This window comes from Balaenoptera musculus, chromosome 14 (genome assembly GCF_009873245.2).
Source record: "Balaenoptera musculus isolate JJ_BM4_2016_0621 chromosome 14, mBalMus1.pri.v3, whole genome shotgun sequence".
Taxonomy (NCBI): domain Eukaryota; kingdom Metazoa; phylum Chordata; class Mammalia; order Artiodactyla; family Balaenopteridae; genus Balaenoptera; species Balaenoptera musculus.
The window spans coordinates 78,100,704-78,244,882 of record NC_045798.1 but is presented as its reverse complement, the minus strand read 5'-3'; the positions used below and the strand labels follow the sequence as shown (position 1 = coordinate 78,244,882).

Genomic DNA, 144,179 nt, shown 5'->3' with positions numbered 1-144,179 from the left:
TTTTTAATCTTCTTTTAAAAAGGGTATATTACCACAAGCCAAATTAAGTAATAATTCAATAAGTTAATAAGATAATTCTAAATTTTTAGCTTTCCAAAATATCAACTTACTAAATATTAATTATCAAATCAAATCAAAATGTGATCTTTCAAAAGTTTGATCTTCTACAGTTTCAGTTTAATCTAACTAACCATCTTTGTTAATAAAGATCTAGTAAGGGCTTGGTGATTTGAATTCAGAGACCCAATTTGCTTGGGTTTTCTGATTAAGTGGACTAATGTTAACTATGCAATATGATGCATAATAATATATCAAACCCCATTTTGGGGTTGTCTTTTAATGGAGGGCTTACTGCATGATTAGAAAAGGAAAAATGCAGTTTTTTCAGGATTCATTTACTGTAAATTGACTGAAATTGAGTGGAAGAAAACCTAAGCCTACTTGCCTTATTGATGCTATTTCCATGTATATAATAATTATTTCATAACATTGATTTGAGACACTGTAATTTGTTTTCACATTTAATCAATGGAGAGCAATATATGGGTCAGAATCCTTCTTGAGTAATATCGCAACTACCACATTATAGAGCCCTCTCTTTCCTTTCTCCTGCCAGCGATTTTAGGTTTTCTTCTAAACTGTTTAGCCTGTTTGGAATTCATACGACATTTTACATGGAAAGAAGCGTGAAATGCCACTTTCCATACTGCTACCTTATAAATTATTCATCCCTGCTGTTTATCAGGCAGCTTCTGCTTATAGATAAGAAGTCATTTCTTGTTTGCCGCACGCATCATAGGAGCCTAAACAATCAAAAATGGCGTGTTGCCTGCTCGGAGAGCAAGGAGAAAACCCAAGCGAGTTCCGTCTAGGATGAGCCTCTCCCATACAGAAACCAGCCACACCAGTCATACTTGACGTGAAATGATAGTATTTAGCTTTATGAAGTATATAGTTGGGAGCAAGGTGCACACTCTCAATAGAGAACAGGCAATAGAGTGTAAATTTCCTCTGTCTTGATTGAGTAGCTTTATTGAATCAGAAACCAAATGAGAAACCATCTTCACCCTTGCAAGCAGCCTTACAAATTGCCAAAGCTATAACTCTCAAGAGACTCTAATTTTTTTTCAATTTTTGAAACTGTGACCTCATCCCTATCTACATTACCTCATCATCCACACTCCTTTCCCTTTAACCTTCTATTGCCCCACCCACACCATGGTCAGGTTTTGACCTCTCCTATATTTTGATCTGGAAAATCCACTTTTCATCAATTTAGGATAACGAATTCATTGATTAAAATCATAATGCGTCTTTAAATGCTTCAGAATCTGGTGGATTACAATTTGGCTATAAGAGAAATGACTAAGTTGATTATGACTTTAAGTGATTAGTGCCGATAAGAAACCGTTGAACTAACTACACCATTTCTGGGTCAGCTGAGTTTTACCCACTGAGTAGCTTTCTTCACTGCACTTGATTCAATTCTACATTCTCATACAGTACAAGATTAGAATTTTCTTGGCCTCACATACCTCATCATGCATGTAAAATAGATGTTTTATCAATTAATAAAAAGCATATGTTAAAAACCCGCCCTGTGCCTAACAGTGTGCTAAACGAGACTATGGTGAACTGAAGAGAAACCTAAGATCTACAACGAAGTGCCATCTGCTATTAGGTACCATCTGTTCTAGCCCCACAGTTTAGTGATGGCAAAGCACAAACACAGACTAAGACAGCTTCCTTAACTAGGTAATGGCACAATCAGCCTCAAAGTTCAACTTCCAGTCTCCAAAGCTATACTTTTTCCCACTTCTTTAAGGAGCCTGCATTCTGTCTGGACAATTAAGAATTACACATACATAAACTCACGCATATATGGTCAGTTAATCTATGACAAAGGAGGCAAGAATATAAAATGAGAAAAAGACCAAAAAAAAAAAAAAAAACAAGGATCACACACTACACAAATACATAGAGATCAGAACAAAACTGATATAGATTATAATTACATTTTTTATATATATATATATTTTTTTTTAATTTTTAAATTTTTTTTTCATGGAAAGGCATTTTATTTTAAAAATAGCAGGGCTACCTAAATAGACATTTCTCCAAAGAAGATATACAGATTGCCAACAAACACATGAAAGAATGCTCAATATCATTAGTCATTAGACAAATACAAATCAAAACTACAATGAGATGTCATCTCACACTGGCCAGAATGGCCATCATTAAAAAATCTACAAACAATAAATGCTGGAGCGGGTGTGGAGAAAAGGGAACCCTCTTGCACTGTTGGTGGGAATGTAAATTGATACAGCCACTATGGAGAACAGTATGGAGGTTCCTTAAAAAGTAAAAATAGAACTACCATACCACCCAGCAATCCCACTACTGGGCATACACCCTGAGAAAACCATAATTCAAAAAGCATCATGTACCACAATGTTCACTGCAGCTCTATTTACAATAGCCAGGACATGGATGCAACCTAAGTGTCCATCAACAGATGAATGGATAAAGAAGATGTGGCACATATATACAATGAAATATTACTCAGCCATAAAAAGAAACGAAATTGAGTTATTTGTAGTGAGGTGGATGGACCTAGAGTCTGTCATACAGAGTGAAGTAAGTCAGAAATAGAAAAACAAGTACCATATGCTAACACATATATATGGAATCTAAAAAAAAAAAAAAAAAATGGTCATGAAGAACCTAGGGGCAAGATGGGAATAAAGACGCAGACCTACTAGAGAATGGACTTGAGTATATGGGGAGGGGGAAGGGTAAGCTGGGACAAAGTGAGAGAGTGGCATGGACATATATACACTACCAAATGTAAAATAGATAGCTAGTGGGAAGCAGCTGCATAGCACGGGGAGATCAGCTCGCTGCTTTGTGACCACCTAGAGGGGTGGGATAGGGAGGGTGGGAGGGAGGGAGACGCAAGAGGGAAGAGATAGGGGGATATATGTATATGTATAACTGATTCACTTTATTATAAAGCAGAAACTAACACACCATTGTAAAGCAATTATACTCCAATAAAGATGTTAAAAAAAAAATAGCAGGGCTTCTCTGGTGGCACAGTGGTTAAGAATCCGTCTGCCAATGCAGGGGACATGGGTTCGAGCCCTGCTCCAGGAAGATCCCACATGCCGCGGAGCAGCTACACCTGTGTGCCACAACTACTGAGCCTGCACTCTAGAGCCCACGAGCCACAACTACTGAAGCCCACGTGCCTAGACCCCATGCTCCACAACAAGAGAAACCACTGCAATGAGAAGCCCACGCACTACAACAAAGAATAGCCCCCGCTCGCCGCAACTAGAGAAAGCCTGCGCACCAACGAAGACCCAACACCGCCAAAAATAAATAAATAATTTTTTTTTAAAAAAAGCTACTCTAAACAGATTCCTCCAGACATTACAATGAGAGCCAGGAATTTAGGAACAGCATCTGGAAGATGCTCTTATGCTCCACCGGAATAGAAGTGAAATCCGCTTGGAGAGAAGGGCATTAGAAGCAGACCCATATCCCTACTCTCCAAGTACCCATTTGCAGCTCAGCATCACTTCGTTCCTTATCAAGGACAAGCCTTGCCAGACAGGGCTCTTGCCTGAAGTGTCTCATCTCTGGTGTGACCTGCCAGCACTGCCACATAGTAGTTTCCTCTTGGCCGTTTGTCTCGAATTTAATAGCATGTACAACAGACAATAGATTTGAAATGCATATTGCTTAGGTAAAGTCCAGAGAGTATGAAAATTTAGGAAGAAACACTATTCCAGGAAATCAGAAGTGTCAGGCACACAAATAGAATTAAAGCCAGTGGGAAAACTGGGGGACCAACTGAGGTGTTTGAAGAGCCATCCTTAAGTGGACCAAGACCTCCGTTAGGAGGAGCTGAGGGGAAGCTACAGACGCAGCGGTGGGAAAAGAAAGCCCGCCTCCAGGAGCTCCTGTCTGTGGAAAGGAACGTCTAGTTACCACCAGTTCTCTGGCTAAATGTCTTCTAGGTCATTTTAGAATTATTTAGAGAGAGAGAGAGAGGAGACAGGGAAAAGGATAGAAAAGAAAATTAAAGTAGGAGGTTAAAGGGAAGGTGGATGGCTAAATGGAGATAAAAGGTAAAATTTAAGCACAAGGTAAGAGAAAATTAAATGGAATAAAAAGGTTAACACAAACAATAATATTACAAAGTTAAATTTTAGAATTGAATCCAACTTGACTGAGGAATTTGCAGATTTTTATATGGAGTTAAAAATAGATTTTTTTCCAAATGTGTTTAAAACAAGAATTTTAAAAGAAAAATTAAAAAGAGAACGAAGCAAGAAACCTAAAAAATGAACAGATGAGGTTAAGTAAAGTAGAAGTGGAAAATAAATGTAAGATAATCAGCATATAGCAAGGCAATGGAAAGTTCTAGAACTATCCTGAGAAACTAATGAAACAGATTAGAGCTGGAAAGAAACAAGAAAATACAGTCAATGTGGGGATGAAAGAGGAAACAAAACTGGAAAAGCAGGCAAGGACCAGATACAGAATTCACACCATAAGCAGGTTGGTGATACGGATTCTTGGCTAGGCTTTGTGGAGTACATTTTCTGTCTATGCTTTTCACAGATATACCCCTTCAAATCTCAGGACCAAGAAATAAAGGAGGCCCCCTTTTCTCTCAGCCTTCAGCATGGCCATACTGGCTTTTTTTCCAATTTGCCCAAAGAATAGGCTCTCCAAGCCATGCATCCTAGGGGTCATATCTCTCCAGAGAGGGCACATTTCTGTGTACAAAGGTGCTATGTGGGTTAACTGTAGCCCCAGATGTTTCTCTTAAATTGACAGTCTCACATATTTTCACAGCATTAGCTTCTCAAAATTTAACTTCTCAAATACTTAACTCTTTGGACTTTTTTAACCTAACATGTACATGATTCAGTTTTAAAATACGCAGGGATGAAATTCAAACAAATATGTTGAGCAAAAAGCCACTTAAGTTTAAAGAAAAATAACTATTTTTATCGGCAGCAAATAAACCTAGGGAATTACTAATGTTGTTACCTTTTGAGAAATATTTTTTCTTTGTGACTCCTGGTTTATGCAAATAGCTATCTCGTAAGAGCTCACACCCAGACATTGCAACTTCGTGCCTGAGGATTCAAGTCATCTTGTTGTCTTCCCTTTAATTTTTTACAGGCTGACCTGGTACTTGTATAGTTTAATCTTTGCATTAATATTTTTGTTTGTTTGTTTTGTTTTTATAAATTTATTTAGCTTATTTATTTATTTTTGGCTGCGTTGAGTCTTCATTGCTGCATGTGGGCTTTCTCTAGTTGCGGCGAGCAGGGCCTACTCTTCGTTGCGGTGCGTGGGCTTCTCATTGTGGTGGCTTCTCTTGTTGCGGAGTATGGGCTCTAGGCGTGTGGGCTTCAGTAGTTGTGGCTCGCGGGCTCTAGAGCGCAGGCTCAGCAGTGGTGGCGCACGGGCTTAGTTGCTCCTTGGCATGTGGGATCTTCCTGGACCAGGGCTCAAACCCATGTCCCCTGCATTGGCAGGCAGATTCTTAACCACTGCGCCACCAGGGAAGTCCCATAATCTTTGCATTAATATTTTAACGTAGGTTTGATTTGGGTTGAAATCAGCAAGTGGATTCACCGAGACCTATCTAAAAAGATTGCTTGTGTGATTTCACTTTGCTGCATTAGTATTCTGTGATAGATACATTCTATTAGCATATTATAACTATCTCTGAATCAAGTGTCTTGTCACAAGACAATTTGACAGCTAAGTTTGAGGTTCATAAAAAATAGCTATTTGGTTCACGAAAAATAAAACAACTCTCAACTTTTCGGTTAAACCAAACCTGCTTTTCTTTCCAGGTGGAGTATATTGGAGAAACTTCTTTATCCCCACCTTCAATATGTATGCATGCACGCACACACACATACACACACACACAAAATTTGTATCTTGAGACCAATTTTTTCATCAGTACAGTAAAGAAACTGGACTAAATTTTTTTAGCTAAAATAATTTTTTCCTTTAAAAATAATTGTTATGTAAGGAGGGAATAGTTTTAAAAGAGGATCATCCTTCTCCCACCAATAATAAATAATTATTTTAATATCTTCATATTTCCTCTTACAGACATGTTATGTATATGTGTAAATACACATATAACCATATATTTTAAATGGTCTTGTGCTGTATATTCTATTTCATAACGTCTTCCACTTATCATTGTATTATCTCTGTCAAGGAGATTATCTTTGAATTTGATGAACTGTAAATTATATAACCTAGCTCTAATCTATGAATTTAAGACTATTTTATATTTTTAACTTCATGAATGATTCTGTGATGATCATCTTTGTATAGATATTTCTGAACATCCTTTCAATTATTTTTAGAGTAATTTCTTGCAAGTAGGATTTCTATTTCAAAAAGTATGCATATTCTAAATTTTAGTATGTATGAATTTTTAATCATTTAATCAAGAGTTTTTAAATCCTTTGGGTTTTTAATTGGGATCTCGTTGAACTTGTAGAGTAGATTAATGAGCATCCATTCATTCATTCTTTCAATAAATATGAATTAAACTCCCACTTTGGGCCAAATATTAATGTAACAATGGAAAAATCAAAGAGCCTTCCTTATGGCACACATATACATAAAAGAGTCAAAACCAATAAGCAAACTGATATATAACATGAAGTCAGGGAGTGATAAATGCTCTGAAGAAAGGATAAAGCAAAGTAAGGAGACAAAGAATTACAGGAAGTGATCTTGTATATAAGATGACTAAAAAGGTTTCTTAAACCTGTGTTGATCAGAGACCTGAAGACACAAGGAAGGAAGCTCCATGGTTATCAGAGGGAAGAATCAAGAAGGCAGGGGAGCCTTCATCAAGGAATAGAGCCCAAGAGGAAGAGATTAAAAAAGGCTCAGACGTCTCACCATGAAGCATCTTTGGATAAATGGCAGGGACTTTGGATGTTATTTTGAGTGTGATTAGAATCCATTGAAAGATTTTGTGCAGGGGAGTTACAAAACACTTTTAAAATACTCCATCTTTGCTTCCTGAAGTCAAGAATGCCCGCCATTTATTTTTCTTCTTTAATATCTTCCAGCTGAAGGTTTTAGTTGTAGTACACTCTTTTTAAATGTTTTATTAAATATTTGTTTCCCTTCATCGCTCATCTAAGTAAGAATTTACTTCCATTATTTTCATAATTAGTATTTTAGCTAAACAAATCTTATAAGCCCCTTCAATATTTAACTCCAGAGTTCTGTGAACTTGGTGCCATGCCAATGATTCATGTCTCTGCAGAGCCATACAAGAACATATACTTCTTGGGAGTTGTAAAGAATGGTCCAGGATTGCTTTTACTTCTGGTCCCCTCCACTCACCTCAGAGGAGATACAGGGATAGAATCAAGTGCATTAAAATCAAAGCAGTACTTTCTAGGACAACCACGCCTCCATCCATCAACCTCTTACAGCTCTCTGGCTCCTGTGAAATTTGGTTCCCAGGCCCTTAGATCTTTCCTGAATTAAATTTCCTAGAGCATGCTTTCCCCAAAAGTGTACATCAGAATCACCTGGGAAGCTTGAAAAAATAACTTCCCAGACCCCATTCCTGGTGATTCTGATCCCAAAGGTCTGGTTTCTAATATGCAACAGAATTTGGGAAAGTTTATTCAAGACCAACAGTAGACTTGTCACACTCTTACAGATCCAGGATTTCCCATCACCAGTCTAACAATAATCGGGACAGGCCTTGGAAAGCAAGTAATATGAGTGGGGTTGCTCAACATTAAATTGTCATACAGTTAAGTTCTTGATTGTAAAAAAACAACTGGGGAGGAATTCAACATCTGAGTTTTATCTAGGCCCTCATCCATGTTAAAAAAAAAACATATTTTTGACTAACAATTATCTTTGTATCTTTACAATGTTCTAGAAAATACTCTAGGTAAAATTTAGAATGTGGTGTGGATGGAGCCATAATAATAGCATACTGGAAAGGCTATGCCATGAAGTGATAATCCAAAGGATAAGACCTTCCTTAGGTCTGAGAAGTAGCCTGGTTTAGTGGAATGAGAGTGCCTTAGGATGTCAGAAGACCTAGGTGCAAATCTTGAGTCACTTAACTTGATAAAGTGTCAGTATGCTCACTGTAAAGCCTTCTGGCTTGCAGAGTTTCTGCTGAAAGATCAGCTGTTAACCTTACGGGGATTCCCTTGTATGTTATTTGTTGTTTTTCCCTTGCTGCTTTTAATATTTTTTCTTTGTGTTTAATTTTTGTTAGTTTGATTAATATGTGTCTTGGCATGTTTCTCCTTGGATTTATCCTGTATGGGACTCACTGACTACTACTCCCATGTAAAAATAACTTGAAAAAAAATAAGAAAAGTTAAAATAAAAAGACATCAGGAATATCCAGTTGCCTTTTTCATAGTTGGATAGGACTCCAGGGATATTTGCAATCTGTGATATGAATCCACAAGTCTTGTAACACTTGCCAGGGACCACAGAGAAAGTACTGAGAACGGATGAAACACAAACCCAACGTTATTATTTATTCACCTTCTAGTTATCAAGCTGATCACATACTCTGTGTAACATACCATGTTTGACACTGCAGGAGATATGGAGAAGCATTAACCATCAAAGAGCTTGCAACTGGGGTGGGAAAACAAAACATACACCTGTGAACACTTAAGGATTAAAATGACAGATTAAACAGCAACAACACCAGAGGATATCAAAACAGAAGCAACAATGAATATGATTTAATATCCAGCAAGGACAGAAAGATACCACTCTGGCTTCTTAAAGACATGACATTTGAGTGTCACATTTGAGAATGACATTTGAAAAGGATAATTTTCAAAACTAGGGTAAAATCATGACTCATATAGATATAAAATAAGTATGAGTTAAAGATTTTATTTAACTCATTATTAATGAGGGAAAGGATAAGGTATTACAACCAATTTAAAAGAGAAGTAAAAGAAGCACAAATTTATATGCAGTGAAGAAATGTTGAAATAAATTTACAAATAGAGAGGAAACTGACTTTTTCCATGGAAGGAGGAAAGTCAGTTGATCCACCAGACAGAATTTTTTTACGTGTCTGTAGGCAAGAATCCTTTTGCATTGTTACCAGTAATCTATAACTTTCACAGTTGTAAAATATATTAAAGGCAGTGAAAGACCCAGAGCCCCCATAAATCAAGATTAGGATAACCCAAAAGTCTGTGCTCAAAACATGCTTAGTTTTCCCATTGAAACACAAAGTTTTTTCTACAGGGCTCAATCTAAATCTAAACTATCATTTTCTACATTTGGTTCCCAAAAGTAGCATTTGTTATGAAGACATCACTAGCATGAGAAGACTTATTAAGGTTTATTACATATTAGTACCATACAAAATAATTTAAATGACTTTAATTAGTAAATAAAAACAATATATTTGTATCTCAGTATGATATAACCTATATTAATTGAAATTACATATCACCTAATGCAATTAAACATAAAATATTAATTTATTACCTATAAAAAGTGAAACATCTGTAAAATAAAGTTCTCACCCCCGTGAGAGGCTCTTAAAAGAATCAGAATGGTGGCTTCAATAAAATGTCTCTCAAGATCAATTAAATCAGCCCATATCATATACATTATTTTCAAATTAATACAAGAGAAAATAGATCACTTCAGAAAATTCTCTTTGACTGCTTTAACGAGCTTCTCTTTAAATTATGTTTTCTGGCAAAATATATTATGCCATTGATCTTATGCTCATCCCTAAAATAAACATGTCTTGATCCCTAAAGAAACCAATGGTGGGGAACTTATATTAATTCAAATCAATTTTTTTCCTCCCCAAATAGCAAAGATATGACATTCCCAAAGTAGAGAGTGTGTGTCCTGCTGAATCTCACTTCTAGCTAGTCACCTGTCTCCTGCTTCTCCTTTTGTCATTTAATTACAAGTCTAGGATCTACTAAATATAGCGTTTGGCTGCTTTTACGTCCTCTAGGGGCTATAGGTGATTTATAGAATGACACTGATACTGGCTGGCTGAATCACAGGTTTCCAGCTTTCAGATTAATGCACAGACCCTTCTCTGGGCTCTGAGCCCTAAAACTTAGTAGGATTGAATGCTTTTATGTACCACTGTTATGAGTTCCAAAATAATTTTGCCTCTTAATTTCCCCTAGATTTATAACTATATTCTAAGGAGGCATTAAATCCCAAATTTAATCACAAATTTATGAAGGTTGTGGAAGTGCTGCCCCCTTCAAAGACTAAGTAATAGAACAGAGTCTAAAAATATATCATCACAGGAATTCCCTGGTGGTCCAGTGGTTGGGACTCCACGCTCTCACTGCCAAGGGCCTGGGTTCAATCCCTGGTTGAGGAACTAAAATCTCACAAGACACACAGCGTGGCCAAAATAAAATAAAAAAAGAACATATCATCACTGCCTTCATGCTTCCCTCCCACACATCTCACCAACCCAATTCCTGTAGAAATGGGTAGCTCCTAATAGAAGCTGAAACAAAGCAGACAGGACCTTCATTTTCTTCAAAACTTGACACCAGGGACAGGGCTTATTTCTACAAAATACTAGGAGTATGCAATATTGGAGATGTATCGGTGCCTCTCCCTATAAATAATGAAAAAAAGGTGGGAAAGGTCACGTCTAGTGAACTGCATAACCTCTGTTTCATGAAGTGGCTCTGTGTGCATGGCACTGGAGTAACACGCAGCCATGTGGCAGACGGGACGTAGGTGGGCATGGGAGTCAAGCTGGATTTCTACCACTCACCAGCTCTCCATTCCCTTGAGCCTCAATTTGCTCATTTGTAAAACTGGAAATAAGCATAGCTACTTTACAGTGCATTGTTACAAAGAATAAAAATATATGTGCATTTACTAAGTTTTAATAATTGTTTGTTTTTACTTTTCTCCAGTAAATGGAAATTTTAAGTACAAAACATAGGCAAAGCATTTTTCCAATGGGCTCTCACAACACCAGTTCTTCATCTAAAGTAGGTTTGTGGGTCAGAGAGGAAAAAGGAGTTCATCATGTTTAGCTCAGGCGCTTGCCTTACAGACCCACTGGTTTTTGTTGACCTATAGGCTACAGCCCCTTTTCCCTTCCCATCATTCTCAGGAGTGGCTACTACTTACACCGAAATATCCAGTCATGATGAGGAAGAGAAACAACAGCACAGGTTCTTGTCTGGTATAGTGGAAATAGCACACCCTTGGGAGTCAGCAAGACCCAGTTTCAAATTCCGGCTCCTTTACTGTCTTTGTGATCACTTTGAGGCTTTGTTTCTTTTATCCTACAAATAAAAATAATAATATCTTTCTTTAAGGACTGTTTTAAAGATTAAATAACATATATGTGCCAGAAGTATATTGGGCTCTGCTTATGTGTTAATCCCCTTTCTCTCCTGTCAGACCCTGCCTATAGTTTCCTAACTACTGCCAAACGTCACTTCAGCAATAGGTCCATTTCTAGACATTGTCATACTGAGTGAAGTAAGTCAGACAGAGAAAGACAAATATGACATTGCTTACATGCGGAATCTAAAAAAATGGTACGAATGAACCTATTTACAAAACAGAAATAGAGTCACAGACATAGAAAACAAACTTATGGTTACCTGGGGGAAGGGGGAGGAGGGATAAATTGGGAGATTGGGATTGACATATACACACTACTATATTAGCACAGGGAACTCTACTCAATACTCTGTAATGACCTGTATGGGAATAGAATCTAAAAAAAGATTGGATATATGTATATGTATAACCGATTCACTTTGCTATACAGCAGAAACTAACACAACATTGTAAGTCAACTATACTCCAATAAAAATTAATTTAAAAATTTTTAAAAAATAAGTCCATTTCAAAAAAATCAAGTTCTATGAAGAAATGATGAGGCAGCTTCTGTCTTATTATATTCATTTGTTTTATTTTTTAGATTCCACATATAAATGAAAAGTACAAAAAAAAAAAAAAAGTACAGTATTTGTCCTTGTCTGACTTAATTCACTAAGTATAATATCCTTCAAGTCCATCCATGTTGTTACAAATGCCAAATTTCATAAAACAAATGAATGAATATAACAAAACAGACTCACAGATACAGACAACAAACAAGTGGTTACCAGTGGGGAGGGGGGAGGGGGGAGGGGGAGGGGCAAGATAGGGGATTAAGAGGTACAAACTACTAGGTATAAAATAAATAAGATACAAGGTTGTAATGTATAACTCACGGAATATAGCCAATATTTTATAATAACTTTCAATGGAGCATAATCTATAAAAATATTTAATCACTATGCTGTACACCTGAAACTAATATAATAATGTAAATCAACTATACTTCAATTTTTTCAAAAAGGAAAAAAAAGAAATAATGAGGCAGAGAAGAAACAATAGGCCAGATGAAGAAAAGCAGCCTGATGTTTCTTGTGCAGTGAAGAATTAACCTTACCCAAAGAGGAGTCTGGCCTTTGTCCATGGTTACTGGGAGGTGATCTCCCAGCCCTGGGAATATCCTGCCTGATAGGAGTGTCTTTGTTTTCCTGGGGACTTTGGCCACCAGTCAGTCTAACAATGTGATTTATGGTGGGGATGTGACCCATGCTATATCAGTTCCAACCTTCAAAGGAACTGATGACTAAAGGTATTAGCTGGACATCCAGGTAAACTTCAGCCACACAGGATGTGATTGATCCCAAATGAAACTCTGGACACAGTAAGCTTGGATGAGCTTCCATAGTTGGCACTACTCTGTGTGTGTTACCACACATCATGGCTGGGAGTCGGTAATGTCACCCATGACTCCACGGGAAGAGGATGAGCAGAGCCCCACATCTGTACCCTTCCTGGACTCTGTCCTATGCCTCTCCCCTTGGCTGACTCTATTCTGCATCCTTTTGCTGTAATAAACCATAACCATGAGTATAACAATTCTCAGTGAGTTCTGTGAATCCTTCTAGTGAATTAGCAAACCTGAGGGTGATTTTGGAACCCCTCAAAATTGCAGTTGGTATCAGAAGTGACAGTCTTGTGGGGACTTCTAACTTTGAAGTTTGTCCCAAATTCCTTAACTTTTCTTTTTATTTACATATAGTTGATTTACAATGCTGTGCCAATCTCTGCTGTACAGCAAAGTGATTCATTTTACATATATATATATATATATATACTTTCTTTTTTTAAATATTCTTTTCCATTATGGTTTATCCCAGGAGATTGGATATAGTTCCCTGTGCTCTAGAGTAGGACCTTGTTGTTTATCCATTCTAAATCCTCACACTTCTAAAGAGAGGAAAAAAGTCAACAGGGAAGATTTTGCCCCATCCAGGGAGCACACAGCTGGCATTCTGATTCGACCTGTTGTGAACGAGCAATCCCTGTAGGACTAGTCTGTGTAATTAAGTATTGTGTCTCTTTACTGATCAAAACCTCTTCTTACCACCACCAGCACAGATAGAAAACAAGCACCCAAAATTTGTGGGTGTTCCAAACCCAGCCACATAAAGTATGTGTTTAGATATTTTTAATCTTATGTTTCTTTTTTGAGCATATCAGTTCTTTTCCTAAGAATTTCTGCAACTAACACCACTTCTGTGATGCAGACCTTTTCAGGTCTACAGGCTCCGTACACCTCTGACACTGAGTCTGAGGACCCACATTGCTGAGGCATATTTGTAAGGAATGCTGTCGGCAGGGCACACGGTCCCAGGCTTGCGTGGATATTCAGGGGCAGCCCCTTAGTTAGCTGACTCGCTACCAGAGTCCATACCTTCTCATTCGTTAAGTAAAATCTAACATTTTACAAGTAGCTCTTGACAGAGAAAGTGACTTAATGAGTGGAAATTTATTAGTGAATATAGATATTTTTCCAATAAATTATCCATTTAAACAAAAAACTCAGAGAAAAGAGGCAAAGATTTTTGTCTTCTGATATTTTTGAGCCCTTTTCCTCTTTATTGTTCTTAGTAACAGAGTGGTCTTCTGGATGGCCACAGTCCTTTAATCAAGTATCATTCATTGAACAAACGTCTACTGAATATCTACCCTGCTTCAAGTCACCACTGGGAACTATGACAGATACAAAGTTCTTTAATTCATGGAACTCCCCTGCCTTCAAGGAGCAGAGAAAAAAGTTTGCATAACTGCATAATAGCAGCACAAATTGTCACTGGAACTCCGGGAAGGAAAAGGTCACTTATCTGGACAATCATGGAAATTTGTGATACATTGGCTGGGCTTGAAAGGCTGGCAGTATTGGGGTAAATGAACATGGCTGACTGAGGGGATTTTTAAGGGGATACATGGTAATAGAAAAACAAAGCCTGTAAGGGAAGGAAAAATAAATCAATTTTCCTAAAGAAAAGGTATGTGAGCTGTAGTAATGGACAGCAAGACAGCAAGGTTGAAGAAGTATTTTAGAACAGTGCTGGACCAGACACAAATGAATCTATTGGCAACCTTATTAAAAATAAAGAGTCTATGGGAGGATTAACCAAGATGGCGGAGTAGAAGGACGTGCTCTCACTCCCTCTTGCGAGAGCACCAGAATCACCACTGGCTGCTGGACAATCATTGACAGGAAGACCCTGGACTTCACCAAGGAGGATACCCCGCGTCCAAGGACAGAGGAGAAGCCACAGTGAGACGGTAGGAGGGGCGCAATCAGAGTAAAATCAAATCCCATAACTGCTGGGTGGGTGACTCACAGACTGGCGAACACTTATACCACAGAATTCCACCCACTGGAGTGAAGGTTCTGAGCCCCACGTCAGGCTTCCCAACCTGGGGGTCCGGCAACGGGAGGAGGAATTCCTAGAGAATCAGACTTTGAAGCCTAGTGGGAATTGATTGCAGGACTTTGACAGGACTGGGGGAAACAGAGACCCCACTCTTGGAGGGCACACACAAAGTAATGTGTGCATCGGGACCCAGGGGAAGGAGCAGTGACCCTGGGGGAGACTGAACCAGACCTACCTGCTGGTGTTGGGGGGTCTCCTGCAGAGGCGAGTAGTGGCTCTGTTTCACCGAGGGGATAAGGACACTGGCAGCAGAGGTTCTGGGAAGTTCTCCTTGGCGTGAGCCCTCCCAGAGTCTGCCATTAACCCCACCAAAGAGCACCGGTAGGCTCCAGTGTTGGGTTGCCTCAGGCAAAACAACCAACAGGGAGGGAACCCAGCCCCACCCATCAACAGTCAAGTGGATTAAGGTTTTACTGAGCTCTGACCACCACAGCAACAGGGAGGGAACCCAGCCCCACCCATCAACAGTCAAGTGGATTAAGGTTTTACTGAGCTCTGACCACCACAGCAACAGTCAGCTCTACCCACCACCAGAGCCTCCCATCAAGCCTCTTAGATAGCCTCAACCACCAGAGGGCAGACAACAGAAGCAAGAAAAACTACGATCCTGCAGCCTGTGGACCAAAAACCACAGTTACAGAAAGATAGAGAAGATGAAAAGGCAGAGGGCTACGTACCAGATGAAGGAACAAGAAAAAACCCCAGAAAAACAACTAAATGAAGTGGAGATAGGCAACCTTCCAGAAAAAGAATTCAGAATAATGATAGTGAAGATGATCCAGGACCTCGGAATAAGAATGGAGGCAAAGATTGAGAAGATGCAAGAAATGATTAACAAAGACCTAGAAGAATTAAAGAACAAACAAACAGAGATCACCAATACAATAACTGAAATGAAAACTACACTAGAAGGAATCAATAGCAGAATAACTGAGGCAGAAGAACGGATAAGTGACCTGGAAGACAGAATGGTGGAATTCACTGCTGCAGAACAGACTAAAGAAAAAAGAATGAAAAGAAATGAAGACAGCCTAAGAGACCTCTGGGACAACATTAAACGCAACAACATTCGCATTATAGGGGTCCCAGAAGGAGAAGAGAGAGAGAAAGGACCAGAGAAAATATTTGAAGAGATTATAGTCGAAAACTTCCCTAACATGGGAAAGGAAATAGCCACCCAAGTCCAGGAAGCGCAGAGAGTCCCATACAGAATAAACCCAAGGAGAAACACGCCGAGACACATAGTAATCAAAGTGGCAAAAATTAAAGACAAAGAAAAATTATTGAAAGCAGCAAGGGAAAAACGACAAATAACATACAAGGGAACTCCCATAAGGTTAACAGCTGATTTCTCAGCAGAAACTCTGCAAGCCAGAAGGGAGTGGCATGATATACTTAAAGTGATGAAAGGGAAGAACCTACAACCAAGATTACTCTACCCGGCAAGGATCTCATTTAGATTTGATGGAGAAATCAAAAGCTTTGCAGACAAGCAAAAGCTAAGAGAATTCAGCACCACCAAACCAGCTCTACAACAAATGCTAAAGGAACTTCTCTAAGTGGGAAACACAAGAGAAGAAAAGGACCTACAAAAACAAACCCAAAACAATTAAGAAAATGGTCATAGGAACATACATATCGATAATTACCTTAAACGTGAATGGATTAAATGCCCCAACCAAAAGACATAGACTGGCTGAATGGATACAAAAACAAGACCCATATATATGCTGTCTACAAGAGACCCACTTTAGACCTAGGGACACATATAGACTGAAAGTGAGGGGATGGAAAAAGATATTCCATGCAAATGGAAATCAAAAGAAAGCTGGAGTAGCTATACTCATATCAGATAAAATAGACTTTAAAATAAAGAATGTTACAAGAGACAAGGAAGGACACTACATAATGATCCAGGGATCAATCCAAGAAGAAGATATAACAATTATAAATATATATGCACCCAACATAGGAGCACCTCAATACATAAGGCAACTGCTAACAGCTATAAAAGAGGAAATCGACAGTAACACAATAATAGTGGGGGACTTCAACACCTCACTTACACCAATGGACAGATCATCCAAAATGAAAGTAAATAAGGAAACAGAAGCTTTAAATGACACAATAGACCAGATAGATTTAATTGATATATATAGGACATTCCATCCAAAAACAGCAGATTACACGTTCTTCTCAAGTGCGCACGGAACATTCTCCAGGATAGATCACATCTTGGGTCACAAATCAAGCCTCAGTAAATTTAAGAAAATTGAAATCATATCAAGCATCTTTTCTGACCACAACGCTATGAGATTAGAAATGAATTACAGGGAAAAAAACGTAAAAAGGACAAACACATGGAGGCTAAACAATACGTTACTAAATAACCAAGAGATCACTGAAGAAATCAAAGAGGAAATCAAAAAATACCTAGAGACAAATGACAATGAAAACACGACGACCCAAAACCTATGGGATGCAGCAAAAGCGGTTCTAAGAGGGAAGTTTATAGCTATACAAGCCTACCTCAAGAAACAAGAAAAATCTCAAGTAAACAATCTAACCTTACACCTAAAGAAACTAGAGAAAGAAGAACAAACAAAACCCAAAGTTAGCAGAAGGAAAGAAATCATAAAGATCAGAGCAGAAATAAATGAAATAGAAACAAAGAAAACAATAGCAAAGATCAATAAAACTAAAAGTTGGTTCTTTGAGAAGATAAACAAAATTGATAAGCCATTAGCCAGACTCATCAAGAAAAAGAGGGAGAGGACTCAAATCAATAAAATCAGAAATGAAAAAGGAGAAGTTACAACAGACACCGCAGAAATACAAAGCATCCTAAGAGACTACTACAAGCAACTTTATGCCAATAAAATGGACAACCTGGAAGAAATGGACAAATTCTTAGAAAGGTATAACCTTCCCAGACTGAATCAGGAAGAAACAGAAAATATGAACAGACCAATCACAAGTAATGAAATTGAAACTGTGATTAAAAATCTTCCAACAAACAAAAGTCCAGGACCAGATGGCTTCACAGGTGAATTCTATCAAACATTTAGAGAAGAGCTAACACCCATCCTTCTCAAACTCTTCCAAAAAATTGCAGAGGAAGGAACACTCCCAAACTCATTCTATGAGGCCACCATCACCCTGATACCAAAACCAGACAAAGACACTACAAAAAAAGAAAATTACAGACCAATATCACTGATGAATATAGATGCAAAAATCCTCAACAAAATACTAGCAAACAGAATCCAGCAACACATTAAAAGGATCATACACCACGATCAAGTGGGATTTATCCCAGGGATGCAAGGATTCTTCAATATACGCAAATCAATCAATGTGATACACCATATTAACAAATTGAAGAATAAAAACCATATGATCATCTCAATAGATGCAGAAAAAGCTTTTGACAAAATTCAACACCCATTTCTGATAAAAACTCTCCAGAAAGTGGGCATAGAGGGAACCTACCTCAACATAATAAAGGCCATATATGACAAACCCACAGCAAACATCATTCTCAATGGTGAAAAACTGAAAGCATTTCCTCTAAGATCAGGAACGAGACAAGGATGTCCACTCTCACCACTATTATTCAACATAGTTCTGGAAGTCCTAGCCACGGCAATCAGAGAAGAAAAAGAAATAAAAGGAATACAAATTGGAAAAGAAGAAGTAAAACTGTCACTGTTTGCGGATGACATGATACTATACATAGAGAATCCTAAAACTGCCACCAGAAAACTGCTAGAGCTGATTAATGAATATGGTAAAGTTGCAGGATACAAAATTAATGCACAGAAATCTCTTGCATTCCTATACACTAATGATGAAAAATCTGAAAGAGAAATTATGGAAACACTCCCATTTACCATTGCAACAAAAAGAATAAAATACCTAGGAATAAACCTACCTAGGGAGACGAAAGACCTGTATGCAGAAAACTATAAGACACTGATGAAAGAAATTAAAGATGATACCAACAGATGGAGAGATATACCATGTTCTTGGATTGGAAGAATCAACATTGTGAAAATGAGTATACTACCCAAAGCAATCTACAGATTCAATGCAATCCCTATCAAAGTACCAATGGCATTTTTTACAGAGCTAGAACAAATCATCTTAAAATTTGTATGGAGACACAAAAGACCCCGAATAGCCAAAGCAGTCTTGAGGCAAAAAAATGGAGCTGGAGGAATCAGACTCCCTGACTTCAGACTATACTACAAAGCTACAGTAATCAAGACAGTATGGTACTGGCACAAAAACAGAAACATAGATCAATGGAACAAGATAGAAAGCCCAGAGATTAACCCACGCACCTATGGTCAACTAATCTATGACAAAGGAGGCAAAGATATACAATGGAGAAAAGACAGTCTCTTCAATAAGTGGTGCTGGGAAAACTGGACAGCTACATGTAAAAGAATGAAATTAGAATACTCCCTAACACCATACACAAAAATAAACTCAAAATGGATTAGAGACCTAAATATAAGACTGGACACTATAAAACTCTTAGAGGAAAACATAGGAAGAACACTCTTTGACATAAATCGCAGCAAGATCTTTTTTGATCCACCTCCTAGAGTAATGGAAATAAAAACAAAAATAAACAAATGGGACCTAATGAAACTTCAAAGCTTTTGCACAGCAAAGGAAACCATAAACAAGACGAAAAGACAACCCTCAGAATGGGAGAAAATATTTGCAAATGAATCAACGGACAAAGGATTAATCTCCAAAATATATAAACAGCTCATTCAGCTCAATATCAAAGAAACAAACACCCCAATCCAAAAATGGGCAGAAGACCTAAATAGACATTTCTCCAAAGAAGACATACAGATGGCCACGAAGCACATGAAAAGATGCTCAACATCACTAATTATTAGAGAAATGCAAATCAAAACTACAATGAGGTATCACCTCACTCCTGTTAGAATGGGCATCATCAGAAAATCTACAAACAACAAATGCTGGAGAGGGTGTGGAGAAAAGGGAACCCTCTTGCACTGTTGGTGGGAATGTAAATTGATACAGCCACTATGGAGAACAGTATGGAGGTTCCTTAAAAAACTAAAAATAGAATTACCATATGACCCAGCAATCCCACTACTGGGCATATACCCAGAGAAAACCGTAATTCAAAAAGACACATGCACCCGAATGTTCATTGCAGCACTATTTACAATAGCCAGGTCATGGAAGCAACCTAAATGCCCATCAACAGACGAATGGATAAAGAAGATGTGGTACATATATACAATGGAATATTACTCAGCCATAAAAAGGAACGAAATTGAGTCATTTGTTGAGACATGGATGGATCTAGAGACTGTCATACAGAGTGAAGTAAGTCAGAAAGAGAAAAACAAATATCGTATATTAATGCATGTATGCGGAACCTAGAAAAATGGTACAGATGAGCCAGTTTGCAGGGCAGAAGTTGAGACACAAATGTAGAGAATGGTCATATGGACACCAAGGGGGGAAAACTGCGGTGAGGTGGGGATGGTGGTGTGCTGAATTGGGCAATTGGGATTGACATGTATACACTGATGTGTATAAAACTGATGCCTAATAAGAACCTGCAGTATAAAAAAACAAACAAAACAACTAATACTAAACTTTCATTGGGTTATTTGTATGGAAATATGTTAATATAAATGTTTCAGACATTACATGAAAATTCTAAAAATCTTATATTTGTATTTGTATGGAAATATGTATGGAAATATGTTAATATAAATGTTTCAGACGTTACATGAAATTTCTAAAAATCTTATATTTGTATTTGTATGGAAATATGTATGGAAATATGTTAATATAAATGTTTCAGACATTACATGAAATTTCTAAAAATCTTATATGTTCTGGTATAATGTTATAAGTAATAATCCTAGTTATTACTTTAAAATGTATATCTCAGAAATAACTAATTTTCTTGTCAACTGCATTATTATGAACTCTCATCAAATCTTTAACCGTGGTCATTTTTAAGTCTTTTGTCATTTACAGACAGTTCTGGGTGTACTCTGATGATTTTGCAAATATGTTCCTATAAAAGGGTTTCATCTTCAAGAAATTCATGGAAAAGACTCTGACAAGTACAGGTTTCTGGTAACTGACTGTACTGCTGAACTGAATGAATAAGCATTTTCAGAACTCTAATGAAAAACTGATGAACTCATAAAAGTGCTAACAAAAGATCAAGATGAAAAAAAAATTAATTACATGGGACTGAGTGAACTGATGAGGAAGAGTATAATTTTTGTGACTTTCTGTCTGAATTTAAAAAAAAAAAAAAAAATCCCACAAGGACTCAGAGGCAAAGAATATACAAATCAATTTTCACTGCAAAGTAAAGGAGCTGTTACAGTGGAGGATTACTGGACTGAATGTCAATATTATGACATAGTATGACTGTGTTTCATGTTTGGTAATTGCAACCATTGTTGCTTTTGTTGTGGTCATCCATGTACAATGCTTGGTGTCAGTCTATTTATGTCTTGTAAAAATAAAATACAGTGTGTGTGTGTGTGAATAAAAAAAAAAAAGAGTCTATGATCACACCTCCAGAGGTTCTGATTCAGAAGGTTTAGAATCGAGGCTCAAGGAATCTGTCATTTTTTTTTTTAAACATCTTTATTGAAGTATAATTGCTTTACAATGGTGTGTTAGTTTCTGCTTTATAACAAAGTGAATCAGTTCCCATATGTTCCCATATCTCTTCCCTCTTGCATCTCCCTCCCTCCCACCCTCCCCATCCCACCCCTCTAGGTGGTCACAAAGCACCAAGCTGATCTCCCTGTGCTATGCGGCTGCTTCCCACTAGCTATCTATTTTACATTTGGTAGTGTATATATGTCCATGCCACTCTCTCACTTCGTCCCAGCTTACGCTTCCCCCTCCCCGTGTCCTCAAGTCCATTCTCTAGTAGGTCTATGTCTTTATTCCCGTCTTGCCACTAGGTTCTTCATGACCATTTTTTTTAAAGCACCCTGGTGATTCTGCTGTGCAACCACGTTTGGGAACGGCTAACGTATGGGCAAACTATAGAGGACTTTAAATGCCAAGCTAAAGTGGATGAACGTTTTTTTCTAAGTGCCTGTCCCATAGGTCCTTTCTCTTAAGCTCTCTATTTTTTTTAAACAACTAACAGAGTTTTTATTAAAAATTCATTTATGATTTCAAAGTATGCCACACTTAGCAATGCAGGAAGAGGGTCCTGCAATATGAGATCACTTGAGGAGGCGTAGAAGGTATACTTCAAGCTCTTCCAAGCAGTGCCTCTCCTGATACCTGTCTCATCATGATTATCCTTCCTTCTAGACAGGTCATCTCCACAATACAAATGTAGTTGCTCAAAATCGGAGAGCAGGGCAACTTGACACAGTGCGGCAAAGGGGATAGTTTGATCAATTATCCATTTCAGTGGGATCCCTCCTGTGGGCTCCCCCAATATCTAAGTACCCAGTGGTCTCATCTCACCAATGAACTACTCAGTCTCCCAGCACTGTAATGCCTGCCCTATGCTTCAAAATTGCACTTTACAGCCTAGAGGGAGTCCCAGTTTTAAAGAAAAAGATGCATTAACCCTTGTAAACCCAAATTTGTATGATTTCAGAAGTAGTATAAGAATTAATGGATTTTAGGCAAAGGTAATATTTTGGGTCTTTGGCCACTTTTTAACACTCCATAAAGTGTACAAACTCCTCCCACTTGTGTAAAGTGCATGGATAAGGAACAAGAGGCTTAGAGCAGAGCTTAGCAAACTTTTTCTATAAAGGGCCAAATAGTAAATATTTGGGGGGGTGCTCTGTGGACCACTAACAGTCTCTATCACAACTGCTAAACTCTGCCATTACAGAATGAAAGCAGCTACAAATAAATGAGTGAGGTTGTGTTCCAATAAAACTTTATTTACAAAAACAGGTGGCTGGCTAGATTTGGCAATAAGGCCATAATTGACTGATGTCTGGTTGAGAGAAATGTGGAAGATAGAAAAGTTTGAGAAAATCAATAGAAAAACTTTTAGAATTAATAAGAGATTTTGACAAGCCTGCCAGATACCAAATCAGTTACAAGAATAATAGCACTTCTGTACACTAGCTATAACTTTATAGAATGAGATTAAAAATAAGAAACCATTTACAATAGTAACAAAAGTTATATAGAATCTAGGAATTAACCAAGAATACACAACTCTTCTATGAAGAAAGATATTTATAGAGAACAAAGTGACTATCTCTATAAAAAGAGATGTAGGACTCCTCAAATTCTCCCCAAATTTATCTGCAAATACAATGCAGTTCTGTGGTAGGTAGAATAATGGCTTCCCAAAAATGTCTGTGTCCTAATCCCCAGGATCTGTGAATATGTTACCTTACAAGACAAAAAGAATTTGCAGATGAGTTTAAGGTTATCAGCCTTGAGATGGGAAGATTACCCTGGATCATCCAGGTGGGGTGATATAATCACAAGAGGCATCAAAAGTGGAGGCTCTTTCCCAGTTGTGGTCAGAGAGAAATGTGACAATGGAAGCAGGGTCAGAGAGATGCTATGTTGCTGGCTCTGAAGATGAAGAAAGGGAACCATGAGCTAAGGAATGCAGGTGTCCTCAAAAGGCTAGAAAAGACAAGGAAACAGTTATTTCTCTAAAGCCTCCAGGAAAGGACGTAGCCCTGGAGACACCTTGATTTAAGCCACATGAGAACATGTCAGATTTCTGACCTAGAGAGTTGTACGGTAAGAAAGTTGTGTTGTTTTAAGCCACTAAGCTTTGGGTAATTTGTTATGGCAGCAATAGGAAACTAAAGCAGATTTCAATCAGTTACAGTTGGAATTTTTGAGGAATTCATAAACTTGGTCTAAAATCTATAATGTCCATAAAAAATTCAGCTTTGAGAAAAAAAAAAAAAGAATGAAGAGGAAGAGTTGTACATTACCCAGTACTGACATACTGCAAAACCATAATAATAAAATCTGTATGGGATGTATGTAAGAACAGACAAAGAGACCAATAGAACAAACTAGAGAGCTCATAAATACACTCGTGTGTGTGTGTGTGTGTGTGTGTGTGTGTGTATATGCAATATCTGATAAAGGATTTCACAAAAAATGGGGAAAGTATGAATTACTTAAAAGAACATATTGAAAGAAAAACCTATCTTAGGGGGAAAAAACTGAATCCTTCCCTTACAACACATACAATATGAATTAAAGATCAATGTGAGAGACAAAAAGCTGTAAAGTTAATAGAAATATAGGAGATATATATATATATATATATATATATATATATATATATACACACACACACACACATGTATATTTACATACATTTGTAAAGGAAGACTTCTTAAAATTTCAAAAATAAAAATTATAAGGTATATATATACATAATAAGTTTGGTTGTATCAAAATGAAAGATTTCTATTCAAAGTCGTATACCATGGACAGATTTAACAGATGAAAAAATGGAAGAGGATACTCACATGTCCTAAACAAGCGAGGGACTAATATTTAGAAAATATCACACGACCCTTATAAATTGACAGGAAACTGACAGCAGCCACAATAGGGAAATGGACAAAGAGTATGTGAATAGGAAACCCAAAAGTTATCAAGTATATGAAGATATGAAGAGATGCTCAAACTTATTAGAAATCAGAGATGTGCAAATTAAAACAAAGAGATATCACTTTACACTAACAAAAATTAGAAAGCTGGGTAATTGATGGGACTGTGGAGATATAGGGCCCCCCAAGCACTGGTGGTGGAATTGTAAATTGCAGCAGCCCCTGTGGAGAACATCTGGTACCTTCGGTTAAATTTTATATAGGCCTGCAGTGTGATCCAGCAAACCACTCCTGGGCTTATATCCTGATGAATTTCTCACACAGACTCCTAAGGGGATGTGTATAAGGATATTTACTGCAGCATTATTTGAAGAAATGTGGAGTTGGAGGCAAGATTGGGGGAGTTCGTTGCTGGAGGAGTGGATAAAGGTGGATGGATGCCCTTCATGGAGTACTATGGAGCAGAAAGCAACAGAGTAGATGAACATTTAGCAACATTGATGGATCTTATAAACAAAATGCTCAGTAACAGTATTGTTTAAAAAAAAAACCAGAATTTGATATATGGCCCAATAGCTTTTATGTAAGTTGAAAATGCATGAACACAAAATTTCAAATCTTTTCAAAAGCACATACAAACAAAAAGATATTAGAATAATTGCTTATCTTGGGAAAGGGGAATAAAAATGGGTGATAATGATAAATGGAATGAAAAACTTATTGCATGTAAATAATTCAAAGAATGGAGGGAACTTCCTGGGCAAATGATGATACTGTGCCATGAACTCACCTTCTGCATTTGACTGGAAAAAAATAAAAACATAAAATTTGAATGGAAAAAGGAGGGATTGAGTAATCTCTGTCTCCCAGATTTAGGTCATGTGGTTTGAGGTGTAAATGAGGAGTGAGAGGGGAGTGTTTTTGCAGTGCTTTTATTTTTAATTCATAATTTTGAATCATGTTGTTCTTAAATGACTTCTTAAATATAAGATCATATTTTAGCAAAAACAATAATGTCTTCATACTCATAGCAATCCAGTCTACAAAGGCAAAGAAACAGAAAAGCAAGACCTTAAACACTTGTATGCAAATCCATTACTTTTTTTTAATTTAATTTTTTATTATTTTTTTTTTTTATTTTATTGGAGTATAGTTGATTTACACTGTTGTGTTAGTTTCAGGTGTACAGCAAAGTGATTCGGTTATACACATACATATATTCATTCTTTTTCAGACTCTTTACCCATATAGGTTATTACAGAATACTGAGTAGAGTTCCCTGTGCTATACAGTAGGTCGTTGTTGGTTATCTATTTTATATCTAGTAGTGCAAATTCATTTCTAATCTCAGTTTGTTTTCTAAACTAGTCTTGCCTTTTGAATGAATACTCCCCTTCTATGACATTAATTGCTATAGGAGAATACTGAATTTTCTCACAATACATAAATAAATAGGAAATTATCATTAATCTTAGATATTTTCACAGAATTTTGACCAATTTGTTATGTCATTTTTATATAAATTCACTTCCTACACAAGTTTGTGCATTGGAACACATCATTTTCGATAACAGAAAAATTATGGAAATTCTGCATATTTAAGGCCACTGATCCTATCTGGTTTACTTTTTTATTTCTTGAAGCAGATACCCTAGTGTCTTCCATATTGTAACCATTCAAGCAATATATAATGAGTTGATTTGAGTGAATTTTAGTCATAAATAATTTGTTTTAAATAAGTCTTCTGGAAACACACTGCTTTATTCGGAAATAATAAAAATATTTTACTTAAAATATTGTTTCTCAAATAAGTCATACTTCTTGACTAATTTCTGAGGTATTTATCTAATTTTTTTTCTAACGTTTAATACTTTTTTTTTCACTCGAATTACTTTCAATCAGAAAGATGAAATGCCACAGGGGTTCACCAAGAGGAAAAGGAATGAAATCTATCAAGGACAGAGAACAGTCCTGTCCATTGAAATGAGAGTTTCTCATTTTACAAGGGAAGATTACTTTATCCCTTAAACATGATTATTGTTATTACTGAGATTTAGGCCTTAGGCCATAGGGAAAAACATTTATCAATGAGTTTTCAAACCTTTATAGTTCTGTTTTCTTCTGTGAATATCTCGGCAGAATCCTCTGGGACCAAAACATCTGAAAGTATAGATTCTATGAGAATGACAAATTCTCACAGTTACATACATAAAGTCTAACAAAATAATCAAAGAAAGAAGAAAAGAAGAAAGAAATACACTTTCTGCCAAGCTACAGTTCAGAATCTGTCCTCCATTATGGTGGGGGAGAGTGATGTTTAATCAAGTTTGGTAATGAAACAGTTGTTTCTAGATGAAGTATAAAAATGTATAAAATGTTAGAATGAGAAATTTGAACGGTATATCAAATATGCATTGCCTGATTATATAATGAGATATTTCTTCGATACCCCCCTCTCTCTCTCTCTCTTTTCCTTTCTAATACATGTAGAATGATATCTTTATCTGTTGGGCTGCTATAAAAATTACTATAGACTGGGTGGCTTATAAACAACAGAAATTTATTTTTCTGATTTCTGGAGGCTGGGAAGTCAAGATCAAGGAACCAGCGGATGAGGTAATTACTGGAGACCCACTTCCTGGTTCATAGATGGCAGTCTTCTTGCTCTATCCTCAAAGGGCAGAAGGAGCAAGGGAGCTCCCTGAGGTTTCTTTCATAGAAGCACTAATCCCTCCCAAAGGCCCCATCTCCTAATACCATTACATGGGAGGTTAGGTTTCAACATATGAATGGGGGGTCAGGCGAGGGGGGCTCAAACATTCAGCCTATGGCAAATGGTATACTGAGAAAAGACCAAAATCTAACCCTTAGACGAGCCTTCATATATAGTGCATAATATACAACTCTGAAAGCATGATCATGAGTGAGAACTTGGGAAACACCTCGTAGGAATCCTCATAGATACTAGGGAAGAAACCTTAAAAATGGGCCAGACTTGGTACAGGTACATGAGATATAACAGGCTGTCCAACTTTCACTTATACAGTAAGGTAACCTCGTTTACTCGCTTACAATCAAAGAAGGACTGTAGGAATTCAGGTTAAAATGGAAAACATTAAACCCAAAGGCTGACGTATAGTAGTAGGTCCTCAATAATAAACATTTGTGCTCCTTCCCTTGAAAGACAAGACCTTAAAAGTAAGACATCCTCGAAGCAGATTTCTCAACTCACTTTCATTAGAATCGTCTGGATACAGCACTCTGTTTACCTTCAAAAAGAATTCTTCATGCGAAGAGTCTGTAATTAGGATGCCAGGGAGAGCTGAGCACCTGAAAAGGACAGCGGTGCCTGCTTATTGTCTCGGCTGCTTCTAATATCTCTAGGCCTGAGATATGAGTACAAAGTACAGATGCAAACACCTGACCAGTCTCAAACTTTGTTCATTTCCCATTAGAAATACTGGATGTGCATTTTTCTTGAAATCGGAACTTCAAAACAGCATCTCCAATAATTAGTGCATGATTTTCTTTTCACTTGAATGTTTTCCGTTTTTCTGTCACTATTTCAGCAACTGGGTACTGAAGAAGGAAAAAAATCATGTCTCAAAACGTGGTTCATTTTTCAAAGCAGGGGGCAGAATCCAGTTTCTTGATGAAAGCTTCAACCTTTTAATTCCAATGAAGTGAAGCTAAATTTATTTTGTTGGAGAATTTGAACTGGTCGGCAAGGCACATGGTTCAACAGTTCAGGCTTCCTGTAATTAACTGTCAAGAAAGAATCCAAAACTAAGCAGTGAAATGCAAGTGGGTCAACCTCAGAAGGGTTTAAATTCTGAGGAAATTTTACAAGAATGGCCTTTCATGGAAACATTCATCCCAGTCAATAGTTCACTGTATAAACAACAGCAAGTGTAGGTGGTTCTCAAAAACGAAGCTTGAACTCCCGTTTGGTTCCCGCTGCCCTTTCTGATGATCACTGATGCTCCATCTCTGGAAACACTCTTCCACTGGAGCTTCTATGCACAAATAGAGCGAGACTTTGAGAATGCGAAGGTTTGAGGGGCTTACAAAGAACTCTTCTGTTGCTATTATGCATTAAGTAGCAGAGGGCATCTCCCCTGCCTCACCACTTGACTGGCAGAATGTTATTCCCACATATGCACCAATGGGTTTCTGAATTCCATCACAAACTCCCTAATTCACAAAGGGTTCACAGGCAGAGCGGGTGAATAGAAGGTTCAGTTTCATGTAGATTATCGTCAGAATCTGAGCAAAACAGAAATGCTTGTCCTTTGACTCAGAAATTAAAATATTTTCCATGACAACAGAAAGCTTTTCAGCTCTACAGTGACCAGGAGCAAAGTCTGTGATCTCTTTGACCAGGAGCAAAGTCTCTGATCTCTTGACATTTATAATCACAGAGCATAGTATAGTAGGCAAGCAATTTGTCTGCCCAGAACCTGAATTTCAATGGAATTCTCCAAATTCTGCAGAAAGAATGGAGAAAGTTTAGATTTTTTCACACATCCTTTTTGCAGGCTAGTGACAAATAAAGTTAGAAATAAGTACGAATTACTGGAATGAACAAGAAAACCAGTTGGTGAATAATAAATTTATTTCCAGTTAAATTTTAAAGGCCTAGAGAAAAGAAGTATTCTCCTCAGAAAGTATTAGCTAAGGCACAATTTCACCCCTTGGTGGCTCCCATAAATGCCTCATTCCATTGGTTAATGATCACATTTTATTATTTCATGACTACCATCTTGTTATCTGCCAGCTTTTCTCTCTTACTAGATTTTCAAGTCCCTCCTACATACTAAGAATAAAATGCTATAAATGTTCTATATTATGGGAAATTATGCCTTAGTACAATAAATTGCCTTCTTTAAAAAAGTAATTTCCAGAAACTACAGTGATGACCACAGGTCACTGAAAACTATGAAAATTAAACCAGCTCCTTGTGGAAGAGGTAGTTCAGTAAAGGTGGGCAAAGGTTGAAATCCATTAATGTAATGTTAAAGTAAATCTTCTTATAATACATATGTACTCAGTACATCTGTATAAGTTTGTGTTTTAAAAAATTTAAAAAGCAATGAATTCTTCCACCTTATTTCTTAGTGTATAGTTAAACTGAAGAAGGTTTTGTTCATTTGGGATTTATTAGTTCAGTACAGATTTATTGTGACTTTCTTTTTTTAAAAAATGTTAGCAGCTTTATTGGAGAATCACTGACAATTCGCATATACAGAGAGAATTCAGTTGGATAAATTTGGACATATGTATGCATCATGAAATGGCCATTACCATCAAGATAATGAATGTAATAACCCCCCCAAAATATCCTCATATCCCTTTTTAAGTCTCCGTTTTGTCCCTCCTCCCATCCTCAGGCATCTTCATTTCAGTCAAGATGTGTACCTGTTATCTTAGACCTCAAATTATTTTTACAAACAAATTTGCAAATAAAATGGGGAGTTCATAATCAAAAATAAGCAGGCTAATCAGGAGACCTGATGATCTGAAGGGGAATCAGAAAGTACCAAACAAACTAGGGTCCCAGAGAGTTAAGCACTAGCTTTATATTATTGTGACTATTATATTCAAGGAGATCAGACAAGTCTAAGTATTTTGGCAGAGGACTGGAACATAGCTTTTGAAAGGACAAAGCTGATCTGGAGAAGAACAAAAGAGAAATTCTAAAACTGAAAAATAAATAATACTAAGAGCTCAATAGATATATTTGAAAGTGCACATCTTAGTAACAACTAAAGAAAAATAAGTTAGTGAATGGGATAAACACCAGGAAAAAAATCCAGAATAAAATCCAAAGAAACAACATTTTAAGGAAAAATGAGAGAGCCTGAATTTGAGACAATGGCAATACAAAAAAAAAGTTCTTAGATGAACTTAATTAGAATCACAAAAGGAAAAGAGGAATTTCAGAAAGAGTATCTGAAAGGAATACGGCCAGAATTTTTCAAAACTGGTGAATGACCACTATACAGAGTTAATAAGCCCAATGGATCACCAGAATGACAAAGAAAGAAATTCACACCTAAATGATTACAATATACTTGAAAAAAATAAGAAAAGGAAAAAACAGAGAATGAGAGGGATGAGGGAGGAAGAGGGAGGGGAGAGAGAGAGAGGAAGAGAGGGAAAGATAGAGGAGAAAGAAAACAAAAAGGAAGGAAAGAAGGAAGGAAGAAAGAGTATTTATATACTTCTTTTGTGTTAAAGATACAAAAACTTTGTGACCTTTCAATTCCAGTTCTAAGTAGGTTTCATAAAGAAAAGAGTACACACATGCTACAAGATTTATGTACAAGAGTGTTCACAGCAACATTATCTGTAATAGCACAAAGGCGAAACAGCCCACATGTCTATCAGTAGTGTGGATAAATAGATGATGACATATGCATTTAATGGAATACTTCACAGTAATTAAAAGTAACGCATTGGGCTTCCCTGGTGGCGCAGTGGTTGAGAATCCGCCTGCCAATGCAGGGAATATGGGTTCGAGCCCTGGTCTGGGAAGATCCCACATGCCGCGGAGCGACTAGGCCCGTGAGCCACAATTACTGAGCCTGCGCGTCTGGAGCCTGTGCTCCGCAACAAGAGAGGCTGCGAAAGTGAGAGGCCCGCGCACCGCGATGAAGAGTGGTCTCCACTTGCCGCAACTGGAGAAAGCCCTCGCACAGAAACGAAGGCCCAACACAGCCATAAATAAATAAATAAAATATTTTTAAAAAGTAACGCATTACACTTATATGCAACAATGTGATTTGATCTCACAAACATGATAGTGGACAAGAAAAGCCAGGCTAAAATAATATTTGCTTTTTATTTCCATTTAAATGCATCTCAAAGCTAGATCAAATTTAAGTAGTGTTTAGGAATACACATTTAGGTAGTAAAAGTATAAAGAAAAGGTCTGGAGAAAAGCAAGGAAGTGATTAGCAAGTCAAGACAATGGTTAAGTTTGACATAAAGGGGGTATTTGGATAGGAAAGGGCATGCTGGGGCTCAAGGCACTGTCAACATTACAAATCCTCATATGAATTGTGCATGCATGGGTCTGTCAAAGAAAAATTGTACTGGTTGGAGTTAAACAGTCAAAGAAGACTTTATTCAAGGCTATTTTGCAATATGGGAGAGAGGTTGAACTCAACTCCACTGAAACAAAAGGCAAGAGTATTTTTAAACACTAGGGTGAGTTCATGAAAAAGTACTCGAGGACATTAATGGGGATGCTGGTCGCTGTGATTAAGGCCATCTGTGTTTGCTGATTGACACTTAACAGAAGTTAGGCTCCTACCTGCCACAGAGCCTGGGAGATGGAACCCTGTGTTTCCTGATGATCACATTTCAAAGGACAGCTCTCAGGTCCTTCCTGAGTTGACTTTCCTGGGTTATAGATGATTTCCATCTCAAAGGAGCAGAGAAAGAATTTACAGTTGCAAGTTTTCTAAAGTAAATGCTCTAAGAAAAGAGAAGTCAGGGGTCTAAATTCAGGAAGAAACCTGTCTAAAGTTTAGTGAAGCTGAGGGGAATGTAAAGGCCAGCTCAGTGAGATATGAGCTTTACTATAATTCATTTATTTGTATATTTATTTTTTATGCAGTTTCCTATACACATTAAAAAAAAAGTTTAGCACAAAATTCATATAACTTCCAATTTGTTTTAAAAGAGACAAATATATTGATAGTCATGAAGAAGAAACATTCTGTTAAAAACACATACTAAATATAAACAATGATTTTTCATGAATAATAGGATATTCAGCGATGTAATTTTTTATTTTTGCTCATGCTTTTAATTTTTCTACTCTAGTCTTGTACAGCTCTGACTATATAAAATGATAACAAAGAGAAAAATGTTTTCCCATGTGAAATGCACCTACCAACATTCTGCTTGTATGAAAATTAGTTGGTTTTATAATTAACAGTGTTTAAATATAATTTCCCCCTAGGAATCTTAGGTTCTCTTTTGTTTGTTTAGAAACCAAAATACGAAGAAATATGGTTAACTGTACTTATTCTATCCCCTCTCTTCCTTCTCTCTCTTTCTTTTCTATGACAAGTATGAAGAAGCAATGTGGGATTGAACAAAAGCAACTGGATTTTCCCAGAGTGTGGCCTATTCTCCTCAAATATTTTAGGTCCTATGGGAAAAAAAATGCATTAACTCATTGAGGGACTATCCTCTGTTTTCTAAGTGGAAATTTTCAGACATTATGTGCCTTGAAGAGCAACCTATGTGCCTAATATCCTCCTGGAGAGTAATTTAAATAGAGGGAAAACCAGAGTGTCCCTGCATTAAGTCACTTGAGTTCCCATGAATTTGGAATACACGAGGTTGAACTGACTTTGTGAAAAGTACCTGAGCCAACTTAGTGCCTGCAACAAAATTCAATCTAATAATGCATGAGAATATTTACATCTTTATCGGGTTTAGAATATCTTTGTTTTCCCCAGCCTTTATTATTACTGATGTATACTTCTCTATTCAATACTTAACCAAACCCTGAGGCAACCCAATAGTAGTGTAATGTTCTTCACTTCAGTCAATGAACTTTAACAGAAACCAATGCATTTTAACTAAATTTTTGTTTATCTCAAGGAGCACATTTTAATGAAATCAATACATTCTTGCTGAAAGCCACATGAATCCTTTGGAAAGAATACATTGTTACCGAAACCAATACACAGTTTTATAATGTCGGCATGTTTTAGCGTAAGCATAGCCATACATTTTAGCTGTAACCAATACATTTCTCCAGGGCTGTTACTGAGAAGCCTTATTTCAGAGCAAAGTCAATTCATTCTTACAGAAACTAATACTGTATTCCATACTCCTGAGCCAGCAGTGTCAGGCTAAATGAAGACTATGATTTATATTGCTGAAAAATGTAAACATTTCCAGAAATGACATTAAAAAAAGATAGTTTTGGAAGTGTATATTTTAATATCTTCATTAAGGTTAAAAAAAGTCAGAGGAAAGTTTTTGGATTGAAAAATTAAGGGCCTTGCTTATAATTTGTGATTTGATTGAACACGCAAATGTATTTATTACTATAGTCATATCTTAGTCACTGAATTTTTTAAAATTTGTGTTTATATCATTAGATGCCCACAAAAAGTGGATATCCTTTGGGAGAGATCAGAGGTTAAAATTTTAGAAATTTCCAGTCCTAGAAAAGCACATCTTCTCCCATCTAACCTAAGAATGACCAAGCTCGTAAGATTTGCTCTCTAAATCCCTTCCCCTAAAAAAATATTAATATTAATGGAGTCATTATAGTCAAAAACTAATGGAGGAACATGGAAGGAAATAAATTCAAACAATCACTCAACAATAAAACAAATTAAAATATTTTAAAAGTTAAAGCAGGGGGCTTCCCTGGTGGCGCAGCAGTTGAGAGTCTGCCTGCCAATGCAGGGGACACGGGTTCGAGCCCTGGTCTGGGAAGATCCCACATGCCACGGAGCAACTGGGCCCGTGAGCCACAACTACTGAGCCTGCGCGTCTGGAGCCTGTGCTCCGCAACAAGAGAGGCCGCTATAGTGAGAGGTCCGCGCACCGCAATGAAGAGTGGCCCCCGCTTGCCGCAACTAGAGAAAGCCCTCGCACAGAAACGAAGACCCAACACAGCCAAAAATAAATAAATAAATAAATAAATTTAAAAGAGAAACCTTTCATTAAAAAAAAAAAGTTAAAGCAGGGACTTCCCTGGTGGCACAGTGGTTAAGAATCTGCCTGCCAATGCAGGGGACAAGGGTTCGAGCCCTGGTCTGGGAAGATCCCACATGCCGTGGGGCAACTAAGCCCGTGAGCCACAACTACTGAGCTCACATGCGGCAACTACTGAAGCCCGCACGCCTACAGCCCGTGCTGCGCAACAAGAGAAGCCACAGCAATGAGAAGCCCGCGCACCGCAGCGAAAAGTAGCCCCCGCTCGCTGCAACTAGAGAAAGTCCACACGCAACAACGAAGACCCAACGCAGCCAAAAATAAATAAATAAATTTATTTTAAAAAAAAGTTAAAGCAAATTTTTACATACGTAAGCATGCATGTATGTATCTTTGTAGTTACCATTGCAAAAGTCTCTTGACCTACGTTATAGTATTTTCCACACCCAGGTTAGCCAACTACGCTTTATATACTTAGCCCAGAGATTCAAAATGCATCACTTTTTATTAAGTTAACATTTTAAAATTCAGATGTGCTTGTATTTAGAAAGTGACTGGTTATCTCCCAAGATATTATCTAATTGGGAGAGTAACCTTGTTATATAATTTATCCAGAGGAAAAGCAAGGGCCTCTTACCTCCCTAGACATCTTCATTTGCCTTTTTAGTTTTCTCTGCTAATGACATTTCCAGAAGATGAATAAAATGAAGGGAAGAATTATCCTACAGTAAATGTAATAAACCCAAAGTCAATTTTTTTTAAAAAAGCACCTTTCAGGAAAATATGCATCCTAGTTAAGATTAAAATGTTATATTTAATATTCATACAATAAGAAATCAATAAGCAATCAGAAAATTCTCAAACCATTTAGTTGACTTCTCTAATTAGGAAAAGTAGACAAAACATCAACAGTTTAAAGGAAGGGCAATATTCTTGTTAAATGAATAAGTAAGTAAATAAATAAATAAACAAGTAAAAAGAAAAAATGGGGCAGATGCTAAACCAAAAAGTAGCACCAGAAACTTTTCCCTTTTATTAAAGCAACCCTTTAAGTCATTCAAAGTTCTTTGTAAACTCCTCCTATGGATGTATCTCTGTCCTACAAAGATCCCAACTCCTAAATAGCTACTTTTACCTGGGGTTTATTTTTCTTAATGAGGCCCAACTGAGATGCAGCTCTCCATTTTATAGATTGGTCTTTACAGTAAATCTCTTTAACATTCTTGTTTAAGTGTTAGGATGCCATAAACGTAAGTAGCTAGTGGATCTCAAAATGCACATTTAATACAACCAAAAACTTCACGGAAGTAAGTGCCATATTCTCTCATTTCCCTTTAACAGGCCCCTAGCTTTTTCCCAACGGTTCACATGCTAAAGTTCAATTTAATGTTTTTAACCTACGATTGATGCACAGTGCCCATAACCTTGTGTGCTTCGTGGATGCTGGCCTCAATGTGCCATTTCTAGCATCACTTTACTGGGCTCATAACAGTTAAACTGGGCAGCTCACCTCCTCCCCACCCACCGTGCCCCGTGCTGTTCCCCATCCAGCCTGTCCTCTTAAGCTCCAGCTTCTACTTCAGCTTCCACTCTCTCACTCGCCCTGAAAGTAGCTCCCACCATTTTAAATCATTGTGCATCTGCAAATCACTTAAATCCCTTAAGACTGAGTCTCTAAGTATCACCTCCTCCACAAAACCTTCCCATAACGTACTATCTGCTTTTAACAACTTGTAGGCACTTATTGTTTCCTACCTTGCACTCACACATGCCCTTCACACCCAGCAAGGCCCCCTTCCCTTTCCAAGCCCACCCCAGAACTGGCCTCCCCTCCTCCTCCTTCAAGCCAAGCCATCAAACAATCCCTAAGCCGTAGCAACAGCGGCTGGCAGGTGACCACCACACTTCATAAATGCAGCCAGGAAGGATACAATGAGTCCAGATGAACTTAGACAGCTTTTAACCCCTGGCACAGCAGGCCTGGGTCTCATGTCTCCATTGGGTCCCCTCTTCCCCCAAGTTCCACGGGGGCAACGCCGAGGCAGCCCAGGAGGAGGCTGCACACATAATAGACGTGCGTCACCGCTGAGGAGCTCCTAGATGAGGACATCCTGATCTGATACAGTGCCCACTGGCACACCTGCCACTCCTCTCCACAGAGAGGTCACCTTTATTCCCTAGAACACCGCTAGTGAGGGGAAGGACACCCCCAGGGAGAGAAAGCACTCAGTGTCGCAGGGGGAAACCACTGTCTCTATCTTCCCCAAAGCTGTCTAATAGGCAAACATCTTTTTTTTCTTTTTTTGGCCATGCCAGCTGGCATGTGGGATCTTCATTCCCTGACCAGGGATCAAACCCGTGCCCCCTGCAGTGGAAGCATGGAGTCCTAACCACTGGACCACCAGGGAAGTCCCTAGGCAAACATCCTTGAGCAAAACTGTCAACCTCCTTTGCTCAGAAGATGTGCAGGAATGCCGGATCATGGAGGATTATCTGCCAATATGCTTCCATATCCAGCCTAGACCCCGAGGTTTATCATATCAACACTTCTCCTGCTGGCATCTTCAGCTTCCTCTACACCAGGTCCTGCGAGACACACCTCACCAGTCATCCACACCAATCGTCAAACAATTTGAATATTCACTCTTTAACTGGGTTTTTTAGGCAATGTTAGAAGGAAAGCCTCACAATAGTATAGACTGATGTCATTTCAAGTTAGTTATCTCAAGTTCAACTGGGCCCTCAAAACTCCTCAGCAAGCCCCTTCCTGTCTTTGACCTTTCCCCCCAATGGCTATTTCAAACCCTCAGAGCTCCTATAAGCCTCTGCCACTCCCTGCAAATCAACCTGCCTCTGACTAAACAGAGAAAAACTATCTACACTATGGGCCTAATTGCTCAAGTCCTCTGTTTTAGACAGAGTTTCTTCTTGGTCTGTCTCAGGTTTATGATTTAAATCTCATTCCTTTCCAAGACTTGATCCATCAGTATTTCCTGTCTATTCTGCTTCTTCAGCTTCTCCTTTATTCCTTACTTTCCCTGAAATCCAAGCTTGCTAAATTTCATCTTAAAAATAAGTAATCACTCTCAGTTATGTCTCCCACATTATTTATCACCTCACCATTTGCCTTTCTTTCATAGATAAATTCCTTGATAAAGTGGTATAAACTATGTGAATCACTCCACATTTACTTCTCTGCCTACTGCCCTCACCACCATACTCTCTCTAGAAGCTTCTCTCTCTAGAGCAGTGAATTATGTAATGGCCAAATTGAATATAACTTCCAGTACATCTTCTACTTCACCTTCCTGTAGGATTAGATGCTGTGGACCTCCACTCTCTGAAATCACTTCTCCCCCATTGCTATACCATATGCTCCTCGCGTACACAAACTCCATCTTCTCCATCTTCACGTATCCACTCGCCAAGAGAATATAAGCATTTTAAGAATAGCTAAATAAGTAGTCTTTTGTATTGACCATCCTCCCCCCCAGATAGGCTTCTCCTCATTTTGCTCCATTATTTGCCATCCTTCACCTCTCCTCTAAAAGTTGAGGACTACTAATTACATCTATTATCCTTAGTATTCATTCACTCTGAAGCCAGTGACTAAGTCACCCCTATATTGCTTATAATGCCACAGATATTTTTCTCTTTTGCAGGCATCCATGGATTTCCGATCATTACTGGACTTATTAATCTATAGGTACCATAATGTATCATAGCACCTGAAACTCAGCATGTTTAAAACTGAACTCATTATACCTACCTGCCTTTAATCTTTCCTCCATTTCCAGTGTTCCCAAACTTGTCACTCAAACCACAACCATGGGGCACATCATGCTCCCATAGAGGTATTTTCATTGGGTTTCTTTTGATTTAACCCACTGACCATTCCTCCAGCCTGTTCCATTTCTACTTCACGTGACTGTTTTAGTTGAGCCCCTAATTATTTCTTCCCTAGAATACTTCAACTCCTCTCCCTGTTCTTATCCATTCTCTACCCAGCTGCTAAGGTGGGTCATTTGACAAGACAAACTTAATTGGGTCAATACTCAGCTTTAATTTCTCCCCACTGCTTACAGAATAAAGTGCAAACTCTTTAGCAAGGCATTTCTGATCTTCCCCCTGTTCTCAACCGCTTCCCTCTAGCATAGTTCCCTGTCAGTTCTACAAATTCACTCTGTGCAAAGGCTCACCAAGCCATGTGCACTTCCCCTCATGCCATGACACTCTGCTCTTCCTATTCTCTTGAACTGCACACCTTCCTATCTTTGATTGTATAGTGAACTCTTATCCATCCTCCAACTCAAAATGGACACCATCATCTCTTCTGCAAATGAGCCCCATGAGATAGATAAGAGCTCCCTTTTCCCTAATGCATATTATGTTTAGATTTGCCTGCATCATACCAATTATTACGTTGTTTTTTAACTCTTTATATATCTGCATCCCTTTGATGACCTGTGATCTCTGAAGGAAAGCAGAGTTGTCTTCTATGTCTTTGTATGGGAAGTCGTATTATAAAGTGGAATACCTTTGGAGCTGAAGAGATCGGAGTTTAGTTTCCTGCTCTGTAAATAGATCTCAACAACTGTATTAGAGACTTAATTTGTCTAATTCTCTGTCCTGTAACTTAAAAATGGGGATAATGCAAGACAGAGAAAGCTTGATAAGTGCTGGCACATAAAAGGCTCTCACTAAATGGTAGTTGCTATTATTACTAGTATTATCATTATTGTTATTTTTGATTCCTTGGCATTCTTCTCAATGTCCAAAACCTTTTAGGTACCCAGAAAATGGTTTACAAATGAAAAATGTATAGTTATTATGTATAAATATATGTATGATTACTTTAAATGGCTGTCTTATGACAATAACTCTATATTATTTATTGTTGTTTTTTCCAACAACTTCTAAAGTGATCTTTTCAAGTAGGTATTCATTAAATGTTTACTCATTGAATTTCTTAGTAGTCTTTCAATCCTTTGGGAAAAGAAAGAATAATTACTTCTTATTTTTTAGTTTATTTATTTATTTATTTATTTAGTTTCTTAACCACTGGCATTCACAATTTTATAGAGAGTAATAAATTTATTAAAAGTGTAAATTTGGATTCAGCTAAAATTTTCTTGCCCTTTAAGAGACTTTCAAGAGGAAATTAAAGCTTGGACTTCTGAAAATAAGCCTAGTTTAATATACTCAAACCTCAAGACCAGTTTTAAGAGCACTTGAGAAGCAACTTGAAAATATCACATACTATGCACAGCCTAAGGTTAAAGCCCCATTGTTTCATTCTTGAACTTTTCTGGATTATAAAATATTCAAGATTTATTGACAAAAAGTAATGGCATGTTTGTAGATTTAGTTAATTAAGAAAAAGATTACAGTAAACCCTAGGGTGATAACATTGCTTTGTGCTTTGTAGATATAATAAAGTCACTATAATGCTATCAAGGTCATTAGAAATGGCATTTCAGCATCCTCCTGTGGTCCTCATGTCATTTTCTACCATGGTGAGAGGCCAGTGGGGGTTGGTACCTGCTGTAGCTGCTGTGGGTGATGACGATAATCTCATGGATGAGGGTCAATAGACTCAAAACACCAAATTATTAGACATTCTGCAAAGTTTCCTTTCTAAACAGGCTACAAATGCCCACTTTTGATCATGAAGCATCAAGGTAAAGTCAACCAAAGAATGTTAAGAGAGCTCCATTCACTTCAACAAAACCACCACACACTTCAATGCCTAAAAAACTTGAGACCGGCAGTTTCAAAACCCACTCTTTTTTCCTTTTGCTTGTATAAAACTCACTCTTTTAAAGGGCAACTTTGAAAGGTTGCATATCCTTCTAACCCACAGGGTGCCATCACAGTAATGAGCAAGAGTTCAAAAACCCAAAGTGAACTGACTCTGCTTCACCAGAAAGGATATTCAACAATTAGGGGAACGTGGCTATTAGAAATATTTATAAAGCATATAGCTATGACTCTAAAGATACAGATATTTTCTTTATTTTGCAATACATAAAGAAAATACCCTTTATCTTTATGGCTACTTTTTGACATATTCCTCATTGAAATATAACCCAAAAGACTTTTAAAAAGGCAACTTGCCTGTGACAGTACCACCAGTCCTGTGAAAGGGAAAAGTTTGGCCTCTATTCCCTCTGCCACTCATTTAACTGTTTTGCATTTCTATATCCCATGACCTATATTTTCACCCCTTCATCTACACAATGGACAGTGCCCATGGTTTCCTAATTTCAGAGGTATACTGAGTGAGCCTTGACAGACTCTGAGTGCTTTAGAAAGAAGAAAGAAGATTGCTATTGTCAGGGCATCTATCTCACTCTGCAGCTAGAGCTGAGATCCCATGTGCAGTGGAGTCCTTGAGTTTAAACCATGGGGGAAAAAAGTTTGCAATGGTGACCTCTGGTGGTGATTTTTATTTTACTCTTTTTTGCTTACTTGTTTTTTTTCTAAATTTTATACTGATTACCTTCATAATAACAAACACAGGAAATATTTTTGAAGTCTGTTTGAATACCAGCTAGGACTTTTCAACTGCACCCATGAAACTGGGACCGATAATGTATCCAAATTACTGGAATTTGCTCCCACTTACCTTCTAGTCACCCGTTAACTTAAAAGTACTTTTACTCACTCTTATCTCTAATTGCTCAAAAAAGACTGGAAGAGTGGATTCTGATTTCAGCCCAGAGTAGCCCTTCTAAAGCATGTCCCATAACCATTTAAAAGCGATTAGTTCATATCTGTTTACCAATCCACAGCTAGATTATCATCAGTGAAATGTGTCTGTCAGTTATTTTCCCTCCCATTCTTCTCTGTAAATTTCTAACACAAAATTGTGCTTGCTGGTAAAATCCGGTGACCACAGAACCAATGGTTGTATTTTGTTTTGGCATGCCTTTTGGAAAATGCAGCCCCAATTGTCATATTCCTTTTATGCTTGCGTTAGTCATCTAGTCTATGTCCCATGCTTTTCAGAATATGAAAAATAGGATGAAGTCTGAAGCTCCACCACCCATATCTAAGAATGACTGGTTGACCCTAGTAGCAGCTACATTAGAGCATTTTCACTCGGTACACCTAGAAGTGGGTCTCTCTTATATTAAAGAAATAGAATAGGGTCACTCTATCTGAATGTGATCTTTCAAAAAAAACACGGGACTTCTGGGTTCTAATTTCTAAATTCTGAATAATTTTGGGCAAGTCACTAAAGCTTTGTAAGTCTTGGGGGTAAAGATATACAGAGCTCCTGAAGGTGAAGAGAGGTGTGCTGTAGGCATGAATTATCTCTCTGATATTTGAGCAGAGACCAGAATGATGAATGGAACACAACCATGGGAAGATCTAAGGGAAGAGCAAGCAGGAGGGCATGAGACAGGATGAGCTCATCTATTAGGGAACCAGCAGGTCAGTGGACCTGGAGAACAGGCATGGGAGTGGTCAGGCAGCACATTGAAGAAGTAGGCAGAAGTCAGGACATATAAGTTTCTATAGGCCATGCAAGGAGTTAGGATTTTATTCTGAATTTTAAATGGAAACCATTGGAGCGTTTGATTCAAGGGAATCATGTGATCAGATTTCTAAAATTTCTATTCTGGAAACAGGATGGATGGGCAGAAGACTATTGCTGCTGAGAGATGAAGGTGGCTTGGTCTTAGCTGCCATGGTATAATTAATAACTAAATATGGGGTGGGTGCACAATTAATAACCAAATTTGAGAAGTATTTTCAAATGAATTATCTTATTGCATGCTCATAACAGTCCCAAACTAAACTTACCATTTTATTCTCATTTTTCAGATGACTAATTCGAAACATATTAAGTGATTTATCCACTGTCACATGACCATTTGGTTGCAGATTCAGAATGCAAACTTAGGGCTTATATCTCCATATCCACTATACCTGTTATTATATAATAACATTTAATAACATTGATTTAACATTGGGCCATTGACCACTTTTAATAATCACAGAATTTTTGAGTTGGTAGAAACTTTCAAGATTATCTCCTTCAACACTCTGACTTTAAAAAGAAACCAAGGTCTTTTTCAAGTTCACTGACTTTCTAAATCTTGCTCAACAAGTAGCCAGCAGAGATGGCAACAAGTTCAAGCATCTTGTCTCAGGCCACTATTCCTCCTACAATAGTGTAATAAGTCCATTATATGGTGCTTTTTATGACAGGAAATAAATAGGTGTTTTGAGATCATAGGGACAATTTCACGTACTTCACAGATTTATATCTAAATTTTTCTAATTCATTTATCGGGTATCTATTGAACATCTATTCTCAAGCACTGTAATAGATTATAGAAATTTAAAAATGAATGTTTCAGTCCTAGCCTTCCAGAAGATTACAATAAAAAGGGAAAGTCATAAATAATGCAAAAATATACTTCAATATAACATGGCAAAGGCCAAAAAGGGGAAGAGTCTTAATGACTGTGCATAGAAGAATGAGAAAAGGTTAAAAAGTGAAATTTCTTTGAACGTTCGCCAACGAGCTAGGTGACAACGTTAGGAAAGGTATTCTAGGTGGAAGAGAGAGCACGTGCAAGTCTTAGATTAATGAAAGCAACTGTCATGTCCAAAGGACAGTGAGACCATCAGTGTGGACCTGACCCGGGTACACGGGTGAGAATGAAAAGAAGTTTGTGCAGACTTTGCAGCTTTCTGTAACTAAGCTATTGGCTTTGATCACACCTTGTGGGCAATGGGTGCTGGACAAACAAGAATAATTCCCTCTCTCTGGATGTTCTCAAAATATATATATAAAAAAAGATATGTTTCCCAAAAATTGATGGAGTGAAGAAGTGGAGCTTATCTGAAAGCCTCTTCTAAGCAATCATCAGAAGGTGGTCATGACAGCAACAATCTCAGCTTGTGTGATGGTAGCTCATTCTAGATTTTTTTAAATGTGTTACAGCGGTTTAAGTAGTGATTTAAGAATTGTGCTTTGCATCCGCAAAGCTGTGTCATTCCACAGTCAGTAGATGCTTTGATTCTATTGGTGGAAACTAAACAACCCAGAAGTATATATGGACCAGTGAGCTCCTACTATTGTTTACTGTTGTTTGGTTCTGTTTTCTCCATTTACCTCCTGTCCTAGGCTAAACTCACCCTTTCTCATCATTCCAACCACAACCTGCACTGCTAAATCTCAAGTTGTATCTCCAGGTAGACTTAGCAGCAGGAAGTCAATTTTTATTTGAAGTGGTGTTGAAGAGTGTCTTTTCCCTTTGACGGCAATTTACAGAGCAAATATGGAGAACTGGTACAGAAAAAGCTAGAGACTGAACCAGAATGTTCAAAATCAAAGATTAGGCCAAACTAACAAAGAAAATAAGTTATTAAACCCAAAACAGGAAGCACTGATTACCTCCACTTTTATATTTCGCTATACCTTATACTGTCTCCTAATATAACATCAGTGAAGCATGATTACATTTTCTATTTTACATGTATGTGTCTCTCCCTTTTTATACTTTAGCTCACTGAAGGGAAGAAATCTTACTCATCTTATATCCCTGATGCTTAGACCAGGGCTTGGTTCACAGATGCACTAAAAAAAAAAAAAAAAAAAAAAAAACCTTAAATGAATGAGTAAATGAATTAAAAATGCAGCCTGAGGTGTTTGGCTCCTCCACAATAGCCATTAAATCTTAGCAGATTCATAGCATCTCTGAGGCACAGAGTCTTAGCACTGAGAGAGTTTATGAAGGTCTTCAGGTGCAACCCCACCTAACAAAGGGACCTTCTTCTCCCCGTGCCATCTAAAGACTTAGGATGACAGAAGACACACTGTCTTCTGAAGCCCTTTGTTCATTCTTTGAGCAGCTTAAATTGTTAGAAAGTTGTTTCTTTTATGGAGCTGACGTCTCTGGTTTCCTCCCACACATTCTAGTTGTGCCCTTCGGGCTTTCAGTGAATAGATAGAATCTCTTAGAAGATTCTTTGCCATTGATTTGAGAGCCACGTCTAGGCCATATTTGATTTCAGACTGAACTTGTTCCTTGGCTTCGGCTTTTCATTCATAAACCCTAATAAAAGATCATTAGAAACCCAATTGGCATTGCTCAGCGCAGCAATATCAAAGTGATGGCTTCTTTCTTACGGTCTTAACCTCGTTTAATCAAGGGAGAAAAGAACTGTAAGTTGTTTCATACCAACAGTGTGTCAGCTAGTGTCCACACATTTCTTACTTCAGCTAAGTTAACTTATCATATCACAGTACAAATAGTATCTTTATTCTCATCTTCAAGATAAGCTAATGAAGCTGAATCTGGCCTTTGTACCCCAACACCGAATTAAATCTCAGAGACAGAGTCTTGAGTGAAGTAGAAAAGAATAGCTTTCTTGCTTTGCCGGGCAAAGGGGGCCACAGCGGGCTAGTGCCCTCAAAACTGTGTGTCCCGACCTGGAGGGGGTAGTGAGGCATCTTAGAGTGTTCAAGGAGCAGGGCGTGGTCAGCTCATGGACATTGTTCTGATTGGTTGGTGGTGAGGTAATCGGGAGTCAGCATCATCAACCTTCTGGTTTCAGCCAGTCTGGGGTCTACGTGCTGGTGGGCAGCAGTCAGTTAACTTCTCCCACCTGGTTGGGGTTTCAGTATCTGCAAACAGCTCAAAGGTATTGTTGCGTGCGTCCCATGAGGGGAAACCTGGACCCTGCCCCAAGGCTGCTCTGTTGTTTCTTTTGACTGTTCCTCCCTGGTCTCCACATCCCCTCCCCTCCTTAATTAACAACTGTTTGAACCTGCTCCTTGGAACTCAGGGAGGGTCATGGAGGCTGAATGAAGCCTATTTCCTGTAATCAAGAAATGGGGGACACAGGAAGGCTTTTGTGCCCAGGAGCCCCACAGGGTCCTGCTCGGTATCACTTTTAATAAGCATTGTAAAGGGAGCGTCATCCCTAGTTCAAAAATATAATGATCTGTATTTGATTTTAGATAGATTTGGCTAAAGGATTGTCATAAATTAATGCATGAATTTTAAAATGTCATAAATTAATGCATCATTGGCAGAGATATTGTCTTCCTCTTGGTAGGCACCATGGACTTTGGAATCAAAGCAGTCTTGGCTCTATTTCCTGGTTCTGCCTCTTCATGGTTAAGTCACCTAGAACAAGTCATGTCACTTTTCTAGGAGAGAGTATCCTCATCTGTGAGGTGATGGCACTAATATAGACTGATATATTAAGCCTAATATAGGTAAGCCTAATAATAGGCTAAGCACTAATATAGGTAAGCCTGAAGTGAGGATAAAATGGGATCATGGCTGTAAAGGTTGAGTACAGTGCCCAGGACATGACAGTGATGATAATGATAAAGAGAACGTTGAGATTCAGCTGAAACACATAAGATTTCAGAGCCAGTAGGCACTTTAGCAATCACTTAGTCAAATCTAAATATATATTTTATAATTTAATATAATACATAAAACCTGAGAGGATACAGGTTTTATTCAAGGTCATAGAGCAAGTCAACATTGGCTGTCTATTCATTAGGTCCATGCTCTTCCCTGCAGTCAACAGAGTCCCCAGGCTGGCCGTGTCCTCCTGTCCTCACACAGCTTAGGACAAATCAGCAGGCAAAGCAGCCCCAGGCATCCAGCTTGTCCTCCAGCCTGCATACGGGGTGCAGGATAGAGAACAGCCTCGTTCTTTTTTTTTTTTTTAAACTTCTTTATTGGAGTATAATTGCTTTACAATGGTGTGTTAGCTTCTGCTGTATAACAAAGTTAATCAGCTATATGTATACATATATCCCCGTATCCCCTCCCTCTTGCATCTCCCTCCCACCCTCCCTATCCCACCCCCTAGGTGGTCGCAAAGCACCGAGGTGATCTCCCTGTGCCATGCAGCTGTTTCCCAACAGCTATCTGTTTTACATTTGGTAGTGTATATATATCCATGCCACTCTCTCACTTCGTCCCAGCTTACCCTTACCCCCCTCCCCGTGTCCTCAAGTCCATTCTCTACATCTGCGTCTTTATTCCTGTCCTGCCCCTAGGTTCTTCAGAACCTTTTTTTTTTTTTTTTTTTTAGATTCCATATATATGTGTTAGCATACGGTATCTGTTTTTCTCTTTCTGACTTACTTCACTCTGTATGACAGTCGCTAGGTCCATCCACCTCACTACAAATAACTCAATTTCGTTTCTTTTTATGGCTGAGTAATATTCCATTGTATATATGTGCCACATCTTCTTTATCCATTCATCTGTTGATGGACACTTAGGTTGCTTCCATGACCTGGCTATTGTAAATAGTGCTGCAATGAACATTGGGGTGCATGTGTCTTTTTGAATTATGCTTTTCTCCAAGTATATGCCCAGTAGTGGGATTGCTGGGTCGTAGGGTAATTCTGTTTTTAGTTTTTTAAGGAACCTCCATACTGTTCTCCATAGTGGCTGTATCAATTTACATTCCCACCAACAGTGCAAGAGGGTTCCCTTTTCTCCACACCCTCTCCAGCATTTGTTGTTTCTAGAGTTTCTGATGATGCCCATTCTAACTGGTGTGAGGTGATATCTCATTATAGTTTTGATTTGCATTTCTCTAATGATTAGTGATGTTGAGCATCCTTTCATGTGTTTGTTGGCAATCTGTATATCTTCTTTGGGGAAATGTCTCCTTAGGTCTTCTGCCCATTTTTGGATTGGGTTGCTTGTGTTTTTTTTTTTTTTTTTTGCTTGTGTTTTTGATATTGAGCTGCATGAGCTGCATGAGCTGCTTGTATATTTTGGAGGTCAATCCTTTGTCAGTTGCTTCATTGGCAAATATTTTCTCCCATTCTGAGGGTTGTCTTTTCATCTTGTTTATGGTTTCCTTTGCTGTGCAAAAGCTTTTAAGTTTCATTAGGTCCCATTCGTTTATTTTTGTTTTTATTTCGATTTCTCTAGGAGGTGGGTCAAAAAGGATCTTGCTGTGATTTATGTCATAGAGTGTTCTGCGTATGTTTTCCTCTAAGAGTTTGATAGTGTCTGGCCTTACATTTAGATCTTTAATCCATTTTGAGTTTATTTTTGTATATGGTGTTAGGGAGTGTTCAAATTTCATTCTTTTACATGTAGCTGTCCAGTTTTCCCAGCACCACTTATTGAAGAGGCTGTCTTTTCTCCATTGTATATTCTTGCCTCCTTTATCAAAGATAAGGTGACCATATGTGCGTGGGTTTGTCTCTGGGCTTTCTATCCTGTTCCATTGATCTATATTTCTGTTTTTGGGCCAGTACCATACTGTCTGGATTACTGTAGCTTTGTAGTATAGTCTGAAGTCAGGGAGCCTGATTCCTCCAGCTCCGTTTTGCTTTCTCAAGATTGCTTTGGCTATTCAGGGCCTTTTTTGTTTCCATACAAATTGTGCAATTTTTTGTTCTAGTTCTGTGACAAATGCCATTGGTATTTTGATAGGGATTGCATTGAATCTGTAGATTGCTTTGGGTAGTATAGTCATTTTCACAATGTTTATTCTTCCAATCCAAGAGCATGGTATATCCCTACATCTGTTTGTATCATCTTTAATTTTTTTCATCAGTGTCTTATACTTTTCTGCATACAAGTCTTTTGACTCCTTAGGTATGTTTATTCCTAGATATTTTATTCTTTTTGTTGCAATGGTAAATGGGAGTGTTTCCTTCATTTCTCTTTCCGATTTTTCATCAGTAGGGTATAGGAATGCAAGAGATTTCTGTGCATTAATTTTGTATCCTGCTACTTTACCAGATTCATTGATTAGCTCTAGTAGTTTTCTGGTAGCATCTTTAGGATTCTCTATGTATAGTGTCATGTCATCTGCAAACAGTGACAGCTTTATTTCTTCTTTTCCAGTTTGGATTCCTTTTATTTCTTTTTCTTCTCTGATTGCTGTAGCTAAAACATCCAAAACTATGTTGAATAATAGTGGTGAGAGTGGGCAACCTTGTCTTGTTCCTGATCTTAGTGGAAATGGTTTCAGTTTTTCACCATTGAGAATGATGTTGGCTGTGGGTTTGTCATATATGGCCTTTATTATGTTGAGGTAAGTTCCCTCTATGCCTACTTTCTGGAAGGTTTTTATCATAAATGGGTGTTGAATTTTGTCAAAAGCTTTTTCTGCATCTATTTACATGATCATATGGTTTTTCTCCTTCAATTTGTTAATATGGTTTGTCACATTGATTGATTTGCATATATTGAAGAATCCTTGTGTTCCTGGTATAAACCCTACTTGACCATGGTGTATGACACTTTTATTGTGCTGTTGGATTCTGTTTGCCAATATTTTGTTGAGGATTTTTGCATCTGTGTTCATCAGAGATATTGGCCTGTAGTTTTCTTTTGTTGTGACATCTTTGCCTGGTTTTGGTATCAGGGTGATAGTGGCTTTGTAGAATGAGTTTGGGAGTGCTATATTTTGGGAGTGCTCTGCTATATTTTGGAAGAGTCTGAGAAGGATAGGTGTTAGCTCTTCTCTAAATGTTTGATGGAATTCTCCTGTGAAGCCATCTGGTCCTGGGCTTTTGTTTGTTGGAAGATTTTTAATCACAGTTTCAATTTCAGTGCTTGTGATTAGTCTGTTTATTTTTTCTATTTCTTCTTGGTTCAGTCTCAGAAAATTGTGCTTTTCCTAAGAATTTGTCCATTTCTTCCAGGCTGTACATTTTATTGACATAGAGTTGCTTGTAATAATCCCTCATGATTCTTTCTATTTCTGCAGTGTCAGTTGTTACTTCTCCTTTTTCATTTCTAATTCTATTGATTTGAGTCTTCTTTTTTTTCTTGATGAGTCTGCCTAATCGTTTATCAATTTTGTTCATCTTCTCAAAGAACCAGCTTTTAGTTTTATTGATCTTTGTTATTGTTGCCTTCATTTCTTTTTCATTTATTTCTGATCTGATCTTTATGATTTCTTTCCTTCTGCTAACTTTGGGGGGTTTTTTGTTCTTCTTTCTCTAATTGCTTTAGGTGTAAGGTTAGGTTTTTTATTTGAGATTTTTCTTGTTTCTTGAGGTAGGACTGTACTGCTATAAACTTCCCTCTTAGAACTGCATTTGCTGCATCCCATAGGTTTTTTTGTCATGGTGTTTTCATTGTCATTTGTTTCTAGGTATTTTTTTATTTCCTCTTTGACTTCTTCAATAATCTCTTGCTTATTTAGTAGTGTATTGTTTATTCTCCATGTGTTTTTATTTTTTACAGATTTTTTTCCTGTAATTGATATCTAGTCTCATAGAGTTGTGGTCAGAAAAGATACTTGATACAATTTCAATTTTCTTAAATTTACCAAGGCTTGATTTGTGACCCAAGATATGATCTATCCTGGAGAATGCTCCATGAGCACTTAAGAAGAAAGTGTATTCTGTTGTTTTTGGATGGAATGTCCTATAAATATCAGTTAACTTCATCTTGTTTAATGTATCATTTAAAGCTTGTGTTTATTTATTTTCATTTTGGATGATCTGTCCATTAGTGAAAGTGGGGTGTTAAAGTCCCCTTCTATTATTGTGTTACTCTCAATTTCCCCTTTTATGACTGTTAGCATTTGCCTTATGTATTGAGGTGCTCCTATGTTGGGTGCATAAATATTTACAATTGTTATATCTTCTTCTTGGATCAATCCCTTGATCATTATGTAGTGTCCTTCTTTGTCTCTTGTAATAGTCTTTATTTTAAAGTCTATTTTTTCTGATATGAGAATTGCTACTCCAGCTTTCTTTTGATTTCCATTTGCACGGAATATCTTTTTCCATCCCCTCACTTTCAGTCTATATGTGTCCCTAGGTCTGAAGTGGGTCTCTGGTAGACAGCATATATATGGGTCTTGTTTTTGTATCCATTCAGCCAGTCTATGTCTTTTGGTTGGAGCATTTAATCCATTTACATTTAAGGTAATTTTTGATATGTATGTTCCTATTACCATTTTCTTAATTGTTTTGGGTTTGTTATGCAGGTCTTTTCCTTCTCTTGTGTTTCCTGCCTAGAGAAGTTCCGTTAGCATTTGTTTAAAGCTGGTTTGGTGATGCTGAATTCTCTCAGCTTTTGCTTGTCTGTAAAGGTTTTAATTTCTCCATTGAATCTGACTGAGATCCTTGCTGGGTAGAGTAATCTTGGTTGTAGATTTTTCCTTTTCATCACTTTAAATATGTCCTGCCCCACCCTTCTGGCTTGCAGTGTTTCTGCTAAAAGTTCAGCTGTTAATCTTATGGGGATTCCTTTGTATGCTATTTGTTGCTTTTCCCTTAATTTTTTTTCTTTGTATATAATTTTTGATAGTTTGATTAATATGTGTCTTGGTGTGTTTCTCCTTGGATTTATCCTGTATGAGACTCTCTGTGCTTCCTGGACTTGATTGACTATTTCCTTTCCCATACTAGGGAAGTTTTCAAATATAATCTCTTCAAATATTTTCTCAGACCCTTTCTTTTTGTCTTCTTCTGGGACCCCTATAATTCAAATATTGGTATGTTTAATGTAGTCCCAGATGTCTCTGAGACTGTCCTCCATTCTTTTCATTCTTTTTTCTTTATTTTGCTCTGCTGTAATTATTTCCACTATTTTATCTTCCAGGTCACTTATCCGTTCTTCTGCCTCAGTTATTCTGCTATTGATTCCTTCTAGAGAATTTTTAATTTCATTTATTGTGTTGTTCATCACTGTTTGTTTGCTCTTTAGTTCTTCTAGGTCCTTGTTAAACCTTTCTTGTATTTTCTCCATTCTATTTCCAAGATTTTGGATCATCTTTACTATCATTACTCTGAATTCTTTTTCAGGTAGACTGCCTATTTCCTCTTCATTTGTTTGGTCTGGTGGGTTTTTACCTTGCTCCTTCATCTGCTGTGTATTTCTCTGCCCTCTCAGTTTGCTGAACTTACTGTGTTTGGGTTCTCCTTTTCTCAGGCTGCAGGTTTGTAGTTCCTACTGTTTTTGATGTCTGCCCCAGTGGGTAAGGTTGGTTCAGTGGGTTGTGTAGGCTTCCTGGTGGTGGAGGGGACTGGTGCCTGTGTTCTGGTCGTTGAGGTTGTATCTTGTCTTTCTGGTGTGCAGGACTGCGTCCGGTGGTGTGTTTTGGTGTGTCTGTGACCTTATTATGATTTTAGGCAGCCTCTCTGCTAATGGGTGGGGTTGTGTTCCTGTCTTTCTAGTTGTTTGGCATAAGGTGTACAGCACTGGAGCTTGCTGTTCATTGAGTGGAGCTGGGTCTCAGTGTTGAGATGGAGATCTCTGGGAGAGGTCTCGCCGATTGATATTATGTGGGGCTGGGAGGTCTCTGGTAGACCAATGTCCTGAACTCAGCTCTCCCACCTCAGAGGCTCAGGCCTGACACCCAGCTGAAGCACCAAGACCCTGTCAGCCACACGGCTCAGAAGAAAAGGGAGAAAAAAAGAAAGAAAGAAAGAGAAAATTAAAGATAGTTATTAAAATAAAAAATTTTTTTAAATTGTAAAAGAAAAAAGAAAGAAGAGAGCACCCAAACCAATAAACAAATCCACCAATGATAACAAGTGCTAAAAACTATAGTTAAAAAAAAAAAAAGGACAGACAGAACCCTAGGACAAATGGTAAAAGCAAACCTATACAGACAAAATTGCACAAAGAAGCATACACATACACACTCACAAACAGAGAAAAAGGAAATATATATATTTTTTTTTAAAAAAAGAAAAGAGCAACCAAGTCAATAAACAAATCTACCAATGATAATAAGCTCTAAATACTAAACTAAGATAAACATAAAAGCAGAAACAAATTAGATGCAGAAAGGAAACCGCACGTCTACAGCTGCTCCCAAAGTCCACTTCCTCAATTTGGGATGATTCGTTGTCTATTCAGGTATTCCACAGATGCAGGCACATCAAGTTGTTTGTGGAGCTTTAATCCGCTGCTCCTGAGGCTGCTGGGAGATATTTCCCTTTCTCTTCTTTGTTGGTACAGCTCCCGGGGTTCAGCTTTGGATTTGGACCTGCCTCTGCGTGTAGGTCGCCTGAGGGCGTCTGTTCTTTGCTCAGACAGGACGGGGTTAAAGGCGCAGCTGCTTCGGGGGCTCTGGCTCACTCAGGCCGGGGGAGGGAGCGGTACGGAGGAGGCGGGGCGAGCCTGCGGTGTCAGAGGCATCGTGACGTTGCACCAGCCCGAGGCGCCATGCGTTCTCCCGGGGAAGTTGTCCCTGGGTCACGGGACCCTGGCAGTGATGGGCTGCACAGGCTCCCGGGAGGGGCGGCGTGGAGAGTGACCTGTGCTCGCACACAGGCTTCTTGGTGGCGGCAGCAGCAGCCTTAGCGTCCCATGCCCGTCTCTGGTGTCCGCGTTGATAGCCGCGGCTCGCGCCCGTCTCTGGAGCTCCTTTAAGCGGCGCTCTTAATCCCCGCTCCTTGTGCACCAGGAAACAAGGAGGTAAGAAAAAGTCTCTTGCCTCTTCGGCAGCTCCAGACCTTTTCCTGACTCCCTCCCGGCTAGCCGTGGCGCACTAGCCCCCTTCAGGCTGTGTTTACGCCACCAACCCCAGTCCTCTCCCTGCGATCCGCCCGAAGCCCGAGCCTCAGCTCCCAGCCCCCGCCCGCCCCAGCGGGTGAGCAGACAAGCCTCTCGGGCTGGTGAGTGCTGCTCGGCCCCGATCCTCCGTGCGGGAATCTCTCCGCTTTGCCCTCCGCACCCCTGTGGCTGCGCTCTCCTCCGTGGCTCCGAAGCTTCCCCCCTCTGCCACCCGCAGTCTCCGCCCGCGAAGGGGCTCCTAATGTGTGGAAACCTTTCCTCCTTCACGGCTCCCTCCCACTGGTGCAGGTCCCGTCCCTATTCTTTTGTCTCTTTTTTCTTTTTTCTTTTGCCCTACCCAGGTACGTGGGGAGTTTCTTGCCTTTTGGGAGGTCTGAGGTCTTCTGCCAGCGTTCAGTAGGTGTTCTGTAGGAGTTGTTCCACATGTAGATGTATTTCTGATGTATCTGTGGTGAGGAAGGCGATCTCCACGTCTTACTCCTCCACAATCTTGAAGGTCGCCCCTAGCCTCGTTCTACCCTCATGGTTTTCCTCTGGCGTTTCCTTCCTGCTTAATCGCTAAAGACAATCACATGAAAAATGAATTTTCGCTTCTGAGGGGTCCATCTGCTCCCCCCACTCACCGACACGTGAGAGACGCCTGCTCATGACTGCATCTCAATTTCAAATGAACAGTCAGATAAAGTGCTCCATCAAGGCTGCCTCACAGGGCATAAAAGCCACAACGACAGGGCTCCTCCATAGGCAACAAGCTCGCGTCGCTCCCCCGGCATTGCAGCCACGCTCCTGGGCATGAGCAGGATAAGAAGGGCCTGTAAAAGCTGCTTCCCCAGGATGCAGGGCCCTCAGGCAGACAGATGTGCTGAGTGTGAAGACGAGTTTTCCAAAGCCTCCCTCGCACCCAGCCAGGGGCATAGCACTGGGACCATCACTGCCAGCCACTGGCCTCCAAGGCTGCTGCCCCAGTTACTGATTTTAACTTCACCTTCTTACTCTCCCCTGCTATGGTTAGTTTTATGGGTTTTGGTTTTTCATTTGGATACATTTGTAAGATGATTTTTCTTGGATCTTCCCTATCACACCGATGTGCTGCAGGAATAGAGAATAAAAAAGGTAAGCTTCTGTCTAATCATGCCTGAGTGATAAAGGCATAGATGGACAGGGAAGGGCTGGAAAGGGATGAATCTCTTTCTTAGTGGCTCTCACTTTTCTTTACACCATTGTCCAATGTGCCCAGTCTAAACAGCAGAGTAACGGGTGGAAATCATCTCTACAGTACTCTGAACTTTCTCTGGGAAACCACATCTCCTCCACTTCCAATCCATCTTCAGTGCTAGGGTGGGCAAGTGACTCATGTCTGACCCATCAGAGCAGAGGACTCACCCATCCATATTGATGAACGTAGGCATGGCTGTGTGATCCAGTCCTGGTCTATCAGCTTCATAAGGCTTTTTCTTACTAATGGAGAAGAATTATGCTCTTGCATCTGCTGACTTTAATTCTGGAAAGTCATGAGCCCAGAAATGTTGGGGGCCACCACATGAAATCAGAGAGTAAAGGCTATGCAATAGAAAGCAGAGCCCAGTAATGGAGAAAAACTGAACTCTGATGAAATCGGTTGAGAGCCTAAATCTAGCAATGATTGATGCTATAAGATTTCCTTTTTGCCAGTTTCTGAATTCTGTTATTAGTGAGTAAAAGAAAAGCAACTGGTACAATTTCATTTGATCATCTACATTAATAAAGATTTTGGTAAGGCAGATTCAGTGTGAAGTTACGTGAATTTGCTAGCACAAAACATTGAAATAGAAACCTCATGGGTTATTTCATAACATAATTTGGTTTCATAACATAATGTGGTTTCTTTGGCTAGCACCACACAAGAAGAAAAATGTCAGGGATAAAGTTATTTTAGTGATTTAGTTACTGATATGTCTTGAGCAATACCATAAAGTACCCACCTGTTTACTACTCTGATTAAATTTTTTCTGAATTCCAATTCCCACTTTGTAGCAGTGTCTTCCTTTCTTTCCTAGACAACAAGCACTTACCTGGGTTCCTTCAAATCCAAAGGGTCAGTTTGACTGGTGTCCCTCCAAGGAAAAAGAATTAAAAGCATGCTCAGTGCCAGAAGGTCAAGTGCTCTTCAGTGATAGCCACTGCCGACATGGTACTTTGGGTGCTATAGTGACTCACTATAGTGAGTCACTATAGGACTCATTTCCAGCCTAGAAACAGGTTCTCTAGATACCAGAGGGTGAGAATGGTCTTTCTCCCACAGTGTGATGTTCAAATATTGTCACAGCATGCCAACACGGGCATGACCTTCCAAAGCCAAAGCATTCTAGAGGCTTGATTTACACGCAGAGCCATTCCTTGAGGCATGCCCAAACTACCAGGGTGACTGGATTATATAGAATCTGGCAGTGAGCAACATATTGTGTCCAGAGATAACAATATGGGGGTGGGGGAAGGGAGAGAGCAAGGCTTTATTTAGCTCAAGAGATCAGTTCTGATTTCTTCTGACTGACCACTGACAAAACTAGGATTCTCTAGCCACCTGGCGGGGTAAGCATTTGGGAGGCTGAAGCCTCAGAGGTGCTGGGCAGTCAAAGGAACCCCCCTTCCAGTAGCCCCCAGTAGACCACCACACATCCTCATACAAGTCTGACATGTGTACTTTTCCAAGGCAACATATTTTAGAAGTGATTTAAGTTTTTCTTGTAACAACCAGAGCAGGATATATTTTCCGTGAAGAGTCAGCTCTCTACTACATCGTAAACTAGTTTCCATCAGAAACTAGAGTCCTCTGCATCTTGTGCTACTTCATGCTTCATCACAGTAGTGCTTCCCTATTTTAGAACAACATTAACATCCAGTCTGTGCCTGAGAGCCCCTAACCCACTTTCCACCTGCTGGTATCTATGGAAATAACACATCTGACAACCACTCGAAGATATAAATAGCAATCCAAAAAAAAACCCTGTATGCCACCCTAGGCATGCTATTTACCATCAAACAGGTATTCAAACTTCCACAGACCACACAGCCCTTCCCCATTGTCAAGGAAGGATTGGCCTCACCATGAATTGCTCTGATTCTGTATGAGAAGCACTTAGACTCAAAGGACCAAGTCCTACCAGCAGTCAACCTTGATGAGAATAAGGCCCTAGAATGAGGGCAATGAGAGCCACCTCCTGTGCACCAAAGACTTGTGAGCTCCCAGATGAAATGCTTCTGATATGACATAAATGACTGTAACGTTTCGCCCAGGATTTCTCATTCCACAGTTTGGAAGCCCTTTGAGAATGAGGCCCTGAAAGCCAGGCGGTAACCAGCCGTCAGTGGCAGTCAGACCGTCACAGACCAAGCAACCCTGAAGGACCGCAGTGCGCTGAAAAGGGCGAGGAGGATGAAAAGAAGTCACCGCAGAGCTGGACACAGACACAGGAGATGAAGGAAGGAGGCGGAGAGTTTGCAAGGAAATCTGGTAGAAGGTCTGGCCAGCCTCTACCCGGCGGCTTCAGCTCTCCACAGAAGTGGCAGAATGGCAAGAGTAGACCGACAGGTGACACCTGGGGGGGGACAGACACCCTCAATCTAGGTGACCTCACGCTGAATGTCCCATGTGCCTCAGGACTCTGTGACTAAAAGTGTCCTTGGGACTGTGCCAACCTAAAGAACCGGGATTTGAAGGGGGCGGGGGTCAGAGGTGATGTAGTAGCTGGAAAAGGAGAAGGGGTGTGTTTACATAACATCCAAGCGTTGAGCCTTGAGCAGTGCTGAGTGAATGACTCAGATGGTCCAAATGATGGTCCAAAACACAGGAAAAAAGCGTGAGACCCGGCCCATCTGTCTCGCCTTGTACTCTGTGAAGGAAGATAGTAAGTGTTGTAAGTGTAATAGTAAGTGTTGTAAGTGTTGTACTTGTTTGTTTTGTTTTGAGTGTGGGCCTTTTTGTTTGTTTGTTTTTAGTGAAACTGTCAATTCTGAGAGTAGCCGTGAGGGAAGCAGAATCTGCTGCTCCAGATGGAAAGGCTGGACCCCGCACCTGGCAGCCGGGCTGAGGGGTGCAGAACATGAGGGAAAAGGGCTTGGGAATTGGTGGCGGGGGAGTGGGGAAGAGGCAGGATGGGCAGAGAGGGCAGGCTGGTGCTGGAAAGCGCCGATGCACATAGAAATCCGGGCGGGCCTAGGTGTTCTGGCAGAAGCACTGGGTGAGACCCCCGTTTAACTTGCAGCCAAAAGGGGAGTGAAGCTGGGACCCCCAGAGGGAGGGAGTCTTGTCCAGTGATGCAGAGCAATCAGCCTAGACTTGAAATTGGAAGCTGGAAGGTTAGCAGGATGGAGAGTGGTCCCAGACTCCTAAGTCTTAGCTGATGAGAGGTAGAAATTAACATGGGAAAAGGATTCTCTGCGTTTTGCAATTGTGTTAGTTTTCTGTTTTTGACCTTTGACGTCATTTTTTAGCACTATTATAAAACCTTATTAATTACACCTGCACTTATTGGGATTCTGCGAACTATTACTTCAGATATGAAAGGTAGACTTATGTATTCAGACCCTGACCCCTTCAGTGTGCAACTATAAGAGACGAGAAAATAAAAGCACAATTTTGCAGATATCTATTAAATTCAAAATATTTACAATTTTTCCGTATTCAAATACATTTTGGTTGCAAATATTGAAATGGAGATAAAAGTTATAGATGAAAAAAATTAAAATATGAAAGACTAGAAACTTTCCATCCAGACAAAAAATTGCCTAAGTAACCGTTAAAGATTTAAAATGTAATTATTTACGACCAAATTTTCTGAGGTGAGTGGTAAGAAAGACTTCTCATTTAGATACTGGGGTAAACCACCTTGGTTTGCTTGGTAGTAAAATATGTCTAAAACAAAAGCTGAGTGAGTTATAAGCTTCAGTCGCTAAACCTGTTTAGCGCTTTATTTAGCAGGATGTTTAATGCTTTATTTAGCAGAATGTAGATGTAATGTTACTACATAACTTTTAATGAAGAAAAAAATCTTCATTCTCAAAATGCCCAAATTTTAGTTATTATGGATTATGCTAAATACACACAAAGGATTTTTCAGCTGTTTCCAAAGCCAAAGGCAAAATATACTGGAATAATTTAAATCCTGTAATAAACAAAGGATATAAGATATAATAACTCTAAAGTAGCAGGGAAAATTAACTCATTTTAAAATCGGTCTTTAGCAGGTGTAATGAAGAAGATAAATTTCAACAATTAGGAACTAATAAAGACTTCGTAAAAATTGCTATTTACAAAGAATAAGTGAGAAAATGCTTGGGAAACATGACATATATTAAGCAATAGGTCTGAATGACGAATGCCCTGGGCTATTAAGGAAATCAGTCAAGAAACTTAATTGACTTACAATGATTTTTCAAAACTCATAGTTGGTTGAATACTGGCAACATGGTACCCATTATCTGAAAAAGATTAGAAAGAATGAGCTCAGAAATTACCAGGTGGTGATTTTTCCACTAATCATATTATTAGTAAAATCATAAGATTAGAATTCAGTGCATAACAAAAAGATCAAGGCACTAGAATCATAATAACCATGAGCATATTTTTTAAATTAACCACACAAAACTAAACAACCTTTATTATTTTCCACTCAATATCAGTGAAATACAGAGGGAAGGAAAATAAAACTTACATTGACTACTGAGTATGTATTTTAAAAAATTTTTGGAATGTGAGAAATCTAACATCCGCTTGCCAGATTACTTTTAATTGACTTGTTTAGAAGGTGGGCTCTGTAAATTGAAACTTGTCCTTGGCAAGGGAAGACCCATAGTTATCTTCCCACAGAAAAAGTCTCTAAGTGAAGGGTCACAGTAGTTGACCAGAGGGCTAAGTTTCCATTAGTCTGTACCCTATGCTAATGAAGTCAATACTGAACATTGTGACATTTGGTTATGTCTCAATAGTGAAAGTTTAGGATTTAAACTTTCATTGCACAGGGAATTTGTGGTTAGCATGGGTATGGGAAGAAAAAGAGTGTATCTAAAACCTCAAAGCCAGGGGAGAAAAAAAAAAAGCTTTAAATGGGAAAATTGGAGACAAGTTGTTGAGAGGAAACAAAGTCTTTAATGAAGATAAATGGGTGGATAAAAGCAAGTAATCTGTGGAAGCAGGATGTTCCAGAGCTGATGGCAGTCCCAATGAATTATTCACTAGAACCATGGCCAGCGCCTGCTCGACTGTCCTCTCCTTGCTCTGCAGTTACTGGCAGAACAATGGCTGTGTCCGAACTTGACTTCGTGTACTCTGGGCCTAGCCTGGAGGGGAGTCAGACTGCGTCAGGTTTGGGGGAATTCATAGAGTTGAGATAGACAGTGAACTGTGTCCACATTAGACACAGATGGCATGGAGAGGTAAATTCAGTGCCACCTTCCATAATATTAAATCACAGTCTTCTAAGGTTGTTTTCTGTTTTAAAACTGATAGTAACTTTCTTCCCACCTGCAAACAATTAAAAGATTTCTCTACAAAAAAAAAAAATCTAACATGATGTTAACTTAGTCTCTAATCTTGGACAAATTTCTTAGTTTCAGTGGCTTTGTTTTCTGTTTTTCAGCTGTAAAATAGAAATGATTTTTTAAAAGACCCTCTTAACAAGATGAGCATGAAGCTTAATGAAGTGAGATGTCACATGGGAAAACTATTCACAAATTTTCAGGGGTTATATGCATTAGTTATTATTTTTGCCATTCTGGTTAGATTATATTTGTCCTTGGCAGAGGAGCTGACTTTTAGAAGAGATAAGGAAATGAGTTTGCAATAGAATCTCTACTGATTAGTTGGGATGGAAATCAGAAGGTTTTCTGCAGTCTGGATTGCATTTTATATTATCTCTGAAACTTATTTAGTACATCAGCATATTTTGCAACTTCCCCTCACCACCACCTCAGTCCCTTCAGTAACATCTTTTGCTTGAATGAGCAGTAAAGAACAAGGAGAACTAGGGACAATTAACTATTATTGTAGCCCTATGACTAATGAAAATTCGTGCATTGCACTTTGGGGGAAAATGCGCTTATTAACATGCCTGTTGGGGGTAGCTTAATGTTGCTATTTTAACTTTGCTTGGGAAAAACTGAAGTCAAATAACTTACCCAAGGTTATCCAGCCATCTGTGGCAGTGAGAATTACGCAAGCAGAGGTCCTCCCAGCAATGGCCCAAGCTACCTGCGGAAGGAAGTCCGGGGTCCCTGCAGCATCCTCTAGCCACACCCCAGACTCTAAACACAGGATCCAGCTCTGCGTCGTGAGGCTCCTTAGCAAGATAACTAAAAATGTATGTATTAACTAGTAAGTCTTTGTACTATTCCCAACACCTTCCACATGCATTCACACATTCAGTTAATCATTCTTTCTGAGGATCTGTGAACCCAGTGAAAACTTCAGGACCCCAAAAAGAAAGTTTTAATGGTGATGTGACAATTGGAGGGATTGACATGCAAGTTCATTAGCCACCAAATCACACTGTCACTGATTTCTTCATTGACTGGGTAGTTTGGCGTTGCTGTAGCGCAAATCTTAATAGAATAAACAGAGGACTGTGTTATTAGATACTGAGGATTCTCTTTACGACATAAAAGGGAGTATTTTATTGTGTAGTTAATGGTTAGCTACTGGAAAATTCTGAGCAGGGGTGTGACTTGATTAGATTTTCTTGACTGGTTTTGGCAACAATCTGGCAGAGTGGAGGACAAACCGGAACTAGGAAATAGCCCTTTTCCGAGAGTGACGATAAGAACTTGAACTAGATCTTTAGCCATGGGTATGGGGAGATGAAGGCAGACTGAGAGACATTAATATTCACAGGACAAACAGACAGAAAGACAGGAATGGCTGGAGGTAGGAGGCAAGAAAAAAAGAGGAAGCTTAGGATGACTTCTAGGTTTCTGGCTTGGAGACGGAGTGGATGATGGTACCGTTCAGTGAGACTGGAACCACAGGAGACAAAGTGGGTGGGGGCTGTGTAGGGTGCAGGGGATGCAGAATGGGAAATGTCTTTCCTTTGAAAGATGTTGAGTTAGAAATGCCTGCAGGCATCTGGACAATTTCCAATAACCAGTTTGCTACACAGTTTTAGACCTCAAGGAGAAATCTGTACTAACATAAAGATTTGACAGTCATGGTATAGTGGACACTCATGTACCTTGGCTGGCCTTGATTCCTCACCCAGCCAGTGTTTGATCCTGAAAGAAGGTTATAACCCATAGAAATGAAAAACGGGAGATGGTCATTTACTTTCTCTTTGCCTTTGTTTTTAATGTTGTTGTTCTTTAAGCCATGAAAATATCTGATGAGCTTAGCTAGTCCTAGGGAAAATATGCAGTCAAATATCAAGATGTGTCTAATAAACTCTGATAGACTTTTATAAACCCATTATAATAGGGAGTACAACTCACAAATGTTTCCCTGTCTTTCTTTTGTTTCTCATGGTTTCCCTGAGTATTTTTGACATTCATCCTTGGCCTCATGTGAGTCATTAAGATAAAGTGCTTTGTAAGGTGCAAAACATCAAAACAAAAGTAAAGGATTAAAACAGTCATAATGATGAAGATGATTAGACTTTATACATGTAAAGCACTTAACACAATGTCTTTACACCATAATTATTCAATCAATATTATTTTTCTTACCCACTTCAATGGACCCAAATGCTTACAACATCTTCAGCACAAGAAAACTAGAACGGTGCTAATAATCAAATCACTGGTTGTAAGAAGTCAATTCTAAATGTTCCAATTTACTTTGTATTGATTGGCCCTTGGCAACATTTTAAGAATTTCCTTCAGGTCCTGTTATTTCTGTTCAATGCACCAAGATGATGGATGCAATAACTGAGGCTTTTTATTTTTAATTAGAGAAGATTTATTTGTTCAGAAGTATGTCTATGGAAATAAACCCAAAGTTGACCACTGTTAATTTTTGAAAAATAAAATTAAAAAGTGAAAATTTTATTTGAATTCTAATATACCTATTCCAATTTATCCCGAAAGGATTTCTTTAAAATAAACAAGTTATTTGCCTAGAATAAGTGAAATCATGGTTGAGGCAACTACATACAGACTAATAGCGACACCAAGTGGTAGCATATTGGAAATGTTTTTAGTCTGTTTTATAAACGACTAAATAAATTTCTTTATAAGAGAAATTACAACCCGGGAAAATGGTCATTGTGACCAGCATAATCTGTAATCTGCCTCTAAATGTTTTTAAGTATAATTACAACCAGAGCTTCTGTAATAAAAGTTTTATTTCCAGACCAGAGTCAAATAAGAAATTCCGTACGGACAACCATGATTTGTATATAAACGAGCATAAGTAAATTTTGCTTATCTTTTTGGAAAGAAAGAGGAGTCAGGTGTTGTGCAGAGCGGCCGTCAGCCTTCTACAGGTGTAGCTGCTGCCCCCTAATGGTGGGAGGTACTGATAGGAAGGTTCAACCAAGGTTCAAATCCGTCTTTGCTGCTTGTTGGGTGTATGATCTGCAGACCATTATTTTAAATCTCTCATTAATAAGTTTTTCCCCCATCCCTAAAGTGGGGACAGCTACACTCATTGGTATGAGGGAAGGTCAGTTACAGAAGGATTCGGACCTGACAGTGAGTCTGTTATCAGTTTCAGGTAGCTGGGTTCCTCTTGTCTCACCTTTACCTGGGAACAATCTGAGAAGTTCTCTTGCTTGCAAGGTATATGATGGGCAGATGCAGTGGGCAGATATGGGATGGCAAGAAGCGGGGAAGAAGCATCCAGTTTGGGGAAGATATGAAGCCGTATGGAATATAAATCAAACTACCAAGTTCACTACAGCTGAAGTTATTATATGCAAGCACAAAACCATGGGAAACAATGAGAATAAGGACTCAGTGAGGGGGCAGCTCATAACAGGCGTGTCACTTGAACAAGTTTGGATTTTATCATGAAGACATTGAAAAATGGAGACTGGTGTAAATATATGTACTTTTTCAGAAGTATGACCCTAATAACAGGTTAAAGATTAGATTCAGGAGGAAATGGATAAGACGAGCAGAAGAAGTAGTGAAGTGTTGTCAGGATGGTAGAAGCATGTGGAGTTAAGAAACAGGCAGGGTTTTTAATGAATCAGATCTTAATTAACTGGGGTACCAGAGAGGTAGTAATGAAGAATGATGCCTAGGTTTCTCTTGTCTTCCTATAGATGATATTCTATCAACGTAGAAGGGAGGGCACAAACAGCTCTCTAATCACTATTTCTGGTGGTGAAAGTCTTAGGGCTTAGAATGAGGTTCAGAACAGGCCGTGGAAAAGAAGGAATTTTGAAGTCAAGGACTCTTGAGTAGAGGTCTAGTGATTCCCATTCTTCTCCTTCCATGTCCATAATTCAGGACTGTTACCAAGATTTGTGTTACTGGACACTTAATCCAAAAATATTTAATCAACTTATATAACGTGTGAGGCAATGTTCTGGGTGACGGACAAGCCATACAAACTCTCTGGGTCTTAGACTCCTTAAAATAAGGGTGGCGTTTAGATTATTCCGAAAATCCCTCCCTATTCAAATACTGAATCTCTGTGACTTTCCAGTAAACCCCTTCTTATTCACTTATCACCTTTACCAATAATAAAACTTATTTATCCCTTCCATTCATCACTGTTAATATTTCTCTCTGATGTCTACCTGAAGGTAAGGAGATCGTCCTCACTTCAGCCTCCCTTGAAAGCAGAAGTCTCAGGATTCTGAGTTTTCTAGAACAAATCTGATTTCAGATCAGAACAAATCTAATGTCAGACCAGAACAAACCTGATTTCAACCAGAAAAAAAAAAATCTGATTTCCAACCTGTTGTCTCTGAAAACACATTTGCATTGTGCCCTGATTTAGGATTTAGGGGGAAACCGGTCTCAGTAGAGACAACTAGAAAGTTTTGTTTAAGCACCTTCTATAAAGCTTTGTGACCCATTGGATACAGAAGGCCTCTCCCAGCTGAAGGACTTTCTGGCCAGCTTCAGTCACCAGCTGTGCTTCTCAGGAAGGACAACCAGGTCAGCTGGCCCCAAACCCAGGACTCCCAGGCCTCACCTGGAAGAGGCTTAGAGGGTCTGTGAATATAAATAATCTTACTTCGAAACAGCAGCCCTGAAGCAACGTGAGCCAGTGAGCCCTGCGGCAGCTTTTTCCTCCAAATCTTGGTCCTCTAATCGAATGACTCTCTCCTTATGAGGAAGAGAAGAGATTGCCTGGAGACCTTGGCTAACCCTTAGCAGGCGTGCCTAAAGCCCTGTCTCCGACACGGTCGCAGCCCTGGAGAACCATTAGCAAAAGCCTTCATTCTGATGAGAGAAACGTCAAAGGCCCCGGATGAGGGAAGAAGTGTCCCCAGGAAATGTTGAAACGACAAATAGCAATATTTCCGCTGACAAAAGATGAAGATGAAACAAATGTTAGAACAGAAAACATGATTTTATTTTGCCGGGCTCTCACTGGAAACTATCATCAAAGTCTTTAACTGAAATGAAAAAAGTGTCGATGTAACAAGCCCACTAGAGCCAACTCGGATTTCTAACAACGAAAATCATCTCTGAAATAACAAAAGCTTACAAATTAATGAAAAATCTCAGTGCAGAAAGTCAGGTGTATGGCCCCAAATAGCCTTGTGCTGCACATTCGTTAGACAACATTAGAGCTGGAGGCCACTTAGGGATCAGCCTGGTAAACCCCTTCATGCTACAAAAGAGGAGACTCGGAACACGAAAGAAGTGAAGTAACTTGTTCAAGGTCTTAGAACTAGTTAGTGACTTCTGAATTGCGGGCAACTGCCTTCTCTACATCCGTGAAACCAATCACTTCTCCCTTCAAATCCAACTTTGCCCAGTTATTGAGGCAGCCCTAGTCAGGGCTGAAGTTCAAGTTCAGCAGGTGCTGGGGCCAGTATTTGTCCTCCTGTCTTAGGTCCATTCTGTGTTATGCTCACTAAGCCGTAGACTTGCTGGAACCCACCTCCCTACCACCCCACAGCTGCAGAGTCAGAGGTCCGTGTGCAGACCTATGCCCTCTGCAGTCAGGCCTGTCTGACGTATGACATGGAACACAGGGACCAAGGCTGTAAATTCCAAAAAATTACTGGGCAAAAAGGATGGAGGGCTGGCGAAGGCGTGGTGCATCCTAGAAACTGAAGCCCACAGAGTTAAATATTAGGGATAAGGGAAAAGATAGAAAACCCAAAAGATAAAATAAATGATTTTTTTTCAAACGCTGCTTAGTATGAGAGGTCCTGAGAATCAGTCAATAGGTGAGACATTCAAACAATTCAATCTTTTAGAATCTGCAAAAGATTTGCAGCAGTGTAGCTTAATCTGCCTTTCAGATATACAGATCGCACATTTTTCAAGAATAAGTAAACTTTTAAAACGTATATATATAGTAAAAGTCATGGAGCCTATATAGATGAACCTTCAGATCAAAAGGGAAAAAGCAGCATGGAAAATACTCAGAGAACGACAATCTGAGACCAATCTCTTATAGATTCTAAAGATAATGTATGGAATCTGTTTGACACATGCAACAGAAATCAAGTCGATATGTTGCTTATGAAATGTGATTCTTCTCTCACTATCCAGGAGAGAAGATTCTGGTATGAAAAGTGAGACAGTTGGCATAAGGAAGGATTGCTGAAAGGACTCTCAACCCACACTCTGCTCAGGTCCTCTGAGTTCCCACCCACTTCCCTGACCTTTCATCCATCTGACACTCTCTTCTGAGCTCTACACCCAGCTGTGAAGCTACCTTCTTGAAATAATGTACACTTTGCCCTCTGTATCCATGGGTTCCAAATCCATGGATTCAACCAACCACGGATTGAATTCCAGGGATACGGAGGGCAAACTGCAAGTATATGTTGCAAGAATCTCAATGCTAACCAGTTCAAAGTGGGACCCTTGGTCCCCACCACACCTAAAACTCCCTACCCCTGCTCCCCCTTCAGCTTTTCCCCATTGCAGGAAAAGCACCTCCTTCCATTCCTTTGTTCATCCCAAACCCTTCAGTAATTTAACTTGCCCTCGCCACTCCCACACATACCCTGGTACATTCTGTACATTCTGTTTAACACTGAGACCCGTGGTTCCTTTTTAAAATGTGTCTCTAACACATTCCCTTTTCTAAGCATATTCCTCTACTACTCTAATGTCATCAGCCCTCATCTCTTGCCAAGGCTATTAAAATAATCCTGCTATTGGACTTCTTGTTTCTACTTTTGCTCTATTTTATTTTATTCTCCATACAGCAGTCCAATTAATCTTTAGAAACTGCAAATTTAAGTGTTTCCTTCTTCAACTTAAAGCCCTTTAATAGGTGCCAATAGTATTAATAGTTAAACGTAAATTTTTTGTGTGACACACGCACCCTTCATGACTGACCTTGCCTCTCTTCAGCCTCCTTTGCACGCCCCCGCCCAGCTCACAACTTCCCTCCCACACTCGTACCGTTTCAGTTCTCCTTCACTAAGCATCTTTTAATATCAGGAGTTTGTATGTGCTGTTTCTTCGTCCTGGTACACCTTCCTCATTAACAGCCTGGTTACTCTCACTCAAAATTTAGATCTTAAACAGTACTTCTTCAAAGAGGTCTTCCCACATTGCCAATCTAAATAAGTCTCCCAGGTGACTCCCTCATGGCAGCCTTTATTTTGCTTCTTTTCCTAATACTTAGGATGGTTCATAATTATATTGTTTTGCATCCTTTTGCTTCACCATTATGATCTTCACTCCACAAGACGTAATGGCACAAGAAGACTGTCCATAAATAGCAATCTTTTGGCATACAGTAAATATGGAACATGTGTTGCCTTCTTTTCCCCCTAAATACCCTATTTTGATGACTGTATAGAAGGGGAAAAAAGAAATTTACCAATGAAAATAAGAAAGGTGAGAGGGAGTTCAATGGTGGGCAGGAGGTTCTGGTTGATTTTTGGAAGTCATCATGTATATGGCAGAATATCAATGGATGAATCAAAGTGAAGGAACAAGCAGCTTGGCACACGTAAAGGAGAATGCTTGGGTACTGGTGGGCATCAGAATTCCCAGACAGACTCGGGATTCTGAGTCAGCAGACCCTGAGGGAGAGAGGGCAGAAGGGAGATGGAACTCCAGTGGCTCCAGCTGGCTCCATGCCTCCCATCTCCCTGTTGGCAGAGTGATGGGCAAGCCGGAATTGCTCCCTAGGGAAAAAGAAAATTGTGAACTTTTTTGGTAAAGAAATTTAAAAAATCTGGCCAGAGAGAGAAGGTGCTTTTAATATGGAGACTAGAACCTGAGAGTAGAATTTATCCTACTCTGAAATTTGAAAGTTAAAGAAGGAGGAAAGGGAGTGGAGGCAGGTGGGGAAAGAGGTAGGCACGCCAGGCTTTTCTACCTGCACGCCCTCTGGTACAGAGCGCAGGTTACACACCGCTCCATAAAAAGCAGGCTTCTCAATTAAGCATACTTTTTGACAGAGAAGCCTATTGAATAAAGAGACCTACCTATACACATAGACAACAGTAGAGGCGACATAGACGAGCTGCCTACATCAATCCTCAAAATTATTCACTACTGGATAAGAGTCGACAATCAAAATGTACAAGGAACCCTGAAGAACATCTTTGGTTTACTATAGAGGGAACAATACTGACACTCAGAAGAGCTGATCTGGAAGAAACAATTTAGACAAGAACGTTAACAATTCCCATTAGGTATTTTTAGCTAATTCAAGAGCTTATTACACATGCTCACACACAAACACAGACACACAGACTGATATGACAGAAAGGAATAAACAAAAGGCAAGAAAATATGTTTCTGAAATTTAAAACATTATTGCCAACAAAATCAATAGAAGGACTTGGAGGAAAAAAAATCGGGAAATAGCTCAGGATTTAAAAATAGAAAATAGAGAAAAGTTGAGCTGTAGATGATCAACTCAGAGGGTCTAACACTTGATGGCCATACATTTTGGACAGTACGATAGGAAGGGAAGAAATAATCAAATAAAGTGTACCACATGTCATCAATTCTAAAATGACCTCCCCTCTAAAATGCATTATTATTTCATGTATTGCTAAGGAAATAAAAGCTGTGCCAATTGAATTATGATACAATACTTTGTTTCACTAGAATTTTTATTTATAAATATGTAAAGAGTCCCTTTAGGTGCGTTTAGATATATATTTTGTTAAGTCTTCTTCATAGGTAAAATGCAATATTTTCAAAATAAATTGCAAAATAACTTAAAACCATATTCAGAACCTGGTTCTTTTAAATGTTTATGGGGCTTAAAACCATAGATGTTCATTTTTTCATCACAATATTCTTTATTCTGCCAGCAAGAACTTTGGTATGTGGGCATTACCAAACGTGAGCAAACATAGCCCTATTGTCTGGGATTTTCTTCCAAGCTACTGACACTCTTTCTGCAAGTTTTGATGTTAGCGTGTGATAGGGAACCCTATAACACAGGGTTATAGGGTTGTCCTTTCTTAGGTCCTATAAATTATGGTCACTGCTTTGCAAGAAAATTGGGAATTTCACTCATTCTTCCAAACCTTGATATTCACTTCTCTAATATCAAATTCCACATCACTGTTTCACTTCAGTAATTTTTGGCATTTACAATAATTTTTTTTTAAACATCTTTATTGAAATATAATTGCTTCACAGTGGTGTGTTAGTTTCTGCTTTATAACAAAGTGAATCAGCTACACATATACACACGTTCCCATATCTCCTCCCTCCCGCATCTCCCTCCCTCCCACCCTCCCCATCCCACACCCCCAGGCGGTCACAAAGCATCGAGCTGATCTCCCTGTGCTATGCGGCTGCTTCCCACTAGCTATCTATTTTACATTTGGTAGTGTATATATGTCCATGCCACTCTCTCACCCTGTCAATAATTTTTTAAGGCCAAATAATAATATAATCTTTAAAAATTAATGACAACTATACTCGGCACACATAGCATCGACAATAACTTGAAGTGAAAAAAATAAAGACACCTATGACTAGAAACAAACATATACGGGCAACGACAATTACATCTAGACATATCCTACTTTCAGGGGTGTGAAGCTGTACAGAAAATGGGTCTTATTGTGAAGCACAGTATACTGGTGATATTTTTTATCAGATTTTTATTATTTTTTCTATGTTCATCTGTCCAGTATTGAAAGAGGCATGTTGAAATTTAAATTTTATCTTCATTATGAATCATACCCTTTCTATATCAAAAGACAGCATTTCTCCATTTTAATTCACTTCCTTAAAGTCCACCTTTTCTGCTATTAATAGTTTGACTCCTGCTGTCCCTTTATTTAAATTTCCCTGATATATCTTTGCTCATTTTATGTCACTTTGTTTGAGGTATGCTAATTGAAAACCACATTTGACCAAACACCGTTTTTCATTTTCAATCTAAAAGATTTTTATCTTTTAATAAGGAAGTTACTTTTAGTTCCATTATTAAATTTACAATATTTAGTCTTATTTCTCTTAGCTGGTGTAGTCCTCATTGCATCACGTTATACTATGATTTCTCCATTCTTTTGTTAAATCTTTTTTATTGTGAAATGTATCAGTGATACAACACAATGGATATACATATATGTATATTTAAAGATTAATAGTAAGTTGAATAAACATCTAATATCCACTATCCAACTTAAGAAACAGAGTATCAGGAATAATTTTGAAGCTTCCTGTTGATCTGATTACATTCTTTCCCTGCCCTGGGTTTCGTACTATCCTGTATTTTGTGTTAGCAATTCCTTTGCCTTTTCTCTATAGCTTTACTACATAGATGTAGCTCTAAACAACATAATGACCAGTTTGCTTATTATTTAACTTTGTGCAAATGCAATTGACACTTGTTATTTTTACTCTGCATTGTTTTATGCTGATAGCTGTGATTAATTCATTTTCCCTAATATATGGTGTTCTGTACAACTTTGTACAACCTTGTACGTTGTGTTCTGTATGAAAGGTGCTGACAATGTGAATGGTGCCCCAGAGCTGAGTAAGGTGATAACCCTGATTCCTTTGTATGAATACAACATAATTTATTCATTTTAATAATTCAGCATTTTTTCCTAGGGTTTCTTTTAGCATTTTTTCTTGCTGTGATGAAATAGTATTGCTATGAGCATTATTTCACATCTCTTGAACATACAGTTTCTCTAGGGCTTCTAACTAGGAGTGGAATATCTGGTAATAGTGTATACAAATACATGCATTAATAAACTGTTTTTCTCTTGTTAATCATTTTGTTAAAGAGCCTCAGCTGAAAACCTAAGGCGATGGCTAGAAGTAAAATTTCCCTTCCCTACAAAAGCATAAGACAGACTGGACTGCCGTTGCTGACTTTGAAACTGGAAGAAAGCCACCAAAAAAGGCCCCCAGCTGACAGGCAACAAAAAAACAGGGACTTCATTCCTACCACCACGCGCAGCTCAGTGCTGCCAGTAACCTGAATGTCTCTGGAAACGGATTCTCCCTCAAAACCCCCAAAGGAGGCAGCCCTGCCGACACCCTGACTTTGACCCTGTAAGACCGGGGTAAGCCACTGACCTACAGAATTGCGAGACGAAGATTCTTTACTCAAGCCACTGGGATGGTGGTAGCCGTCAGCAGTAAAAACCAACACAGTGGATGAGCTTGGCTTGTGATAATCCTGTTGATCCAAATGCTTTTAAATAACCTGATCAATGTTATTTTAAATTAATTGTTTTCTCTAGTCGTGTTAGTCTTTAACTGGCAGGAGGAGGCCGTGAACTAAGACGTATCACTGCTCAGTTAAGGCCCAAACAGGTTTGGTGGAACACAGACACTTGATCAGTCTTCCAAGAAACGTATTAGAGTAACCGTCCCTAGTTCATCTCTGTTTCCTAGCCGCTTTGCCCTTGTTGTTTGTTCTAGGATGGACAGCTATGGAACAAAATTTGGCCAACCTAAGACTATGGTTTTGGGGTTGAGGGGTGGAGCTCTGCTTCAAGTGCTGTGGGGGAAGAAGGAAGCTGACACACTGAGAAACAATAAAACCAGAAATGAAGAAAGAGCCTAAGGCACTTGGGTCCATAGTTCTAGTTATTCCTCAAGCACTTTTCTTAACTTGATACTGGATAATAAATTGCTTTTGTCTAAGTTAGACAGAAATGTGTTTCTGTCATTTGCCAATGGCAAGGATCAGTGTTGAATGCTGTATTCATTTCCTGTTGATGTTGTAACAAACTGTTATAAACTTAGTGACCTAAAACACCACAGATTCACCATCTCAAAGCTCTGCTAGTCAGAAGTCTAACGCAAGTCTCTGGGCTAAAACCAAGGTGCTTGCAGGGCTGCATCCCTCTCTCAGGGCTCCGTGGCAGAATCCATTTCCGTGTCTTTTCCAGCTTCTCCATCCACGTCCCTTGACTGGGCCCCTTTCCTCCATCCTCAAAAGCCAGCAACATTCAATCTCTCTGTGCTTTTCCTCCACGGTCACATCCCCCTCTGACCTCTAATTTCTATTTTAGTTTGCTTTCTTTTATGAATGATATTGAGCATCTTGTCATGTGTTTACTGACCTTTTCTGTTTCCTCTTTTGTGAAGTATCCATTTTATGTCAATTTTTCTACTGGATTGTTTGTCATTTTCTTACAGATTCTTTCATGGCAACATTTAACCACTAAAGGATTTATCCTTTAGTGGTTAAATTTGTTAAACTATCATCTCCTGGTTTGTGCTTATATTTTTATAATTTGTATGGTGTATTTTAAACTTAAAGTACCTGTATTTTAATGTAGTTGATTTTGTCCATTGTTTGCCTTAACTGTTTTGCTTTTTATATATTAAGAAATCCTTCTTTGGGAATTCCCTGGTGGTCCAGTGGTTAGGAATCTGTGCTTTCACTGACAAGGGCGTGGGTTCAATCCCTGGTCGGGAGCTAAGATCCCGCGACCCTTGCAGCATGGCCAAAAAAAAAATCCTTCCTTTCCCTAAAGTCATACAATATTCTGCTATATTTTCTTGTAAAGCATATAAAATTTTCATTTCTCGTTAAGTATTTACTATCTCAATAATTGTTTTCTTCTTTTAAATAAGGAATTTTTCCCAGCACACTGTATTGGGCTGTCATTTTCCTATTGACCTCTAATACCAGTTCTTTTCTATTTCACATTTCATATATGAATAAGTATGCTTCTGGGCTCTTCTGTACTATTAACCTGTTTGTCTATCCCTGTGTAAACACCACACTGTATTAACAGGGCTTTATGATAAGCTTCAATATCTAGTAGAGCAGAGCTCTGCAACTTGATCTTTTTCTTTAGAAATGTGTTATAAATTTTGGCCTTTTGCTTATTCATATAAATTTTTAAATAAACTTGTCAAGCTCCATAGAAGCATTGCTGGAATTTGGATTAGAATTACATTACATCAATAGGACAAGTGGGGGAGAACTGACAATTTTTTAACTCAAGGTGTATTCGTGATATGAAATATGTCCATTTATTTTGGTCATCGTTAATGACTGTCAATAGCACTTTATAATTTTCAACATAACAGTCTTGCTTATCTTTTGTTAATTATCATTCCTAAGAACATTATATTTTTAGTGCAAAATTAATTACATTTTCTAACTATTGCTTTTTAGATGCATAAAAATGCAATTGACTCTTGTCTAATAATGATATTGTGTACTACTATAGCAGGTATTGCTCTAACCTCTTTATCAACCTATTAAATCCTCTCAACAACTCTGTGAGGGGGTCCTGTTATCATAATTACACTTTATTTTGGCATTCAAACCACCGCATCAATTTGGTCACAGGGAATTTGAAGTAAGGCAGGGTGGGCAGAGTGATGTACAATGACTGCAGCCCTTTATGGAGAAGAGAACTTGCCGCAGAACAAAATGCTGTTGGTTTCATCGTGCCTGATGAAGAAAAGGAAAGGGTGGTCTGCACAAAATCTTGGTTCAATTCTGCTGCACTGGGAGTTCCTGACCACGGCAGTGGCCGCAGCTGCCTCAGTGCCCTCCTCATTGACCTCTACAAAGCACTTGTGCACGACCTTGGACATGGGCACGTTCTTCTTGGCTGACATTCCAGAAAAGTCGGCCTTGGCTTCCTCAAAAGCATCAGTCATTCCTAAACTTCGAAGAAAAGCCTCCAAGTCATAACTCTCCTCCAGCTTTAACCTGGGAAGAAAAACTTGAACTTTATCCTTAGTCAGCTTTTCTGGATTTGTCCAGGCTCTGAACTTCTCATATGTAAGTGCCTTTTCCACCTGAAATAATGAAGAGTTAAATCTTAAAAGCTAGATGACAATAGCCTGGTACCCACCCATCCAGCCAGTCATTAACACCTCCACACACACGCATGACCTGCAGCTAGATGGTGAGATCTGGTGCAAGATAATCTAAGGGATATTTCCTCTTATAAACACACCAGGATTTCCCCTCAAATTCTTGCATTTTCCTTGTTTTATGGATATAAGCGAAGAACAGTTAGAAAAGACCTGAGACAAAGATAGGGTTTTATTTTTAACTATCTGTACCAAATTCATTTCAAGCGGTTTTTTTAGTTTAGAAAATTCTCATAACCAATTGATCGTATTCATGCGAAACACTTTACCATGAGTTTGAGAACTTGTTCGACAAAAGGGAGACAAAGCATGGCTCAGAACTCTGATGGATGAAAAATGGGGAAATCAGGGATCATCTGACCGGGAAGGAGGACGTGGATTCGGGGCGGGGAGAGCAGCAGTGGGGAATTCCACAGCACGATCGCTTCTGGCGTCCTCGTTTGCCCTCTGCCTGCCCTGGAGCTTCAAATCCTACGAGACCCAGAACTCATTCTGTTTATCCACAGGGAAGAAATAAAGGAGGAAGAGGGGGCTTCCACTTGCATCCCCACTTCCCTTCACCACCTGGAGTCCGGGTGCGTGCTCCTCTCCCGTGACAGCTGGGTTTGGATGTCAGCTCTATTCCTAGACTCTCCTAATTTTCTTCTCAAGTCGCCATGACAGAGCTCATCCTTGACTTATGCCAGGACCTTCCTGATTCCATGGAGAAGCCAGGGAGATCAGGCAGGCCCTAGCCTCACAGCGGTGTGCTGGTGTGCAGGTGGTGGGCTGGAGCTGGCTTGTATCTCCGGTGAGAGTCAATTGTTAAACCCTCGGGAGCCTAAATTCAGCCACGGTGGGGGGTATTTACACCACAGGAATCGGCAAATATTATAATGCTTCCCCTACACCCCAGAGAGCCAGATAACCAGCACGCTATCACTCTTGTGCCTCCCACCCTACAAGTTTACTTCCCCCCATCCTGAACCCCCATTTTCTGTCACGGGAAAATGTCTTCCTCCTGTCTAAGATAAATTCCTCACCTGTACTTTAGACCCTTGCTCCTCAAAGTTGGTCTATCACCAATGGCATCTGCATCACTTGGAATCTTGTTAGAAATGCAAAATCTCAGGCCATAACTCCCCCCAAATCAAAGTCTGCATTTTAACAAGATCCCATTAGGTTAATATGCACATTAATGTTTGAGGAACACTGCCCAGATCCATTCTTATCCTTTTCCTGTCCTTTTCTTCAGTAATTATTGGGCTCTCAACTAGCCCCTCCCTTCAAAATAAATAATAATGTTCTTATATTTTTGGAAGTCTCTCCTGTAAGCGTCATCAAAATTTGTCTATACCAGCAATTCAACTCCTGGTTGTACACTCAACAGGAAATGCATACACATGTTCACCAAAAGACATGCAATGGTGTTCATATAGCACTCCTTAAAAGAATCCTAAATTGGAAATTCCTCAAATGCTATCTGGTGGATGGACTTTTAAAAATGAGCTCAGCCTGGATCCAAGGACACTCAGACTCATTGGCAAGGGCTCACCTCAGCGAGATCCGTGCTGTCGTCAGGCAGTAAAATGAGCATGCTCAGCTCCTGCTCCGCGTAGGGCAGCTCCAGGACCTGGGCGCACACCTCCTCCACATACCCCATTTTAAACTCAGCTTGCTTAAACATCATCTGCACTGTCTTCTTCTCCTAATAAGAATGCAACATTAAAATCAAATTACTGAAAAATGAGCACAGTGCACTAAAAAAAAGATATGTCTGATTCGCAGAATCCCTAGGTACGTATAATTATTATTTCTGTGCACTTGTGCTGATTGATGTAAAGTCTTCATTATTACATATTAGTGTTGAGTATAACATTCTATTGCCCCAGCAGATCAAGTATGATGAGGCGGGAGAGAATAAATTGATGAATATAGAGAGACATAAAACTATAGTATTCTCAGAAGAAATTGTATTTTTTTTTCTCTTTTGAGAAGATGGGTAGAGAAGCACTCCCAGGGACCTTTTAATTAAAAAATTATTTCTCCAAGTTCAGAGGAAATTTAACTAATATTCAGGTCTTTAGGCTGAAAGATCTGGTTAGAAAAGGTATATAGGCCAGAGGGAGTTATACTTTTTTTTTCCCCCAGTAAATTTATTTATTTATTTTTGGCTACGTTGGGTCTTCGTTGCTGTGCACGGGCTTTCTCTAGTTGCGGTGAGCGGGGGCTATTCTTTGTTGTGGTGCGCGGGCTTCTTATTGCGGTGGCTTCTCTTGGTGCAGAGCACGGGCTCTGGGCGCGCGGGCTCAGTAGTTGTGGTGTGTGGGCTCAGTAGTTGTGGCTTGTGGGCTCCAGAGCGCAGGCTCAGTAGTTGTGGCGCACAGGCTTAGTTGCTCTGTAGCATGTGGGATCTTCCTGAACCAGGGCTCAAACCCGTGTCCCCCTGCATTGGCAGGCAGATTCTTAACCACTGTGCCACCAAGGAAGTCCCGGGAGTTATACTTCTATTCTGAAAACTTGCTCAGTTATATAATTGGCTTTATGGCCTTGCTTTTCTTGAAGGGGGAACCTTGATGAGATGTCTAGGGTCCACCATTTTTAAAGCTTGCATCAAATATCTTCTAGATTTATAAATTTTTGTGCAATATGCTGTTATCAAGCGGATGGAGGTCAAATTCCAAGCTAACAGTTTTTGACCCCAGCCGTTATCATATTCAAAAGTGAATGGAGAAAAGTGTTTTTAAAGTTAGGCATGTAATTCTAGAAATCAAATATACAACGTGATGCTATAGTTAATAATACTGTATCAAATACTGGAAATTTGCTAAGAGGGTAGATTTCAGGTGCTGTCATCACAGAAAATATATGGTAACTATGTGAGGGAAAGATATTTTAATTAGCTTGACTGTGGTAATCATTTCACTATGTATATGTATATCAAATCCTCACCTTGTACACCTTAAATATGTATAATTTTTATTTTTTAAGAAGATCCAAGAATAAATAAAAACAAAGCTGGCCTGAACATTTGCTAACACTTTTTTTCTTGTATTAGGAATTGTACAGCCATGAATTCTAAGGCAATAAATAGTCATAGTTGTCACTGACTGTTGCAAGAAAGTGTCTAAATACAACAGTGATAGTAAAATACAAACGTAATTCCAAGGCTTAGAAGACAGTTTCTTTCAATCCAAATAACATGACCAGAGAGAGAAGATCGATTTGACCAAGGATCCAAAAACCAAATGATCAATGTAACAATTATTTTAGTTTTTCTCTTTTCCATTCCAATAAGAGATACATAGGGGGCATGAAATTCCTTCAGAAATAAATTAAGAATCAAGACAGTGTGAAATAAATTATTTTTTTCCATTCATTCACAACCTTTCCCAGAGTATTACTTTAGAAAGTAGCTGTATATCTGCAAAATATGTCCCTACCTTGTTGGTTTTAAAGGTCATTCCCCTTGTGTGCTTTCTGTCAAATTGCTCAATCCACTTTCCTTTGAAATAGGTTGCATTCACGAGGACCAGCTTAGTCAGAGGACCGATCGCCCCAGCCCCCAGGATCTCTGAAATCTTTCCTGTAAAGAGTATGAGAGAAAGTTATTGCTATTGGGGGAGAATAAACATTCTTTTACAAAAGTTCTCTTGACATTGAAAGCCAAGGCTTGGTGGAGAAAAGGCTGGATCCTGTCGTTCTGGCTGCCTGAGGAATCAGGGTGATGGTGTTTCATTCTGTGCACACATACAGAGTAGTGTTTGTCCTTAAACAACAGTCTTGAAGCAGGCAGGTCAACGATCGTTTTGCCCTCAACGTATAGATGTAGAAATTCAGGTTCAGAGTATTTGCCTGACTTTTTGCCGAGGTCACATAGGCAACAAAGTGGTTGAGCTGAGAAAATAACCCAAGAGTCTCGATTCCAACTGTAAGCTTCTCGACCTTGGCGCCATAATTTCTCAGCCACGCCACTCCTGGCATTTTAGGCCACGTAACTCTTTGTTTTGGGGATGGTCCTATGCGTTTAGGATGTTTAGCCATATCACTTCCCCCAACTGTGACAACTGAAAATGTCTTCAGTTATGGCCGCATATCCCCTGGAGGTTGATTCTGATTAAGAATCGTTGCTCTGTGCCCACCTTCAAGTCTCATTTAGGTGAGGAGAGGCTTCCGAAGGATGGGGATACAGATCCGTAAATGGGAGAAGGCAGCTTCCTGGAGGGAGGGAATGGGGCAAAGGAATTAGGGGGATGCAATAAAGGGGCCCAAACTGAGTTGTCCAATGAGAGCGGAGACGAGGTGATCCCCAGCCTCCCCTCCAGCTCTGCTATTCTGGGAAAACTCAGGTGGTCAGCCTGGTGGAAGGAAGGGTGTGAGCAGCCGTGGAGGGGGAAGTGGGTGGTGGATGGAGGGTGAGGTGTGGAGAAGCTTCTGGCTTCCCTAGCTGACTCAGTGCTGCTAGATCAACTGGAGAGCCAGAGGCCACTGCACACGTGACGTATGAAAATATCAGCGTGAAAGGCTCTTCCCTTCCGATGGTCGTTGGCCGCCTGTGTAATCGTGGGTATTGTGGCTGCCTGACACGCAGTGGATGCGCCGTAAGATGGGACGGATGGACTAATGAGTGCCAGGCGGGCGCGTGAACAAATGAGTGACGTAACCTCCCCTCCTGCTGGACGGCTCTAAATTTCGTGCTGAGTACTCAGAGTTCTGAAAAGCACGTCCTTTTTCTCTGCACTCTAATTGAGAACTGGCAGAAATGTTTCTGGTGAGACAGAATGTGTCCGGACAGGGCCCCCTGCATGCTCCACATTAGCTGCACTTCCAGAATCCGGAGCAAATTCAGAAAAGCAAACTTAGCCACAGCCAAGTTCAGAGGGAAGGAGAGGGCTGTGGATGAAACTAGAGCGGCTCACATCACCACCGGGAGGTGACGTGAAACGTTGTCCCACCTCAGCTGTAATCTAAATGGAATGTCCTCCTGCCCTTAGAGCACGGCAGTGTCCTCCCAGGTAGAAGTTAAATGGGGCGCCAAAGAGGAAGCATTTTTCAGGGATGTTCCAGTACCTTCCAGAGGGGAGGGCATCTGAGAGACTAACATTAGGTTTAAGCATTTTTCAGAAATCACCACTTCATAAGCCCAAGAAAAATATCAGAATTGCATCAATGGCCTGAAAGCCCAGCAAACACACATAAACAGGCCACTGGTTACAGGGTCACAGTGGCCACCCGTGGAGGTCACATCCCAGGTTACAGGGTCACAGTGGCCACCCGTGGAGGTCACATCCCAGGCAATCTCAGCTCTGTGTCCCTCACAACACCACATCTCCTGAAATGAAAATCTCTCACCTTCAGTCTTCTCCGTCACCCAGTCATTTATGTGTTTCCTGCATTCTTCAGTGTCTTTAGAAAAGGACAGTTCCTCCAGGTCTGCCTGATAGAACTTCTGGCAGGATTCCTTAAAAGCCTACAAATGCAAAATACCAAGTTTGGCCATATTCTACTTGGCAAAGTTTCCTAAAAGTGTGAAAACATTTCTTTCTTAACGTGTTTCTCGCACAAATGCCTGCACAGGGCACCCTGTACTTTAAGACTCATTTATGCAATTAATCAAAATGTATAGACTGCTGGCTTTGTGCCTGGCACTGTGCCAGGTGCTGGACACCAGGGTGAAGACATGACATTGGACCTGAGGTGGCTCACAGTGTGCTGAGGGAGAAACATACACACACGATAGTTACAATGTGTTTTGAGAATACAGACGGCGGCAGTCATGCACAAAACAGCCCGTGAACGTTCCTGTCAAACGCTTAAACTCCATATTGACTTTCTGTTTGATTTTGTCTCCCCCACTAGGTGGTCTAACCCTGTTTTACTCATTTTTGTATCACCAGCACCAACCACAGTGTCTGAAACATCCTTAGGGAATGATTGGGAGGCTCCATAGTGGAACTAGATTATCACGAAATCTTACAGGCCCTCCAGGAGTGGGATCATCGTGTGTGCGTGTGTGCGTGTGTGCGTGTGTGTGCGCGTGTGCGCGCGTGTGTGCGTGTGTGTGCGTGTGTGTGTGGAGGGTATTAGGGAAAACAGTGGCAAGGCATGAGCCATGGAATATAAGTTGGGATCAAGTCAAGAAGGTTGTTATATGCAACACATTAAAACCCAAGGATAACTCACCTCATGAAAGCTTGTTTTCTGATATAATGTGCCTGGCAATGGGCTCCCATCCTCCGCCCATCTCCTGTTCTCAAACACTTTAGCTTCTACAGAAGAAAGAAGATGTAGAGAGAAGAAGGACCCAAGCAACCAAGAAAAGTGGAGAATGGTTCCCTGTGTCCCCAGTATTCCCCAATTACAGTATTCAAAGGTCAGTCTGATATTCAAAAATGAACATCAATTAACCAGGAGATTCCTGGAATCACTAGTGCTTATCCTAGAAAACCTAACTAGCTGAGGGACCCAGAATCATCTCCAATAATATTTAAGCCCAGAGCAGGCAACCTCCAGGGGTAGCACCCAACAGCAGCTAGAACACGATTATATCTGAGTCTAACCAAATAATCCTTGGAACTGCTGGCCAATAAGATGGCCGGACTTGCCCTGATCATTTCATTAATCTTAAGATAGCATCACTCTGCATATTATGTGGCATAATTTTTTGGACTTCACTTATTGAATAATGGCAGGCTTTTACTGGACTAGGGAACTTTGGAATTATATGTTGCAGTAAATAGGAACTACCCAGATTCAAAACCTTATTTTTTATGAACAGATTTTAATTTTAGAAAGATTATTCTGTCAGTAGTGTGAAAAGACTAGGCTGAATTTGGAGAGATCCATTAGGAAACAATTAAAATAATAGTGTAGAAGATGTGAGAGTCTGGACCCAGGCAATGGCGGTGGTGATTCAGAAGACGGGACAAATTTAAGAGACTTTGCGAGGCCAGCTCCACAGAAACAGCCCAACAGTCAGAGATGAGACCAGGGAATGGCGAGAGTGATGCGGTCACTGAGATGGGGATCAAGGGGGAGAGGCAGGTCCGGGTGCAGGAAGATGGACAAATTGAAATTGACATCTGGGAAGATATATCAGAGACAATACTTTTTCAAAGGACACAATTCAGAAGCAATCATAAAATTCAAAATTACAACTACAAAATATAACTCTAAGCACACTTTTAAGGCAGCAGAGTTATACTTTATCTCTGCTCTTCTGTAGTTTCTGTTTTATTTTCAATTTCTTTTTCATCAATGTGGAAGCACTACTTACTGGCAGGAAATCACATGTCTTTTCCCCAAAGAGTTTGTTGGCAGTTCTGAGCAAGCACTGAGGGCCAGATTTGTTCAATTCCATGAGAAGTGACTGGAATCCTTGGTGAATATCTCCACCTTTGTTCAAACAAAGTGCCTGGTAATAGAAGACGAGAACGGCGACTTTTGACATGCCACTTCTCCCCCAAAGAGCTATTTCCAAACAAATTTTGACACTGAAAATCACAGAGAATCCTATTTTAAAATGAGTTTTGTTTAACCGTCTAGCACAGGGTTTCTCAACCTGGCAGTATAGACTTTTGGGGCCACATACTTTGTTGGGAGGCTATCCTGCACATCCTAGGATATTTAGCTGCATTTCTGGCCTCTGCTCACTAGATGTCAGTAGCACCTCTTGGTTATGACAACCAACTCTGTCCAGACTTTGTCAACTGTTTCTGGGAGGAAAAATCGCCCCCAGGTGGAAAGCCCTGCTCTAGCAGATTTATCTATACCAGGAAGACAACGTGTGATAACTCAGGAGGGAGACAGAACAGAACAAACAGGTAGCGGGAGTGACCCACAGAAGACAAGATGAGCAGAAACGTTTCATTAGCGATTCCACAGAAGTCCTCCAGACCAGACTGTGACTTAAATGTCAGGTCAGAGTGAGAATCAAGGCTGTTCCCTTATCTCCCAACAACCCCAGTCCAAAGCCTCATTCCTCCAGGGAGCTGGAAGAAAGAGCCACCAGGGATTCAACTGTGGCCATGGACACGCTTCTGGGGGGTGTCTGCGCACCCCGCTATTAGTGGGAACATGATGTGTATATGACAGTTTTCTGGGATACATTCACCAGACGGTCAAAGAAACTAAGACATAAATAGGGGAAGGTCTACTTCCCTAAAGTAATATCCACTACTTCCTTGGTAGCTAAGGGCACATATAACCCATTTCAGATCAATCAGATAATATATTCCCTCTAAACAACTCCAGAAGATGTAAAAGTCCTCCTTTGTGTTGCATTCGTCTTCCACTTATGCATAGTTGTACACTAGAAACAACCCGTTTAACAAAAAGGTTCATTTACACAGTTGCATTTCAATTTGAAATATAATGTTAGCAAAAGTTTAAAATAGAACAAAGTTGAAATTCTTGGCCTTTTTGTGGAACAGAATTTTAGTTCACCTTACTTATCAAAGATGCAGAAAATAATGTACTGACTTGATTTCTCCCATGAAAACTAGCAGGAGATTCCGTCTTACACAATTCACCTTTCTACCCATGTCTGCTTTCTCTCCATCACCACTGTGCCCCTCCCACCTCCCAGCCTCACCGGCTTCCATCAGCTGGAGTGAAGGATAACAGACCAGCTCTATGAAAGCACAGAGGAAGCCCGCCCTTGGTCTTCCTTTGTGGTGGGCACGCATACCTGGGACATCTGCGCCGCAGTGTTTCCTTTGGCCCCCATTAAGACCATGGTCAGGGCAGAGGAGAGGCTCAGGGGAGAGAAGAACACGTTTCGCAAGTTGTCCTTTTCACCCAGCAGTTTTAATAAGTTGATGGCAAAAGTGCCATTTGCTTCACAGAGATCATCCATCAGTGAAGGTCTGCACCCAAAGCACAACACAGAAGCACATTAGCCATATGCCCTCCACTAGCCACTGCTCACTAGTCACTAGTCACACCTTCACCCCAGTCTGTGGACACTGGGTATGGTCAGCAGAATAACTGCATCCCCAAACATCCATGTTGAATCTCCAAAACCTGTGACGATGTTATCTTACATGGCAATAAGGACTTGGCGGATGTGATTGAATTAAGGATCTTGAGATGGAGTCACCTGGATCATCCGGTGGGCTCAGTGTAATCACAGGCTTCTTATAAGAGGAAGGCAGGAGGGTCAGAGCCAGAGAAGGAGAAGTGAGGATGGAAGCAAAGATCAGGATGATGTGGAGACACAGAATGCAGGCAGCCTCCAGGAGCTGCAAAAGGCAAGGAAATGGGCTCTGCCCTAGAGGCTCCAGACTTAAAATGTAGCTCTGCCAACCTCTTGCGGACTTCTGACCTCCAGAACTGTAAGATAAATCCCCCTATTATGGATAGTTCTTCAGTTTGCTGTCTCTGGCATAATTTATAAGCAATGTTCTATGAATTATAATATACTATACATAAAAATGACATTTCTGTCACGCTGTCACATGAAAACAGCTGGATGGATTTCAACAGATTTTGGAGGGTTTTTCTGGGATGGTCTGCCCTAAAATGTGGGCTCCTGGGAAGACACAAAATTTACTTTAAATCAGAAGGACTCGAAAACAATAGACCATTTTCCACCGGAGTTGTTGAAACTGGGCTAGGAGCTGTGAAGGGAGCCCCTGGGCACGGAGGTAGAACATGAAGCCCAAATCTCAAGTCATCAGATGCACACTTTGAATCAGGCACTAATTTTGGATCCAGCCTTAACCTTCCCCCCAGCTTGACTAAACTTTAGACAAGCTTCTTCCTGCCTCTGGTGCCTGACCTCTCTTTCCTTAGAGCACTTACTCTAGGCAATTTGTCATGGTAAGTTCTTTCTCTGCTCCTCCGAGAGGTAAACATTTTGAAAAGCCTCTTTCCTATTTTACAGCCCAAGACAATCCTTCTCAAGTCCCTAGAAGCCATCCCTTTAAAATGTAACTGTCAAGGAAGATAGTCTCCGTGGGACGGTGGGAGCGAAATCGCAGCAGGCACCTTGCTGCAAGCTGTGAAAAGCTTTTGCAGCATATTAATTTTTATAATTTTAGAAACATTTTATAAATGCTGCATTTATTTCTATTAAACCTTCTAGAAACCTGGGCTGCTAGTCAGTAAATTATTAAAGTTCATCAACTCATCTTGGTTTCCCTGAATCTCTTTGCTGTTACAGTTGAAGACATTTTGGAAAATAAAAGGACAAATCATCACCCATAATCCCATGATGCTATAAGCTATTTTTTCTATTATGCTATCTGTTTTTAATTGGTATGTATATTTTAACCCAAAACTCGTAAAGCTACACAATAAAAATATGTTCCAATTTGGAAAATTAGCAAACAAGAAAAGTACTGGAAACTCCATCTAGAGATAAGGGTCATCATGCATGTGCTTTTTTTTTTTTTTTTTGTTAACTTTGGGTTTGTTTATTTATTTATTTATTTATTTATTTATTTATGGCTGTGTTGGGTCTTCGTTTCTGTGCGAGGGCTTTCTCTAGTTGCGGCAAGCGGGCGCCACTCTTCATCGCGGTGCGCGGGCCTCTCACTGTCGCGGCCTCTCTTGTTGCGGAGCACAGGCTCCAGACGCGCAGGCTCAGTAGTTGTGGCTCACGGGCCTAGTTGCTCCACGGCATGTGGTATCTTCCCAGACCAGGGCTCGAACCCGTGTCCCCTGTATTGGCAGGCAGATTCTCAATGACTGCGCCACCAGGGAAGCCCCATGTGCTCATTTTTATAAACAGATGGGCCATCCTCTGGTCCTTCTCTCATTCCCCAGTGGACTAAAGGGCCTCCTGCAGCATCTTGAAAGTATATTTCATTTAGACTTGGAGGGGGTGGGTCTTCTGGGCCGCAAGGGCAGGAGGGGAAAGTGGGTGGGGAACACACCTGTTTTAACCGGAGCCGCTTCACTGTTGAATGGTTCCTTTGAAGCTTCCTTCTAAGATATTTTTTTTCAAGAGGAGATGTCTCTGGTTTAAAAGAAAAAAAAAGGGTGGTGGGAAAAAAAAAAAAAAAAAAGGGTGTGAAGTTCACACACTAAATATAAAATAACAGCCCAAAACCCATTCTTTAAAGTTTGAAAAAAATGTATTAAAACGTCAACCAAGAAAATACAATGGCACAGTTTGACAACAGTGCTCTATACGTAATAGGTCATTTAATAGAGGACACAGTGTTAAGTTCCTCAGTGCCCTCACTTCAGTAAGTCCCTCCAGAGCCGTCAGCTGCAGGGCTTGAACCCGAGGGCTGCAAGGGTCAGAAGGCTGATGTGTCTGCAGCGGGCAAGTCCCACCGCAGAGCGAGGCTCAGCCTGCCTCCAGGCCACTTCTCACCCCACATTTCCTCACCTTACACTTGAGGATGTTTCGGAAAATAAAAACCTAGGAGCCAGGAGGGATATTCAAACTTGATAGCACTGTGCCTACCAGAAGGTGGCACCAAAGAGACTCAAAGAAGGAAAGAATTAGGTAAACTGGAGATGAAAGACAGGAATACATTTGGATTTGATCTTACGTGAGCATAAGAGTTTTGACCTGTGGACTGAAATAAAAAAATGCACAACGTGAGATTAAGTTGTGAGCTAAGTTTTATTCGGGGGTCTTACTGAGGACTATAGGCTGGGAGACAGCCTCTCAGAGAGCTCTGAGGAGGTAGGCGGAGAAGCATGATTTTGGCTAGGGAATGCACGCAGTCAGACATACATATCAGTAAAAGGTCACTGCTAGTCACGAGGACCAGGTATCTCAGTTAGTGATTTTAGTGCTGTCCTATGTAGGGGAAGATGCAAGAATCTGGGTTCATTAAAATTTTTTCCTGCGATACCTCTCTCTAAGGAGGCTGTTTTCCCAAAGCACAGAGTGTCTCATCCTGTTTTTCATCCTGAATTCCTTTCAGCGTGCACTGTAGGTCAGCGACTGCAATGGCTAATGACTTGATCCTTGTAGAACCGGATGGCGGGCAACATTCTTTGTTTTACAGGAGCCAGGGTGAAGCAGACATAAGCTTGGGCTGGTGAGTGTGAGAGTGTGTGTGTGTGTGTGTGTGTGTGTGTGTGTGTGTGTGTAGTTGTCCAATCTGAAAAGGCAAAGGAATGAACTGGAATATCACATCAATTTCCTCTTTACACTGTAACTGCTCTTAATTGTAAATGTCTATTTCTGGTTTCTTCCATATTGCCGCTTTCTTCATCTCATTTCCGCACCTCCATTCCTTTTCAACATCCAGGTGCTGGTCAGCAGCAGAGTGCTTCCCATCAGCATCTCGCCCCCCAGCACTGACACACCGTCGCACACACACACCAGTGCACCTCTCAGATGCGCCCCCAGCTCACACCAGTGAAAAGATTTTATTTCCAGCCAGTAAAATGGATTGGCATTAAACTCGTTTTCCTTTTACAGATGAACAAACAGGGTCAGAACAATTAAATACTGTCCTCAGGTCTCAGAAAAAACTGACAGATTTAGCCACAAAAGCAAGCCTTCTGCTTCCAAGTAGTTGTCCCTCAGTATCCATGGGGGATTGGTTTCAGGACCCCCGTGGATACCAAAATCCAAGGATGCTCAAGTCCCTTATATAAAATGGTATAGTATTTGCTCATAACCTACACACATCCTCTTGTATACTTTAAATCAGCTCTAGATTACTTATAATCCCTAATACAATGTAAATGCTATGTAAATAGTTGCCAGAGGGTGCAAATTCAAGTTTTGCTTTTTGGAACTTTCTAGAATTTTTTTCAAATACTTTCCATCTGCTTTGGGTTGAATTTGCAGGTGCAGAACCAGTGATAGAGGGGAGGGCCGACTGTATTCAGCATCATTCTCTCCTGGGGGCCTTGAATGCCTGTCGTCTCCCTGCTCCACTCCCCCATCCCATACTCACATCCCAAAGTGAATCTGTTCAAAGAGCACTTATGTCCAACTGTCCTTATATGATTTTGAAGAAAAAACTATAAAACACAAATGCCATAATTCCTGACTGGGAGCTCCCACCCTTGGGGAGATGGCTTCAAGCTGGCTGTGCACTCCATGCCAAGACAACTGACAAAGGGCTAAGGAAGCCCACAGTAAAGCAGGATGAATTCTCTCTAGGAGTTCGGGAGAAGGGACACAGGACTGGGCAGGAACTCTGGAAGGTGGTGAAAGAGAGGGGTGAATGTGAGGGCTGTGGCTGCGGGATAGGCAGGTACAAAGAATGTAGAGGAAGGCCATGGTTTGTGCGGGGCCCAGGGGAGTGGGTGTGTGCGTGTTCCTGTGAGAGAACTGATGCCTGAGACAGGAGGGGCCCCTCACGTCAGGTTTAAAGGTTTGGACTTGAGCTACGGTCTGGAAAGCCAGGCACGGTTTTCAAACAAATGCTATACCTAAGTCTTAGAAAAATATTGTGTCTCACCATTTGGTGGGGAAAAAGGCTGTGGACCCTGCCGGTAGACCACTGCCATAGCCCAGGGGCTGCCTACTACAGAGAAAATTTCTGCACTGAAGACTAGAAGGTGGAACTGCCAGGCTGGGTGACTGATCACACTCGGATAAGGAGCAGGGGCATCAAGGATTATGCGGAGGTTGTAGCTAACCCGCCCTCAGGGTGCGCCAGGAACCGCAGGAAGCTATGTGAGGAGCCAGCTTGGGGTGGGGAAGGCGCTGCGTTCCATCTGTTCCATGTGAGATGAGTGGAACATTCCATCCCAAGGGATCCTGTAACAAAGACAGCTGAGGGACGTTTGTCAACATAGGTAGGGGACTCAAGCTGAGAAGTTCTCCAGCGAGCACTGGGAGCCATCAGCATCCTGATTCCAGGAGCTTCTAGGGGAATGGATGAAATTACTCAGAATGTACATGAGGAGGCAGAAGAGAAAAAAAAATCCACCTCGTTCCGGAGAATTTCCAATTTTTGCAGGTAGTGAGAGGAAAAAGACGAGAGACCGAGACCCAATAATCCGGATGTCCTGGGAGAACGGGGAGTGTGTGAGGGGCCGGGGAAGTGGGGAGGGCTGGAGGAGGACAGGAAGGTAACACCCAGGCTGGAGAGGCGGAGGGGAGCCAGTCTGGGCCTGAAAGCCCTCAGCAAGGGGTGGGAGCCGGAGCTAGACGGCTGAGTAGTATCGGGGCAGTGTGGAATCGATTCAGTTAACTACTGTGGCTGCAGAGGAGGGGAGACGGGGAGAAAGCTTCTGTTTGTTTCACATTGAGGGAAAGCAGCCCATAAAGAAGAACAGATGAAAGATGTTAAAGAAAAAAAAAGAAAAAGAATGGAAGAAATACAGAAAGAAAAAAGGAAGGGAGGGAGGAACTGAGAGAGAAGAAGAAAAAGAATGAGAAGGAGGAGGAAGTGGAGGAGAACGAGAAGAGGGGAGGGGAGGGGAGGGAGGTACGCGCAATAAGCTGGATCGCAGAGGGGACAGGGGCTTGTGCTGCGGGTGGCATTGACCCAGCACCTCTGGGAACTTGCCTAAGGCTCCATGCAAACTCCAGGCGAGGAGGCCGTGGGCGCCACAGTCTTCCCGCTGCGCCCTGCGCTCCTCCCACTCGCTCTCCCCAAAGCTTCCGCCCTTCCATCTCCGGGAACCGCCGCCCAGGCTCGGGGCACCGGCCGCGCCCTCACTGCCGGCAAATCGCAGCGCAGCGGCGGCAGCAGGCCGGGTGGCCCTTCCACTCCGGAGACCACCCTCTGACCCAGGGCGGGTCTGCGCACCGCGCACCTGCGCTCGGGTCTCGGAGCCCCGTCCTGGGAGACTCACCTTCGAGCCCCAGACCAAGCGGGCCGGGGGCCCAGGGTACGGGGGGGCCAGGGCGACCCCAGCCCCGCAGCTCTCCTGCCCGGATACCTCCTGCCGTCGTTCCCCTAGTCCTCTCCTCCTCCTTTCCCAACCCCTGCGTCTGCCTCTGGCCTCCCTTCCTCCCCTCCTCGCCCCCGTCCTCTCTCCGCAGGAACTCTAGGCTAGAGGCGGCCGCCGTGGGAACCTGAGGGCTCGGGAGCCCTCCCAGCCCCGGTACCTGGGAGATTCCAGCTGTTGCTGCCGCTTCTACTGCTGCGGCCGCTGCTGTTCCGGCTTGGTGGACGCTTCACGCCCGCTTTGCTTTCGGGCCGGCTTCCGGCGGTGACTCAGAGCACCGGGAGGTGGCGCTGGCCTGTGCCGTCTCTGACTCCGCATCCCCAGGCTGGACCCCGGACGGAGGCTGAGCCTCGCGCGCCCCCTCCTGCCCCGGCTGAGAGCAGACGGCTTGGCGGGGGAGGCAAGTCACCCGCCCCCTGAGGGTGTTTGGGGAAGACTTAGCCAATTGGGGGATTGGTTTGTTTTCCTGGGTTAGTACGCGTGTATGCAAGAGCAGTTTCAGAATCGGAACTCCACTTTGAAAATTAACTAAAAGCAAAACCAGAGGTTAAAGCTTCCTAAAGCCAGTGGTTTCCAAACTGTTCTGGTAGGACGTCCCATCAAAACAATTTTTGAGCATGCATCTCCAGTATCGAATTTACATGTGCTTTATGCTAAATACTAATATATTATGCACGCTATAAAACACGTAAACAAAAATTTTAAAGATAAGAAAAACACTTTTTGATTAGAAGTACATTTTTGTGCTTACAAAAATTATTTTAAAATTTAATGAGATCAATGTAATTGAATATATGTTTGCCTGTTTTAATCTTAGTTTAAAGCTTTGAAATACAGTAATTTGAAGGCCTGGTTTTAAGTTCAGTTTATTTCTAAACTTGGATTGATAGCTATCATAAGAAAAGTCTTCTCAGGAAATGGGTTGATTTAAAAATGGAATAAAGGCATCATTAGCTGTACTTACTAAACCTGGACATTTGATTTTCATCCACATGCTAATTATGCAAAGATTTCTGGTTAAAATCTAACTGGTAAAAATCTCTTTATCCTCTTGAAAATCATTTGTTCTTGCAAACCAAAATTTTTAAACCGTCATATTTTAAATATTTTTGACAGTTTGAAGCCCACCAAATCTTTTCTTTGTGTAAGATTTTAATGAAGTTTAGAAAATTATATTTCCAAGTTTTTAAGTGCCCAAATATGAAATTGTTAATATCTTTTTAGCAATAAAATCATATAATGGAAAATATCCATATAGATGTTCTCAAAATAATCACTCTACACTCTTTCAAAAGCAGTTGATTTCTCATTCATAGGTAAGATGTACCTTTACCTAAAGGCAATCGACTGTTTATTTTGAAGAATACTTGCTAGATTTTCTACTACTAATAAGCCATTTATGATCACAGAAAAGTTCAGCACATTTGGAGCACCAGACTTTAAAAAAAATATGTAAGTAATTAACCTCTTTTTTAAAGTACTTTGGTATGAAATAATAAACAAGCCTCATTGTTTTTCAAAAGCTATCGATGGTTGCTACACTGCTTATTAAAAAATATTGTAAAAGTTCTACTTTTTAATGTTCTAGGTTGCTGTTTTTAATCACAGTAACACCATCTGGTAGCACGCATCCTTTGCAATACCTTGCCCAAAGCAGACACATGAGGACGCAACTCTCAAGCCTCTGCATTATGAAACAGTGGGTCTAGTGCCTGTGCACAGGTTCAAAGAGCCAAGTTGAAGTTCAAATCCAAGTAACTATCCCTGACCCAGAAGTCTGTGCAGTTCAGCTTCTAGAGGGGAACTGAGAAGGCTAATTAGGAGTCAGAGATAAATGGAGACCCTCCAGTCTAGAGCATCACAGAACAATTTTGACGAGTATCCTTGCCATCTCAGGTTTACATTGGGTCCCTACTTTTCAGAGAGTTCTTACTCTGGAAAAGCTTAAAGGAACCACAGCCCTGACACATCATTAACTAAACATGAATGGGCTAAAGATCACATAGGGATTAGTTCTCCTGGTCTCTGACAGATAGTGGCGAAGGGAATATCTTTCCTCTTTACACCCAATAACGGAGGGGTGGCCCGTGGTCCCCTTCACTGGGCCTACCATATCTCTACCCCTTCTGTTTCAAGGAAAGTAGACTTCTTTCTTCTCTAGGACATGGTTCCATTAGTCATCTCCTGTAACTTTAATCTCTTTTACTTCTTTGGAGTCTTCTTATCTCATAAATATACTCAGCATCTCCCATATTAACACAAACAAATAAACACAAAGCCCCACAACTTCCTCGCTTCTCTGCTCTGTAGCTACTGCCCTGCTTTTCCGTCCTTCCATTCACAGTCAAGTTTTTTTTAATAGTTTTGTTTTCCCTGGGAACAAAGGAGATTAACAGACCGTGATTATTATCTATTGTTCTAAGGTCTGTTATCCTTCTAAAAAGATAGGCTGTATACATTTGCACTAAGGGGAGAACACAAATATCATCAGCAAATACTTTAAGCCTCATTATTGAAAAAGCCTGATACGCATGCGCACACACAGGTACATGTGTCTCCAAGATGACTGCAGTTTATTCTGCAATCATTCCTTGCACTAACATCCACTTTGAGTCTGTTTCTCCCACGAGTTTGTAAGCTCCATGACTCCAAGAGACTGGGGACCAGGGTCTGTTTTTGTTCAGAAGTGTAGTCTTCCAGTAACTCTAATTCTCACAGAGAAACAAAGCACACCAGTAAGAGTAGCTACGTAGGTAAATATGTATAAAAGACAGCATAAGTTTATCCTTGTTAGTAACTTTTCCTTCTATGTGATTTAAAAGATAGCTGCATAAAGCAATAATTATGAAACTGTTCATGGGCTTATAATTCATAAAGATGTATAGTTGTAGGACAATAATAACATAAAGAAAAGAAGAGGAAAAGGAGTGATACTGAAATAGAAAAAAAATTGGAGAAAATAAATAAATAAAATACAATAAATCCTTAAAAAAAAAAAAGAAATGTAGTCTTCATGCCCCGAATATCAACTGATACAGTGTAGATGCTCAGCAAACATTTTTTAAATGAATGACTGCCTGAATGCATCTTACTAACCTGAAGTTTCTAGTATCATCCTTTTTCCTCTTTTGTTTGTTTGAAAAATACTGTGTTTAATATTTTCTGATTGACAGCCTCTGACACAGAGTTACTCTGCTCTTCCTTTATCTTGGCTTGGTTTCCATGCTCCCCGTTCACTTGTTACCTACTTTTCTTATGAGTCCACATGATACATAACACTTAAGGACTTTTAATTTAGTAGAACACAGACACAGGGGATTTCTTTCATTGTTACTTAATGTGAGGTATTATGGATAAAGGGAAAATGTTTTATAATGATATGATAAATTGTCATATATATTACAATTTCCTATCTTTGGAGCTAAAGCATAGAATCTTTTTTTTTTTTTTTATTCTATGATACCAAACCAAGATTTAATGCAGAAAATACATTTTCTTGTACTAGTTTATACACCATTCATGTCAGATCCATATCAGATCATATCTTTCACTTAGTAGATTAAAATGGAAAAAGCAGCCTAGAATGATAGACTTAATCTCTAAAATTAGAATAACAGTTGATGAGACTACCAATGAGACATTGTGTAAGAGCATTTTTAATAGAAATTAGAAAAACACAACCAATTTTATGGAGATAAAGTTTTACTAAGGATATCTTCTTATAACTGACAATACACATTTATATAAATTGGAAATTTACTCTTCTAGCTTATGATTTTTAAAAGCAAGGATGTTAATGTGACAACTTACACACGTAATAATTCTTTCCAATAAAATTTTTATTTTGGAATAATTTTAAATTCACAGGAAAGTTACAAAGATAAAACAGGGAATTCCCATATACTTCTGACACAGTTTCCTCTAATGCTAGCTTCTAATATTACAGTGGAACATTTTTTTAAAACTAAGAAGCCAACGTTGGTACATTACTATTAACTAAACTCCAGATTTCATTGGATTTCACCAGTTTTTCCATTAATGTCAACATAAGTATTTTTAAAATAGCAGAAAAGGGGGATTTAATTTTACAGTGGTAATTTATGAACCACCAGAGTAATAGTCTTGAGAAAATTCTCGTTTATCAATATATCACCTCTATAAAGATTTTTTTCTTCACTAAATGATGCATGTGAAAATAAGTGACAATGAAAATAGTGACCAGGTAGTTCAAGCCTTTTAAGGCATTCAATTGAATAACCGAATTTCTGAAATGTAAATAAAAGTCACATTAAGATAAAATGTTAAACCTAAATGTCCATAGACAGATGAATGAGTAAAGAAGATGTGGCACATATATACAATGGAATATTACTCAGCCATAAAAAAGGAACAAAATTGAATTATTTGTAATGAGGTGGATGGACCTAGAATCTGTCATACAGAGTGAAGTAAGTCAGAAAGAGAAAAACAAATACCGTATGCTAACACATATATATGGAATCTAAAAAACAGTACTGATGAACCTAGTGGCAGGGCAGGAATAAAGATGCAAACGTAGAGAACAGACTTGAGGACACAGGCGGGGAAAGGGAAGCTGGGATGAAGTGAGGGAGTAGCATTTACATACATACACTACCAAATGTAAAATGGATAGCTAGTGGGAAGCAGCTGCTTAGCACAGGGAGATTAGCTCGGTGCTTTGTGACCACCTAGAGGGGTTGGGTAGGGAGGGTGGGAGGGTGGCTCAAGAGGGAGGGGATATGGGAATATATGTATACCTATAGCTGATTCACTTTGTTGTACAGCAGAAACTAACACAACGTTGTAAAGCATTTATACTGCAATAAAGATGTAAAAAATAATAATAAAACTGAATGTCAGAAAGCAAAAAAAAAAGTTAAAGAAGTTAAATTTGCCATTCTCTCTAGCTATATAGGCATGATAGGATCGCTAGAATATATTATTTCAAGATAATTTTGCTAATATTTGTATGTTAAAAAGAGCCAGGCTATAAACTGGTTTTTATTATCATTGTGTTTTTCCATCATATGTTTATTTTTCACACTGTAAGATGCTCTTGTTTGATGAGAGAGATGCAGGGTTTAAGGGGAGCAGAATCTCCCGTAAAATAGAATGCTATTGGTTTTGTTGTGCCTGATGAAGAAGAGGAACGGGTGGTCTGCATTGAATTCAATGGAGGGGAGACTAATTCGAACACTCACCTCACTTGCAGTACCAGATGCGGACTCTGTACCTTGTTCATTTATTTCCACAAAAGACTTATGGAAAACATTGGACAAAAATAGGTTTCCCTCCGTAGACATTCCTGAGAAATCTGCTTTGCTCTGGTTAAAGGCATCGCTCATCCCCATACTGCTCAGGGTTGACTGGAGATCATACGTCTCTTCCAGCTTGAACTTGGGAAGATGCAGCTGCACGTCACACAACTCCATCATGTCTGTGCTGGTCCACTCACTCAACTTCTCATAGGTGATGGCTTTTTCCAGCTACAGTTTGGAGCCAAGGAAGAAAGAGTCAGTAATTTCAAAGTGGAGTGAGAACTATTCGTTGAGTGAGACCTTTAGATATTACGTAAATGAATTATAGTCACTCCTATTACCAAAGGTAGCAAAACACACACATTTGGAAATTCTTTGTTTATCATGAGATCCTCCACACATCCTTGACATAATCATTTTGCAGATTAATAGTTCTCAGGATATAGGTTTTCTAGATTAGACCTTGATCCGAATGGAAGTACTTCTATGATAATATGCAAGACATCAACTACACATGCAAATACATCAATATAAATATACGCTTAGGTGTTGTCAACACAAAAGCATATACTCTAGGACATGTTGTATGCCAGGGCACAAAAAAAACTTTAGTTTTATTAACATAGTAGACAATTCCTTGAAAACAAAATCTGAAATAAAATGTCTATAGTCTATAATCACGCCAATATGAAACTAGTAACTATAAACTATGAAAAGAAAAGGAAAGAAAAACAAAAAAGGAAAATCCTCCAATCTTAAGAGTAATAACTTTTTTTTTTAAATCTTTTGGCCGCGCTGCTTGGCATGTGGGATCTTAGCTCCCCGATCAGGGATCAAACCCACGCTCTCTACACTAGAAGCACAGAGCCTTAACCACTGGACCACCAGGGAAGTCCCAAGAGTAATGACATTTTAAATAGTAGTTTTGAGGGTGCTTTTTCTCTTCTTTATATTTAAAATTTTTTAAACAATAAATATATATTATATACACATATGCGTACATATATATGATAAACAATGTTTGAATTTTTAAATAACATGTTTGTTTCAAAGCACATGCTTTTGCTACTTTAAGAGTTTTCTAGATCCAAGTATTGCTATCAGTGACATATTTGTAAATTATGTGCAGTAAGTGACAATATCTTCAGGTCAGGAACCTGCACTTTTAAAAAGAAAGGCTTATCTTTTAAGGGTGTAACTCTAATAGTTTAGTATTCACACTTGGTCTTATTTCTACCATCCTCTCCAGTTTCACAAATTTTATGACACTATTTAGAAATCTTTCTACACACTAGTAGGGTGGTGGAAACATAAAGAATCTGGCACACGAGAAATTAGGCACAGTGTAAAGAACGACAGAACACTTATTGCATGAGAAACTAGTGTTCAGTTTAGACATGCGAATTGCTCAGAAATGTGGTCAGACCAAAGTCAGGCTTAAGAGAAGTTTAACAGATGAACAACTTAAGTAATACTTGAAGATGCACTGATACAGACTTTATCTCCTGAAGAGTGTTAACTTGATAAAAAATGTTTTTTAAAAACTGTTTTAGAATCCATTTAATATTTTTAAACATATGTCTAAGGCTAGATTAATGCAAGTGATTAAAAAATTAATTAGGTAAGTCCTACCAGAAGGAGAAGAAAGACCTATATTAACTGAAAGATTGTTATGATCAATCCACACAGCTTTGTGACTGACAATAAATATCTCTATCTGTTGTTTGTGTGGTTGTTTGTGTGACTACCCTATGCTAAAGGTGTCTATAGATTACTTAACCTTCCTGAGGGATAGTAATATCAACCTGACAAAGTTTTGTAAAGCTTAAATGATGTATAAATACAGTACCTAGGGCTCAAGGTACGTTGGTTGCCTTCCTCTGCAGAAATTAAAGAACTGGGAGATCATGTCTTTATGTTTTTCCCAGGAGGGATAAACACTAGAACCCTCTTCATGTCAGACAGACTGATGTCTTTTTTTAAAGTTTTTTTCCATACAAATAAATGTATATGCAAAACAGACACAGACTCACAGATATAGAAAACAAACTTGTTACCAAAGGGGAGAGGAAAGAAGGTAGGGATGAATAGGCTGATCCCTTTACCTGATCCAGCCCACTGCTGTCTTCCGGCAGTAGTATGAGTAGGCTGAGGTCATGGCTCTCATAGAAGAGTTGAAGGCCTTTGGCTTGTGGCTTTTTTATGTAAAATACTTGAAGTTTTTCTTTCGTGGACATCATTTGCACTGGTTTGCTTGTAGTCTGTAGAATATACGTAGCAAAATCACTAGGGAGGTGTTCCACCAAATCGTTAATTCTTTAGCATCATTGGTTCCCAGTAGTCTGGGACACTGGCAAAGCTAGTGATCCTCCGCTAAATGCTGAATAAAACTATTCAAACCTTGTTTTCTGGAAATATGTGTTCTACTGGATAACATCATCGATAAATGATGTGGGAGTTTCTTTCTCTGACACTGTTATGGCATCCTCTATAAATCATGGCAAGCTGGATTCTACCAAACACTTAGAATTCTGAGTCTTATGCAAACTATGTAAATGCCAGTGATTCAGAAACTGAGTAAGGTGCATTTCACACACAAACATTTGTGTTTTGTGTTTTTGTGTGAGGGTATTTTAGTATCATAAAACCGAAATTCACTAAGAGAATGAAAAGACAAGCAATAAACTAGGAGATAAGAGTTTCAAAACACATAATTGATAAAGGACCGGTATCCAAAATTTGAGAAGAACTCTTAAAACTCAACAATTATAAGGCAAAGAACCCAATTTTAAAAACAGGTGAAAGATCTGAACTGATACCTCACCAAAGGCAGAGGTACAGCATATGAAAAGATGTTCAATCTTATGTCCTTAGGGAATTGCAAATTAAAACAGTGAAGATACCACTACAGATCTAATAGAATGGCTAAAAGTTCAGGACACTGATAACATAAACTTCTAACGAGGGTGGAACTGACATTCTCTGCCAGTGAGAATGCAAAATGGAAGCCACATTGGATGACAGTACGGTGGTTTCTTTAAAGCTAAATACAGTCTTACCATGTGATCCAGCAACTGTGCTCCTGGGTAATTACCAAAATGAGTTTAAAACGTGTCCACACAAAATCTTGCACACAAATGTTTATAGCAGCTTTAGTCATAATTGCTAAAGACTGGAAGCAACCAAAATGCCCTTCAGTAAGGTGAATGGATAAACAAACTGCTACATCCATACAATGGAATAGTATTCTGCAATAAAGTGAAATGATCTATCAAGCCATAAAAAGGCATGGAGGAACTTGAAATACATATCGCTAAGTGGAAGAAGAGAGTCTGAAAAGGCTACATACTATGCAATTCTGATTATACGGCATTCTGAAAAAGGCAAAACTATAGAGACCGTAAAAAGATCAGTGGTTGCCAGGGATTTAGAGGGAGGGATGAAAGTTTGGAGCACAGGGCATTTTTAGGACAATGAAAGCATTCTGTATGATACTGTAACGGTAGATACATGACATTATGAATTTTTAGTAAAGCCAATGGTGAAAAAAAAGCAAAACCCTGCAATTCAGACATTGTAGACGTATGTTATTTATCCATTCTATGTGGAGCTAAATGTCCATCACAAAATCCTACTGTTCTGCTAAGGTAGTGGCCATGTGACCAGGGCTATTCATTCAGGATACTCTGTGATACAGTGATTGTCTCAAGGATAAGCGTATGAATGGCACCAACCAGAGTGCTGTTTGGGAGCGTTCTGTTAGAGCTGGCAGCTAAGACTTTGTCTATGGGCTGTGAAGCTAGAATATGGGGCTGTCATATTCCCTGGTCATATGGATAAATTCCATCTTTAGTATTAGAGAATGAAGGCAAAAAGGAGGGGTCAGGGGTGGGGCAGAGAAAATGGATTATGTTTGAGATTCAAAGATCCCACTCCCAGACTTCCCAGTTCTTCTTAGTTGCCTAAGCTAATGCTAACACAATGCCCATTTTACTGGAGCTAGTTTGGAATGCTTTTCTATCACTTGCATCTGAAAACTCCTGGTGAATATATTAAGCCAAGTAACTATCCAGCTCATTTCTACTTAGCCTATTGGGTTATATGTTCAGTTCCTTCCCCATCCTTACCCCACTGATTATCTGAAAACCGCCTATTGCACACAACCATATGGTTACAGCAGTAGGTCCTCAACAGCACTGTTTATGTGAGATGATCCACCCCAGGACTAAAAAATGTTAACAATCTTTGGCCAATCGGTTCCTGTCCTAGGAATTTGGAATGAGACCTATCAGACTGGTCTGTAGAATGGAGGAGATGTGGGTAGCCATGTTCTGCCTTTGTGGACCGGGACGCAGAGGAAGTTAGACCTCAGTCTGAGAGAAGAATGATGGGAGAAACAAAGTTGGAAAGATAGAGAAAGAATCCTGACAACACTTGAATCCTTGTTTCCACTCAAGTCCCAAGACCCAGCCACATTCCAGCCCTTAGGTGTATCTGTCAGCTTCCATTAGTCTCCCTCGTTGCTGAAGTAATCAAAAACAAGTGTGCTGTGCCCTAACACAGAAGGAAATGTTAACTAAAGAAATAAGATTTTAAAATTTTTATTTCTTTTTCTTATGGAAGGGTAAGAGTTTGGTATACGGTAGTACTGGCTTAATAGGACAAGAATAGAACTAGTAAGTGAAGAGTTTGGGGTTATGGTCCTGGTAGCCTTCTAACTTAAGCATGGCTCTAGTCACTTAACCATGCTGCATTTCTAACCTGGGAAATGAATGTAATAACTACCTTACCTACTCTACCGTAGTTGCAGCAAGGACTGAGTAATAAAATACGTGAATAGTCTATTTTCAGAGAAAAAATAATGAAAGGGGAATTTCCAGGTAGGGTGGAACTGGGCTTTTCAGCACAGTCACCCCTGCCCTAGTGAGAGCCGTAGTTTACAGGAGCATATAGTCAGAGAGAATACATTTAAAATAGAATTCCCTTTGCAATGCCATGTAAAAGTTCATACTGGTTATTAACAGGTTCCTACCTTGTTTATTCTGAAAGGCTTTTCTGTGGTATTTTGGACCAAGAATTGATGTTCCCAAATTCCTTTAAAGTAAACGGCATTTACCAGAACCATTCTGGTTACAGAATTCACAGCATCATCAGGTAGGAGATTCAGGATTTTTCCTAAAAGAGCAAAAGGACAGATTTCAAATGATATAGTTACATCCTGGTGAAATGCCATACATAAAAATGATGATTACGAAATACCGTTAAATGATAACATCTTGTATCCACCAATGATCCAAGCCAGGAAGTTAGTATTGATAGAATATTTTTAACAGATCCTATTTAAATTTCATCTGTTGTTCCAATAAAGTCCTTTTTTTTCCTGGACCAGAAATCAATCCAAGAGCTCAAGTTGCATTTAGTTGTCATTTCCTTTTAGTCCCCTTTAGTCTTTTTCTTTCATTCCTCATTCATTCTTTGTCTTTCATGTTCCTCATTCATTCTTTGTCTTTCATGACCTTGATACTTTTGAAAAAAATTTGTAGAATGCTCAATTCTCAGTTCAAGTTTGTCTGAAGCTTCCTCAAGATAATATTTAGGTTATAAATTTTTGTGAGAATATTACTTTTGTGGGCTGAATTTTGTCATCCAAAAAGATATGTTAAATCCTAGCCTCCAGTCCCTGTGAATGTGTTCTTATTTTGAAATAGAGTCTTTGCAGATGCAGTCAAGTTAAAATGAAGTCATACTGGATTAGGGTGGGCTCTGATTCAATGACTGGTGTCCTTATAAGAGGAGAGAAATTTGGACACAGACACACAGAGTGTGAAAACACGGAGACATAGGAGAGACAAAGAAGAAAGTTATGTCTCAGCAGAGGCAGAGATTGGAGAGATGTGTCTACAAGCCAAGGATTGCCAATAACCATCAGCAACTAGGAGACAGGCATGGAACGGTTTCTTTCCTGAAGCTTTCCAAGGGAGCAAGGCCCTGCTAACACCTTAACTTCAGACTTGCAGCTTCCAGAACTATGAGAGAATATATTTCTATTGGTTTAAACCACACAGTTTGTGGTAATTTGTTATGGCAGCCCTAGGATTTATGGTATATTTCTATCATCACAGGAAGATCCGGACAGCTCTATAATCTAGAGCAGCAGTTCCCAACATTTTTGGCACCAAGGACCGGTTTTGTGGAAGACAGTTTTTCCACGGACCAGGGCTGGAAGTGTGGGGATGGGCGGGGGGGGGGGGATGGTTCAGGCAGTAATGCGAGCGACGGGGAGCGATGGGCAGCGGCAGATGAAGCTTCGCTCGCCTGCCCACCGCTCACCTCCTGCTGTGCGTCCTGGTTCCTAACAGGCCCAGGCCCGGGGGTTGGGGACCCCTGGTCTAGAGAGAGGGATCCTGTCATGCTCCTTGAGTGTGTCAGCCTGTGCGAGGGAAGCACGGCAAGGATCCTGATGCAAACCGAGCTTATGCCGCGTCAGACAATGACTCTCCACTCAGCTCAGAAAGGCTTTGCTGGGGCGAAAGATAGCAGATGATTTGCTCCCAGCCTTCCTGTCTGTAGGGTCCCCACCTGTCTTCCAGAGAACAGAGTGGGCCCTGGGTAGGAATTTGAGAGCTGAGATTTAGTTCAGCTCCAGCACTATTCTTGCTCCTACTTCTACTACATTGAGTTTGTGTTGTATATTACAATGTGCTTTTGCTTATACAATCACGTTTGGTCCTCATGTGAGCTGGAACAGTGCAAGTAATTTCTTTCTGTAAATGCTAGCTAATCTGTAGTTCTCAAAACAGACTTACTTTTAGATGAATCCAAATCAGGCATAAGTTAAGGATAATGGTCACTCTTGCCTCACCATGGCTTCTGAGTCACTAGTTCAGTGAAAAAGGAACTGAGAATTTAGGGCTGCCAACTTCCTCAATTCACTTCAATAAACGTTGCTCTGAATAGCTACCATGAGCAGGGCTGTTATCTGTTAGTGATTCAAAGCAGAAACTCAAATAAGGTAGTATTACTGCGTTTGGGGTCCTTGAGTTTAGTGGGGGAGGCAGGGACTTCAACAGTTAATTTCAATAACAACGTGGTAAGTGTCAAGGTAAAGGTTCCCACAGGGGGCTTTTGGAGCAACGAGGAAGGCTCTCAGCTCAGCCTGGGAGCCAGGGGAGGACATTATGCCTGAGGGAACCCCTGAGATGTTATCCAGTGGCCATGAAGGGGCTGGGAGTGGCAGGGGAGGGGACCGTGTTTCGAATTGAAGGGACACGTGAGCAAATGCATGGGGTCATGAGGTAGCACAGGGAGTTCCAGGGACTCTGTGCCACTTAGAATTCCTGAGTGTCAACTCTGAGTCAGAGAACGACAAGAGTTGAAGTGGAGAGACAGACAAGACTTCACGGTCCTGTTGGACCACCTGTCAGTTTAGGCAGCCTGTAAGATGTGGGGCACCATGACGGATTTTGAGCACGTGGTCCACTTGGCCGAATTTACATTTTAGGGAGGTCATTCTGATGGCTGAATGGAGGCTGCATTTGAGGGGAGCAAGATGAGAAACAGATTATTGCATTAACACCGATAAATGACAAAGCCGAGAGCAGAGGAGGAAGAGATTGGAAAGGAAAGATGAACTCAGAAACACACAGGAGGAGGCAAAGGAAAGGCGAGAATTTAGAGTATCTCTCGGACTTCTGATCTGGGCAAGTGTGTGGTTGCCATCCATCCACCGGGCTAGAGAATGAGTGCACGGAGAGGACAAGGTGTGGATAAGCCGTTCTGAACATGACTTCAGTATGTCGAGTTTAAAGTATGTGGGACCCTCTGCAAGCATATCTGGCAGGAATATACAAATGAACTCTGAAGTTTGGGGGGAGGGGGATTACCTAAACGTTCCATGTTTGTTGCTGCAAAGCGAAGGCTTAATCATTAATATTCATTAGCGATTACACCTTTGGTATTTCTTTGTGAGATATAATGGACCATCAACAGACATATCGATTGAAAAGGCAGCGAGGAATATTGAAATGAGTTCAGACTTCAGAGCTAATCTGACTTAGATTTCAGTCCTATTTCTGAAGCTTTAAACTATTTGATCTTGGTAACAATTTCTCTAAAGCCTCAGCTTCCTCATTTCTAAAATAAGGGTCATAATAAAAAACTGCTAAATCACCTATGAGAATCCCTCTACTATTCCCTTTTTAGAAATAGAATGCTTAAATTTTAGGTAGCATGTGGTTACCCAGCTAAAAACTGCATTTTAAAGACCTTTATTACAGGAAGTCTGGGCAACCGACTATCCCGGTTTGCCTAGGACTGAAACACCTTCAGATACTAAAGCCAGGAAAGTCCCAGGCAAACTAGGACAAGTTGGTCACCAGAGCATAAAATGTGCCATGTATCCAAATTTGGGATATGAGTGGAACTGGTGTGTGAAAGTTTCAGGGCATCCCCTTAAAAGCAAAGAGGCTTTATTTTCCCTATTTCCTGCTGACTGTAAAACCGACATATGTAAGAATCATCTTAGACAAATAAAAAAGCCATGTCTTGAGGATGGCAGAGCTAACCCACTAGTCTGGGTCTCTGGATGGCTTCATGGAACAGAATGCTTATCTACCTTGTGACTATTAGGTCAGAGATAAACTTCTATCTTATTATTAAGTTATTGTATTTTGGGTCTCTTTGTTACAAGAGCTCAGCCCATACTCTAAGCTAATATATGACCTATTTTGAAAATTACTTAAGATTATATAGCACAGTTACTGCCACATTTTAATTGTTCATCAGCAGCTATTTTTCTTTAGAAACCACAAGTGCAGCAGTATTCCAAAATTCCTTTTTTGCATTTTTCTGCCTTTTATCCCTGGAGTCCTCCTTGGAATTAGTGGAATCTGATCGTTTTCTTGTCTACTTGGTAAAATGGTTGTCTTATCTGTTTTAGATAAGATTTATTGCAAAAGTTATAAATCAAAAATTATGGGCATGAATAAAACAAATGTCTTGAATATTTAGAATGTGTCCACAGTTCTATTTAAGAAATGCCTATACTTACACATAACACAAATTCAAAATAATAAAGCGATACTTGGAGAAAGCACACCGCTGAGTACCTTGGAGACGACTTACCTTCAGTCTGGCTTTCAACCCAAGAGTTGATCTCCTTTCTGATTTGGTCAGAAGCTCCCATAAAGTTCACAGACTGTGGCTCTGCACCAAAGTATGTTTTCATGTCTTGTATATATTTCTGGAAGATATAGGTAAAATCTCCTTTTGTAGAATTTTTCCAGAATCGATAAACAAGTCTATTTAGATTATCCAAAAACAAACCCCAACAAACCCAGCTAGATGGACAATTGCAAACTCCCACCACATTGCTCCCCTCAATCTTTCCACACTCCAGCTTTGGTTAAAAACTAAACACAGCCCTGTGTAAACTTAGCTGGGCACGGACTAGCCACGCAGAGCCGCAGGTATGGAAGGAAGGCCCGTCCCCCACAGCTCTGGAGCCTCCACATCTTCGTCTGTTTTTATTCGTCCTTGGGGAATGGGGCTGGGATGGAAAGGAGGACCATTCTAGGAATCCCAGGAGCGACTCCAGCCAAGGAGTACTGGGAGTTGTACTTGGCTTTCTGTGGCAGAGATGGAGCCAGACTGAGAACCCTGGGTCTGCCAGCTGCCAGCTATGAACTCTAAACACCCAAGAGCCTGGGGAGAGCTTCTGAGGGAAACGATGGGCTGCCATGAAAACCGATTTCCAAGACCCGTCAAAGGTTTCGTCAGGTGTTCTAAGGGAAAAAGCAGGCTTCTTCCTTCGGGCTGTGGACGCGCCCCTCAGTGGCCATCATCCTAAGTGGGCTATAACCCAGGTTGCTGCTTAGGAGGGCACCTGCCTTGAAACATAATTTATTCCCCAGGACAGCTGTGGCATTCCTTCAGTTTATTACTTTATGGAGGGATTGTGTGCCGTTAAAAAGTGTTGAGTTAATTCAGCTTCCAGGCAGTGGTTTGGAGATTATGAAGTCTACGTTCTGTACAATTTATAATCCAGCAAAAAGAAAACGTAAACGTTCTCGAGGTACCTATTCCTTGTCTTGACGCATGGGTTCTGATCAACCTCTCTGTGCACAGCTAGGGCTTGTGGATATTTTAAAAGACGTACCATTTTGTATCTCTGTGTGCTTCTTTTTACCAAGTGCCCACCCAGCTCAATCATCTCTCCTACTTATGAATCAAACCTGAGTGCATGAGACTACCAGTAATAAAGATGCCTTTAAGACTTCACTTGGCTGCTTTTTTGCCTTTAGTAATAGCAAAGCCCAAGTTCTGAGCTCCCCGGAATTCACTGGGTATGGGCAGGGATAGCACTGCTTGAGATCACAAGATAGCTTGACTTTTCCTGTTGCTATCCCTCTCCCTATTCAATTTCCTTACTCCTTACCCACTGGGCACCTGGGTCCTCTGGCTTTCTTCTGAAGTGTGCCAAAGGATGTGATGGGCAAACATGAAAGAAGTAAATGCTTGGCTTGGTTTGGAGTTGACCCCTCTGAAGAGCCCTTGCATCTGAACTGAGGATGAAGTCATGGTCTGCACTGTGGGCGTCTCAACCATCAGAGCAGAAGAGAAGTTGATTCAATTCCATGTTAAGAATCTTTCTTAAAGTGTCTGAAGTCAAGATGTGAAGTGACTTACCTGATCCCAAAGTCAACTTTGCTCTTGAGGACACAGTCTCCTGCCACACTCCTGTGATCACGCCACCCTCAGCTCCTTCAGACTCACCATATCGAGTTATTCTATATCTTTTGCTCTGTTTCCCATGAAACAAATGTTGGCCCGGGGATTATATAAACCACATTTCTATGAGCCTTCATGGGTTGTTCCTGGGGTGTACCCCTTTATTCTGGGCATAAAGATCTGATCACCAGATTTGGTTTGAAATATGTTATTGGTTTCCTTTACAACTTGACACGTTGGTCAGGCTAAATGATTGTTTATCAGAAATGCTGACCACATACTCCATATACATTAAGATTGTCCCTGGGACCCCTGGAGAAAAGTACAAAGAGTTTATTGATTGATCTCATGTGACCCTTTCCCATCAGCTTGAAATAAGATGTTTGCACTTACATTGTGAAATTGATAAGTTTTCTCCGCATAGATCCTGTTGGCTGTTTTAAGTATGTAAGCATTGCTGGGATTGTTGATTTCTGAGATAAGTGTCTGGAAATTAGAGTGTATTTCTTCAACCTTGCCTACGTTGAATTCCTTTAAAAGAAAATAAATTGGTCAAATAAAAATGTTGAACAAGAACTAAATGTATACAAACAACTTATAGTAAATGAAATGATTTAATGTTTATGAACAAAGGCCAAAATCGATTGTATGGTAGATAAAAAAATGTTCTCTTTAGTATTATTAGTGCAGGAATGTAATAGCTGTTGGGACATCATTTTCTTCACACTTAGGTTGCAAAAGTAAGAACAATGTTGAAAGTAGAGTAGTTTTGAAGGGGAAGGAAAGGAAGAAATAAGGGGAAAGAATATTACCCTTCCAAAAAGTGTAGACATTCTGCACTCTAAAAAATTTCCCATAATTTTAACATATATTTTAAAGAAAAGTTACCTATTAAAGGTTGCTTAATTTAGCCACTAAAATACATGTGCCCAAAGTGCTTTCTCCTTAATTATCAAATAGATATTGAAATATAAGACATACCATTTTCTTTTTCTTTTCAAAACTGTCAGGACAAGATTTGCTGTCCTGGTCTCTGCTAAACTGAAGAACCTGTAATTTCAATAAAAAGGCAATATGTGAGTGCACTTTGCAGAGATGTAATCATATGGAATACACATCAGCAACTACAAGCCATTTGTTCCTATAGATACAAAACATATAATTAATGAACCAAGGGAGCTCTGATTTGACTTAAATGGTGTGTTACCTGACCTAATAAGAGTAAGTCAAGAGCTGCTTTTAAATAAATTTTTAAGTTGAATTTAAGTTGTTAGTCTCTTTATTTTAATACTTTTTATAGGACGTTGAGGATAATGTTGGGATAGCCTTAGAGGTAAAATTCTCATGTTTTCCAAGTTTCATTTTTATCTATGATTGTTTTGAAAAGAAGCCTAGGTATTCAACTGAGGCCATCACTTAGATAATTTAAGCAAATGCCACCATTGCCCCAGTTATCTGGAAAACTCAGGAATTTTAGTTGTTTTTTCTACTTAAGCGCTTCAGTTTTCACTGCCTACCACCATCTGACATATGGAGATAGAGTCATTGTCTTCACCCCAGCAATTCATGTGAAAGGTCACAGGAAGGATGTGGACATTGTGTTTCCCCTGAGAAAACAAAGCGGTAATTCCATCTCCTGCATGCATCCTGGACCCAGCTTACAGAAAGAAATAAAGTCTATTTTACCAAAGTTTGTGCTGACACATGGTGACAGACAGGAACCACTTGCCATAGGGAAAAAAAGGGGAGGTGCCTAAGCAACCCATTCGTTTCAATTGCAAACTGAAGCTGTTAATATTTAAGTGACATTGAAATAAAACAAGGGTAAGCAACACCCAGCAATATGTTTGTATGGAGTGGAAGCAAATTGGCATTTATCTAAGATTAAGTCTATCACATTCATAGTTAAACCTTTTAATAATGAGCCAATTATTAACTAGCTGTGAACCAGGATTTTTCTGTGAACCAAGATTTTGTTGTTGCTATTTTTAAACCACACAATATCTTGTAAATTACGAGCATAAGGGGGATATCCTAGACCCAAACTGACAGAATATGTATTCTGCCTGTCTCATTCAGAACTGCTGGCTGTGCCCATTTCCATACTTGTCACAGAGGCCAGCTTCTTGGGTGGAAATTTTGTCACTTGGCCTTTCAATCGTTGTATGATTTAGAGCTGAATTTACTCTCTTCTATTTTTATTTTTACTTAAAACACACACATGTATTTATACGTTTACACATGCATAGATACAGATACACATATATATGGCTATTTGATTATATGTTTTGCTATGTAAGGCTACACACATACACATACACTCGTTGTGATCTGAGGATGCTTACATCAAGTTGATAATTGCTTATACAATAATCCTGTTTTGCTATTTTAATGCTCTTAATGGGCTCTTTAGATTCATCTAGACAACCAGGGACCAAACAAAGTAACAACCAAACAAAGCCTGAGGAACAGGATTCACTTGATTTTTCTATTTTTTTCTTCAAATTTTTCTGAGATTAGAAAGATGATGACTAATTCTATTATTTAAAGTATGAGCCATTACTTTCTTGAAATATTCTAATAATCAAAACAAAATTGTTTTTGGTGTTGAACCAAACTCGATAACCTTATCATCTCTCCATTTGATTTTGCCAGAGAACACAGGTTCTTAAACGGTATTCCTAGAAAAAGTTTTCAAATTGATTCACTTTCTCAGACTTCTTTTTATGGTCTAGAAAATTTATTTAAGTGCGTCTTTTATTTTGGAGGACGTGGTTGTAAAACGTGGGCTATTTGGATTTCAGGAGAGAAGTGAACAAAAGACAAGAAAAGCATTTCATTTTAAGGCAACAGAGGATGGTTGAACTTTCTCACTCACCCGGGACATTTGGGCTGCAGTGGTGCCTTTGGTGCCCAAATACACCATGGCCAAGGAGGTTGAGATGCCCCAGGGAGAAAAAAAGATATTTTTACCCTCAGCAGATTCAGCTAGCTTTTTGCTAAGCTCCAGAGCAAATTGGTTGACAGATTTTGCTAGAGAGTCCATTGGGAAAATCTAAGAAAAATAAAGCAGAGTTAGAGGACACGTTAATAATCCTTTCCATTTATTTAACTTTTGTAAATGGATTTGTTGGCTTACATAATTATCTTTTTAATTACCCTTCATTGAACTGACAAAAGAATGTATTATCCAATCTGATTATATATATCTGATTATATATATATATATATATATATATATATATATATAATATGTATATATACACTCATAAGAGCTGAATAAACTTTAGAAAAATTCCACTCCAACATTATTTTAAATATTTTAAAAATGAAGTCCAGAGAGTTTAAGAGAATTGGCTCAAATTTCAGAGTTAGTTCACATGAGAGAACAATCGGATTCTGGTCAGTTAGCGGCTCCCTGTTGAAAATGCCGGGATATAAATGGCACAGGAACCAGCCCAGTGCCTCTTATCAATGCACCACATGCCTACTGACTTTACCCAGTAAGTGAGGAGTAATTATACCCCTTTTCAACTTTGTACTTTTTCTCACTTATCTTTCATCCATATTTTTATACTTTTTAACCTTGTTTATTCCTTCACACCTTGATATATGATATCCTGGTTCCTTTATCCTCCTTTATTCTCTTGAAATCCAACTCTGCTCCAGATCTTCTTTTCCTTTGGAAGCTTTTTCTGAACTTTGGGGTTCACAGGAGCATGTCTTCCACCAAAGACCCATAAAATAGCTTTTGCCACCTGCTTGGAGCTTATCATACTGCTGGTTCTGTTTTCATAGATTTATATCTTTTCAACTCTAGGATAAGTTCCTTGAGAGCAAAATTTTCTTACTCAGCTTTGCGTATCCAATAACACCCACCTCAGGACTTTGCACAAAATGAAAACTTACAAATACTTGTTTATTTCTTGTTTAGAGTGTTTATAGTTGGGGCTCTAGCCACCATTTTTTTAATCTATTTAAACATGAAATCTTTCACAGTTTAGTGGAAATGCTTATAGAGAAGTAGAGAACTCAAGACTTGCTTGCCTGTATTCTCACTCACGTGAGACCCTCTGAAACCAATCTTAACGAACAAAGGAACTCAAGCTTTCTCATTTTTAAAAATATTATATTCAACTTCTAAATTTCACGTCTAATTACCCTGCTATTTTCATTTAAGTCTTTTTAGACTGGGTCTCTATCAAAGAAGTAGTGAGTTCAATCTATTGTCATTTTATAGCCAAATAATTTCTCAAGCTGATTAAATGATTAAAAATAAACCAAATTCCTAAGCCTAGAAACTCCCATTAGTGCCAATGTTGTATAGAACTTGGTCTTGCACTGGTATCACCTGTCCCTCAGAGAAACCTACAATGAGAACTTTAGAAAGGCCAGAAGATCTCTCTAGTTCAATGGTTGCATCAAGGGAGAGGCATGTGTAGGCAAAGTTTTGGTTTCATCATGACTTGGATTAACAGTGATACTGTTGAAATCCCTCCTAGTCATAGGCTTACACTTAACCAAACAGCTTCCCAGCCTCTAAGTCATCCCTCGTCATAGCTCCCACCTATTTCAGAAGCTGATGATAATCCTAGGCTAACATTATTTTATTAAAGAAGAAAAGCAAGAGCCTCTAGTCTTGTAGCAATTCTACACCCTCATAAAATGTTCGAAACTTGTGTATAAGTATTTCCCTTGACAGATCCAATGCTGTCTGGAAATAACCTCCCTATTTTCTTTACAGCTATATTCATCCAAATGGTGCTTTGTTTACTGCCTGTATATTAAGCTTTATCTTTTAAGAACTCATGAATTCTTTCATATGGAAAATGCTTGGCTCCATGGCCAAAGCATAATCACTCTGAAGGGAGGAGAGGAGAACCTACTATTTTAAGGCCAAAGATTTTTATCTTTCTACTTATGATTTACGGTTATTCTAAAGTTTAGTTACCTGTAACAAATCCCTGAAAACAATAATTCTCTCTAATGAAAAAGCTAATTTCTTGTGGAAAGTTAATATCCAGGTATCTTCAACTACATTAATTCTCTCATTAATATCATCATCAATATATCAGGTGTAGCCCAGAACATACAAGAAAAATAATTCCTGCCTTTAAAAAAAAAGTATAGAAGTGCTAAGTCAGCCAGTGTTGGGCAAAATTATCCCGGCAGTGAAAAGTGCTTTCTGAAAGATGCAGAATTTGGGGATGAGATTCTACATGAAATAATTTATCCATACAAGGGTTCGACAGTGATCTTTTCAGAAAAGACTATAAATGTCTAGATCAGAAGCCAACTATGCCCTTTTCAGAATGAGCGGCTCTTTTGCAATTTTCAGAAGGTATATGGATATATCAGTTTACATACATATAAATATACATACATATGTAAAATATGTAAAATCTCAATCTGTAAAGGGGCTTAGCTAAAGAAATATGAAAATAAGAAAGGGGTAGTATCACTCATCAATATGTCTCATCAAAGATACACATACTCTTCGCAAATCAGAGTTGGAAAGAACCTTGGAATCCCTCTAATCAAATTGCTTCATTTTATCTGCTAGGAAACTGAGGCCCGGAGAGGTTAAATGTGCTGACTAACATGCACAGCTAACTAACAGCAGAGCTATCGTTGCAGTCCCGTTCTCTGGACTCTAAATACAAATGCTTTTGTCATTATATCTTACTGTCTTTAAGGTTTTATGGTAAAAGGGAGGGATTGGGTGACGAAAGAGGACGAACAGGAGGAGGAAGAAAAGAGGGATGATGGTGAGCTGGAGGAGGGAGTGGGAAGGATTCTCTTCCCCTTTTCCATTAGAGGACATCCAAGGCCTCCTGACTTTCCGATGATACTGATGATATTGCTTACTTGATGGAGTTGTGCATATCAGAAAATGACCCCACGAATCCGCAGCACTTCTATATTTACCTAAAGCCACTTCTGAGGGAATTAATAGTCTAGGAGGGTTCGTGATGAGCATGGAGTGTAAGGTTAGTGACTTAGATTATTCCACGAAAGAGAAGAAAGCTAAGGGCCCATGGAATGGTAGCCAAGACATGAAGGTGTGTGTGGGCGGGAGGGTAGAGAGTCAAATCATTAGTTCCCTACATTAGTGACTAAGCTCAAATTCATGTTGCCAAGTCCACTCTTCTGAAGGGTTAGAAGGGTTTTGGTTCAATAATTCTGAGAATACCCTATTTCTTTTTACCTATGTTGACAGATACAAAGGTAGCAAATCCAAAAATGTGACTGGAGAAAACTCCATTCATAGTTTCACAATTCACGGTAAAACTATCTTTCTAACGTCTTTGGAAATGAAGGCTCTCTCCCGCTTAGCCCTCTTTCTAGTACCAACTTTGAACCAGCTCAGGGTTAAATCTCTTAAACTTGCACAGAATTCCTGGGGGCTGGCCTTCATCTATTATTTCTGTTTTGTGGGAGTCTTGTTAATTTGTTCTTTAGCTAGGTACTTCAACAAAGAAAGAAAACATAAACAAACATTTTAAAACAAAGAACTATTTACAATACCTTGTTTTCTTACACGGGAGCAGAAATGGCAACTGGTTCCTTTAGTAAGAGACTGTGGCTGAGTTAAGTGACCTGTAACTGTAGAAATAATTTTCAAAACTTATAGCACCACCCTTTCCTCAGTCCCACCCTCTGCTTCACTTTCACAAGCCCATACACTCTTCCTTTCAACTTCATCTTGGCCAGGAGCTCAAATAAAAAGACAGAGAGATAGACAGGGTTTTGCCTGAATTACTTAATTACCCACATTTTCCATGTCTGTCTGCATGTACAGACTGGAATTCTAACAAATTGTAACTCACACTTTCCTGGCTTATGTTCCCTCGAGTCTGCCAACTGGCAGCAATTTGTGGTTTTCCCCAGTAGATTTATTTTTTCAACAGCAACAGAAAGTTTTAAATTAGTAGAATAACAAGGGACAAGGAAACGGAGAATATTATTGGTGAACTGTTTACTGTTAAAGTTGCTCATAAGGTACTAGGTGAAGCATCCAAGAAATGTTTCTGTTCTTCTCATTTGGGTGTTGGTGTAGAACCCTGAGCACAACTCCAACTTGTCCCATGTCCTCTGTCCCCACCCCAGGGACATGGGGTCTGGATCGATGTTTTAGACACATCGATGTTTACTGGGTCAAATGTTGCTTCATCACTTTCTGCTTCTCTTCCGTTTCTCCCTGTGAATGTTCCTCCTTATTTATTAAAAAGGGAAAACTGCCTATAACAGGATGCAGGGCATGGACGAATGGTGAAGGGGGTGAAGAGAGAGAGACGGGAATGGAGCACAGTCCCGAAGGGACTGAGGGAAAGGAGAATTATCTTTGTTAATAACGTATTTGTGTGTTTTTTCTTCACGCAGTTTCTGTTTTTCTCTTCATGGGGCACACATGGTAAAGTGGCTCAGAGTTTACTAGTTGAATGTCGATGTGGAACCCAGAGCAGAATGTTGCTTTGAATTTCACTGGGGGATGCAACTTGTGGCTGCAGATTCCGTGGTGCCTGCCTGACATGTGCTGAACAGATGTTATTATCCACAGGATGCTTGCAGACTATTATTAGCTGGAAATATCATATGGCGGCTCTAGATAGAGGGGCTGTCCATCTTGACTGCCAGTGGTCCACCAGAGAGCGACTTGGGCTGCATCACCGCACAGCTCTAGTTATTTATGTTACACTTAATGCATCAATATAGATTCTGGGGAACCAGCCAAGAAATTGTTTCATCTTCTCTAAAGACACAGACTAAGTTTTATTCATGTTTTCCCACAAACCTTCTTCAGATTCCTTTCCACTTACCTCTTGTTTAAAATCTTTATATATTAATATATTGTTATGTTGATAAAATTTTGGTTTTGCATTATTTTGTTGCCTGTTTGGAGGGGGCAGGGAAAGAGAAAGGAGTAATGGTATCCTAAGTTAACAATATAATAATATCAGCATAATTTTGCTTGTTTGTTTGTTTGTTGTTGTTAGTTATGGCCTGCCTTATGAATATTTAGCAATATGTACAGATATTACTAACAGGGATGGGGGAGTAGGAACTATATGAATGGGCAACGGGGGTGGGAGGGAGAGTTTTTGCTCTGGTCTTTTCATGATATTTGATGTTGAGATTGCATGAATTTATTAGGTATTCAAAATCTTTTAGAACCGAGAAAAGAACTCTAGGTACATCAATATTATTCAAATAGGAATCCAGAAGAAGAGAGTAAATAGAGTAGGGCGGAGAGAGTTGAGTGGATAATGGTTTTCTTGTTCAGTCTGGGTTGACATAACAGAGCACCACTGACTGAGTGGCTTAAACAACAAACATTCATTTTTCACAGTTCTGGGGGCTGCAGTTCTGTGATCGGGTTCTTGCTGAGGGCCGTCTTCCTGGTTCACAGATGGTTGCCTACTTGTCTCCACTTGGTTGAGAGCTTTTGTTTTTTCATTTCCCTGTAAGAACACTAATTACATCACGGGGACTTACCCTCATGACTAATTCTAATACTAATTACCTCCCCAAGGCCCCACCTACAAAGACCATCACATTGGGGATTAAGTGTTCAACATACGTGTTGGGGGAACAAACATTCAGGCCATAGCAACGGCTGAGAGTTTCCCAGAAATGAACCAAGGTACAAGTTTCCAGATGGAAAACATCTCCTGATGAACAAGATAAATTTTTAATACAGTTTAAAAATACTCTTAATGCAATGAAATATCAAGAACATCATCAAAAACAAAAATAAAATAATTAAAACTACAAGAAGCAAGAATTATCTTGACATCAACTTTCCCATCCGCAACTTTGGTGCTGGAAGATGATAAAATTGTGCCCTTAAAGTGCTGAAGAATGCTTTGAACCTAGAATTCTATACTCGTGCTCTAATTCAATAATCATGGTGAAATATGAATATCTTAAGACTCACAACAATTCAGAAAGTTACTACTTATTGCATTGCTGAGTGAATTATTAAAGTACATTTAAAATATGAATCTAAAAGTAAGTAGGAGAATGCAAGGAAGAACCCCTAATTTTCAAGAACGTCTGATTTAGAGGAAACAATCCACAACTCAAGCCTTAAAGAATTATGAGAATAATTTTCTGGGACTCTATGTTTGACCAGCTGACAGTGAGACAGTTTTATTACTGACAAAGAAAATAATCGTTATCACTAGTATTTATTAAGTACTGTACATGCTAAGCATTCTTTTAATTGCTTGTTCTATATGAATTCATTTTACCATCACAGCAACCTAATGAGAAAAGCATTGTTTTCCCTAGCTTACACTGAAAGAAAACTGAAGCATAAAGAAGCATCATTTCCCAGCTTGTGGTTAAATGACTCATAAGTGTTAGGACTGGGATTTGGATGCAGTTAAGCTAATGTCCTTACCTTTTAGCCACCATGCTCCAGTAGGTCACCCATCCCTGGCTTTCATCATAGGGACGGTGACGCCTGGAATACATTTCCAGGATCCAGCCACACTTCTGCAGCCAGAATCTGCAGCCAGCTCAGCTCCCTTAAACCTCAGGTCTTCCTTCATTCTTAGGACTTAAATTATGTTCTTCTCTGATCCACTCAAAAGCATTCAGTGCTATTTGAGGAAAACACACTTATGTAATGTTTCCCATTGTATGTTTCCCTTCTGCTCTTGAGTCCAGTTCATCTCTACCCCTCTGAACGCTCACCTCAATCAATGATTACGACCTTGATTCTATGTCTGGACCACTAGACTTGGTGTTTATTCCTGATGTCCTTGAGGTTTGAACACAGGTGTCCCCAAAGGACTCCAACCCAAACTATTCTTTTGAATTGCTATACCTTTTGCTGCTGTGAGAAGACAGCTCTAATCCATTTTTCCCACGACTCCATCCCCCCTGCCAACATTGGAGCTTCTTGCAAAACGGTCGCTTATTCCTTTGGCTCCTTTTTTTGTCATTTTTTTTTTATTGGAGTATAATTGCTTTACAATGTTGTGTTAGTTTCTGCTGTAGAACAAAGTGAATCATCTATATGTATACATATATCCCCTCTCTCTTGAGCCTCCCTCCCTGCCACCCCCCATCCCACCCCTCTAGGTCATCACAGAGCACTGAGCTGAGCTCCCTGTGCTATACAGCAGCTTCTCCTTTGGCTCCTTTATTCTGTTTATTTTTTCTTGGTTCTCACAAATGAGCCATGATACCTGATTCCTGAGAATCAAGATAAACAGGTCTTATGACCTAAAGACCTAACAGAATGACAACAAACAAATGGTTGTGTGGAAACATGTCTATTTTTAATATATTCACAACCTTCCATAAGTTACAGACACATCTATGTGATACATAATGCTAGAAATGCACATAACTTATATTTTTCTGTTGTTCAATGCTTTCTTCTAGGTTTTTATTACAGAAGTGTATGGAAGGACACCTACTCGTCCTTCATTATAAGAACAAATAAGTGCATTTCCTTAGAAAGAAAAATAAGTGATGACCTGCTTCTGTAACTGTATCAGCTACACTAGACAGTGAACAATAATAAAAGGCCATTATATAAAATAATAAATAATACAGTAAAAGGTAATGCTGTAAAATAAACTAAGAGTAAGGTAGAACTAAATGAGATATCATCCCATTTTAGGAGACCAAATGATTAATAAGGTGGTAATGTTCTGATTGACAGATGTCAAGCTACTTCTGTATTTATATTCAGTGTGTAATAGAAGTTGTTCAGAAAAACAGAAATATGTACAGGAGGTTGCTAAAGTTTTGGCCCTTAGAGCAATTCTGAGGCTTATACCTCACATTACAACATCCTGTGCAGAAACGGAACCTTTCAATTTAGGGTGAGGCAAATCTGCCAAAAAAGAGGATGCTGTTGGTAATCTTGTGCATGACAAAGAAGAGGAAAGGATGGTCTGCCACAAACTGTGGGCCTCCGTGGCCAGTTCTCCCTGACATAATGGCCCCAGTGCCAGCAGCTGCTTCAGTGCCCTCCTCGTTCACGTCCACAGAGGCTTGATGGAACACTTCAGAGAGAAACAGGTCATTCTTTTCAGACATGCCTAAGAAATTGGCTTGGCCCTGGCTGAAGGCATCATCCATGCCCATGGTCCTGAGAATGGACTTGAGTTCGTAATGCTCTTCTAATTTGAATCGGGGGACATACACCTCCACATCATCCTCAGCCATGGTGTCTTCACTGAGCCACTTGTTGAGTTTGTCATAAGTTATTTCACTTTCCAGCTACAAATCCAAAAGCAAAACCAATGAGGGCTTAGCAGAGAAGGAAAACAACTTATAATGTTGACAATCAGTGACTTGAACTTCACTATAGCGTGGGTGATATTAAAATTTACTAGTTTGGTAAAAATTTTGCAAGAAAGTAGTATGTAGGACATAAGTTTAAGCCTTTGAATGAAAGTGTGAGACCTGGCACTGTTCCTCTCAACCAATTCACATATTTCCGTGAGAAACTGCACACCATTTCCCAAGTTGTAGACATATGCCAAGGTAAGTTTAGCCCCAGAAGTTTAAAACGATGGAAGTTGGAATGCCTTACCAACTCCAAGCCAGTAGAGCATTCAGCGATTGCATCTGGAAGCAACAGGAACATACTGACATATCCAGCGTAGGGCAGCTCTAGAATCTGGACCTTCAGGTCTTCTATGTACCCGATGTTCAGCTGTGCGCGCAAGAACATCATCTGTACTGCTTTGCGCTGAGTCTAAAATTATTAAAAAGTAAAATATGAAAGTAGATACTAAGAGGTCAAAAGATTTACAATCAGACATAAAAGAATGGGTTCTGCTTTCGTGCTGAAGAACTATGTTTCTAAAAATCAACAAAATAAATTATTTGTATACCCTGACAGTGGCTCTGATCTATTTAGCTTTTTCAAGATTATACCCATTAGTAATAAGATGGACAATTATAATTATAATAATACTGAAACATTCGTTGAGTACCTACTAGGGGCCAAGAACACTGCAAAATCTCGTTGAATCCTCACAACAATATTTTGAGTTGGATATTATTATTAATCTAGTTTGACAGATCAAAAAATGGAATAGAGTCAATCAACTATCCAACGTGAGTAACTTATAACTAGCAAATTACGTACAAGTATCAGTGAGTGGTCCCTAACTTTTCTTTCTCTATTTTGTCAAAGGCCCTAAAATATATGTTAAGAAAATCTGTCTCATTGTCTCGTACCAAGTTCACACGGAAAGGATAAAGCCCGTTTAATTTCTTCTGAAATGGAGTTTTCCAATTTCCTTTGAAGTAGACAGCATTCACCAGGACCATCTTGGTCTCTGCATCTATAGAACCTTCAGGTAACAAGTTTGGGATTTTGCCTACAGAAAATACGATATATGTTTAGGTTTCATGATTAAGAACTGTGAAGTTATCCTGATTTCTTGAAACTTTTGAGTCACCGTCAAACTCAGCATCCACATTTATCAAACTCTGCAGAGATGTTGATCTTCAAGCTTAAGTTTTTCTCTCAATTTACCTAAATCATAAGTAAAACTGAGACCAAATTTCTGAGGTTTGCAAAATCCAAGAGAAAATGCAGAAGTACTGCAATTAAGGTTTAGAATTACTATCAGACTTGGAAAAAATTTTTAAGTTCCTTTTATACTGTTTCTCAAAGTTTTGTAGTTGTATGAAGTTAGTTAATTCGGATGGGAGTGAAAAAGAGTCACTTAAGGAACATAATAGTGCCTTTCCACAGTACATATGTCACTAGGGCTCCTTCAAGATCTGGTCTAGACAGTCTATCCATCTGACCCATTGATTGACCCAAAAACAGTTTTTTGGAAGTTGTGCTAGACCTACACCAGGAATAGCACAGAATCATGAAGTGAGAAAGGAAGGCTTGCCCTGGTGGGACTGAGAATATTGGAAGAGAGATTCTAAATCAGTCAGGAAACAATGTGTGATAAGTTCTATAAGAGAGCTAAATAATGCAGAGAACTATGACAACACAGAGAAGGGAGTAAACAAGTGAGGAGCCAGAGAAGGTGCTCAGAAATGATAACATCTGAGCGCGATTTTTTTTTATAGTTGGTTTAAGAAACAGGCCATTTATAGTGAATACCTGCTCTGCAATATTTCAACCACTAAATACATTATTTTATTTAATCCTCACAACTACTCTAGTAGGTATTATTATTGTCATTTTACACAGATGAACACCATAGTAAGAGAGATTAGCAACCTTCCCAAGGTCACAATGCTTGTCAGCTGGTCAGAATTCCAGCATCTTCCATTCCTACTGACAGATATAGGACTCGAACAAAAAGGTCACTGTAGTCTGACCAGCTTCAGTATAGTCATTCAGTATTTCTAGTCAATATATCCCTCAGGGAATTAAAATTCTTGGTTACCACAGAAATCTACTAGGACTTTATTTAACTCTGTAATGCATATGGAAAAACTAGTATTTGATCCTAACAAATACAAGAGAAATTGTCTCAAATTATTATAAAATTTTCTGAAACAATCAGCCCAAATGACTACTTGGCATTTTGGCAATCCCACTGATTGATTTACAGCCATTCAACACAAATGCTTAAAGAGAAGAGAAATTCTTGCTGTTCTCAAAAAAGCAAGACTTTCATGCGTCTCTTTAATTTTGCAATCCCTTTTTACTTTCACTTCTGTTAATCCTCACTTTCTCTGCTTCATTTTTGTCAGTGGTGTGTCAATATTTTAGAGCAGTCATTTAAAAATCGAGAAATGAAGAACTAAAGTAGATCAACTATTTTCAGAGAAACAAAACAATTTTTTAAAATTCTATAGAACTTAGTTCATGTGTTTTTTTCCACTGTGGTAATTAAGAAACCAAGACACCACACTATGGCTTGAAACAATGTTTTAAACACAGGAGGTAAATGAAAATCCGTTTTTTGCATTAAGTTAGCAAACACTTTAAACATCCAATTGAAGAATTCCAGAATTAGACTAAGGCTCAGAAGAAGAGGGAACCCCAGCTTCACTACTAACAGGTAGTGGGATTTTGGATGGGAATCTAAGGGAAAAAAAAAAAAAAGGTCATAAAGAACCTAGGGGCAAGATGGGAATAAAGACACAGACCTACTAGAGAATGGACTTGATGATATGGGGAGCGGGAAGGGTAAGCTGTGAGAAAGTGAGAGAGTGACATGGACATATATACACTACCAAATGTAAAATGGCTAGCTAGTGGGAAGCAGCCGCATAACACAGGGAGATCAGCTTGGTACTTTGTGACCACCTAGAGGGGCGGAATAGGGAGGATGGGAGGGAGGGAGACGCAAGAGGGAAGAGATATGGAAACATATGTATATGTATAACTGATTCACTTTGTTATAAAGCAGAAACTAACACACCATTGTAAAGCAATTATACTCCAATGAAGATGTTAAAAAAATTTTTTTTAATTAAAAAAATTTAAAAAAAACAAAACAAAGAATTAAGGCCATGCGTTACAGAGGTAGGAGTAGCTTAGACAATCCAGGAGAGATGAAGCAGGGACCAAAAGAACTTGACAACATACTGACTCTGAATGGTGAAACAGAAGAAAGAGTAAAAATTTTATGATCCCTCTTTTTTCCATTGCTAGTATTCTCACACCAATTACTCAGTTGAAGGTCACGCCTTTTTTCTTTGTTTTTGTCCACTGTAGACACAGAGTCACAACTATTTCAATACTGATATTTCCTCTTATATTCTATTCTAAGGTAATATCCAAAATCAGATTATTTAAGTACTGAATATATGTCTTCTATTAGTAGACCTCAGTTATTTTTTTCTCACTTAAAACACCACGTGGCTCAACAAGAATCAGGTTACATGAACCAAAATAACTAAGGTGGGGAGTAAGGGCTAAGTTCAAGGATGGTTTTTTAAAAAATACATAAGAGCTTTCTAAGTGGAAAGAAGAGCAGAGACTATTTCCTTGGTTTTACCTTTGGTTTGAGTCTTGACCCAGGAATTAATCTTTTTTCTGGCATCTTCTGCACATTCTAGGAAGTCAACTGCCTGGGGTTCTGTAGAGTAATATTTCTTGGAGAGCTGCATGTATCTCTTTAAAGCAAAAAAAAAAAAAAAAAGACAAAGTTTACATAGAATACATACTGAACAAGCCTTGGTGTAATTATAAATTACAGGCTTCCTGTCAAGACTGGGGAGCCTGAGGTAGGTGTAGGGGTGGAGGTTGGCTAGGGAGGCTGATTATATGTGTTCTCTTGACCTCCACCCCCAACTCCAGTCCCAATTCTATTTGCTCTCCTGCACGCTTTGCATTATGACCACTGGGTACAAGGGGAGAAGTTGGGTGTGGGGATAGAGGCTCTGGAAATCAGCTGTGCTCTTCCTGACTTAGGGCTCACAGGTGGGAATTTTGCAGCAGGGAGAGAAAGCCCCCACAGAGGGAGCGTAGGGATAGCTGCGTTGGATAGTGTCCAATGGCCTTAGGGAGTCTAAGGGAACCCATGTGGGATTCTGACTCTCTCAGCATGAATCAGAGAGAACAGCTTTAAAACTGACCTCCTTGTAAGTTTGGGGCCCTGACATTTAAATCGCAGGTTTCACTTACTTCCTTGAATCTTGCAGACTTCTCTCCAAACAGCTTATTGGCACTTTCCAATAAATACTCCCCTGTGGACGTGTTGAGGGCGGAGCTGAGAGAACGGAAGGATGAATGGACTGTGTCTGCAGCTTGTGCCTTAAACAGAAAGGAGAGATTCTCTTTATATAACTCAAGACTCCTAAACAAGATATTTCTTAAGCAATGGTATTTTTTCCAATACATCAATAAAATGCTGTATTAAAGTATACTTTTTTCTGGCACTTTAGAGGAATCTCTGAGGAAATACTCTTGATATGGATAATCAGATAATTTTTTTATTTGTTTCAGATTTTACTGTGCCTATGGATTGGATTTAACCGTGAAGTAACCAAGATCCTAGAAGAAAGTCAGGCTCCTTTTACAGTTTCCTAAACTACAAAGTCTGTAAGCAATTTTTGTTATATTAAAATGTCGCCTTAGAAATGTTCTTTAAAAGGTTCTTATAACCTCTGTAAGTACCGTTTTATAATTAAGGGGTAGTCTGTGAAGTGGCGAATCTGGGTTTTAGAAAGCAGGAAATTGAGGGACATTCCAGTCCCCAACCTGAAGTTTGTAAGCACGATGACACACACAGGGCTTAGTCACAGCAGCGCCTGGGTGAAGCAGAGGTCAGAGCTCTGCAGATGGACCGCCAGCTGTCCATTCAGACCTGGCAGAATCTCCCTATTGAAGGGGCCCTCTTCCCCTCCTAAGTCCACAATTCCCTGGCTGACAGGCAGAGCATCAGCATTCCCAGGAAGAAAGCTACGTGGGGCATCTCCCCATAGCCTAACTTAGGAGTGTGACTGTGGAAGTTGTTTACCAATAGGAGCGCATCTACGCCCAGCTCCTACAATGTAGCTGGATAGCTGGTGTTTAAGGAAATGGAGTATTGGGAAAAGAAATGACTACGTGAGATAGATTAGCTGAAGAGATTAGATAGATGATAGATAGATAGATCATAGGAGATAGAAGGGGAGGACATAAAGGATATTCGAGGGTCAGTGACCTTTCATGAAGTCACCAAGGCTGACCTTCTCCATTCCTCTATTACTTGTCACCCCTTACTCTGGAAATCTGCATCTATGCATGTGTATTCTAGGAGTCTCTACAATGGCATTAGAATAAATTATACATACGCAACTAATGGCAGAGTTGGGTGATAGAATTTAGAAATAGTCTTGGCCTGGAAGTCGTGAAGTCTGGATTCTACCCTGGCTCTGCTCTTACTGATCAGAATAGGATATTTACTCAAGAACTGTGAGCCTTAGTTTTCTTTCTATGAATGAGGGAAGTTGTACTAGGCTCCTTCCCTGTCTAATATTGTGATTTTAAGACAAGAATATTCTGGAAATAAAATACAAAAGAAATAGAAATGGATGAATCAGATACCTGCAAAATAGCATCAGGATAAATGCCCTTCTGGATCTTCTGTGTGAATTCACAACTGGTGAAGATCTCTTGGGTGTCTGGGGTGACTTTGCGGTCTCCAACTTTGTTAAACTGAAGCACCTACAATTGGAATTCCAGAGAATTGGGTACATTTTTCTGCTACATTCCTTAACTTTTAAACCAATGGCTATCAAGTACCTCTTAGTGGTCCTACGTCTCGTTTCCTGCCTTTGTGTATGGCAACAAGCATAGATGCTCTTCATATGTAACATGTGTCAGTCAGCAGAAATTTCCTTCACAGGACTCAGCATGAACTGTTTTATACTAATTCATATGCTGGCCATTTTGACAGCAAATTGTTATGATGAGATGATTTATAACCTCTAAATTATCTAAATTATAACCCAACCCATAAGTTGCCTTGAAAACATGCCAGTATTTTGAAGGAAGCAATAAGGTTAACTCCCAACCTTGTATCTCTCTATTCAGTGGCCTTATATATTACACACTTCTAAGCTGTCAAAAACTACGAGCCACAGCTAGCTTAAACATAAAAGCAGGTCACTCAGTATTAACAGGGATCACCTAAAATATTTGCACATACCTTATTTACACATAAAGAAATCCCACACATCTGTCCATGTGGGGGGCAAACGGCAGAGGTCAGATGACAATATGGATCTCTTTATGTTGTAAGTGGCAGATCCAGGTAACAGTGAAGGTGGCAGGTGCACACTGGCCCCGGGAGGGGCCTCAAGTCCCCTCCCCCCAGCTGCAGCCTTGCCAGCCTGGCTCAGCCAGTCTCAGCACCCCCGAGCCTGGCCCTGCTACCCACCCACTCCCACCTCCAACATCCTTTGGGTCTCATCCCCATGGGGTCCCAGGTGAGGAGGAGCTTATTGGTAAATGGATCGACGGTAGACGTTCTGCTAAGGAAGGAAAGGCAGGCTTGTCCAGCAGGTGGTGAATTTCTAGGCTGGAAAGAGAGGTGTTAGGATTTGTGGGGTCTCTCTCTGCTCTTCAGATCACACATTATAAGTCTTACCTAATACTCTTTGAAAAGAAGTGGTCTGACTCTGCCGCCACGTAAGGGAAGAATATTTCATGTAACAGCTTCTCCGGTTGTCCTCCCTTTTAAGGAAATTGATGGGGTCTCGGGGCTAGCACTAAAGGCCTCCTGAGTCACTGCAAGAGCCCCTGCAGGAGGGGGTGATGTGAGGTGACCCGGGGCCATGCTGAGGGGTGCACCCTGCCCAGAGAGGCAGCTTGGTCTGGGCGGGTCCGTGGCCTTGCCCTAAAGAGAAGAGCTGATAAAAATACTCCTGCTGACCTCACATCGCCTACGCTCTGTAAGAGTTTATCCCGTCTACGTATTCCTTTATTCCATTACAACTATGTCACCTTTACCAGCTATATCAATTCCCAACTGTGTGGCCTCCTCTTGCCCTAAATTTCTCATTTCTATGAAAGGACTATGGTAATCAGAGCGCCTACCTCACAGGATTTTGTATTCTGTGGGTAAACTATAAAACGTTCTTAGAAAGGTGCCTGGCTAGGGCACTATGAGTGTCAGCTCTGATAATTTTTAGTTCTACCACATGCTTCTCCTATTCTCTCTAATCTTCACACCCATCTTGCCGGTTATGCATTTTCATTCTCCTTTTAAAAATAAGAAAATTGAGGCTCAGAGGGTTGAAATACCTTCCCTCACACACCTGGTAAATGGCAAAGTCACCACCCAAACACAGGCAGGTCCATCCCCAAAATCCATGCTTCCTCCTCCAACCAAAGAGCTTCTCCTCTTTTTTTAGTAGGGAATTAACCAAATTTGCCTTTGAATTTTAAAATCTGCCCATGCAGCACAGTTACAAGAAAACTATATAAACCCCTTGTCCCATGTGCTGAAAGCACTTGCCAGACACAGAAAAGCTGTGTTGTGCCAAGTGACCAATAAGTTAATTTTCCTTTCGTATCAAAATCAAGTTTTTTACTTTACATACCTAGAGCACTTCATTTGGCATTTGTCCTCAAAGAAATATTGCTTCTGATGCCTTTACATCTAAAAAACGAAGACCCTGATGTTTTCTAAAGTTTTCAATAGAGTTCACTGCACTTATTTTTTTCAAGGCAAAGAAAATAGAGGGAAGGAGTTTTGCAAAATGTTTCTGCTCTCAGATGTGAGCAACTGGGTTTTGTTGTAAGTCTTGATGTTTAAACTGCCACAGACTCAGGGAGTGACACCCCCATCCCTTTTCCTGCTGCAGTGAGATAGGCCAACACTCTCTGTGAGCCACTCCAAACAAGGCCCATCTTAAATGGGTCACCGTGTACCTGGAAGGAGATATCCATCTATCTATATACACACACCCAGGTGCAGTTCTCCTGGGAAACTCAGAAGTAGCCAGCAGCATTTTGGTGTGACTGAAAGCAGAATCCGTGCTTGTGAGCGACCAGAGCCTGTACTTAAAGCATTCAATTTTAATGTTTGTACATATGGGAATAGGAAAGAATTTTAATTATATATTACTTTGGTCACTGACCCAGGAAATACAGGATCATGTGAATTTTAATGGTGCTGAATTCATCCCATGGGACCATTGCCGTGTACAGTTGAAGTAGTTCAACATATTTCCATGGCCCCAGACTTAGTGAAAGGGTCCCCTGACTGAGCTGGTGTCAGCTTCCTTCACCAAGGAAGGAAGCCAGTGGCCTTAACAGAAATACCTCACAATGCTGTCCCACCCCCTGTCCACCTTGACTTTGAGGACTGGCCAGCATGTCAGCCCCACTTTGTTGACATGAACTCTTGGGGTTGAGAATATTGGCTGAGGTCCTCTGAAGTCACGCTGCTCTTTGTGCATCTCCCAGAGTGCAGAGATCACGGGTCTGGGATATTTTTTCCCTTGGTGACACTCTCTTAAAACCACTGGAAGGAATTCTTTACATGAATGGAAGGAACCTGAGCTAGGATGGCGGAAACCAGAAGAAGCCCTGGGAAAGGTGCTTCATTCCCACCGCCACTCTCCCCACTATGTTAAATGCCACTTGTCTTAAAACCAATAGAGATAAAGCATGCAAATACTTTGAAAAATATAAGCATTATACTATCAAATATAAGACGTTGTCACTATTAACCCTTTCTAACCTTGCAGGATAAGAAATTCTGGTACGCTTTCTGCTGTATCTACCACTGAGGGTGTTTGTGGTTTGGCTATTTTATAGCTTTGAATCTAAGGAACTTGTGTCGTAATGGCTTGTGATGATTGCTGACCTTGTTAGAGTCAAGATGTCTCAGGCATGTAATTAGAGCAATTCTGCAATTCAGTTCAGGAATCATTCTGTTCTAATTTGGAACTTTAACAGAAACTTACTTTGGCCATCTGGTGTGCAGTGTTGCCCCTGGCACCCAGGTAGATCATGGCCATGGCGGAGGAGATGCTCCATGGAGAGAAGAAGAGATTCTGGGTGGTGGCACTTGTATTTGCCAGACGGCTGAAGAAACTGAGGGCAAAGATTGTGTTTGCCTTGTAAAGTTCTTCCATTGTTTCAATCTAGAAGGAAAGTGAGGGGAAAAAAATGAACAGCTCTAAAAGATGATTCAACATTTTGAGTGATGTCAGCAGAGTGGTACAGGCCGTCCCCTGCACGGGGCAGGGGTTCCCTCTCTGTTCTCCTTTCATCCAAGATCATGAGGTAGAGCAGGGACAGCATCGTGACCCTGGGACCTGTGCAGCCACAAAGGGTCCCACACTCGGTACAATGCACTGCTACCACAACCTTGCAATTCTTAATAACTTTAAACAAAGGGCCCTGCATTTTCCTTTGCACTGGCTACTGCAAATTATGTAGCCGATCCTGAGATAGCGCGAACAGTCATGTGATGAGTAGTGACACGCCACATCATAATAATGACAATAACAGCAATAACAATAAATAGCCTTTATTGAAATCTTACTGTACAACAGATGTTGTTTTAAACATCTCACCTGTACTAACCAGTTAATCTTTATGGAAACCCTATGAGGAAGGCATTGCTATTCCTGTTTTACAAAGGAAGAAACTACTGCCCAGAGAGAATAAGAAAAGTGACCAGTGTCACTCGACTATAAGGGGCAGGACTGGAAATTGAAGGTGGTAGGTGGGTAGCCTCCAGGGTCATGTTCTCAGCCTCTATGTTGTACCCACAGATACACACCACACACACACACACACACACACACACACACACCCCACAGGCAAATACATGCATATTCAAATGTATGCCACACGCACATATACTCTTATTGGCGCCAATGGAGATGGTCAAACTTCTTTCAAATTCCTTGCTTCTAGAAGTGACCTAGACTCACCGTTTGAGAGTGGGCATTTTTACACAGCCCTACCTTGCATACCTGCACCCCTCCACTCACACACACCATAGCCTTTCTACCAAAGCACCCCTTGAGCTGAGCAGTTCATTAATGGGAGAGCTGGAAAGGCCCCCTTCTCCCACCATCCCTAGCAGAGAAGTCAATGCCAGGTCCCATTGCAGGGGTGGTCCTGGGGCTATGGAACACACACACACACACACACACACCCCATCCACCCTCTGAAGATAAATAACAGACACGCCCTCCATGACCTAAGGCTCCGCATGCAGCCAAACGCTTGGACACACCTGTTGATTCTGGCCAACAAACTGTATCTTATGCTTTCAGCTTAAAACACACCCTGCAATTACCAAAATCTATAAATATACCAAGTGACGCTGACACTCATCATCCCACAGGAAACCTTCTTGTGACAGTGGCTGGGGAGCTGCCCATGCCCCATGAGGCATGTCCTGCAGCTCTTTAGGCTTGAACTCACATCTCCCTAATCCATGGGTGTCTTATGTGAACACTTGGTTCACCAACATTTCTTTTGAAGAAAGTGATTGCAATCTGTGTCAAAATTTCTTATGGGAAATACCACTCAATTGTATTTTTTCAAGACAAAATAGTAAATTAAGTAAAACTTGCCCCCAAAACTCTCTCATGTCTTCTTGTCTCCTTTAATATTTAATACTCATGGGATCTGTATGAGGTAGATATTAGGATCTTTACTGTATAGGTTACATCCTGATGCCCAGAGAGGGTAAGCAACTTGTATAAGGTCACAGAGTTTGTATGTAATGGTGCAGGGATTCAAGCCCAGGTCTGCTTCAGAAACCCACTCTATCCAATGTCGCTCACTGCCTTACCTGCTGATGTTTAACTTCACTGCTATGTGTAAGAGTTTAGGCCAGTTACTAGTTTGAGAAATGCTAGAAAGAGGAAATAAAAAGAGGAAGGAAGCAAGTTTGTAATACTCCTAGAAGGCTTATTAAGTTAAAAAAAAAATCACTATTTTTTTCTCTTGCTTCATCACTGAGATTAGATTACCTTGGGTGGCTCAGAAATTTGTTTTCTCTTCCTTCTACAATTTAAAATCATCTTTATGATGAATTAGTCCTGGGTAGGTCTTTTTTTGTAAATTATCTCAATAACATTTCAGAAACAAACTGAGAATAACATAAATAAATATTTCTCTATTGAGTGAAAAAATAAATAAGGGATCAGAGCCAGAAAAATAAATGTAGGCCTCTTCTATATCTAATTCTTTATAACGACCCCCATAGTCTGTCACTTTGACACTAACAAACTTTAAGTGTCAAGACAAACTATCAGAGAGGGCTTTTAATGCCACATTAGGATTTCAGTTGACTGTATAAAGAAATACAAAGTGAATTAGGACAGAATTAGATCATCCCAGATGCATGTACTTCTTTTAAAAGTAGTCTAAATTTTATCTTTAAGATCAGGTACAATTAACTGCATTTAACATAAAAAATAATATGTGTTGTCTATATTGCAGTTACCAAATTCCTTCGGCCTCACTGCTTTATTTAACTTGCATAATTACTTGCCCAGTAAACCTAGTAATTCCTATTATACCAATGAAAAGATGAAGATGTTGATTGCACAGCTGGTTTCAAAGCCTAGATTGAATCTCAGCCTTCTGATTCCAACTCTAACACTTTTCCTACAGACCTTTCAAATAAGGTTTGAGAAGTTTATATTTTTAGAAATCTATGAATATATATATATATATATATATATACATAGTGTCTTCTGATTCTCTAACAAATCCACACCTTACATTTAGGTGAGAGTCTGCCTAAGACCATGTAAAACTGAATCACTGAGTGACATAAGATAGCATAACCTCTTTAGCACCTGTTGTGAATTTCTTAACACCAGAGTTACACAACTTTATCAGCTTCCGGAGGTTATATTCCTAATCAACGTTGAATATTCTCTTTAGAAGAACTAACGGATGAAAAGCATATGTGGGGCTGGGTTCCATGATGTCTGTGTCCGTTCCTGTAACACAAGTTGACAGATGTGCCACTGAAATTTGTCACAGGTGACAAAGAACTTGGGAGGTGCTGCCAGAGCGACTACAACAGTTGCTCTGCTCGCTGGCATCAAAGGTTAGATTTCAGTTTGCTGTAGCATTTTAAATAATTTTTTTTGCAACGACACAGTGCAAATATTCTGAAATTGACCACAAAAATTAATGAGAACACAGAGAAAACAATAACTTCAAGGAAATTTCCCTTTCAAGTTACCAAATTCTCCCCCCACAAAATTAAAGACATTTTCTGACATTTGATGACTTTCATAATGAATCATTGTTTGTCTATGGGGTATTAAATGATTTATTACTATTACTGAACTATTACTTCAGTCAATCCAGCAACTAATTTGGCTGATTTTTCCTCTTTCACTAGATTGACTGATTATTGAACTAAATTCAATAAAGGTATTTTGGTATTGAACTGACCCAACCCAGCTTCCTGCTTAATTTCTGATTGTTTTAGATTAAAAACTGAGTCGTCTTTTTTGCCTTTATTATATGTATACACAATTTATAGATTACTTTCAGTTGCTAAATTAATACATTTTAATTGGTCTAGCTATTCTCATCAAATTCAGTGCCAAACACTAACTAGTAAAGAATATACACATTCTAAGCTGTTCGGTAAAATTGACATCACAACCTAAATGTACCTTTCAGTTTGATGAATGTTACATAGGCCTTTGCTGGCCTCTGAGATTTAAGATTAGGTCTTGCTATAAATTTAATTCAAATCTAGAACTAAAATATTCTCAAACAAACAACGAAACAAGAAAACACCAGTAAATTTTTACCCATCTTCTAAAAACATCCCACATTTTAATTTTCATTATATTAATAATACCAGTGTGCAAAATAAAACCATATTTCATAGAGATAGACATGGAAATGACTGAAATACCTGGTTATTCTCTGTCTGACAAGAAACGGTCCTCTGAGAGTTGTTAAGAGTTCAAGCATGACGATGACTGGTTTTATAAAGCTCTGCCCCTCCCACAGAGCATTTTCTTCTCTCTCTCTTTCTAATCTGTATCCTTTGAGTGATTCAACATTTTACTCAGAAAGACATCGTTAGGATAGAATTGCTTGTTTGCTAAAGCATCATTTAAGAAATTTGTTGGGAGGATGACGTCATTCAGAAACTTAAGGATTTGGCAATATCTACACATGCCTGTCAAAATTAGCTAAAACCTGTCAGCTCCTGTTTGTTCTTGTTCTCATAGTACCAAATTGTTGTTTGGTACTTGTTCTCATAGTACCAAATTCTGCGATATCCCTTCTATCTTTTGACAAGGGTGGCCTGGGAACTCTTTGCAATACTTAAAAGCAATGGAATCCTTTCTCTTTTGAATCTAGGCAGCCCCCAAGCGACGTTTTGGGAATGGAAAGAAAAAAAAAATACCACTTTTCTTCCTTATAAATTCTCTATTTTAAACCGTCTTACATTTTCTCAAGCTATAATTTCCTAAATAATTCTGGGTTCCACCCTAATATCCTGTCACAAACCACACCCAAAGAACTTCTCATTTGCCCTTATATAGAACATAAAGATCTTATTTTTAAACAGTGAAAATCCACTGTGTACTTTAAGTTGATTTTTAACTCTATAAATTATAGGTGTTAAGTGGAATTTGTGATGTCAAAAACATGATTCAGAAAAATCACTAGATTTTTAGATACAACCAAAGGAATTTGAGGAGTAAAAATAGATAAAAGATGTGCATAATGAAATAGAATCTGAGTCTGAAAATGTTCATACTGTTAGAGCTTATTGAAAAGTGTTTGCAACACATTGTAAAGATGGCTTCTCTACTCTTTACTTTTTTTTTATTGACATATAGTTGATTTACAATGTTCTGCCAGTCTCTGCTGTACAGCAAAGTGACTCAGTTTTACACATACACACATTCTTTTTTTAATATTCTTTGCCATTATGGTTTATCCCAGGAGATTGGATATAGTTCCCTGTGCTATAGAGTAGGACCTTGTTGTTTATCCATTCTCAGTGTAATAGTTTGCATCTACCAACCCCAAATTCCCAGTCCATCCCTCTCCCTCCCCACTTCCCCTTAGCAACCACGAGTCTGTTCTCTATGTCTGTGAGTCTGTTTCTCTTTCATAGATAGGTTCATTTGTGCCATATTTTAGGTTCCACATATAAGTGGTATCATATGGTATTTGTCTTTCTCTTTCTGACTTACTTCACTTAGTACGATAATCTCTAGTTGCGCACTTTACTTTTATGCATAACAAATCCTCATAAGGATAGGGATAAAAAGAAGTAAAGGCACCATGCTTCCTCTCGGCTGGTGTGGCGAGCTCCATGTCTATGCTTGAAGAGCTGAGTTGACAATCTGGAGTGTCTGCAAAACCAAGCCTGTGGGTTTGAGCCCTGTGTGGGCATCTCAGCTTGACCCTGGTCCATGAGCCAGATTTATCCTTACCTCGTCTTGCTAATGTGAGTCTCTGGTCAAAAAGGAGTGAGTTGACTTACCCCAAACCCCTCATTATTATTAAAGGGACAATGAGATAGGTGCGTTCTTCAGAATATGTATGTGGCAGTCAAAAGCCAAATTATTCGATTTATTAATTTCTGGAAGATCTCAGGTCACATAAAGAAAAAGAACTGGAATTCCACCTCAACAGTGACCTTTCAACTCCTAGCTTCCTCCGTTAGACCGAAGAAACCTTTCAGGCAGCCACTGACCCTCTTATAGGTTTTCACATCCCTTGGCACTCAGCCGGTTCTCTGTCTCAGTGAGTTCAGTAGATGCTATTGCTTTGTGGTCTAGGTCTCTCTCCCTTTTCGGTCTCAGTCCGCTGGAGGGCCCCCTCTGGCAATGTAACCAATTTGTTCAACCATTTTTTAACCACACATAGGGAGCACAACAGTCTGCTAAGCCAATAGTGAACATACCTAGAACTTTAGCCACCCTTATCCCCACTGATCCAAATCTGTGAGGTTTGATTCACACCCCATAGCATCCATGAAATCCAGTCTGACTTCTACAAACCTCAGTGAACTCCTGCTACGTAGAACCGCACCACTTAGGGTTGAACTTGCAACATAATAATGTATGATTATTAATTAATTAATAAATCACATGTGTTCTAGCAGTTTCATCCAGGTTGGGCTTCTATCACTAACTAGATGATACTGTATACTTAATTCCCTTTTAGCAGCAAGAACAGTGCTAAGCATCAAGTGGGTACTAAATATTTTTTGATGAATAAGATTCGAAAACTCTCTAGAAAGACTTTAAAGTGTGGTGAGCAAAGATGTGGATTCTGAGAGACTCAGAAAGGTCTGATTTGAAACTTCTTTCTGGCATTTACTAGTTGTATGATCTTGCACAAATTCCTCAGCTTCTCTGAGCTTTAATTTCCTAATATGCTATGTGGCTGGTACTGTTTGTTGCCTATGCAAGAGCAATCCATTTTTGCTGTCCTCCTTCCTGATTTTTAGTATTATTCAGAGATTTCTTGATCTTGGGAAGAAGGACCTCGTTGCTGGTCTAGGGGGTGGATAGATAGCCCAGTTCTGGTCAATGAGATGTGGGAGAAGTCTGCTGGGGAATGTTTGGGGAAATTTTTTCTTCCTGATAAGAGGAGATATGCAAAGAGAACTTCCTATCCTACACCACCCCCTCCTACCCGACTTTGAGCAGGGCTGTGTGAGGATGTGATGCCAGGAAATGCTACAGCCATATCACAACCATGCAGGAAGCTGAAAAGACTTGCGGAGATGCCAAACCAGAGCCCAGACATCAGAGAGTTGCTAAGCCAACGCTGGAAACCACTTACCTCCAATTTTTGTTCCTGTTGTTATAATTACATTAGATAATAAATAAGTCTGTATTGTTTAGGCATTGTTAGACAGCTTCGGTCCTCTGTCATTTGCAGCCAAAAGCATTCCTAAAAGACACAGACTTTTGTGAAGAATGGATGAGATAATGTCTGCCAAGTACTTAGCATATTATCCTTCATATGGCAAGTGCTCCATAGTGTTAGCTGTTGTAACAGAGTGATCGTTGGTGCCCAGGTGTGGGAGTTGCTGCCCTGCCTAGAACAGAGCAACTTTATGAGCTCAGCATCCGAAGAAAAGGCATTCACACATCAAATAATTAGAGAAAGTTGTAAAAGGCAATAAATGATTCAGAGCTAAATTGAATGGTGCCAAAGGTAGGAAGTGTCATAGGGAGGAGGGGAAAGGATTGAAAATGTGTGTTAGGACCTCAAGGAAAGGGTTGAGATAAATGAAAAATTGACGATTGAAAAGGGAAGGCACTAAAATTACGAAGTGGGAAGCACATTGACTGGCTGTCTGAGATCTGCCTGGAGCAGTCGGTGTCTAGGGGATGGAGAGAGGAAAGATGATAGCATTTTACAGAGGGGTCTCTAATTCCAGACTGAGTTGAGACCTAATCTAAAGGCAGCTTACTGCAAACCCTGGAGAAGGGAAGTGACTTATAAAAAGTGGTGTTTTAAGAAGAAAAATCTGGGAAGTCTGGACGAGAAAAATCCCAGAGGATGAGACACCTCCTAGGATACCAATTAGAAAAGCACAGCTCCTACAAAGTGTTCCTAACTATTATAAAATATATAAGATTAGGTCTTATCATAAGATTAGTTACCCTGGAATAGTATATGCAACAGTTGTAGGGCAGATCACTTCTGTGGAAGTAAAGAATAATGAAACAGAATGTCTTTCACCTTCTCATTTTCTTATCTTCTAGGAAATGTGTATGAGATAATCTTAAGTGGAAAAGATAAGGCTATAAAATTATATATACAGTATGACATGAACTGTTTGCATTAAATATGTGCAGAAATTTGGCTTGGAACTATGTTAAAATGTAAACAGTGATATCTCTGGGTCATAACTTTATAGATATTTGTTATTTTTTCTCTTACTTTAAAATTTTTTTACATGTACTATAATAGGTATGCATTAATTTTAAAATCAGAAATACATTATCAAAGTATCTATATCAAGGTGTTCATTTTCTTTCTTTTTTTTAAGAAGCCATAAAAGAAAACTTTTGACTGCATATAATTTAGAAATGTTTAAAGTATAATGAGTGTTAGAAACAACCTAACAAAATTTTAAGAAAGAAACGGATGCTTACCAAACGTCAACTCCCCAAACAATTTATGAATCTATGAATTTAGGGCTAAATTTTAAATAATATGAATAAGTTAACAAGGGCTGTGATAGTTGATTTGATTAAGGTGCTCATTTTCTTCCCAGCAGCACTGCACTGAATTAGGTATAAAGAAGAAATAATACCCAAAATAAGAAAACAACTTTATGAATAAAGTTCTAATATTCTACTATGGAGATTACCTACACTGTACTTTTTTTTGAAACACGCATCCAACTGTGATTGAATAGCCCATGCAGTTAACTATTCAGTGTCTATCTCCCTGCTAGATGGTAAACACCGTGAGTGCCACAACCATGATAATCTTTCCCAGTGACTAGGATAGACACTGGGCTGATTGTTTTGCATTAAGCTTGCTAAATGACTTATTAACGCTCAGCGCATTGTAATGTCTTTCTATTCTCCTCTCCACTTTGAATGAGCAAACACTAACACTTCCATAATTACCCTTTCTATGTGATTTGGTGGTAGATGGGAAATATACAAATTAGAAAGATGTATCATATCTACCTCAGTAGTAATGTCATCACTGAAGTTATCCAAAGCATAATGTAATTGTAGTCAAAAAGAAAGTCCCATTTTGACACAAAACTCCATATAATGGGACTTCCCTGGCTGTCCAGTGGTTAGGACTCTGCACTTCCACTGCAGGGGGCACAGGTTTGATCCCTGGTTGGGGAACTAAGATCCTGCATGCTGCGCGGCATGGCCAGGAAAAAAAAAAAAAAAGGCCCTGAAAGATAAGACATCATGCAGAGAGAGAAAAGACGTGGAGGAGAACTCCTCCACTTGAACACCCGCTGAACTCAGACACGAGAATGACTCCACCAAACATCACCAGAACAAAACACCATCCAGACAACCCACAATATCATAAGAAGAATAAATTGTTAAAAAAAAAAACCTCCATATAGTAATCTTATTTTATTAATGACTTTCAGTTAAATACATTGCAACACTGTTTTTATAACAAAGATCATTAATACAAATTAGTCTTAGTGTTTAGATAGCATGATTCACTCTAGAAATTTCAGTAGTTGTTGCTGGGAGCAGGACCAAATGTATGTAAAGGTAGTCACCTCTACAGTGTGAATTTGGGGTCACCTTGACTAAAACATCCTCCAACATATATTCCTTGAAATATCTTTCTCAGAGAATAAATATCTCCTTTTTTTTTTTTTAATTAATTAATTAATTTATTTATGGCTGTGTTGGGTCTTCGTTTCTGTGCGAGGGCTTTCTCTAATTGCGGCAAGTGGGGGCCACTCTTCATCGCGGTGCGCGGGCCTCTCACTATCGTGGCCTCTCTTGTTGCGGAGCACAGGCTCCAGACGCGCAGGCTCAGTAATTGTGGCTCACGGGCCTAGTTGCTCCGCGGCATGTGGGATCTTCCCAGACCAGGGCTCGAACCCGTGTCCCCTGCATTGGCAGGCAGACCCTCAACCACTGTGCCACCAGGGAAGCCCCTAATATCTCCTTTTATAATTAGCAATAAAAATATAGCATGTTAATGCCTCTTGGAGAAATAATACATGTTTTGAAATTCCTGCAGAGAGGCTTTTGGTGGAGTGCATGGAGAAGTGATCAGGGAAGGAGTTTCGGTGTGTGTGAAGAGGGTAAGCAAAAGAATGAGGCGTTGAATGAGATTGGGCCTAGGCCACAGAGAGGGATAGTCCCAGTATCCAGGACAACAGAAAGCACACCTCATCTATTTTAAGATGTTACCCTGGGCCAGCTGTGAGTGTGAGAAAGTTTGTATATGAAACAAGCTTCGTTAGGGAGTGTAACACCTCGTCAGAGTATTTATCTTGTTACCAAGTGAGAAATCCAACGTGGATGCCATGGTTGGTAGAACGTGGGAGCAAATATCCAGTGTTCCGTGATTCAGCTATTTGAGAAAGTCAGTCACCTTCCTAAGACGTGTCATGACAAAAGCATGCAAAGATAGACTGCATTTTCAGAACAGCCTCAGAATGCATCGTGAATCACGAATTCACTCACCTTGCACACCAGGTGAAACTCTACTCTTACAAAGATGCACTTCTTTCAAGGATCTAATGATATAACATCGCACGCATGTAGCCACAATTGCGTGCATCATTCAACTCTGTATGGATTATTGTGGATTATTTATGGATAAATGGATTAGTATATTACTTAACAAGCCTTAATTTAGTCTCTCTCTTATCTAGCATGTTCCTACTACATCTTGGTCAATGGTGTATGCCTAGTAAAAGTAACGCGTTTCCGTGTTAACCTTCATAAAACATACATAGAAGATAAATAACCACATCATCATTTAAGGCATTCCAAATCCAGGTGTCAATTACATTTGTTTTACACTTTTATGAATTTCTGTATTTTTTTTTCTTTGAGTAGATAAAAGACCACAGACTGACTGACACTTATTATTAAAATATGTACAAGATGCACAGATACTTCAGATTTGGTCTCATATAAAATGACTAGGGGGATCCTTTAATTTCTAGGAAGGAAATGGCAAAGAAAAATTAGATGAATTGTGAGACAGCGATGCGTTTTATCACAAGATCGAACCAGAGAATTTACATTGTCTTCGAATTATGATAGCCTTATTTAGACTTGTGTAAAATGAGGAGGAGGGAGAGGAAATTATTGCTCAGTTCTTCCCCATTTATTAGTCACAATACATGGAATGTGTGGACGGGAATATGGATGGGGGTGTAAATGGGATGTGTGGGTGATTGGAGAGGGGGAGGGAAAGGAGACAGCAAAGGCTCCTGCAACTCTGTCTCCAGGCTTGACCTCTCCCAGACCTTGAGACTGCCAAACCCAACCTTCTATGGATGTCACCACTTGACTGACCATGACTGCTCCGGTTTCAGCGTGTCCAAAACTGGACACATCGTCTCCCCATCATTCTCCCAGACCTGTTTCTCCTCATCTACTTCCCATCTGTCTACTAGTCAATCAAGCCAAAATCAAAGCAACATCCTTGACTCCTTCCTTTTTATCCATTTTCACATCTATCATTTAACATATCTCACTAATTTTCATTTTGAGATATTTTTTATGTTGACACACTTCTCTTTTTTCTCCAAACTATTGCCCTGGCTCTGATCTTTATCATCTCTAGCCTGATATCTCTGTCTTTAACGCCTTGTCCTTTAAGCCATAGCTTGATGTATTTACAATGTAAATATGACCCAGCCATGACTCTTAAAATTCTTCAATGAGTCCCCATTAAATACAGGATAAAGCCCCACTGGGTTCACATATGTCCAAGACCATCTCTTGTCTGGCCCCTGCCTTCCTCTCCACCCACATTAAAGACTCTAGACTTTATCATAATAGCCAGCACATAGTAAGTACTCAAAATTAATGATTACTGTCACTTTTACATCTACTATGTGCTTAGAAATTGTATTAAAGTGCTATCTTTACATATTTGTTTCCCCAATAAGGTTCTTGAGAGCAGAAATTGGGTATCTCATTTTTTAAACCTGGTATAATATGTGCTCATTGGGGATGCCTACTTAATACTTTTTTAACTAAACTGAAAATAAACTTTTGTGTTGCAATGTTGGTCTTCACTAGCACTACTGGATGACTCAAAGTGTGGGTTTCCTTCTCTTCCCTTTCACTATGACAATAGAAAACTTTATCTTCCAGGACAGAGAGTAGTTAAGAGTGAGTCCCATGAACTGGCTAGGAGGTGAATGTTGGGATCCTGGGTCTAGGAGCTCAGGGAACTTCAGGGACACGTAGGAGAAGGAACAGACCCCTTGATCTTGTGCAATAGGCAGAGGGGATCAGGCCTGTGGCAGGGGAATTATCTCCTCTACTCCAGAATTTGGGTGAAGCTGGGACCCCAAGAGTTCTAAGCAGTGAGGAAGTATCAAGTGCAGAGGAAGGAGGCAAAGAGCTAAAAGAAGATGATAAGGGTCAAGGCCACAGAAAGTGGACTTACAAGGGAAGAAGCCTACTCCATCTGCCTCAGTTTCCCAAGTTTTATATTGGGCACTTGACTCCAAACAGAAATGAGTAAAACTTTTAATGGAAAAAAGAATTTTTGAAGATGCTGCTAAACACCACAATTCAGGTTATAGGTTACATGGGATCGGCAAGACTATTGGCTTCATGGAAAGAAATAAATGATTGATGTATTGGACACTGAAGAGAATAAGCTAATGAGCTCATACAAAGATCAGACATCCCAGATTTCCATCGGGTCTGGACTTGTGATGACTTTTTTTTTTTTTTTTCCTGACATTTGTTTCTAGTTCCTTAATCTATCCCTTTGGAGCACTTGCTTATCTGAAGTCAAAGGAATGAATATCTCCCAAAGTATACTATGTCTCAGTGATTTCTAAATTTTTTTTTTCTTATCACCCTTCCAACACTATTTTAATCATATTTCTTGGTAATTTCAATGCTTGCACCCACATGCTTGCTGCCTTAATATGAAAGTTCTGCTTTATCTTTTCACACACTAGCAGGACATGCAATTGAGTAGAATAATTTAACTTTTCTATAGTAGTTATAAACTCTTATTCCATAACCAATTCCTGTTTGCCTCGACACAAGCACATAAGGCCCATTACAAAAATTTTTTGGAGAACTCCAAGATCAAGGAAGAACGTTTAGTCATCACACTTTCCTGATAAGGAGTCATGGCATCTTAGCCTGTATCTGTGACTCATATTGAAATTATGTTTCATGACTTTCTAATATGGTATCATAATCTTGAAGTAGGATCCTCTTCCTTTTTATCACATCAATGTGGAAAGTTGCACACATATCCTGCATTTCCAACGTCTGATACAGGCATTTAAAATATAATAATACTCATGAGTTCCAACAGCTCTGAAATTCCACGATGATTTGCCTTGGGGTGGGCTTACTTTTATCCACTTTCCTGGTATTCAGTAGGCCCTTGTAACCTGGAAGCTTATGTCATTCGATCCTGAGAAATTCTCTTGGATTACTTCTTTTTGTCTTTTTCATTTATTTTGCTATATTTCTAATATAATATTTAATACATAGATGGGAATATTGCCATTAGCTTTCATTCACTATGGCTTCCTCCTCCTCCCATTCTTTGCCTTTCCATCCCTACCTGAAGAAAACACTATTCTGAATTTATAGTCATTATTCCCTTGTTTTATTTTTATGCCTTTATCACATAAAAGTCTGACCAAATAATAGGGTGCGGGGTTTAGCTTATGTGTGAGCTTTATACAAATTTGGCATTATCTTGTATATACTCTAGAGTGGGGGTCTGTTACCGAGTCCAAGCTCGCTCTGCTTGCCGCACGACAGGCCAATAAATCAGAGACGAGGTGTTGAGGCAGGGAATACAACTTTGAAAGCCAGCAGACTGAGAAGATGGGAGACTAATGTCTCCAAAAAACCATCTTATGGGGTTTGGATGACAGTTTCTTTTATAGAACAGAGAGGGGGAGGAGATGAGGAAGTACAATAAGAAGGCCATAAGATTTGCCAATGTCTCCTGAAATGGCCATTAATTTCTTCTTTCTTGCAGCCATCCACAGGTGGACAGGGTCAGAATGTACAAAGGCACTTTGGTTTAACATTCAGGCAGAGGCGCAGGGTTCCCTGAGGCAAGCCATTGTGTATAGACAGTAAGTATCTTTTTAGTGAAGAAAAGCAGCAGAAAGCAATGGTTAAAGTAAAAGAAACAGATCCAACATGTAGTCAGATTTGGCTCTTCCCTGTTACAGGTCAGCAAACTCATTAAAGAGCTGGAGAGTCTTTAAATATTTTAGTCTTTGTGAGCCTGTGGCCTCTGTCACCACTACTCTGCTGTTGTGGTGGGAAAGCAGAGATAAACAAGTGGGCTCACCCATGTTCAAATACGATTTAACTTAAAAAACAGGTGATGGGCCACGTACTGTAGTTTGCTGACTCCTGCTCTAGAGAAACTCTTCACGTGTACCTGGGAAATGCAAGAGTTTCTCTATGGTGTGTACAAAACAACACCAAATAAGTTACCAAAATTTTGCATATTCTATCCAGTCTTCTGGATCTTGGTTGTTCCATTTTACATTATTCATCCAGGTTGTTTCTCGTAGGGATTGTCCACTTTTTCATTGCTACTCCATTGAGTGAATTAAAGTATCACAAATTATCCATTCTCCTGTCAATACACATTTAATTTGTTTCTAGGGTTTGTTTTCTGGTGTGATTTTCTAAGATATATTCTCACCCACACTATACAAAGACATCTCTAAGACATACCTCTCCAGCACTTGATATTGTCAAATTTCTCAATTTTTGAATATCTAGCTTATTAAAAAATGGTACGTCATAACTTGCATTTCCCTGATGGCTGAAGAGGTTGAACATTTTTTCATAATATTATGATGATGTAGATTTCCTGTTCTGTGAAATGCTTATATGAAAATTTTTTGTGGGGCAGAATTTAGGGTGGCATTTTTTTCTGTTTTTATTTGTCTGTCTTTTATTGACTTATCAGAGTTCTTTAATACATATTTTCAGTTATATGTGTTGCAAAAATATTCTAATTTGCCTTTTTAAAAAATTTTGTTTAAGATGGCTTAGCACTATTAAATCTATCTCTAATTTCTTACATACTTAGTGTTCTGTGTGTTTTTAAGGAAAACTTTCTATCTCAAAGTCAGAAAGATATTCTCCTGTAGTAACTTCTAAAAATTTTGCCTCTAAAGAGGACTAGGGCTACTTAAAAAAATAATTAATTCCATATCTGGGGCAGGAAATATACAAGATGAATCTGGAACATAATTGTCATACCAGAAAGCAAAGAGGTCATCAAAGACTACTAGGGTCATGTGAAAAGGACCAAGAAGCCAGCTTGAAAAAGCTCCCACTGGCCAAAAATAAGGCAATTTGATATGAAAAAAATAATAATAATGGCATTTCAAATATATTAAAATCCATGAGTTAAAATGATGCTTAAAGGAAATAGCACGAACGAATGTAATCAGCAAAACTATTGAATTTCATGGGAGAATATGTGTACAAATCACTAATTTCCTTCAAAAATTATATTTCAAGGACAAAAAAAGAGAAATCTAGCTTGAAAGGGAGAAGAGATATATCTTAATGCAATTGGTGGGCCGTATTTGAATTCCGATTTAAATTAACCAACTACAGAAGGAGAAGAGTAGGAGTCAAGTGGAGAAATTTAAGCAAAACTGGTTTTTTGGATGCTATGAAGAAATGATTATTTTTTCATTATGATAAAGGATCTTGTGTTATGAATCTAGAGCCCTTACCTTTAGTGAGAGGTACTGAAATATTTGCAGATAAAACAACATGATGCCTAGAATTTGCTTCAAAGTAATCAAAGTTGAGGGGGGAAAGTGGAGGTTTCAGGGAAACCAGAGAGGCCATAGGGTGATAATAATTGAAGCTAGTTGATGAGTATATTGAAGTTCATTAAACTGTTATCTCTACTTTTGAATATATTTGAATTTTTTCATAATAGAAATAAAATAAAATTCAATACCCTAATCCAATAAAATAACTTTTTCAACTACTCCATTGTCCCATGTGAATCAGTGGGTGGAGGGTGAATGCTCTCTCTTTTCAGTCATTCCCAGACCCAGATGTAATATCTTGTGCTACCTAGAAAATAGCCTAAGGCAAAGCTTACAGATTAAGGGTTATCATAAGATGCAATTCCAGGGCATCAAGAAGGAATGAGGAAGGACAGAGATACATAGAAAGATGGAAAGCTATTACCAAATGGCTCATTACCTGGTTGGCCACAGCTTGAAAACCCAGGCAGATAGTCATTCATACAGGACATCTCAGAGAAGCTGTATGGAAATAGCACACCTTGGAACAGTCCTTCAAAATGAACGAGAGAGGGATTTCTCAATACGCTTATTCTAGTCTCCTGTCTCTCTCTGATCTAGGTTTGTTCCATGGAACATTAACTCTTTCAGCTTCTGGGTTGTGTTTCCCAGCCCCTCAGGACAGGTGCCAGGAGAAGCATCTCTCACATGGAAGACACTTCCATGACCCAGTGCCCAGCCCACATCACTAACCTAAACCTGAGTCAGCCTGCACCTAGGGGCAATACCTATGAGGGAAAACTACCATACGCCAGTCAACATCCGCCAGCTAAGCCTTAGCTGGGTCATCTTACCCCGGGAAATAGGACCAGCTACCTTATAAGGAAATCCCCGACCTCCTCACCAGTAATGCCCTGTTTTCACGTTGCCTCTTCCATTTACTGGGTGATTGAATCAAATTTCTTGATAGTGTTGATGGATCAAATGTCTTGATAGTGTTGATGGAAAAACCTTATCTGATTTTTTGATCACGTGGTCAGGGCCCTCATCATACCTGAACACCTGCCTAGGCAGGGCCAGTCCACTAGCTACTCACTTCTAAACCACCCAAATGCTGTTTGGGGATCTCTGGGAGGTACAGAGGGCTCAGCACCAGATGTCCCCAGACCACTCCTTTAACATAGATCTGAAGTGCTGAAGTCTTAGCTGTTGGCACTCGCATGCCTTTGCTTCCACTCTCCACCCCTGCTCCAGGAAAGAGCACCAGAGCATCTAGTCATTGCCACATCGACTCCAAGCTGCTGACCCAGCACTCCTCCCTAATGATATATCTCTAATCACAAGGAAAGACAGGAAGACCGCTCCACACGCAAAGCCCGTTTCCTGCATATTTGTAATGGCAGCACATCGCGCAGCTGCTGTGTCGTGGGCAACCCAGCTGTGCACGTATTCTTGCAACATTTTTGGAATGCAGGCCCAGCAAATGCACACGTGGTATGAAGCATCCTCGCTCTAAGGACAGTTAATTGACGTGGAGCTTTTTTTTTTTTTTGAATTTTTGAATTCTATTTTTTTTTTTATACAGCAAGTTCTTATTAGTCATCCATTTATCCACATCAATGTATACATGTCAATCCCAATCTCCCAATTCATCCCACCACCACCACCCCCGCCACCGCCGCTTTCCCCCGTTGGTGTCCATACGTTCGTTCTCTACATCTGTGTCTCTATTTCTGCCCTGCAAACCGGTTCGTCTGTACCATTTTTCTAGGTTCCACATATATGCGTTAATATACCATATTTGTTTTTCTCTTTCTGACTTACTTCACTCTGTATGACAGTCTCTACGACGTGGAGCATTTTGAAGAAAATGTCCACACAATCTTGTTTTTTATGCTTTCAATGACTGCATAGCATAACAAGAACTGGAAGTGAAGGTGAATGGTATCATAGCCCATGTGGACACAATATAATGGAACGATAGATGCGGTTGACAATAGAAACACACAAACATCAAAAAGTAAAACAAATGTTTGGGTTAGGTAACTATTTGCATCCCTGAGGGGAGGTTTGAAGCATCTTATTTTGGCTTTCAAAGGATGAAATCAACGACTAAAACACCTGTATGGCAAGTGAGTCTGTTTTACATTTTGTGTTGCTGTCTGCTGATTCTTCACAGTTTTCTCTTGTTTAACAATTTATTGTAGCATGGGCCCATTCTAGCTCATTTTTAAATTATTCCCTCATGCTTTTATATAGACTATGAAACCTTGTTTGCATGGAAACAAAAACGACACTTTGCTTGCAATATGTTTAAGCACTTCACATATAAGGAGAAAAAAAATTGTGTCCTGAGATAATAATAATATGGTCATCAGATCTGGTGGCGATCTCTCAAGTAGTAAAACCTTGAATAAACCTGGGCTCTAACAGAAACTATTGTATTTCTGGTTTTTTCTGTATTGATACTATGCCATGACCCTCATGAATGTGAGAATGGTGCATGAGAGTTGTTTTTTCCACCGTTAAGTGGATTAATGTAAATTTGGAATCCTTGGTAATTTTACACATTTTTTCCTTCTGAAGTTCAAAGTTAAGTATTTCTTTTCTTTTCTTTTCTCTGGGTCTTTGATACCCATTCCCCAAGGTTCCACCCAGATAAAGCCCACCTGAGTTCTACATGTACCAGCAGAAGAAACGTGTAACCTACAGTGCATTTTTGTCCAAACAGACAGCAACCAGCAATGCTCAAAAAGCAATTCCACCTTTTACTTCTGTCTCTTGGAAGAACATTAAAGGATTTCCACTTGGGAACCCATAGCACCATCTTCTATCAGTAAATCCCTTTGCCATTCTCTCAACGCCAGCCCCGCCCCCAGCGTCTCTATCTCACTCTGGCCTTTGCTTTCTGCCCCTCATCTCTCACTCTACTCACACCCCCTCTCAGACATTCAGGACCCCTCACTCTGCCATTCATCCTGCTCCCTCTCTTCCTCCCTTTTCTTAGCCCTTGACTGTATGAGTTAATTTACTCTCTGGTTTCTTGTCACTTCCTCTTTAGGGTATGCATTACTCAGCTTTCCCTGCCTGGAAGTTACTCCAGGAAGCAAGAAACCTCCCCCCATGACAGAAGCAAGGAGAAGAGAGGGAAGCAGGGGTGGGGGGAGATTGTGAACACTCATTCACTAATAACTCCTTAATCAAATTTAATTTCTTCATTTGATTCAATAAAAAATGTTATAAATTTAAAATTCAATTTTAAATGAAAATTTACATTATAGTAATTAAAAAGTGTGATGCGGTTGTCATAAAACCCTTCCATGAGCACAAACAGCTGTGCAAAACATCTGCCTCTCCTTATTCCCTACCCACCCCACCCAGTTCCTCCCAGCTTGTTTAAACGTATTTATATCTCCCAGATTCCCAGTTTTGATGCCAAAATCTTGGCTCCCTGCGCACTGATGCTGAATAGAAATACAGAGACAGAGTTTTGGAGGAAAAAGAAATAGAGAGGCTTTATTCTTTGCCAGGCAAAAGGGAAACACAGCCGGCTAGCGCCTCATGAACTGTCCCCACTTCCCTGTGGGGATTTGAGAGAGATTATATAGCCCAGGGCTTATGGTCTGGTGTGGGTGATAAGCCTCAAAGTAATGAAGGTCTTGCATTCCACTTCCTCCTGCATTATTTCAAAACGGTCACTGCTGGTGTCAGGTAGCCCAGTAATTGTGTCTGTTCGTCTCTGGTTTATCGGCCTGTGATCTTTCTGAAATGCAAAATGCTACAAGGGGTGATTTGCTGCAAGGGAGTGCAAGGAGTGTAAACACTAGGTGCAGGATGTAATTTACACAGAGTTGGGGGTGATAGGTTAGCTTTGTGACGGACAAAGCTAGTTACAGACACTACAGATTAGCAACAGTTAAAATAAAACTAGGATTAACTCTTTCAGTCCAGTTTGTTTCTTCTCTAGCCCATTCATTGTTCCCTTTATTTTCCTTGTTATCAGGAGAGGAAAAACCTCATTTCTATTTATGTTGTAACAAATTCCCCACTGCTAGTTCATTCCCTCTGTATCAATGGAAGAAGGGAAATGGGCATCATTCTTGTCTGGCTGAGGACAAAACTTCATTTTTCTCCACTTGGCAAACACCAGCTGTCCAGCCCAGGGGGCCATCTACCTTCTACTTCAGTTTCTGGTTTCATATCCCAGTTTTCATAATTATTTTTGGCCCTCTTTGGCTTTGGCAATTCTTACATTTCCCTTTTCGGTTTTTTTTTTTTTTTTTTTTTGGATAAAGACTTTCCCACATAACATCTAGTTCTTCCTGCTCCTTGTTTTTGATATTACCATTTCCTGTGATGAGAACGTCCCTTAACCCCTACCACACACACCTGGATTCTTCACCCCAAATTCAAATAGGTAGTG

At 39.7% G+C, this 144,179-nt stretch overlaps 3 protein-coding genes across 9 annotated transcripts; all 3 read right to left on the bottom strand.

Moving 5' to 3' along the window:
* Positions 1–68,601: 68,601 nt before the first annotated feature.
* LOC118880110 (serpin B8) lies at positions 68,602–88,224 on the bottom strand. Of its 7 annotated transcripts, none has more exons than XM_036823496.1 (9): positions 88,055–88,224; positions 83,949–84,031; positions 82,169–82,401; positions 81,758–81,935; positions 80,345–80,482; positions 78,421–78,538; positions 76,512–76,654; positions 74,624–74,776; positions 68,602–73,011 (listed from the first exon to the last, which is right to left on the bottom strand). In XM_036823496.1, the coding sequence occupies exons 4-9, from the start codon at positions 81,923–81,925 to the stop codon at positions 72,607–72,609; spliced, it is 1,125 nt and encodes a 374-aa protein (XP_036679391.1). In that variant the 5' UTR covers positions 81,926–81,935; positions 82,169–82,401; positions 83,949–84,031; positions 88,055–88,224; the 3' UTR covers positions 68,602–72,606. The 7 variants fall into 7 exon arrangements, with proteins under 7 accessions (XP_036679391.1, XP_036679392.1, XP_036679396.1 ...); XM_036823497.1 differs by having other exon boundaries at positions 82,169–82,310; XM_036823501.1 differs by lacking the exon at positions 82,169–82,401 and adding an exon at positions 79,252–79,337 and having other exon boundaries at positions 88,055–88,223.
* A 4,458-nt stretch (positions 88,225–92,682) lies between these two features.
* SERPINB10 (serpin family B member 10) lies at positions 92,683–110,601 on the bottom strand. The gene is made up of 8 exons (XM_036874192.1): positions 110,430–110,601; positions 106,780–106,956; positions 104,883–104,951; positions 104,295–104,432; positions 102,297–102,414; positions 98,206–98,348; positions 95,279–95,434; positions 92,683–93,401 (listed from the first exon to the last, which is right to left on the bottom strand). Exons 2-8 carry the CDS (start codon positions 106,945–106,947, stop codon positions 92,997–92,999), a joined length of 1,197 nt encoding a protein of 398 aa, XP_036730087.1. The 5' UTR covers positions 106,948–106,956; positions 110,430–110,601; the 3' UTR covers positions 92,683–92,996.
* Positions 110,602–114,510: 3,909 nt separating this feature from the next.
* On the bottom strand, positions 114,511–124,430 carry SERPINB2 (serpin family B member 2). The gene is made up of 7 exons (XM_036823435.1): positions 124,260–124,430; positions 120,889–121,008; positions 119,485–119,613; positions 118,856–118,973; positions 116,115–116,257; positions 115,462–115,626; positions 114,511–115,145 (listed from the first exon to the last, which is right to left on the bottom strand). The coding sequence occupies exons 1-7, from the start codon at positions 124,428–124,430 to the stop codon at positions 114,741–114,743; spliced, it is 1,251 nt and encodes a 416-aa protein (XP_036679330.1). The 3' UTR covers positions 114,511–114,740.
* Between the last annotated feature and the right edge of the window lie 19,749 nt (positions 124,431–144,179).

Bases quoted from the DNA above. Each gene is read 5' to 3' on its own strand.
- SERPINB2 (XM_036823435.1), bottom strand. From the start codon at position 124,430: ATGGAAGAACTTTACAAGGCAAACACAATCTTTGCCCTCAGTTTCTTC. The intron at 115,627-116,114 runs GTACGAGACAAT...TAATAATTTTAG, and splicing joins ATCCTTTCCGTGTGAACTTG to ACTCAGCGCAAAGCAGTACA. The intron at 115,146-115,461 runs GTAAGGCATTCC...TTGGATTTGTAG, and splicing joins GCTCTACTGGCTTGGAGTTG to CTGGAAAGTGAAATAACTTA.
- LOC118880110 (XM_036823496.1), bottom strand. From the start codon at position 81,925: ATGGATGATCTCTGTGAAGCAAATGGCACTTTTGCCATCAACTTATTA. The intron at 74,777-76,511 runs GTAGGGACATAT...CATTCTTATTAG, and splicing joins TGACCTTTAAAACCAACAAG to GAGAAGAAGACAGTGCAGAT. The intron at 73,012-74,623 runs GTGAGCCCTTGC...TCATTATTTCAG, and splicing joins ACAGCACGGATCTCGCTGAG to GTGGAAAAGGCACTTACATA.
- SERPINB10 (XM_036874192.1), bottom strand. From the start codon at position 106,947: ATGGACTCTCTAGCAAAATCTGTCAACCAATTTGCTCTGGAGCTTAGC. The intron at 98,349-102,296 runs GTAAGTCGTCTC...TTGCTCTTTTAG, and splicing joins GGTTGAAAGCCAGACTGAAG to GAAAAATCCTGAATCTCCTA. The intron at 93,402-95,278 runs GTAAAGGGATCA...TCCAAACTGTAG, and splicing joins ACAGCAGTGGGCTGGATCAG to CTGGAAAAAGCCATCACCTA.